Source organism: Puma concolor, chromosome F2, assembly GCF_028749965.1.
Source record: "Puma concolor isolate L17-30 chromosome F2, mPumCon1.1.hap2, whole genome shotgun sequence".
Lineage (NCBI taxonomy): Eukaryota > Metazoa > Chordata > Mammalia > Carnivora > Felidae > Puma > Puma concolor.
The window spans coordinates 75,975,604-76,119,782 of NC_141684.1; the positions used below are offsets into that span (position 1 = coordinate 75,975,604).

The 144,179-nt window shown below is 41.2% G+C and overlaps 2 protein-coding genes across 7 annotated transcripts; one reads left to right on the forward strand and one right to left on the reverse strand.

Annotated features, from left to right (window-relative positions):
- Positions 1-217: 217 nt before the first annotated feature.
- TGS1 (trimethylguanosine synthase 1) lies at positions 218-44,650 on the reverse strand. 2 transcript variants are annotated; one of them, XM_025922676.2, is made up of 13 exons: positions 44,275-44,650; positions 36,981-37,045; positions 34,496-34,656; positions 33,115-33,937; positions 30,629-30,746; positions 29,069-29,155; positions 26,810-26,984; positions 24,342-24,648; positions 21,624-21,779; positions 19,867-20,010; positions 15,535-15,751; positions 14,491-14,569; positions 218-1,822 (listed from the first exon to the last, which is right to left on the reverse strand). In XM_025922676.2, the coding sequence occupies exons 1-13, from the start codon at positions 44,376-44,378 to the stop codon at positions 1,700-1,702; spliced, it is 2,559 nt and encodes an 852-aa protein (XP_025778461.1). In that variant the 5' UTR covers positions 44,379-44,650; the 3' UTR covers positions 218-1,699. The 2 variants fall into 2 exon arrangements, with proteins under 2 accessions (XP_025778461.1, XP_086551335.1); XM_086695209.1 differs by lacking the exon at positions 218-1,822 and adding an exon at positions 10,823-13,357.
- Positions 44,601-106,434, forward strand: TMEM68 (transmembrane protein 68). Of its 5 annotated transcripts, XR_015246634.1 has the most exons (9): positions 44,601-44,934; positions 53,803-53,847; positions 55,141-55,534; positions 65,225-65,392; positions 67,699-67,892; positions 72,836-72,896; positions 74,556-74,695; positions 74,819-75,014; positions 87,060-88,403. XR_015246634.1 is itself a non-coding variant. In XM_086695212.1 (8 exons), the coding sequence occupies exons 3-8, from the start codon at positions 55,210-55,212 to the stop codon at positions 104,980-104,982; spliced, it is 927 nt and encodes a 308-aa protein (XP_086551338.1). In that variant the 5' UTR covers positions 44,601-44,934; positions 53,803-53,847; positions 55,141-55,209; the 3' UTR covers positions 104,983-106,434. The 5 variants fall into 5 exon arrangements, 4 of the variants coding, with proteins under 4 accessions (XP_086551338.1, XP_086551336.1, XP_086551337.1 ...); XM_086695212.1 differs by lacking the exons at positions 74,819-75,014; positions 87,060-88,403 and adding an exon at positions 104,944-106,434; XM_086695210.1 differs by lacking the exon at positions 74,819-75,014 and having other exon boundaries at positions 44,603-44,934.
- Positions 106,435-144,179: the final 37,745 nt, after the last annotated feature.

The window sequence follows — 144,179 nt, forward strand, 5'->3', positions numbered from 1 at the left end:
GACAGAGCGTGAGCAGGGGAGGGCAGAGAGAGAGGAAGACACAGAATCGGAAGCGGGCTCCAGGCACCGAGTGTGTCTGCACAGAGCCCGACGCGGGGCTCGAACCCATGAACCGTGAGATCGTGACCGGAGCCGAAGCCGGATGCTCAACCAACTGAGCCACCCAGGCGCCCCCTAAATACACTTTTTAGATGAATAATTACGCAACACACATTCCTCCTTTCATTGCCATTTTAATAGAAAAAGAATATAAACCCCATTTTACAAAATATACTTATTATTTTTGCAATGGAAATTTAAAACACATTAATTTTATAAAATCAGAGAATGTTATAAAAAGCAAATTCTAGACGGAGCAAAGACACAAAAACAGTAAAATTCTAGAAAAAAAAAAGCTTAGATCAATGTATGTATTTTCTGGGAATGGAAAAATGTCTTTTAAGAAAAACAAACCCAGAAGCAACAAAAAAAAAGACCGATAGGTCTGACTACATAAAAATTAAAAACTCATGTATGGCAAAAACAAAAACAAAAAAGCTACAGAACAAGCAAAGGGCAATAACAAACTGGAAAAACATATCTGCAATACCTACTGAAGGCAAAGGGCTCTTTAATTTATGAAGAAGTCATGTATATTAATAAGAAAAAGACAACAATCCCTCCAAAACTGATAAAATATAGGAACAGTAAGTTTAAAAGGGGAAAAACTATTAAGACCAAAATATATGAAAATATGCTCAAATCTCATTCATAATTAAGGAATACATACAAACAATAAGATACTATTTTTCTGACACATAAGATAACAAAATTAAAATGCTTGATGACGCCTGCAACAGTTGACAGTTGCAAAAAACTGAAAACAGTCCAGGTGTCCATCAACAGGGACCAGTTAAATTAATACAACATGATGGAATATAGGATAGCCATGAAAAGGAATGAGGTAGAGCTCCATGTACGTAAGGATATGGGAAAGGTCTTCAAGATACATCAATGAAATGTACATAGTTTAAAAAAACATACGTTACATAAAAAACGGGGGAGTACTGAACAGTGCATCAATGAGAGGGAAAAAAGTGTATTAAAGTATACTGCAATTCCTTTTCTGTCTTCCAAAGGAATTATAAAATACTGTTAGCTGTCGTTATCTTTAGATAAATGAATAATGGATGGGGGAAGGGGTAGGAGAGTTCTACTTTTCATTTTGTACCCTTCTGTACTGTTTATGTTTCTACCCTTAAAGGCTTAATATTATTTATCTCAGCAGGGGTCTGATGGGCAGACTATAGCTCATTCACTGTTTTTTTATATCGCTGTATTAGAAGAAACACGGTGATTGTTTTTTATACCCACGTACACACAAAGATGTTAAACCAAAACATGTGCGACTCAAAAATATATATAGACACACACACATACATATATACACACTGTCTGACATAAAGCACAGGGGAAAGCCTACCTTTTCCATTTCAGATACTGACTATCCTCATGTATACTGCACACAGTTAATATTATCCAAAGGTGTCCAAGTACCTCATTAATGTTCATGAATCTACTGTAAGCTCCTGTGTCATACGGTGATGTAAGATCGTGGGTACAAAATATTAGTGAATGCAGAAAGAAATTCAAGGGTCTCATCTGAACAACGTTCTGACCACACATGATCCATTTGTCTGTCCTTATACGACCTTCACAGTTACGATTCAGAGGCTGATCTTCGAATCAGGTCCCCAAAATAAGCAGTGATTGTCTTCAATTTATTATTAAGAAAGTTTTGTTCTATTTCCACTTGCCCTCCAGGCCCGGCTAAGGATGCCACCTAAAAAAAGGAATGGGAAAAAGCCACACATAACAGAAGCATGATTTCAAAATAAATCCTTCATTTAAATGCTTTATCAAATAATAAGACTCTGGCTTTTCAATTAAGTCTTTCAAATAACAAGGCATCTCAAATGTTCATCGTTACTTTCCAGGCAGGTATTAATGTAGTATTTGGTGGCAGAAATACTTGTTTCAAACACATTTGATCATATGGGTAAGACCATGTGCTGTGTTTCTTGGGCAGAACCCAATCTCTCCAACGGCAGAAGCTCACGCCCTCAGAGGGAGAGAAAATGAACGGACCCTTCCCAAATATCAGGTTTATTTATTAAATAGAAACTTAAAAAAAGAACTCCCTTCCCTGACAGCTTTCGGTCCTGTTCACCTCACCTTCTTCGACTTGCCCTTTCACACATTCAACAATATTCATCGAGCACCTGCTCCCTAATGCTGGAATACACCAGACAGCAAGACAGAAATGATCCCATGCTCCTGTCAGAGTTCTGGTCTCTGCTGTATGCTTTTTCCTTCTCTTGTGCTGTTATCCTGACCAGGACCACTTCCTCCACCTGCTGCTCTTGTGTATTTTTTTAAGTGTTTCTTTAATTTTGAGACAAAGCACGAGCAGGGGAGGGGCAGAGAGAGTGGGGGCCAGAGGATCCAAAGTATGCTCTGCACTGAGAGCAGTGAGCCTGATGAGGGGCTCGAACGCACCGTGAGATGGTGACTTGAGCTGAAGGTGTATGCTCCACTGACTCTGAGCCACCCAGGCGCCCCTCGTGTGTATATTTTTAAGACCCCCTACTTTTTGAGGTCTACGAGGAAACAGTGACCAACCTTTTTATTAGGAAGCTAAAAAAGCATCACCTCCTCTCCACCTCCACAGAGTTAACATCAAAAGGATGGTTCAAACTAGCAATGCTGTCCCCAAAGGTCTACAGATAAAATTTTGATTCATTCCAACAACTTTTCATTCTCACGTCTATCAACTAGCAAATATATTACCTTCTAAACCCATGATTCCATTACCAGAATCTTTATCAAGATAGCAGCGAGAATGATCAGGGGGAAGGGTATTGCAAGGGGAAAGTCCTGGGGGTCTGATAACTGAAGGCACTGATATTTGGGGATACCCAAAATATCAGGGGCAGGTTCCAACGAAAGGAGACCTGTAGTTTCCGTAATCCATTCCGTGATCCTAATCGGCAGAGTATTTTGCAGGGCTGCAGCTGGTTTCGTTTGGCATGGAGGTTGAGAGAACTAACCTCAGCGGCATTACACGTGCTACACCAGCATCTGGCAGAAGGGAAGATTTTTTGTGCATCACCAATGAGTGTGTATTTTAAAAAAGCATTTCAACTTCCTCTTAGAAAAAAAGTTACAGCTACAGAAATAGGGAAGAAACCACAGGTCATTCTAAAAGAAGCTGTCCCACTAAAAAAGTTAATATCAACATCAATGCCCACCTGCAAAAAAAAACAAAACAAAACAAAAAAACAAACAGAACCCCCCCCCAAAAAAACAACAAAAATACCACATACCAAAGAGATGGCTGTGTTTTTATCAGTAGGAATAGCTGACAACCCAAGTCAAACACAGTATCTGTCATAACGATAAAAAGCACACGTGTATCCCACTATTTACTAATAAAGAGTACATTAAAGTAAAACTTTAGAAATTAAAAGTAGCCAACTAGTCTTTAAGCGGCAATTATAGGAATTGTTTCTTCTATTTTGGTATCTTTATGCCAGTCTGATTTTTCTTTATTCATTTCATTTCTTTTTTTTTTTTTTTTTTTTAAGTAGGCTCCACACCCAACAGGGGGCTTGAACTTACTTACAGCCCTGAGACCAAGAGTCACACGCTCCACCGACTGAGCCAGCCAGGTGCCCGTTAGTCTGATTTTTCATAAGGGCAAAATGACAAATTTTGTCTTTAAACAATAAAAGGCATTCTCACTAGTATATCTAAAATATAATTATTTCATGGTAAGTTTTCCAGGAGTTAGACATAATTCAGGTGCAGTATTTCTCCTGTTCCTTTAAACCAGTGATTTGCTCAAGAGGAAGTGACGAATTGGCAAGCTGAAGTTTTCTCGAGGGAGGCGGGGGTTGGGGGTGGTGACTGGGGAGGAGAGAGGAGGACAAGGCAGGGGGAGAGGAGAGGGCAGGTTAAGAGAACTAGAGTTGAGACCACAGCAAAAGTCTACTAGGAGAGGTCTAGCAGAAAACCAAGAGCAAAGTCAGAGGCAAATCTGAATACCAGTTCCACCATCAATTTATGTATTTATTTATTTTTATTTTTTTATTAATTTTTTTTCAATGTTTTTTTATTTATTTTTGGGACAGAGAGAGACAGAGCATGAACGGGGGAGGGGCAGAGAGAGAGGGAGACACAGAATCGGAAACAGGCTCCAGGCTCCGAGCCATCAGCCCAGAGCCTGACGCGGGGCTCGAACTCACGGACCGCGAGATCGTGACCTGGCTGAAGTTGGACGCTTAACCGACTGCGCCACCCAGGCGCCCCTATCAATTTAGAAGGATCTGAAAAACAGCACTACCTATGTCCCTGAAAAGTGCGTTTTGTGAGCCATAAGTAGAATTATATTAAAACAAATCTCTGAGGGGCTCCTGGGTGGTTTAGTCAGTTAGGTGTCTGACTTGGGCTCAGATCATGATCTTGAGGTTCGTGAGTTCGAGCCCCGCACTGGGCTTTCTGCTGTCAGCACAGAGCTCACTTCAGATCCTGTCCCCACCCCCTCACCCTCTCTGCCGCTCCCCTGCTCGTGCTCTGTCTCAAAAATAAATAAACTTAAGAAAAACCCAACAAATCCCCGAGAAAGTGGGGTACTTTTTTCTGGATAGAAAAAAGAATGGAGATGCGCTCACCGCGTGAGAGTTTTCTCGGCTCTGTTGCAAAATGCTTAATTATTTTATTCAAAAACTATTTACTGAATGCGTGGAGGTTTCTGTTCCAGGTAGTGGAGTGTAGCAAACACACACACACAAAATCTCAACCCTCTTGAAGGCTGGGAGAGGCAGATGACAGACAAAAAAACAAGCGTGCACTTTTCCTGATACTGAGGAAAAGGTGGGTCTATGTCAAAATATAATGAGAAAACTCATTATCTATTCAGTGTTTAGAAACTTAAAGTGTTACTTTCACATGTTCTAATTAAAACCAATTTCTAACTTTAGTGTTTTTGTACATTTTCCATGTTTTTAAAACCATATATATTTTATTTTTAAAGTTTTTTTAAATGTTTGTTTATTTAACTATTAGAGACACACACACACACACACACACACACACACACACACACACACACACACACACAAAGCTGGGAAGGGGCAGAGAGAAAGGGAGAGAGAGAATTCCAAGCAGGCTCTGCACTGTCACCCCAGAGTTTGATTCAGGGGCTCAAATTCACACACCATGAGATCATGATCTGAGCCAAAAACAAGATTCAGAGGCTTAACTGACTGAGCCACCCAGGCCCCCAACTATATAAAGGTTAGGATTCTGGAGCTGAAAAGACTATAAAGACTGTGTAGTTCAAACCAGTAACACTTTGTTTCAATCAAACTTAATGCCATTGATTTCCAGTTGTCTTTATCTTTCACTAGCAGGTTTAACTGAAAAAGGCTACTTGATTCCTTCCTCTTTCTTAAAGTTTAATAAATTGAGAGAGAGAAAAGGAGGAAAGGAGGGAGGCATGACAGGAAAGGGAGAGTAAAGGGCAGGTAGGTAAATAGATAAAGGTTATTACCTCTGGATTACATAGTACGTTTCTGGCATATTACCCAAGGATACTAGACTTACCAAAAGAAATCCCAATTAGTTTGGACTGAACTAGAACTAAGGCTTGTAACCCTCATCAACTAGATGTTAAAATAGTTGTTCCTTGGGGACTGGGAAAGGAGAAATGGGTAAAGATCGTGGTAAAGGTGGCAACTTTAATAAAAACGGAAGATTTAAGAGTCAACTAAACATTCAAAAGTGCATTTCCTTCCTCCCTTCCTCTCTTTCTTTCTAAGTAAACTATGCCCAATGTGGGGCTTGAACTCACGACCCAGAGAGATCAAGAGTCTCATGCTCTACTGACTGAGTTGGTGAGGCACCCCTGCATTTGTTTTTCAAAAGCAAACTGATTTGAAGTAAATAGGTACGGCAGCTGAACAGATAAAAGAAAATAACCACTAAACTGGATCCTAATGGAAAAATATATAATCAATACTAAGGGCAGGAACTTTATTATAAGATGCAGAAAAATCAGAGCACTGGAAATAAGTCTTTTTATTACACTGCAGAAGTGATTATATCTGCAATATGCAAAAACTTGCTTAGATGCAAATTACATCCGGTGAAAACGAGGAGTATTTTTTATGGGGCCTACAGACTTTCCGCCATTTATTTGTTTGTTTATTTATTTGTATGTATGTATGTATGTATGTATGTTTATTCATTTTTGAGAGACTGAGAAAGACAAGAGTGTGAGCAGGGGTGGGGCAGAGAGAGAGGGAGACACAGATTCCGAAGCACGTTCCAGGCTCCGAGCTGTCAGCACAGAGCCCGATGTGGGGCTCGAACTCACGAACTGTGAGATCATGACCTGAGCCCAAGTCGGCCGCTTAACCGACTGAGCCACCCAGGCGCCCCCGCGTTTCTGCCAAGTAGCGACAGGAGAAGCAAGCATCTGAAGTATTATTGGCTGTGACTGGAAACAAGTGCCTTATCTATGGTTCCTCTGCCCTTGTGTTTTGTGACAGCCAATTAATAACTGCACACAAATGAAAGTAAGCTGGATAAAATATTTCTGATGAACAGTTCTCTGGGAGATAAAAGGAAGTATTTTTTATCAGCAGAAAACCAGGGAATACTCACAACTTAAGTTGAGTTCCATTTACCTGCACATGATAAACAGGAAGGAGATTTCTATGCTGGAGTGAATGAATCTTAATTTTTTTTGCTAAAAGTTTTTCAGATAACTTAAAGATTACCTCAAGCTCCCACAAGTATCATTTCTTTTTTCTTTTTTTTTCAAATATTGACTTGGTGATTAAAATAAATATGATTTTTAAAAGCCACCACTGTCAACAGGAGCACAGTGGTGACAGGTCAAAAAAACCCTGCTGAGCACCAAAAGCTTTCCTACATTAGTTTCTCAGAAGAAGGCTACCAAAAATCAGTTCACTGAGCTTTGCTCCTTACCTGTTCTCAGAGCTGGATACCAGAAACCCGAAGACTGCTCTTAAATCCAGCTAGTTACATACAGCACAACAGACCAGAGAATCCAGAGGCCCCGGCTGCCTGCACAGGACTTGTTTGTAGCACCGTGTGGTATGCTTCTACTTTTTATCTACATCATTTACTGAAAAAATTTACCCAAAGGAGCAAAAGAAACGTAAGCTTCTGTCCAGGATCTTATCTGCCTTTCCAGTTGCACTTATGGGGCCAGGTGCACGGCCCCTCTGGAGAATGAGAATATATGCAGCACAAGAACGAACAACACTGCCCTTCTGGCCAGCAGCAAACTCCCCAGGGAAAAGCCAGCTACCGAAGCTGGTCGAACGTATCTTTAACCGCACTGTATGTACTAGGCAGTAGGTTTCACTAGGGATAGAAGTGGTCTAGACACCTGGTACCAGTTCCTAGAAGAGACAAGAGGATCCTTGTGGAGACGAAGCTCAGCAGCGAGTGCCTTTCAGTTTGCGGTGAAGTTCCAGCCCTCTTTTTTCTCACTAATCGGGAATGAAACAGAACTGACGCAGCCGAAGTTCTTTATAGCTCCCTTGCTTCTCTCGTACCAACTTCTGTTCACTGCTTCCAGTTTGAGGGTGCGCTAACTCACTGATAGCAGATGGACCTGTTCCTCTTGGTAGTGAATCCCTTGTCAGTGGGAGACAGCAAGGCCCTGCCACTGTGAGACAGAAGGAGCAGTCAAGTCACCGAACTCCTCCAGTCCTCGCATCGCCAACTTCAGGCTGAGAACCTGACTTGCCTGCTCTGGAGCCACTGAGATAATCCAACGAAACGCGCAGGGAAAGCCTCGAGCTCTAAGGATGCCAACCGGCAAGAAACGTGTATTCAACAGGGACATAATTAGAAGCTGTTTGTGTCGTATACAAATGCAGGATGAGGGCACTTTTGAGCGCTCGGAGTCTCAGGGGCTGGCTACTTTCAGGTTCAACGGCTTTAGAGGTTACTATTCCTACATGTAGCAGATCCAATCCAGTTCCTGATCCTTCCTCTACTCTCTCCTGCTTCTGGTATCTACCCCCGGACTACGGGCCCTCCACCTGTCGGGACGACTTCATCATACTGACCACGTGGATTCGGTTTTGGCTATACGACCGTGCTGCCATTATGCCAGATTTCTACTACGGAAATTTCTTTTGGAAGAATCTGACACAAATTTCTTATCACAGAAACCGGCAAGGCCCTAATTTTTCATTTCTCATATAAACAGATACTATAACAGCTTGGAACTAATATTTGCAAAGAAATCGGTGGTAGATTTTCATTGCACTCAGCTAAAAAGAAACACTAAAAACGCCAATGAACTGAATTATATTTAAAATATTTAACATTATATTTAAAGTAATCTTTTTCCAAATAACATTGCCTCAAGTTTCCATATTCAGCCTCACTGTTCTTCCATGTGGTCTCAGAAATGTCACCTGTAAGTCCTTCTTTCCTGCCTGCCCGCCCACCTGACACAATAAGCTGCTGGAAGCGTGAGGACTGCTGTTAAGCAGGAGCTCTCCCCTTCCCAGACACCATGTACTGGCTCCAGCGGGAGCCTCAAGCACTCGGCCCACTGGGAAGAAGGGCTCTCATGATTCAATCTCACAGCTTTTAGGCCTGGGGCTGCAACGTAAACAATCACAGGTTCAGTTTTACCTGTGGTACTAAGCTCACAAACCTGGTCCTGCTTCCTCGGGAAATAAAACAGTTGGGGACTGGCCTGCTTGTCACCACGGCGTGTGCGGGGGAGGTCACCGAAGGGCAGAGCACGTCTGCCAGCCCAGTGCCCGGACTGACACGAAGCACGGCTGCCTCCCGGTTCATTTTTCAACACAATCCTCAGGGATGCTGCTCAACGCTGCCCTTTCTGTACCGGTACGCACAAACTGTCAAGAAGAGTCCTTTAAAGAGAAGGCTAGACATTTCAGGAGACAAAGATAAGGAGGTGCTGTATCCCAGCAGCCAGCAGCCGCCCTTCTCAGCACCCCAACGTCTGTCCAGCAGACGGGTTCCTCCACGTTGGAGCTGCCGCCCAAAGGGACTTCATACCGACCTTCCGCTCTGCTCACACATCTCGATCCATACTGTGTACGTGCACTTTTTAAAACAGAAGTTTCCCGTATTTGGAATGTCTGGTGGAACCAAAGCTAGTATTGGCTGAACTCTGATTGTCAAAGGAAGATTATCATCCAGTAGATAAATACATGTATCCTGGGCCCTCCAAACTGAATCTAATCAGTTCCAAAGTTTCAACTGTGACTTCCCTCCAAAGAGCCTGTCGCAAAAAGACTTTCTAAATTATTCAGTTCTTGAGTTGGACAGTGAGAGTGTGGACAACAAGGGAATACGTGTCCTGGAATAACACCCACACAGAAAAGGGGAGTAAGAGACTGAGGTAATAGGGGACCTAGAAAAATGTGTTACTAGACACAGAAAACAACTAGCCTCGTCTCCCATGTGGAAAGACTACAGGACAAGCTGTATCTGTGCTGAGTCCATACTCACTTTAGTTACCCCAAATACAAATACCAGGAGTACAAATCTCCCTGCATGGGAAATTAACTGTTCTTAATAGACATTTCTGTGGGAAAAATGCGGCCTGAGTTTCAAACAGCCAACTCATGAACTTGGGGAACCCAGCCCATGTGGAAGTTCAGGTTGCTGTGACATTCTAAATGTTCCTTAGCAAAAAAGTGGACTTCTCTGTAATTCTTGCAGAACTGTCTTGTCTCCCATTGTAAAAATACTATATATGGATAGATTTTTTTCATTTTAAAAAGTTGACTCCCTACTGTAATTTGATCCAAATTTAATACCAAACAATATAATAACACTTGAAACCTCATTTCCTTTTTGACTTTTATTGTTTTTTAGTGTCGTTACTCCCTCTACAGGTAGAAAATGTCAATGAACTAATTCTGGCAGGTTTCTGAACTAAACCAAAAACACAAGTTAAAGAGAAAAAAATTAACTTCCTCCTTGGGAAAATGTTAACTTAACTAGAAAAAACACTGTAACTTTTGCAATAAACAGTGAGTTTACTATTGCCATTCAAGTACCCCAAGAAGCCCATCAAATATTTAATAGAAGGATCACATAACCACTTATGAGTCTAGCAATATGGAGCATAATATTTATGTGAGCAAATAAGAATTATGGAATCAACAGGCTCAACTTTACTTGGGAGCACAGGATGCAGATGAGAGTCACGTGAGTAGGAGATACAGTTTAATATGAGATTTGATATAAAAAATGCATGAAGCAAGGGGACAGTGCTTTTTCTTGTAACGGTACAGCACACAGTGTTTGGGAGGTCTAATATTCAAACACTGTGGCTCATAAATAGATGACAGGTGACAAGATCTAATTTCACCTCCTCTAACCCACAGAGTAAGAGCTCTGGCTCATTCAGATCATTTACCCTTCTGTTATCCCAGAGAATCTCAACTCCGACAGCATACTACAATCATTTGGGGACTCTTCAACTGGTAGTTTTAAAAAGCTACTTGCGGGGCGCCTGGGTGGCGCAGTCGGCTAAGCGTCCGACTTCATCCAGGTCACGATCTCGCGGTCTGTGAGTTTGAGCCCCGCGTCGGGCTCTGGGCTGATGGCTCAGAGCCTGGAGCCTGTTTCCGATTCTGTGTCTCCCTCTCTGTCTGCCCCTCCCCCATTCATGCTCTGTCTCTCTCTGTCCCAAAAATGAATAAATGTTGGAAAAAAAAAATTAAAAAAAAAAAATAAAAAATAAAAAGCTACTTGCTAAAATCATAAAACTCTCAGAAGAAAACACAGGCAAGAGTTTCATGACATTAGATTTGGTAACAATTTCTTGACTATGACACCAAAAGCACCGGCAATACACAGGAAAAAGAGCCAAACTGAACTTCATCAAAATTACAAACTTTGTACAGCAAAGAACACTATCAAGAGTAAAAAAGGCAACCCACAGGATGGGGGAAAATACGGGCAAAGTATATACTGAGAGGGGATTAATACCCAGAAGATACACACGTGAACAGATGGTCCTCAACATCATGAGTCATTAGGGAAGTGCACATCAAAACTACAATGAGATACCATTTCATACCCATTTAGGGCGGCTATTATCATAACAAAACAACAACCAACAGAAAAAACAAGTGTTGGTGAGAATGTGGAGAAACTGAACTCCTGATGAATTGCTGGTAGGAATGTAAACTGGTTCAGCTGCCAGGGAGTAATCGTAGGGGGGGTCCTCAAAAAACTAAACAGAATTGCTCTATGATCCGGCAATTTTGCTTCTGGGTATATACCCGAAAGAACTCAAAGCAGGAAAAGATACAGGGCACCCGCAGCAGCATTATTCACGTCGGCCAAAAGGTGAAAGTAGCTCAAAATGTCCACTGATGAATGGATAAACGGTATGTGGTATGTCCACACAATGGAATACCGTTCGGCCTTAAAAAGGAAGGAAGTTCTGGCACATGCTGAAACGTGGATGACTTCAGGACATTATACTCCGTGAAACAGGCTAGATACAAAGGGACAAATACTGTATGACTCCACTTATTTGGGGTACCTAGATCAGTGAAATTCACGGACACAGAGAGGAGAATGGTGGTTGCCAGGGGCAGGTGGTGAGTCAGTGTTTCACAGTACAGAGTTTCAGTTTGGGAAGATGTAAAAGTTCTGAGGCGGATGCCGGGATGGTTGCACGACAGTGCGAATGTGTCTGACGTTCACAGATGGTTTATGGTAAGTTTTGTTGTGTGCATCTTACCACAATAAAAAACAAAAGCCACTCAGGCGATTCCAATTAGCAGCCAGAGCTGAGAGCCAGTGTTGCAAAGACCAAGGAAATACGTCATGATCCCGAGAGTGTGCCCAACTGACACAAGAGTGTGTCTGTTCAGAGTGTATGTTTCTGATGAGAGGATGAGAAAAACAGGTGATCGGGGAGGTGTGTTTATAAATTAAGTTCTATCATTTCACAAATACAGGAGCTTCTATACCGTCCTCTAGGGAAAACATATCCTCTCTCCATACTGGTCCTCTTCAAGGTGTTAGGAGCATTTACATTCTCCTCACAACAACTTTGCGATAAGTCACAGACACAGGACGTTATCGAAGGTTTGTGGGCTAGAGGTACCGTGTTAAACGCGGAACCCCCAGACTCGTCTACGCCTCGGAACCGTCGCCGGACAGCTGGTGAGTGGCAGGGCCGAGACTAAACCCGGTCCGTTTGATTTGCTCTCTCTCTCTGAGCCCATTAACTGAACACTACCTACACATTCCCACTGCTGTGTCTTTGGCGCTCTGGCCACCTTCTGCTCAACTCCCACCATCGAAGCTTCTTGGACTCCGAAGTCCAGTTTACGTGCTACATCATCGGAGCGTTTCCTGAAGTCATCCAACCAGAGAGCCAGCGCGTTCAATCTCCACCTTTCTCGTGAGAAGGTTGCACTGTCGTTATTTACGTCCCCGCGGCGAAAGCCCTGGGACAGTGCCGGGCTAGGAGGCCTGTTGGCTACCGCAAGCCAGCACCGGATGAAGACACTACAAAGGGAGGCCGCTGCCAAACGAACGAGACCTCCGGAGACCCGGGATGGTCTGAACGTGTGTGCGCAGGATGGAGGGCAGCGCCTCTGGCCTGAGGCGGGAGGCACGGGCCTGTGGGAAGCCGGCACAGGAAGAAGGAGAACAAGAACTCGCAAGTTCCGCTCCGGCTGCTCCCTCGGCCAATTGCCTTGTATTTGGTATACGCTGCCTCACTTCCAGAAACCGGGAACTCTGGTCAACGTTCAGTCGTTAGGGCAGTCTGAAAAGAAATCCCGCGTGACGAGCTGAGAGGAACAGGTGGCCACGAGTCCCTGACAGCCACCGTCTCACTCCTCCCTCTCCACACCCGCGAGCTGATGAATGACACTCGGGGATGAAAGAGCCCGTGAATCCGCTTCGGTCCAGCCCCTCCCCAAGAGCGAGGAGTTGCCTCCTGACGTGGTGTTTGGTGACAATGAACTGCGGTCTTGTGGTTCCTGGGCTGGCAACCCCACAGCTCACCTGACACTCTCGTCCCCTGAGGTTATCACCGGGGCTAACGTAGCGGTGAGCAGCGCTAGGCTGCCCGGGCTCCACCTTAGAATGATCTGGCAGCTTTACGAACCTGGTTAGATCAGTTTCTGAGGTGGGGCTTACATAGCCACAGTTTTTCTAAGGGTCCCCAGTGACCCTAGGGTACAGCCAGAGTCGACGCTAGTTTCTAGCCTGGCCTGTCTCCTCCACGTTACTTGAGAACAGTCAATGCACGCTAAGACATTTGAGGACCGCCAGTATTTCATGGAAGAAAAACAAAATGGATTCTAAATTACATGAAATGCAGAAAGGACAGACCAGATTAAGAATTTAAACTTATAATAACAGGAAGAGATATTATTACAGTATAAAAGAAAACAAAAACAGTACAGAAATTTTAAGTATAAAGAACACGATACATGAACTAAAAAAACACAAGGAATACACTCTCAGGAATGAACTAGTTGGAAGCCCAGATCTCCCAGAAGAAAAAGGAAGAGAAAAAGCGCCAGAAAATAGAATTATAAAAGACTCACACACGCGTAAGTGATGTCCCAGGAAAAAAAACCAAGGTGGTGTGAAATTTAATTGAATAGGTAATGGGAGATAATTTCTCCAGAATCAGATGACAAGGCTGAGCACGACAGGGTCAGCTCTCAGAGTATCAAATAGGAGAGAAAGGAAAACTCCAGACCTAGTTATACTAGTAAAATCAAAACATGAAAGACAAAAGATTTTCAACAGAACGCTCACCACACAGTAAATACGTAGTGTTTATAAAAAGCAAATCAACAAAAACATGAAATAAAGCCACCATCAAATCCTCACAAGGCAGCTGTACCAAATCCAACTCTACCAGAGAAAAAATAACATTACTAAAATAAGTGTTTATGGTAAGAATGGAATGAGGACATTTAACTGTTAGTCTAGCTTCCCACACTCCAAGACTATGGTTAAAACTGTTTCTGGCCAAATTAAGGTTTCATCTGTCTATGTATGTCTATGTAGGGTCCTCTTCTGAGGAATACCTAAAAACTCGATTCTCAAGGTAGGCTTCAGTAAAGACAGATCTTGCCTAGTTTCGGTATGCACATTTGAAACACAACACATCCGGTCATCCTTCCAGAACATATTAAAAGCCCCGAGTATTCTATTTATGTATATGTACGCCAGGAGCTGTGGAGATGAAGTGCATTAAACAGGCAAGGATTTAACTACCAAACACCCCCAGTTTTCTACTATTAGCATAAAAGCCAGACACTTTTCATAAATATGTTCTCAAAGAAATGCCTTGTATTTTTTTCTGCCCATTTTTCCTAATAGTTATGCCACAGGCTCAGAGAAGTTCTGCAGTAGTGGCTTACTTACCTGGTCAATATCAGCATTTCTTGGAAGGAAATAAACAATATTATTAGTGATCTTCTGGGAACGCCTGAAAATTTCAAAGGTGGACAGCAGTTAAGGAATGGTAACAAAAAGAGCAGTTCATTTCTGAGCAGAGATATGTTCTTGCATCATATCCCAAATATATTTTGGTAAGTAACAATAAGACACACATTTAGATCCTCTAATGGAACCTAAAAGAGAATTAAGTAGGAGATTTTGTAATTCAGATGGGTCAAAGATTAGCAGTTAAAACTGTTCATTCGATTATCCTTGTGGAAGGCAGCCAGGGGTCAGAAATACACTGTCTTTCTACCATTTCCTAATTACTGTGAGAGTAGAAAGAAGAGGAAAGCACAATACCACCTCTTTCCAGAAAAGAATAAAAGACAAGTAAATCTGGTCATTGTGGTTTACATCCTAAATTTTAATTAGCAGTTTAGAAACACGCTTCCTGTTAGAGTCAAAGAGGTGATTCCTCTGGGGAGGAGAGATAAAGAAAGGGACAAATAATAAATATTACCATGAAAGAAAAATTTGCTTCGGTGTCTTGGAAAAGTGAGAGGAAACACTGGAAGAGACAAAGAGAATCAGCTCAAGCCAGTGTAAGTTGAAGAAAAGTTAAAGGATGGTCACCCAGACTCGTAAGGACAGGTCTTGAGGAATCTCCCAATGTCCAGGACCATAATTTCAAGCAATTAATACTTCCTACTTCTTGTTTTATGATGATATAATTGGACAGTAACCAAAGGAAATATAACTTCACATTGGCCATTACTCTTGGCAATCAACCAGCACTTAATGTTTACATACTGGCTTTTTATGCAAAATAAACCGGAACCTATCAGGTGCTACTAGTGAGTATCTCCCCCCTTCACTAACCTCTCTCTCCCTGAAACACACACACACACACACACACACACACACACACACACACACACACATAAACACACACACACACTCATTCATATGTACGCCCTTCTCTCTACAACCGCTGTTTGAGTAAACTGCCAGCCTTGCAAAGGATATCCATCTGGAGACATCATGGTCCTAATGTCAAAGGTCTCTGCGGTAGCGTAGTCTGGTCCTCCCCAAGGGGGGCTAAGAAACACAACATCAGCCTTTAAGTGAGAAGCCAGCAGGAGGAAATCTCCACAGATGAACTCTATCTTGTCTGCTATTCCATAAACTTCTGCATTATTGCGAGCAAGATCGATCTTAACAGGATCAATATCAATGGCAATCACTGAAAGTGGGAAAAGAAGAGAGGAGTTAAATGACACCGACTGTTACATAGAACAGTTCATCTTCTGAGCAGTCTCCTTTCTTCTCTTTACAAGAACTTTTTTTAAAGACTAAGGGAGGGGCGCCTGGGTGGCGCAGTCGGTTAGGCGATCGACTTCAGCCAGGTCACGATCTCGCGGTCCATGAGTTCGAGCCCCGCGTCAGGCTCTGGGCTGATGGCTCGGAGCCTGGAGCCTGTTTCCGATTCTGTGTCTCCCTCTCTCTCTGCCCCTCCCCCGTTCATGCTCTGTCTCTCTCTGTCCCAAAAATAAATAAAAACGTTGGAAAAAAAAAATTTAAAAAAATAAAGACTAAGGGAGTTTGGTTCATATACCAGGGATAAAAACTTAATTAAAAAATTTAACCTAACGTAGAAAGATGCACTTGTGTAGTACCAAGAAAATGGGACTAAATGGCCTGGCTTTCAAAGCTGTGTCACTCAGCCAGCTTTTCCAAAGCAAGTAGTGACAGGAGTCACACAGTACCTACTGAGAGGTAACGTGTTCAGCACTGTGGCCTGAACGCCCTGAGCAGCAAACACTTGGAAAGGTCGCTGACTGTGTGTCAAGCCTGTAACCACACTAGGATTTCAGAAAAGACCCATTTCCTAAAATGAGACACGGCCTCCAAAGACAAATTTGACAACTTCTACAGAAGAGCAAATTGAAACACATTTGACAAACCTATAGAGCCAACTTATGAACAAGAAATGTAAAAACATCTGCTGATAACGTTTAATGAGACATCTTAGGGGGGAGGGAACTGACAACGTTATGTTTTCACCGAGAGGGCTTTCATTTAATTTACTGCAATTTCATAATTAGCAATGCAAACATAAGTTGATTTGAGCTCACTCATGATGTCTTACAGCAAATAACTCAAGTGCACCTGTACGTGCACCAGTGTGCTCGTGGCAATATTTTATATTTGCAAGGTCTAAGTGGAACCCTAATGCATACACCATGGTTGTCATGGAAACACAGTTGTTTTCTACAAAATGCCGGTTTCAAAATTTGTTAACACTTTTGAGAAATAATGCACTAAATAATCACTTGAACAATGTATACGAGCTCCAATTACGTGTTGAAAATTATGCATTTACAATGCTATTTTTCTGTTCTAAATAAGCTAACGTTCATAACAAAAAAGATGAAAATGTCCTTTTTAGCTGTTCAATCTGCTCCACTTGTAGTATAGAGACAGATGGAAAGATATGCCGACAACATCAAAAACTCAATGGGGAAAAATGATTTTCAACATCAAATATACTCAATCAATTCTCACGTTTTCATCTACATTCTCCTAGAGGCTGTTTTATTTTTAGGCCTAACAGAATGTAAGCACTCAATCTATTATGTAAATGAAATGCCGACAAACGTTGGATGACATTATGTAGAACTGCACTGTCCAATAATGGTAGCCACCAGCCATATGTGGCTATTACCTTTAAATTGATTAAAATGAAATAAAGAATTCAGATCCTCAGTCACCCTGCCACATTTTAAATGCTCAATAGCCACATGTGGCTAGTGGCTATCATACCTAGACAATGCAGATACAGAACACTGCCATCATCACAGAAAATTCTATTGAATAGCAAGGATACTGAAGTAGATAGAGAGGGAAAAAATCTTTTAACGGCAAAATGCAAAACCTTGTGGATTCTCTAACGCTCAGGTGAGTAGATGCATAGACCACAACCATCTGAGTGGAAGGAAGCAATGGCACAAAGGGATCATGTCAGTCATACACAACGCTATTTTCTCATATGTGTATGGGCACGTACACGTATGTGTGTGGATTCATATATATTCAGCTGAAGAATGATTACGTGCATGTGTGTGTATACATATATATATATATATATATATATATATATATATATATATCAACACACATAGAGATATGTAAGCACACAATCAATTATACTTCAAATGTTTTGAATCCCCTAGCACGGAGCAGTACCTATAACTAACATTAGAGCATCTGCGAGCTGTTGCTGCTTGTTTGGGAAACAGGTCACAGGACACCACTACGCTGAACAGGCTTGAGGGGTCCTAGGCTTTCCATTCCAGATGCTACAAAGACAGAAGCCAGGTCATGACAGTACCAGAGAGGCATGGTGTTCGCTATCTGCTTCCCTTTCCTCCCAGAAGCTGGCTACCTGTAAGCGTGAGTGATTAAAAGACCCTAAGGCGCCTTGATGAAAGCTGGATCTGGGAGAACATGCCAGAAATAGACTTCCTTTAGCGTGGGACCCACATTGGACATTTTCCTTTACCAAATGTGTACTAAGCTGCAGAAAGCCTTGGCTACGGACCTATATTCAAAGAAATACAAATCTACAATATGGACAGTTTCCATAGTATTTGAAAAAATATCCAGATCTATTTGCTGCTTTATTGGAGAGCAGATATTTTATTTTATTTTATTTTTTTAAACGTTTATTTATTTTTGAGAGAGAGACAGAGCATGAACGGGGGAGGGGCAGAGAGAGAGGGAGACACAGAATCGGAAGCAGGCTCCAGGCTCTGAGCCATCAGCCCAGAGCCCAACGCGGGGCTCAAACTCACGGACCGTGAGATCGTGACCTGAGCTGAAGTCGGACGCTTAACCGACTGAGCCACCCTGGCGCCCCGGAGGGCGGATATTTTAATTGTCATGTTATGATGCAATATCAAAATGAAGACCAAGTTGACAACTTGAGACCAAGTTGACAATGATTTTGAAAAATCATTTTCATGCAATGTACACTGATTTGAGCTCACAGGAATGGTTTATCTGGCAAGTGCAGAGAAGAAATTGCAGAGTAAATAATGAATTCAAGGAAAACAAGAAAATAATTCCTATTCCAGTAACTCTGAAAACAACTTTCATTCAGGCTATTGGGAGACCATATAAGGTGGGCAATGCCATGCCCTGGAGCATGATTAAATAAGGGTCACAGTTCATCAGCATGGGTCTTAAAATCAATGTTAAGTTTTCCTTCATGATTTTTAGCTTCTATATTAGGCTTCCAGAATCATGCTTTCCTAGTCAACATTAAGAACTTCATATAAATTAATGAGACTTAACCTTAATTCACTGAAATGGAAACTACATGTATCATAGAAAGATGTCGGGGAAAAAAAAGCATCTTCAGAGTATGACTCAACAATTGATGTCTTTGATACTACGCTTTCAAAAGAATTTAGAAAGAACAGGGATACCAGAAAAAAAACCTTGGCTTCATGACTCAGCTATGCCAATTTGGGCAGATTGTTCAATTTTATAAAGCTTTCTTTTCCCTGGGAAACAGCACATGTACTACCTACTTGACAAAGTTCTTGGTAGATATACAGCAATAGAGGTTTTCTTTCCCGGGATTCCAAAGTCAAACATGAGGAGGACCTAACACTTGAAAGATTTTTAGAGTCTTATGATGTTAAAGCTGAAAGGTACTACAGACGTTATCTCAATTTAAGGTCTCCTTTAAACTGAGGTTAAATGATGTCCAAAGTCACAGAGGTGGCAAAGCAGGTACTCTCTGTCCACTCTTCTTCTAAAGAAGGCCTTCCCATTTCAGAATTGTTGGTTTTCTATAATGTTATTAATCTTGGCTTCACCAAGCTGTGTCTGTGTAATCCTGGGCAAATTATTTCATCTCTATTTTTCTGTTTATCTGTGAAACACAGATAGTAAAAGATATACCTCACAAGACTGCTGACTAATAAATGTATACATATTAAGCACTTATACTAGTACGTGATACAGGGTGTATGGCTTGATATATGCTGTTGTTGTTGTTGTTATTATTATTATTATTATGTATTTTTAAAAAATGTTTATTTACTTATTCTGTGCTGTTAGCACAGAGCCCAATGCGGGGCTCGATTTCATTGTGAGACCCTGACCTGAGCCGAACTAAAGAGTCAGATGCTTAACTGACTGAGCCACCCAGGCGCCCTGCTATTATTATTTTGGATATTTGGGGTTATGTTGCTAATTATATACAACATCATAGGCTAAAGCAAAATGAAACTTTTTAACTCAAACAAACGGAAAATAAATCGCTTTCTTCCATTGTCGGCTAATTACCTCTCTTTCCTGTTAAGGCAAACTGAATGGTATTTCCTCCGACTCCACAAAATGCATCTACTACAATGTCACACTTGAAGGACTGGCTGACCCGGCCAGCAATGTGTTCAGCAATCTTCTCAGGGGTCACGGAAAACCAGCCCTCTGCAGAGGAAGAGCATCCGGATGAAGATGGTTCAATTTCAAGAAGCCAACCCGAGCACAAACATCACAGCAAACATTACTATATATGCTATACCCGAACAAGATCTAGTTTCTCTTTTCAAGAACTTATAAATTGCTTCGTTTTTTTTACAGAAAGTTCAGTAGAGCTTGTTATAAAAAGCAGTACTATTCCCATTCCCGATTTGCACGGAAGCAACCATCTCAATTCTTGCCTGTTGCTTTTATAATATACTTCTAATAACTGAATGCAACTTTAGTTTTTCTGTTTGAAGTATTAATGACTATTAAGGAAAATGGAAAGTTGCTCTATTCAACTGGCCAACTCCCCAGACCCCACTGAGTTTCCGGATTACTTTATTTCTAACAGGGAACTATCGAGCCAGATTTGTACTTGACACTTTGGAAAAATGTGTACATTTCAAAAGGGTCAGGAAAAGCAAGAAGCTGACAGCAAAAGGATGCAAAGCTGTAGGAATAGACCCCTCTTCGTTTTCAGAAACGGGGTCCTATGCCCACTCCAGAAGAAAGAGGATACTGACTTCCTTTCCCAGTAGAAAAAATTAACATTTTTTTTCAGAAATTTATTTCTCTGGAACAAAATCATGCACCAATTTTCCTGTTCTCTTTCCTTACCAAGACTTTAAATGGCTCCTCATTGTTGGAAGAATACAAATATAAATTCCTTTTATAGAATTAGAAAGCTTTTTTATCCAGCCTCATTTCTCCAAACAAACTCCTATGTACTCTCTTCAATACACAACAAACACAACATTTTGTAAATTATTAGAAGAGGTTCACAGAACCCAAAATTCTACCCAGATCAAGTCTCCTGATTTTGACAGTCAATAAGGACCAATGTTTAGGGAGCCCCGATATGAAAATAAGCATCAATTTGGAGAAATGAATGAAGGAAGGTGTTCCAGACATAGCAGGAACACTCACAGAAGAACTCCGCTTCCAGAGTTAATTCATTAAATTACACCTTCTGCACTAGGTATTTCTTCATCAGATGTTCTGCTTAATAGTCTATTGACTTTTTGCTATCCATCCTAAAATGCCACAAATCCAGATTAAACCTGAATGTGAAGTTTTAAAAATACATATATACGCAAACTAAGAGACACTGTAGAAAATAATTGGCTACTTTTCTTTGGAAAATGTCAGAGTCAAGAAAAACAAAAAGGCTGAGGGACTATTCCAGATGAAAGGAAAAGAAAACAACATGAAAACTAAATGCAATATGTGGTCCTCAACTGGAAGAAAAAACGCCATAAAGGACATGATTAGGGTAACAGATGAAACTGCAGTCTGGACTGCAGAATAGAATATTGCAGCAAGGTTCAATTTGTAATTTTATCACCATTACATAAAGTATCTTTGTTCTTAGAAAACACACACGCAAGTATTAAGGGGTAGGAGCGATTGGATCAGAAACACACACACACAGAATGATAAAGCAAACGTGGCAAAGTGTTACCAAGCAGTCAGATATGGGTAAAGGGCATTATGAAATTTTTACTATTCCTGCCACGTTTCTGTAACTTTGAAATTATTTCAAAATAGTGTCAAAAAACCCCCCACATATATTTTACCTTTGTCCAATTTAATCCCATCATCAAAACGGGAGAAGAGCCTGTATCTCTGGGCCCAGTACTTTGCCAGCTCAGGAACAGCAGCTATCTCGGGAGGCAGGCCAATTACCTTTTTGTTCCTGTTTTTCTTTGTCTTCTTCTTCTTTTTACTTTCAGCTAAAATAAAAGAATATAAAAAATACAGATGCTCACTATGAAAAAAAGGAAATCGTAGATGAATTTATCTAAAAGTATACCCACATTCAATATTTACAATTTGGGAATGCACTCCAGAACATGTGTGCAACGGCACCCCTGGAAAAGCAGGAGGGCCTGATGCACATAGCACTGACTTTACATGACAGCTTCTGTTTTGCTGTTTATAACTTGCCTGGGCTTGGTAAATAAAGAAACCCAGGCTCACTAAGATCCAATTTTTAATTCCTCAAAAGGAATGAATGAATAGTATTTTATCTACTTACTTCTCAAGATTGTTAGGGGATGTGTACAGATACTACATAGGTATAAAAGTTATTACTTCTGTTAGATAAGGTACTACTTTAGTCGGTCAATTATAGAAATCCAAACATTGTTCTTCCCTTCGTTAAAATAAAACCTCCCAAGGACTGACTGAGTCCTAACTTGGTCAATCCTCTGAACACAGACATGACCTGAAGATCCTATGACCTAAAGGAAATTAAAATAGGTCATGGCTTTAATGTTAACAGAAAAGGATCTCATTCATTCAAAGATGGACTTTTTCTTCTTTTTTTTAAATGTTTTATTTATTTTTGGGAGAGCAAGAGACAGAGTGTGAGCAGGGGAGGAGAGGGAGACGCAGAATCTTTTTTTTTTTTTTTTTTTTAATTTTTTTTTTTGAACGTTTATTTATTTTTGGGACAGAGAGAGACAGAGCATGAACGGGGGAGGGGCAGAGACAGAGGGAGACACAGAATCGGAAACAGGCTCCAGGCTCCGAGCCATCAGCCCAGAGCCCGACGCGGGGCTCGAACTTGTGGACCGCGAGATCATGACCTGGCTGAAGTCGGACGCTTAACCGACTGCGCCACCCAGGCGTCCCGAGACACAGAATCTTAAGCAGGCTCCAGGCTCTGAGCTGTCAGCACAGAACACGATTGTGAGATCATGACCTGAGCCAAAGTGAGATGCTTAACCGACTGGGCCACCCAGGCACCCTGCGACGGACTTTTTTCTTAAACAATTTTTATTAATTTGGTTATCTTGTCTCAGTTCTGAGATCAGAAATAGCAACTTAGAGCATTATCACAGCTAGACATAATGAGAAGAATTGATGATGACAAATAAAACTACTGCTTCAATGATTCTCAAGGATAGAACTATGTCTTAATACGTCATCCGGTCATTGCAAATAGCATAAGGTGTCATCAACACTAACATTTTGAATGAACAATTCCTTATTGTGCAAGATCATCCTATACACGACAGAAGGTTAACCCCAAGTACTAAATGCCCCTACCTCCAGGTCATTCTAACAGCCAACACCTTCCAAATGCCCCTGAGGTGGGTGGTATGGGCCCAGGTGAGAACTACCAGCACTGTGACATGAGGTAATTAGGGAAGTAGGGAAGCGGCAGGGGGGAAATGGGACTGAGGAATCAGACAACCTGGTACTGAGTCCTAGCTATGCCACCTACTAGCTGTGTGATCTCAGGCAAATTTCTTAGTTTCTCTGGGCTTTACTTTCTGTATTTATAGAATAGGGATAATTCCATCTACCTATTTTAAAGATTAAATGAAAATAAGGCACATGAAATCTGCAAGTACCATATGAACATCAGTTGTACATGACAATAAAAAAAATTTAAACTACCTTTAGTATGCTTTTTAGAAAGGCAAAGGAGTATGTGATACAAAGAATACAGCTCTCTACACACATACACACACACACAAATCAAGATTCAAATGAGGTATTTTCCTCAATATTAAAAAAAAAATTTATTTTAATCCTTATTTAGTTTTGAAAGAGAGAGAGAGAGAAAGAGCGTGAGCAGGGGAGGGGCAGAGAGAGAAGGAGACACAGAATCTGAAGCAGGCTCCCGGCTCTGAGCTGTCAGCATGGAGCCCGATGCTGGGCTCAAACTCACGAACTGCGAGATCACGAACTGAGCCAAAGTTGGACGCTTAACCGACTGAGCTAGCCAGGCGCCCCAAAATAAAAAGAATTATTAAAAGGAACACCAGAGCAATACCAAATTTCAAGAGGGATAAAAGGGACTGCCAGTCACTTTTAGCCCAGGGAGCAGAGGGTAGTGGCAGAGACCAATCTTAGTGGAACAGAGACACTCAGTTTTCCCACATGTGCGCCCTTTTATCTCATCACGCTTGTTCAGCCAAGAGTGTAGTCTTCTGGTGCCAAACCATAGCCACTAGCACATTTACACTTACTGTGCATCCTCTCTACTTGAAAATGAATGGCGGTGAGAGGCGCCTGGGTGGCTCAGTTAGCTGTCTGACTCTTGATTTCGGCTCAGGTCATGATCCTAGGGTTGTGGGATCGAGCCCCACATTCTCTCTCTGCCCCTCCCCGTGTGTGCACACGTGCTCTACCCCCACCTCAAAATAAAATAAAATGAAATGAAATGAAATAAAATACAATAAAGTAAAATAGCGGTGCATCCTTACGTATAGACGGTTAACAAGTGACAGCTAAGGAAGCACATTATGCAAATTCATCAGCAAGTTGAAGCACAGTCTTACCTTCAGTGTCGACCTGTAGAGAGTCTGGTGTAATCTGAGTAACACAATCTTCCTGATGTGTAATAGCTGTTACTGTGCTGTCTCCTTCATTTTTTTCTGTTTCCAGTTCACCAGCTGAAGACACGGCGTGACACTTTCCAGGTTCTTGACTGCTCGTCTCAAGTGGGTCGTCGCCTTTTTTAACAGACATTTCTTGCTCCTCTGAATCACTGCTTGTGCACGTGTCTTGCACGTTGTCATGAGAAACTGACTCCTGTGATGCTTCCTCATCCATTGGTTCATTAACCCATTTTAGAAATTTTTCTACCTGAAATTGTCAGTCATCACAAGCACGAATTAATTCCAAATTGCACAGAATAGTCCTACTTGCTTTGACCATTTGGACTTCACTGAGAAGCTGAGTCATAATTATTAGCTCCAATAAGTACACTGTATCATATAAGCTAATTATGCAAAAAGTAATTCTGAGCTAACTGCACAATTTTCTTATCTGGACATACCATGACCTTATTAAAGATTTCTTTAAAAGGAAGAAGATATCAGCTTAAACACAAGGTGGTGACTTTCCTGTAATCAATTAGCACTAAGAGGATAAAGCTGAACTGTTCCAGTAGCTTTCCATAGAGGCTTCTGACAATATAACCATACTATGTGATATTGCCATTACACACGTACCCACTTATTACTGTCATTAATGTTATCTTTTCCAATCATACAGGCCTTTCTTCAATGGCTGAGGCTATAGTCTATGTTAAATTGTACTCAGCATCAAAGATAAACTCTAAAAAGATTTAGTGCCCATCTGAAGAAAAAGAGCAATGCAAACTGCCCTTTAACGGAGTGAAGCCTGTAAAAAGGATTCCTAAAAAGTAGGTTTCTTAGAAATGTTAATAAGGTCAGGTAACTTCCTTGCAAACTTCTGTAACAAGAATATTCTTTTAAACAAAAAATTTTTTAAGCTTATTTATTTTGAGAGGGGGAGGGGCAGAGAGAGGGGGGGGGGAGAGAGAATCCCAAGCAGGTTCTGCACTGTCAGTGCAAAGCCCAATGTAGGGCTCAAACCCACAAACCATGAGATTATGTCCTAAGCTGAAATGAAGAGTCAGATGCTTAACCAACTGAGCCACCCAGATGCCCCTATAAGAATATTCTTCATAACAGAGTTCATGACCCTCCTAAGAGTTAGGAAATTGGAAGATGAGCATAGACAAACCCAGAATCTTCAAGGGGACTGTGCCTGTGTATCAAACAGATACCTAAGGACACAACAGCCATATTTCTTTTTTTCCTTGTCAATACATAGCAGGTATGTTTCTGCTTTGTCTACAGATGGATGTATAGGGGCAATCACATCCAACAAATAAAAAGTTCTATAGGACTGACTGACCTGAAGTGGGAAATGTGTTCCAGACATAACCAGGGCCACTAAAATATTAAAATATCACTAGCAACCAACCAATCTAAAATGAAAAGGAAAACATGAAGGCAGCAACATAAGTCTGTTGCATGTTTTGGAAGAATGCTGAAGTTAGGAAGGATAATGTAACTTAAGGGTAAAACAAAGTCATTACAGGATCTGAGATTTTGTTCTGTTGTCCAAAGGAGTTGCTGGAGAAGTGACTAATACAATGATACAAAGGTTTCACTCATGAGAAGGTGTCCTCCCTGCCCACCACCCCCCAACAGAAAAGTATCACTCATCAAACCAAGCAAAAACTATTCTAATTACTTTTGTTTTTCAGGTGCTGGCACAGCAGGTATAGCAGAGTCCAAGAGAGGGGACACGAATATTCTAGTGAACACTCCAGTTAACAGTGTAAATCACTAAATTCGCAGGAGACCATTAGGATGAACTGGTTAGTGCAATGTTTAAATTGTTTTTTTTTTTTTTAACATTTTTTATTTATTTTTGATAGAGGGAGAGACAGAGCACAAGTGGAGGAGGAGCAGAGAAGAGAGGGAGACACAGAATCCGAAGCAGGCTCCAGGCTCCGAGCTGTCAGCCCAGAGCCCGATGTGGGGCTCGAACTCACAAACCGCAAGATCATGACCTGAGCAGAAGTTGGACGCTTAACCAACTGAGCCACCCAGGCGCCCCATAGTGCAATGTTTAATTGATCGCCTCTGGATGATCTCGTAATTAACACTTACAATAAAAGCTGTACTAGAAATTGACTTCCAGGATCCTACTTAGCCTGAAGCAGATGAGAAAGTCTCACTGTTACTACATATACAAGGCAATTTTATCTATCTTCCCAGATACTTTATAGCTTTCAAAACATAACATTACTACCAACTTATTCTTTTTCAAATTTAGTTCACATGCTATATGCTTTTAGGAAGCAAGGGGAAGAGAATTTTAGGCACCTTTATATCTGCTAGAAGCAGGATTTCCATTTGAATACCATTTGAGTCAAGCTCACAAAATGAGATTCTATCTGTAAATATAGAACAAAATTTATACAGACCTTAGTCAAAGCTTTGCTTTTCTTGAAAAATGTTTTATCTGACTCTTCAGTAAAGAAGATGTGTTTGTTTTTCATATTTATTTGTCTTCTCATGTCCAGGAACTTTGACTTATACTTCACATTCTTCTGCAAGTATCTGACCCGCCGATGACTGAAATTTGAAATTCCACCATATCTGTGACCAAACCAAAGGAAGATGACTCAAACCTTAAGTTCTGTGAGTTTGTTTTCTTATATGAAAAGAGAATAAAATGGACAATTTTCACTATTTTTCGATTAGCAGCCACCATTTTAATTTCTTTTCTAAATTATAAAAATTATGAAATAAAGTTCAAATGCATAGGAGTTGTATGTTAATTTTGAGTAAATCTGAAACATCAGTTGGGAGTATCAACATACCTTATATATAGCAGAAAGCAGGTATTACATAGTAAAATGTAATAAAGAAATCGCAGAAACATGTAACCCCGTTGCACACCAGGGAAATATAATCTTTTCTCATGGTGAGATGATACCAAAGCTCTTTCATACATACATACCTGGACTTCAATTATTTTAAAAGTGGTCACTGACTTCTTAACCTAAATTAATCTGAGCTTACCCAAGAAGCAAACCCATATTAACAAAATAACTAGAAAATATCTGCTGATCTAACCATCTGAATTTTTCTAGTCTTAAAAGATCAAGATCTGCTACAAAGACTTCTATGACTATATCAAGCCTTATTTAAGTACTTCTCCCACAGACTATAAGAAACTTAAAGTGTAATATACAATTTAGCACTTACAAACTCCTGAACAGTTTAGTGTTAAATATCAGGTGTTATCTTCTAGCCATATTATAAACTTTATAAAAAAGTCCATTTTATCCTTTTCTTCTTCTTCTTCTTTTTAAAGAGTGGGAGCACACAAGCAGAAGAGGGGCAGAGCAAGAGGGAGAATCTTAAGCAAGCTCCATGCCCAGCGTGAAGCCCAACGCGATCTCATAACCATGAGATCGTGACCCGATCTCAAGAGTTGGGAAATCAAGAGTTGGAACACTTAACCAATTGAGCCACTCAGGTCCCCCTTATCCTTTTCTTCTAAGTAGAACTGGGAATCCTAAACAGAAGAATAGTTAAGTTAAATCCCAGGTCACAGAATAAATCTCCAGGGATGTATCCTAGCAAGAGCCACTCAAGTAATTTCTCAATAAAATTACATGTGGGTAGAAATAAATTCTGTCAGGAATTTAAACATGGCACTATCAAGAAGACATTTTATATTACTCATCTTTGTGATCTTTAACCTTAAATAATTATACCAACGGCAACTGCCTTCAAGTACCGTAAGGGAGAGATAATTGATAATTAAAAAAATATTTATAGTATTATGAGCATGTAATCCTTAACCGATTTGGATTCAATTTATAAGTCAACTTTGAGATCTGTGTCCTTTCCTTGCTGACTTCACAATATGTAGGTATCAGCTAAAACTGCACAACTAACAAAGTAAGTCTCAACCCTTAGAAACATCAAAGACCTTAATCTTGGTTTAAATCACTGGTGCATGTTGACATAAATGGTAGGTCTTTAATGTGCCTTAAATACTCAGTTTGGTCTTCATGGTATATGCAATAAGCCCTTCACTTTTCTTATATTTAATGCCTGGACATTTAATACCAGAGAAAACTTACACCTTCTGTATATAAATGTTCACAGCAGTTTATTTGTAATAGCCAAATACCATACATAGTCCAAATGTCCTTTAATAGATGAATGGTTAAAGAAACTATGGTACATCCATACAACGGAATACTACTCAGCAGTATGAAGGAATGAACTATTGGTACACACAATAACTTGGGAAGAACCTCAAAGGAACACGCCTAAATCTTAGGAAGAACCCAGAAGTACATACAGGGTAATCAATTAAACACACAAGGATTAGATAATTGTGTGAGCACTGATAAGTCAGGGTTGCTTAGAAGTCTCAAAACCTTGCCCTGTATCCTCTCCCTAGGAAATGATATGATCCCAACCAAGTCACTGCTTTATCTATGAAACTGTAATAACGATATTGGATTGTATGAAGTGCAACTGAGTAAACGATGTATGTGAATATAGCAAATGTGTGGTGATCTCTCTACAAGAGAGGTTAGTGTTTTAACTATATTATCTCAAATGCTATCAAATCTATAACTATCATTAGCTATCAGAGAACGTTAAGACAGCTGAAGTGTTACAATTTTGGGAAAACAACAGTATTTATACATAATTACTTTTGTCCTGAGCCATGCTTGAATCCCAGAAGGGAACCATTGTCATCAAAGTCTGAATCTGGGTTTTCATCGACGTCCAGCTCGTGGCTAAACAAACAAAAGGTAAAACAGTGATAAACCATTATATCTAGAGGCCACCAGTTAATGAAAATATCAAAAGGTACACAGAGTCAATCTACACACACTTTCTAATCACAACAGTCAACCACAGCTCCAGCTCACAAATCCACGAAGACAGGAAAGAGTACTTTAATCAGATTTTCCAAATAAGATAAAGTACTCAGCAGTATTTGGAACACAGCAAAAAGCACTCACATCCTAAACTTTGTCAAGTAACTCTCTCTACTCTTGAACATGGCACGAATACAGATCTCTCCATCTGCCTTTGGAAGAACACCTGTAAAAACTACAGCCTTCAACTAAGCTCCTAGAATGTTACCTTTAGAAGTTTTCCTCAAAAACAAAGAAGAAAACATTTGAGAAGTATCAATCCAACCAAAAACTTTAAAAAATATATGAAGAATAAGGTTGTGATTCAAGTGTGTTATCAAGTAACCCATGATCACTGATCTAATGGGGATACCTCCCAGTGACCCCTATGACGTACGTGATAGTACTAAGAGAAAATGGGGAGAAATAATTCTTACAAATTAAATTAAGCTCACTGAACATTTATGGTGGACCTACTACATCCCAGAAATGTAAGAACACACAGAGTCTCTGCTTCCGGGCACTTAGGGAGGAATTAACAAGCACTGCGAACCATGTAGAAGGAACACAATGGAGGCATGCTTTTATGAAAGTACTAGGTTACTGGGCCCCCAAAGTTTGCATATTATTTTTTCTAGAAGCTGTATGTTAACATAAAAGTCATATGTGGAACACTTCACATCCTGTCACAGAAATAAAATGTTTTTAGCTGACATCTAAGTTCTGTAACATCCGTCCTTTCCTTGTATCTTACAGAATTAGCATTTGACTGTATCCAACCTGTGTTACTTGTCACTTTATTTTACATATCGATAGTATACTAGAAGAGCACTGCCTCCAGAAGAGTTGGTCTGGGCATCAGCCTTGGAACTGCCATTGTTTTGCTATGTAACTCTGGGCAAAAGCACTTACCCTCATTTTGTCTTAATATTCCCATGTACAGATTAAGAGCATTAGATACTTGAGGTCTTTTAGCATAAAATTCTGTGATAACATATACTTAGATTTTTGAAGAAAAAACCAGAACGTCCTTGAGAGAAACCATATCTATGGATACATTATTAAAAGCTGTCACCTACTGACACTCCCATCAGATATATTACATGCTAGTTCTAGTCTTCCTAACGATCTCATTAAAAAAAGCATTGGTTCCATTTTATAGACAAGAAACTGTGGGATTTGACTGCTGGGATTTGACCGTGTTCCGAGGCTAGTACGTCTCATCTTTTCTCCTTTTCTCCAGGACTAACAGTAAGTACTGTAATATAACAAATGCTTTACAGCCACCCCCTCATGGACACAAGTGCTTCTGCTACCCCACTGTGGAGACGGAGGTAATGTGTTACTTGCCTCCTCTTGAGTTTGCTTGGCTTATGTTCAGGTGGATCTTCTTCACTCTCGTCTCCATCAATACTGTTGGAGCGTGGTCTTTCTCTGATTGCGTTTGCTTCGGAAGAGTCCTGTGAATCTAAAGAGGCAGAGATATTGCAGTGGAGTTCTCTCCTTGGTTTGACAATTCCTCTGCCTTTTGCAAAGGCGATCAAATACTTTACTGCCTTTCTTGCAATGACCTATATGCGCATGTCAGGCACAGCGCCAGATCGAATTGACCTATTTTGTGTATCCACATGCAGAGTCTGAGCGTAAAATTGTAGCTATGCCTATCTATTAAAGTTTCCATGATCTAACTACTTAGAAAGCAAACGAAAACTTTTTCCTCATAGCTGTCCAAATCTACATAAATTAATCCAGTTACTTTTATGAAAGCTTTCTAATCACACACACTAACAGCTATCACATTTGACCGAATTTTAACTTACATGACTCTGAATACAGCGTTTTCAGAAAAATGATTACTCCTTATTAAGAAGCAAATACATTGGTCTCTAATATAGCCCTTAAATTGACAATGCAAGTAACAGAAAGGTAAGCACCATCATTTAAAAAGAATGCTTTTAAACTTGTGGCAGCTCTGACTGAGGCACCTGTCTTTGTTCTGTATTTCTTCAGACTGGCACAGAGTGAGTAGGGGGAACTAGAAATGGAGAGTTGTCTGTAGTGTAGGCAATGGGATACTTTGATTGTGTAGGCACAGACTATTTCAGGAGAATACGCAACCACTGTGTAGGCACAGACTATTTCAGGAGAATACGCAACCACAAACAATAGAAAACATATACGCTTACATAGAAAACATGCAACATATACCTTGTGTTGTGATCTCAAGGGAGGATCCAAAACAAATTAAAACCTCAAATTCTCAGATTGATCCTGATGGCACTCACCCCGGGACTAATTAAAGAAATGGCCAACTACACACATAACTAAGGGAAAAGGTAACAAAAATGGCCAATCTATGCATGTAAACTAGGAAATAGACCACAGAAGGCAGAGACTATGAGGTTTACTATGTTTGACAAAGGGAACAAACAGGAAGATAAGGGAGGAGGGTCAAAGAAGTAACATGAAGTAGTAAGACAGGGGCCAATACATTGGCCAATATACAGATTTCTAGTTTTATGGTCAAAATCAGCACAGAAAGTAATCGAGAGAGCAGAGAGGAGTGTCAAAAGACTAACATAAAGTAATCACATTAAAAAAAGGATGAAAATAACACCAAAATAGAAAAGAATGATAATACTGAGGTAAGCTCCATTGGGAGAGCACAGAGAAAAAAGAAATCAAAAAGTAGGCAGAGTCCTTTAGGAACTCTCTCTAAAGGGAACTCTCAGCTAGATGAAAATCCGCAATCCAAGGAACAAAGCAAACCCAATTGTTAAATAAAAGGCCAAAACCTTTTGTTTCATATAAGAATGAGGCCGAGAAGAAAGTCCTCTATTATAAACCAGACTTGTCTAGCACCAAACATCAAGGATGCCAAACTTATAAAAATTTCCTCCTCTCTGATTTTCCTGGTTTCCTTAGGATTCCTTAGAATCCTTTTCCCTAGCAAGAGCATTCTTAATAACCACCTCTGACTTCTTAACATACCTCTCACTGGCTTTCTTTCATCCTTTCTTTAGTTCTTTAGACATCAATTTGCATGACAGGTTTTGTTTTGTTATGTTTTCAATCACTTAGGCTGGAGTCAATGAAGTTCCCTATCCTGGATATTTAACAAGGATCCTGAGGTCAACTCTTCTAGATAGAAATTAATATCATGCCCTGTTGAGATTCCCTACAGAGCAAGACTTCATTGGTTCCAAAATAAATTTTCAGATATAACTTAAAGTAAGATTTGCCTGATATCCATTGTGTACTCTGAACCATTCTCTAATATGCCTCCTATAAATACATTTGCTTCACAGAAACTTGGAAGTTCCATGTCTATTCTAAATTTCTCAAGGGAGTTCCAAGGTGTTTTTTGTTTGTTTCGTTTCTATGTTTCATTTATTTTTGAGAGCAAGAGAGACAGAGCACAAGTGGGGGAGGGAGAGGGAGACAGAGAGGAGGGACACAGAATCTGAAGCAGGCTCCAGGCTCTGAGCTGTCAGCACAGAGCCCTATGCGGGGCTCAAACTCACAGACTGTAAGATCATGACCTGAGCTGAAGTCGGACGCTTAACCGACTAAGGCCACCCAGGCGCCCCAGGGGAGTTTCAAGTTTTAATTGGCCACCAAGGTACAAGTGGAAAAAATGATACTTTTGAGAACCCTTTGCAAATATTTTTCTGATTTATATGAAAGGGAAATAAACAACTTGTGATATATGGAGTAAATCATTTTATACTATAAAATGCAGTTGGCATTGTGTAACTCTTGCATAAAGGATTAGTGTTATTTTGCTCAGTAGGTTCATTTTCCTGTTCAGTAGGATACATCTTGGCCAGTCTTACCCTGAGCTGGTTGGTTTGCGCTTCTGTTCCCAGACACGTTGCTGTCCTTGGTTCCTCCGTGACATGGTTCACTTTGGCCAGCAGGGCATTCTCTGCTGCTGCCGACTTCACTTAGCAACTGACATCCATCGTAACTTACTGAAGAATCTAACCGGCTCTGTTCCACTTCCTCTGAATTCAGACTTAAGTTACTAACTCCATCAAGTATTTCATTATGCTCTTTATCACTTGAACTAGAGCTTTCACTATCAATGGTTATAGATGAAGATGGAAAAGACGTTAAGTCCGCTTTTATGCAATTTTCATTTTTCTCGTCGTCAACCTCTATTTTAGGCTCACCAGTATCTGTATCACAGGTTTCTGGGGCATCAAAAGTCCAACCCTGAGCTTCCCAATACTGAAATTGTTCCAAATAATACCAATAGAGTTGACTATAATGTTGTTCCCATTCCTCCTTTGTATCAGGAACGTTCCAAGGTTCAGAACACAGTGTCTGACCTGGATGTTTCTCTTGCCAGCTTTGCCATAAGAGTCCTCCGCCATATTCATTCCAATACTTTTCCCACTTCTCTGTAATTTCTAGCTTTGGGCATAATGTATTTTCAACAGGAAGATTTTCAGTTTCAATGTCCTTTTTGGTTTGAAGTTCACATGTTTTGGTGTTCTCATACTGTTCAACTGAAGACGGATCATCGGAAGCCAAAATGTCATCTTCTTCATATTCTTGTCTCCAAGATTCTCTCATAATTTCATGCAAGTACTTCTTTTGCTGTTTTTTCTTTTTCTTTTTGACTTTAACTTTATTTCTAGTATTCATAGACACCTACATAAGATAAATAACTTGAATATCAAGTGCACCTCATAAAGTATAAGAGAAAACAGAATCCAAGTCTCTTTTACCATTAAATTAAATAATAGATCCTCAAACCCTCATCCTGGGCTTTAGTTACACACACAGATTAATTTTACTCTCTATGTCTACAGGAGGAGGAAAAAATCAAACATAGACATATATCAAAACTTGCAGTTTTGGTTAATTTATAAATACGTACGTTTAAAAAGAAGTGGGGTGCTCTAATGTATGAATGTGTTAGATTTGGGATAAAATAATTCCATTTGGTATTTCATGAAGAAAATGAAGAAACAAATAAAAGTAACTTATACTTTTGTAAAAATTCTTTTTTAAAAAAAATATTTACTTATTTAGAACACAAGTGGGAGAGGGGCAGAGAAAGAGACACAGAGGATCCCAAGCAGGCTCCACACCACTAGCACAGAGTCTGATGTAGGGCTTGAACTCACAAACTACAATATCATGACCTGAGCTGAAATCAAGAGTCAGACGCTTAACCGACTGAGGCACCCAGGCACCCCTACTTACCTCAAAAGTCTTATGTGCAGATACACCACCAAACTGGAGTGGTAGTCCCATACTTCTCATGAGTTCAGCCTCAGAATCAAGTTCACTTTCATCTAGGCCTAAGCCTTTGCTGTCATGTGACTCTGCCGTGCCACCTTCCTCCTCTTCTGTTGCTTGGTCTCCTACAGACAGCATTTGTTAGCTTCATTTTAGAGAGAATGTAGATGTAAGTTTTATCATCCTCATTTTAAAGAGGAACCTGAGATCCAGAATCATGCAAGTGTTACGATTTTTAAGGAGTTAAAAAGACTAGTAAAAAATGGCCAACTGAGAATCAAGAGACAACTTCTAGTCTAGCTCTGCCAGCTACCAGCTGCCCATTCAAGTTACATGTACTGAGTACCTCCTCTGTGCTGGGCACAGAGCCCTTTGCACCGTGCAGAGTACTGAGGATACGAGGGGGGACATGGTGGAGTAATCACAGGGAAAACACATTTTCGCCATAGGCAGTATTACTCAACTAGATCAGTGAAGTTAAAATGATGATTTGTGGAGTTACTTTAGGAGCTAGTAATAAGAGAGGTGAAAGGCATGTCTTTAGTCGCCTCGAGGGTACTTTTATTTATTTATTTATTTATTTATTTAGTTTGAGGGTACTTTAATCACAACTAGGATTTATATTCTGTGACTCTGGGAGAGATGATTGAATGAAAGGGTTCTGCTATTGAAAGTGAAATCTACTGAGCTGGAAGATTCTTTCAAACTCCTGATTCTAGGTCTTACAAAAAAACCTGTTGTATTGTAACAAAGTAAGTTTTGCTTTATACTAATATGGTTAGATTAAAAAAAAGTGTATCACACCATTAACAGGACAAATGCCATTCAAATGCTCCATTAGCCATTTGAAATGTGAGATAAATGTCACTTTACACATTAGCATACTCAATTAGGGCTGAGCTGCACTCCAGCTAAATGACTGTAGGCAACAGAATGGTGAGTCTTACAAAGCAAAAATGGAGACTATAAAGAAATCTTTTGTGTACAAATCCTACTAAAACAAAGAGGGAAAAAAACATCTCTGCCTAAGTAATAAGGGGGATTCCATTTACCATTCCACTCAATGAACTTATGAAAGTCCAAGAGAGAGCAAATAGGAAAAACAAATGTGCTAAGTTTTATGTTCCTTTCATAGTATGTGTTTTATTCATTGATTGATTGATTGATTTATGAAAAAGAGAGAGAGAGAGAGCATGCACACACAAGCAAGTGAGAGGAGTAGAGGGAGAGGAGAGAATCCCTAGCAGGCTCCACGACGACACGGGGCTCAATCTCACAACCATAAGATCATGAGCCACCCAGGTGCCCCATGGTATGTATATTTTACGTTTAGCAGGAGCTTGGGGTCTGAAGAAACCTTATTTGTACATTACATTGAAACACAAACCAAACACTTTATCCAGCAATCAACTGAAGAAACACTGACTCGTTCCATTATTGTGAGAGTTAAAGGACTTTTAAGGGCAACACGACACCCTTTACTTGTGCTGGCTTTAGCCTAGAACTCATGCTAGTTTTGCCTGTATCTAGAGAAACAAAAAAGATCTGTGTGGAAAGAACAAACGCGGTCTCAAAGGGAAGTCTGAGAGAGAGCAAGATGGTTTTTGGAAACTAGATAAGGCTCAAAGTATACAACAAATTCTATTTGTTATTTGGGAACGTGAACCCAGATGATGGGCTCTTCACTTCAGTCAGAAGACTATGGATGTTCACTTGGCACTTATCCTGAATACCTTATTTATACGATTGGTAAAGTATATAAACAAGGAGGTCATTAGACTGAGGTGGCTCTAAGGCCTTTGTTGTCAATGGAAGCAAACCAAAAACCTAAGCCAGAATCCAAGCACTCAAATCAAAGAAAATAAAACTTAAGAACAACCAATCACAAATAGCCAGTATGCTTCCCCAAATGAGCCCACTGCTTAAGCCATAGCCAATCAAGTAATTTCCTTGCTTTGCTTCTACACCGTCTCTATAAAAACCCCTCCTCTAACTCCTGTTGTGGAGTGGTGCTCCTATCCAGGGAGCCGGCACTGCCTGACTTGGAGAGGTGTCTACTCGAATAAACTCTTGAAAATTTTAATATGCCTCTGTTTATCTTCCAACACAATAAATTTTGCTGGGGGGGAAAAATATGCTCTCTACTTTTCAAAGCTGCAAATTTCAGGCTCCTCTTATCTAATGGCAACAACTCAGGAAGGAACGTTACATAGAGCAAAAGAGGCTACCTCAAGTCCATAGAGGAGCTAGCAGGAAAAGAAAAGATGTGCTTTGAAAAGGATTCTAGAGCCATGTCATAATAAAAAATAAGGACTATAATTACTGGTTGTCATTTATAATATTTTATGCAACAAATCAATATGGTATTATAACAAATTATATTTAAAATCAATACAGTATTATAGTTACTTTGAGTGAAAAGGGACCATATGGTTTTATACTGTATTACCTGCATTGTCACCATTGCCTTTGACATAGTAGCCTTTTAATCCCAAATTGCACAATTTTCGATCTCTGCAAAGCAAATTAAACAGTCAAAAATGAAATACATTATAAATCTGGGGAAAAAATTCAAGGCAGCATAGATTTAAAATGTTAAGGAACAGAAAAGCAATCTGCTAATATATCTTCCTCATCTGTAATACAGAGGAAAGAACACATATCTCATGAGGTTATTACAAGGATAGTACATCTAAGACAGGGAATATATACCACATAGGAATCATTTATAATTACAATTACTAATTAGTATAATTAAAGGGTGGTTCTGGCATTGTGGGAAGAATTGATCTTATATAATACATAAACAAGAAAGTGTTCTCTAAACTTGCTGTAAGAAGTGAGCATAAAAGTGGAAAGATTTAGGGGCGCTGGGTGGCTCAGTCTGTTAAGAGTTCAACTTCGGCTCAGGTCCTGATTTCATGGTTCGTGGGTTTGATCCCCACATCGGGTTCTGTGCTGATAGGTTAGAGCCTGGAGACTGTTTAGGATTCTTGTGTGTCTCTCTCTCTGCCCTTCCCCGCTCATGCTTGGTCTCTCGCTGTCTCTCAAAAATAAACATGTAAAAAAAAGGTGGAAAGATTTACCTTACACACACATAAATCCACATGTAGACCCTACTCCATTTGCAAATCAGCCAAGTTATCATTGCTTAGTAGACAAGATAGTCACAGTCCAAGCAAAGGTTGTTTTGGGGACTAACATACAATGAAGTTCTTATTTAGATATTTTATCAAACTGAAACAGAAATCAAAACAAAACATTCAGTCTCAACAATTTTTAATTGAATAATTATTTAAGTAAGCTCGGTGCCTAATGTGGGGCTCAAACTCATGACCCCAAGATCAAGAGCTGCATGCTCCCCCGGCTGAGCCAGCCAATACCCTAGTCTCAACAATTTTTAACAACAGTGAATGATTCAACTTTTCTTTACATATCTACTTCAAGAGTTGTTTTCTATCTGCTAAGATCAGAGATTACTTAACACAAATAAACTTGACAGGACACTTTGGGAAAGGAGAAAATTGTGCCATTTTCTTCCTACCATTAAATTGAGCTGTAACAAACTCCATCAGAACTGCCAGAATAAAGCCATCTGCAAGTAATACCTGATACTATTTTTCCAGTGTAACCACAATAAATTCAACCAAATAAAATTTTTGTATACTTGATATATTTCACTATCCTCCTGTCTATGTTTTGACACTTTATAAAAGATAAAGTGATGACTCACAGTAGGACAGCAAACATGCCAGGGGATGCAGTGCAAATGTGCTCTGGCACAATGCCCACTGGCCCCCAAGAACACTGGACAATGGAGAGGGCTCTGGGGGTGGGGGAGAGCAGCAGCTACACAGAGGGCATCAACGGCGTGCCTGTCAGCACCCGAGGATACGGGGCACTAGGTGTCAGATGGAGGAAAAGGCTAGTAAGATTGCAAGATTGGTTACACTGGGCACATAAGTAAATGCACTGAGGATACCGACAGCCAAGATATTCCTACACGCCTACATGTATTTATGTATGTATGCAAAATGCAGACACACCCTGCCTAATTCTATCTGCTGAGAGAGCATAGGGGAAATGAAACCCAAGAGCAGGGAACACAACGAGCACCCAAGTCTTGGTTTCTGCTACAAGGAACCAAGGTACCTTCAGAAATGGCAGTTCCAGGTTGGAGCATGGACTATAAAAGATTATGCTTGGGTCACCTTCTGTGCCAGAAGGTTAGGAGGAGGTCTAACAATGCCAGGGACACATCAAAATGATATACAAGCCACCTCAGGAGGCCCCCACCAGCTAAAGCTGAGACAATATGAACATCAAAATAAATGACAGTCATAAAATACAACATCAATAAACGAACAATCCAGAGTTCACGTTAATGTAAATAAAGGAGTAAACAAATATGTGGAGAGAGGGGAAAGTGCTCCATACAGAATGCCAACTAATAAAAGTAGAACGATACAGGCAGAGAATCACTCTTTGGCAATCTTCAAGAGGTAGCAGATTCAGGCAACAACAGGGTATTGGTATAGCACTGGAGTACTTTCCTACAACATACTAATGAATGCAAAGGGAATCACTGTGACTTTACAGTGAAGAAAACTGGGGGACCCCAATGATTGGGCAATGGAGGTTAACGTCACCAGTGGTGGGCTGGATCTCCAGAAAGTCATTGCTGAAGCGATGCAGGGCCAACCACAGGATCACTTCTGTGGCATTCCTGCCAAGAAGGCACGGCCCCGTCGCTGTTCCTGTTGAAATGTCAGAGAGACCCAGGTTAAGTAAGGTCAGCCTACAGAAGGAGAAGGTAAGGTCTGCACTTCTTAAAATGCTGAGGCCACGAAAGGGAGGGAAAGGGTGAAGAATTTTTCCAAAGGAGATTGACAAGTCAAAAGTAAACATAAGAGGAACTATGTGGAATTCTGGATCAGAAAGAAAAGAGAAACACTGCTGGGAAAGCTGGGGGAAATGTGAACCCTCGACAGTGGTTATGAAGGAGAATATACTTGTTTTAGGGAAATGCACAATGGAGTATTTAGGAGAGATGGGGAATCAAGTCTGCAGCTTGCTCTCAAATGGTTCAGAAAAGATGGTGTATGTGGGGCCTGGGCACGTGTCTCTGCGTCTGCAGAGGGAGAGATGGAACAAAGGCAGCTAACTATTAAGACCTGGTGAATCTGCGGAGAGGGGAATATGGTTCACGGACCTATTTTTTAAGTTTGAAATTATTTTAAAATGATTTACTATGTGGCCAACTAATCTTTGACAAAGCAGGAAAGAATATCCAATGGAAAAAACAGTCTCTTCAGCAAATGGTGCTGGGAAAACTGGATGGCGACATGCAGAAGAATGAACCTGGACCACTTTCTTACACCAGACACAAAAATAAAACTTAAAATGGATGAAAGACCTGAACATAAGACAGGAAGCCAGCAAAATCCTAGAGGAGAAAACAGGCAGCAACCTCTTTGACCTTGGCTGCAGCAACTTCTTATTTGACATGTCTCCAGAGGCAAGGGAAACAAAAGAAAAATAAACTATTGGGACCTCATCAAGATAAAAAGCTTCTGCACAGTGAAGGAAACAATCAGCAAAACTAAAAGGCAACCAACGGAATGGGAGAAGATATTTGCAGATGAAATATCACAAAAAGGGTTACTATCCAAAATCTATAAAGAACTTATCAAAATCAACACCCAAAAAACAATCCAGTGAAGAAATGGGCAAAACAGACACTTTTCCAAAGAAGACATCCAGATGGCTAACAGACACATGAAAAAAATGCTCCACATCACTCATCATCAGGCAACTATCAATCAAAATGAGATACCACTTCACACCTGTCAGACTGGCTAAAATTAACAACTCGGGCAACAACAGATGTTGGTGAGGATGCAGAGAAAGAGGATCTCTCTTGCACTGCTGGTGGGAATGCAAACTGGGGCAGCCACTCTGGAAAACAGTATGGAGACTCCTCAAAATATTAAAAATAGAACTACCCTGTGACCCAGCAATTGCACTACTAGGTATTTACCTGAAGGATATCCAAAGGAGTGCTATTTCGAAGGGACACACGCACCTCAATGTGTACAGCAGCACTAGTGACAATAACCAAAGTATGAAAAGAGCCCAAATGTCCATCGACGGATGAATGGATAGAGATGTGGTATATATGCACAATGGAATATTACTCGGCGACAAAAAGAATGAAATCTTGCCATCTGCAACAACGTGGATGGAACCAGAGTGTATTATGCTAAGCGAAATAAGTCAAAGACTAATATCATATGGCTTCAGTCACATGTGGACTTTAAACAGATGAACATAAGGGAAGCAAAAATAATATAAAAACAGAGAAGACAAACCATAAGAGACTCTTAAATACAGAGAACAAACTGAGGGATGCTGGAGGGGTGTTGGGTAGGGGGCGCGAAATGGAGGAGGGGCATTAAGGAGGACACTTGTGGGGATGAGCACTGGGTGTTACATATAAGTGATGAATCACTAACTTCTATTCTTGAAATCATTATTACACTATATATTAAATACCTTGGACTTAAATTAATAATAATAAAGTTTAAAAACAAGAAAAGCATGAACTTTCTAAGAATGAGTAGCATCAGATATATATAATAGGTAAATCTTAAAGACAAAAATGATTTAAAAGAATTAAGTAATTCCTTTAAAAGAATTAAATAATTAATGTCTGTTGTTTTTATAACAAAAATCTACTACTCCATCATTTCAGCATTTTACTATATTCTATTTTAGACTATGTACATATTAACACAAAATTTTTACATAATTGTAATTATAGAGTAGATATTTTATATTCAGACGTTCATTAACGTAAGCTATTTTTTCATGTTACTACTGAGCCATCATGATGATTATTTTTAAGAGCGCCATTACATGTAATTATGTCTTCTTCATATATATGGTGTATGAAAACCTGAATGTGCAGATGAAACAGATTACTCTAGAGCTCATAAAACCGTATGTTAATTTTTTTTAACGTTTATTATTTTTGAGAGAGACAAAGCATGAGCAGGGAGGGGCAGATAGAGAGAGAGAGAGAGAGACACACACACACACACACACACACACACACACACACACACACACACACACACAGAATCCTGAGCAGGCTCCAGGCTCTGAGCTGTCAGCACAGAGCCCAATGTGGGGCTTGAACTCACCAACTGCGAGATCATGACCTGAGCCAAAGTCAGACACTCAACTGACTGCGCCACCCAGGTGCCCTGACAGTATGTTAATATAATGTCCTCAGGAAATAAAAATTAGTTACAATATGAGGTTCTATTTTCTGCCTTCTAGGAGAGGTGTACAATAACCTTTAGTTTAGTTTAGTATGAGAGTCAACTCAATACTAAGAAGGTATTAGGCACCTATGCTAATGCTCGTTTTCTGTTTCTGCTCCAAAGTATGGTACTGTATTTTTCAGTTTAATAATCTATTCTAGAATTTTGCTAACAGTCAATCTGTTATTTTAAGATGGTGAAACAGACCTTTTCTCTACCTGGAAAGTCCGAGTTACACTATTAAGCCTCTGAACTGCCAGCATGTCTCCAAGTCCCCAGGACTTCTCCTGGAAATAATTTCAAGATCATATTTCCAAGTTGTTTTTGTTCTAAGGAGTTATAATTTGAGCATTAAGTGATCTAAAGGAAAAAGCCATTCTTTTCTCTTTACCTATTTTGAACTCAGAATGTGGCTTCTAAAAGGAAAGTAGAGCTTCTAAGTTTTAATATGTATGAAATTATACGAAGTTTAAAAAATGAACATTTTGGTTCAAAAAGACTAAATTCAAAGTAATCGGTGATTTATATGGCAATTAAATTGTGTTTTATTCATTTATTTTTATTTTGAGAGAGAAAGAGAGTTCGTGTATACCAGGGGGAAGAGGTGTGTGGGGGGGGGGGTGGAGGGAAGGGAGAGAGAGAAAATATTAAGCAGTTTTCATGCTCCGTGCCAGCCCATAGCCAGCCCATCAGGTTCCATCCCATGACCATGAGATCATGACTTGAGTTGAAATCGAGTTGGAAGCTCAACGGACTGAGCCACCCAGGAGCCCCCTAAATTGTGTTCTAAATAAAGTTGCTTTAATTGAAATCTAGTAGCATATTGCTTTGTAGGGGTATGGCATGACAGTTTTTTCTCAAATTTTTACATTTTTTAAAAAAACTCTCTTTAATGTTTATTATTTACTTTTGAGACAGACAGAACACGAGAGGGGGAGGGGCAGAGAGGGAGGGAGACAGAATCCAAAGCAGGCTCCAGGCTCTGAGCTGTCAGCACAGAGCCCGACGCGGGGCTTGAACTCACAAACTGTGAGATCCCGACCTGAGCTGAAGTCGGGACCCTTCACTGACTGAGTCACGCTTAACTGACTGAGCCACCCAGGTGCCCCATCAACTTCATGCATTTATAACTCACATTCCCTTTCTTTCTTTCCTTTTTTTTTTTTTTTTTTTTTTTTTGTGGAAAGGAGACTTCATGAAGATAGCCCCGAGACTCATCTGGCTGCAGGCTAAGAAGTAGGTATGTAGACTTGGCTTTCTTCTACTTTTTACAGAGTTCTGCTCGTCGCTCTCTCTCTCACTCAAACACACCCCAGTTTCCTTCCACTCTCTAGACCTCTTTTCAAAAGCTACTTTTCTCAAAGAAATCTCTGTGATCTTTGGAGAAAGGTTAGGTTTTTGCTATGACAGCCCCTGTACTCCTCTCCTATAGCACCTACGACTGTAATTCGCTAAATAATTATGTAACAGTTGTCTTACTAGGGTGTAGCGACAGGCTGTGTCTTATACCGGAGGGCCTACCAGGGTACCTAATACAAAGAACCACAGAAAGCATTTGCACATGCATGCACGTATGCAAAGATGGCAATATTTTAAAAGTTAAACATCGTGTTTAACTTCTTTTTGGATCAATTTTCCGATTACTCCACACAAATACAGTAACTGTAAGCATTTCTTCAAACTTCAATTCCCCCACATTAAACTACATTAAAAGTACAGCCCATGAAATTTACTTCCACGGGCTGAATCTAACAATAAGCCTGCGAAATCACTGGAAATCATTGTGAAAACATACCTGTTTTAGGGACGGAAAAAAGATTGAAGCGTCTTAACTCACACACCCGATATGCAAACAGTCATCCCTATAATCCGATTCCTTAGTTCCTTGTTTCCCACCCACTGGTTATCTTCCTTCCATGGAGGGCAATTTTTACCCCAAATATTTCCCAAAAATACAGCTGAAAAACTGATGGAATTATAGTTAAATCTTTTATCTCGGGTAACTAGAAGCTCTATGTCTGCGCATATGCGCTTGAATAAATCTCAAGGTTTTCAAAAAACGTTAACCAACAAAAGGTACTCATCTTAAAGTCTTCACCTTGAGCTGTCACACCCCTGAAGGGGCGTTTACATTTCACTTCCCCCGATTTTTTAAACGTCCCCTCGGTTTATAAAAACGAAATCAATCAGCTGCCGCGTTTTTTCACAGCAGCCGACAAAGTCGATTTCCCCCTTCCCTTAACGGTAATAGGCGACCTTCCGTGAACTCTGAGGACTTTTCTTTCCTGAAACCACCTTGCCCACGGGTCTTCGACTTGAGCCACGGCTTCGGGGATCAATCACACGTAGCTTGCGAGGCCTACATTTCTGGGCAAGAACCGGGCTAGAAATGAAGAGGGACGCGTTTTTACTTACTCCACAAATGCCCTGGAGCACAGGCAAAGGATCTTACAATCCTCCTCCAGGTCTTCAACGAAGAGAAACATTTCGGCCACGCGGCTCCACTTGTCGCAGCACATTTTCCCACTTCGGAGCAGGAAGCCCTGCTACCAGCGGCACGGGACCGGCCTTCCCGGCCTCTGCTCGGTTCCCGGACACCGAAAAGAGGTCTCGCCGGCGCGCCCGGTGGGGGGAGGGGGGGGCGGGGGAACGTCAGGAGTTTACAATCGGGCCCGGGGTTGCTCGAGCCGGGAGCGAGCAGAGGGGCCGCCACCGGAAACGGCTCCTGGCGGCCCCGGAAGGGGCGGGGCGGCAGGCGGTGCACGGCTTAACGCGGTCCGGGCTGCCGCCGGTGTTTGTCTTTTTCTTCACAGGTTGCTCGTGGGGGGAGAACGCTGGCCGCTGAAATTTCTCCGCTTCCCTGGGTCGCTGAGCCACCGAAGGGCTCCCGCCGCTGCTCGAGGGTGAGGGCGAGCCGCCTCTGCACCTCCCGCCAGAGGCGCGTCGGTCCTCCTCTTGTCCTCCGTTTCCGGCGCGCGGCTCCGCATCAGTCTCGCGGGGCTCTGAGCCGCCAGGACCGCGAGTCTCGTCTCGGTGAGGCAGTCCCGGAGTCCCCGGCGGTTCCCGCAGTACTCGGTATAAGCTCGGGCACCGGAGTGGCGGGGAGGGGTGGCCCTGCCTGGGTCACAACGAGCCCTTTCACTCCGCCGCGCATCACTCCCCCCCCCCCCCCCCAACCCCCGCGCTTAAAAACCTCGTTTCATCTCAACTTATGCGGCGGGGCGAGGTGTCAGAACCTCACTACAGGCCTCTGGGGCTTGCCCGGCGACCTCTGGTTCCGGGATCCGAATCGAGCCTTCTGGGGTGATCACGGGCGTGTACGGGAGAGGCCGCAGGAATAAGTGGTTAAGAAGGTTTCCGGACGAGTCAGGCTTGGAATCCTGGTTTGATGCCCCTTTGCTGCCTCTGTGATCCGGGCAAGCGAAGTAACCCTTCTGAGCCTCTTTGTGATCATCTGTAAAATAGGAACGGTGAATAATAGTACCTGCCTCCTCGGGCGGCTGGAAGGACTAAACGAAACTGTGTATCCGATCGCTCGTGTGCTATTAATAGTTTGAGTGGGTACTTGCTTTGTGCGCGCAGGCACTGCGTTGGTCCCTGGGGTTTGCAGCCTGTGGAACAGGTTTCTGCCCTCAGGCTGCTGATGCGTAACAAAAATGCGTGTGCACATAACCAGGACGCCGAAAACTGGAACACCACTGCTAGATTTGAAAAAGGAAGTTAGTATTTGGTGTGTGGTATTCGTTGAGACTGCCCAGGCAGCTTCCTTAAAGAAGCAAGTTCAGACTTGGGGGTGGTTGGAGCATTTCAGGACTTGGTTGTGCTGTTAATGCTGAAATGGCATTGTTACTTCTTTAGTCTGTGTTAAAGCTGAGATAAAATCCGGATGTTTAACACAGTCCTTAATGTTTTGGTCGCATTTACTATTGGATAGAAATGGAAGATTAATTTTCGAATGAAATGTTTATTTCCACCTGGTGTCCGAGATAGGCTCGTAAGAGTGCTGCCCAGTTACAGATACACCCGTATAGATGTGCAACATTTGGGGGGTGAGGATAGGTTAAGGAAAAAAAAAGGTAGAACAGTAATTATCAGAATGCAAGATTCTAGCTAGAAGTTGAAGGACATTCTAGGGTTAAAAAAAAAAAAATCCCAAACCTTGGAAGGTAGTTCATATCAGAACCTAGAGTTTGAAACCTGAAATCTAAAAGGTAATTGTTTTTATTTATTTTTTATTTTATTTATTTTTAAATTTTTTAAATTTTCTTTAAGTTTGTTTTTGAGACAGAGTATGAGCAGGGGAGGGTCAGAGAGAGAGGGAGACACAGAATCCGAAGCAGGCTCCAGGCTCCCAGCTGTCAGCACAGAGCCCGACGCAGGGCTCAAACTCATGGACTGTGAGATCATGACCTGAGCTGAAGTCGGATGCCTAACCGACTGAGCCACCCAGGTGCCCCTGGTTTTTACTTTTTTAATGTTTATTTTTGAGAGAGGGAGAGAGAAGAGAGCTCGCACGCGAGTGAGCTTGGGGAGGGGTAAGAGAGAGGGAGACAGAATCAAAGCAGGCTCCAGGCTCCGGGCTCTCAGCACAGAGCCTGATGCTGGGCTCGAACCTACAAACCGTGAGATCATGACCTGAGCTGAAGTCGGACACTTAAACCGACTGAGCCACCCAGGCGCCCCTAAAAGGTATTGTTTTAAAGACAAAATTACTAGGTTTGCCAGATGTTTTAATGGAGATATTAGATAAACTTCAGTTTTATTGATGGTTTGAAGTAGATGCTTATTCGCTAGAACTGAGTCCTATCCCTCTGTTAAACAACTATTAAAAATGCAGAAAGGAAAAGGGAAAATTAATTTTATTTCAGCGAGTATTTAATTTAATTGGCATTTTCAATGTATCCTTAATGTGGCTTATATACTGAAAGTAAAAAATTGATCTGCTGCCATCCATGGTGCTAAAAGTACTGATAATGGGTGTTTAAAAAATAGATCTATTTCCGGGTGCCTGGGTGGTTCAGTCAGTTGAGCGTCCGACTTCTGCTCAGGTCATGATCTCACACCTCGTGAGTTCGAGCCCTGTGTTGGGCTCTGTGCTGACAGCTCAGAGCCTAGAGCCTGCTTCAGATTCTGTGTCTCCCTCTCTGTCTGTCCCTTCCCTCCTCATGCTCTGTCTGTCTCTCTCTGTCAAAAATAAAATAAAAATGTTAAAAAATTTTTTTTCTTTTTACTTTCTATAACTTACTTATTTTTTATAGTTTACATCCAAGTTAGCACATGGTGCAACAATGATTTCAAGAGTAGATTCTTTAATGCCCCTTACCCACTTAGCCCTTCCCCCTCCCACAATCCCTCCAGCAACCCTGTTTGTTCTTTGTATTTAAGAATCTCTTATGTTTTGTCCCCCTCCCTGTTTTTATATTATTTTTGCTTTCCTTGCTTTATGTTCATCTGTTTTGGATCTTAAAGTCCTCCTATAAGTGAAGTCATATATTTGTCTTTCTCTGACTAATTTCGCTCAGCATAATACCCTCTAGTTCCATCCACGTAGTTGCAAATGGCAAGATTTCTTCTTTTTGATCGCCGAGTAATAAATACTCCATTGTATATATAGACCACATCTTCTTTATCCATTCATCCATCAGTGGACATTTGGGCTCTTGCCACACTTTGGCTATTGTTGATAGTGCTACCATAAGCATTGGGGTACATGTGCCCCTTCGAAACAGCACACCTGTATCCCTTGGATGAATACTTAGTAGTGGAATTGCTGGGTCGTAGGGTAGTTCTAGTTTTAACTTTTTGAGGAACCTCCATGCTGTTTTCCAGAGTGGCTGTACCAGTTTGCATTCCCCCCCAAAATTTTTTTAAACAGATTTATTAAGTTTTTACAGAAAACAAGAAATCCTCTGTTCTGATTTATTAGTTTTTGAAATGTTGTTATTTTAAAGTGTGTAAAGTCAATTACAATAAATGTTCTTCACTATCAATGTCAACATTACGATATTTTTTTAATATGTGATGCGAGGACTGTGTTTGATTGTAGATTTTTTTTTTTTTGGTTGGAAATAACCTGTTATTTTGGTAATTAAAATACTGTATCTCCCCCCAAACCACTTTTAACCACTATAGTTTTTAATTGGATCAAAACAAAGTGGTAAGGAGTCCAATATAGCCCGTGGTAAATTGGAGGGGGACAAGGGCCAGGCAGAAGTAGTGGGAAGACAGAAATTGCAATCTTAATATTTTCAGCTTTCTGTTAGAGAGAGAGGGACAGAGATATTACAGAGAATGTAGTGAAAACCAGAGTAGGAAGTAGGAACTGGATTTTAATTTTGGTCCTTGGTTCTTCACTGAATTAATTTAGTAACTTTGGGCAAGTGGACTTGGCTTTCTCTTTTTAACTGGTTTCTGCAAAATTAAGAGGTTGCATTCATTGACTTCTAAAGCCAATTTTCATATTATGGAAAGTAAGTATCCACTCAAAGGCTTGTTATTCAGACTCCTCTGGTAGGTCTTTAGTGGCAGGTTTTAGGGCACTGTCTTGGTCCACATTTTTTTGTCACGGATTTGAAGGAACACAGGTAAGGTTTGTATTTAGCTGGTATTTGTTAGGTGCCTACTATGTGCCAGACATATTATTGTAAGTGCTTTACATATGTTTTCTCATATGGGTTTTTTTAATTTTTTTTTTACATTTATTTATTTTTGAGAGAGAGAGAGAGAGAGCGAGCACAAGTGGGGAAGGGGCAGAGAGAGAAGGGGACACAGAATCCGAAGCAGGTTCCAGGCTCTGAGCTGTCAGCACAGGGCCCAAAAGCAGGGCTTGAACTCACAAACTGTGAGATCATGATCTGAGCCGAAGTCGGATGCTCAACTGACTGAGCCACCCAGGCGCCCCATTCTCATATGATTTTTTAATATTTATTTATTTTTGAAGGAGGGAGAGATAGAACGTGAGCAGGAGAGGGGCAGAGAGAGAGAGAGATACAGAATCCAAAACAGGTTCTGGGCTCCAAGCTGTCAGCACAGAGCCCGACATGGGGCTCGAACCCACGAGCTGTGAGATCATGACCTGAGCTGAAGTCGGACGCTTAACCAACTGAACCACACAGGCACCCTGATTTTCTCATATGATTTTGTTTACTGATGTATCCTCAAGTGTTTAGAATAGTGTGGAGCACGAACTACTTGCTTAGTAAGTATATGTTGAGTAAATGAATTAATAACCCAATGGCATAGTCTTCTCTGGGCCATCCCCTGTCTTATACGCTGTATTTATCCCCTGTGGTCTAGTCAAGGACTGGTCCCAACATTATTCCTCTCCTGCATCATCTCTTTCTTACTCTCCCATTGACCCATTACCATTGGTATTAAAGCTTGCTGTTTTCTTTCATCTTAAAACAACAACAAACTCGGGGTGCCTGGGTGGCGCAGTCGGTTAAGCGTCCGACTTCAGCCAGGTCACGATCTCGCGGTCCGTGAGTTCGAGCCCCGCTTCAGGCTCTGGGCTGATGGCTCAGAGCCTGGAGCCTGTTTCCGATTCTGTGTCTCCCTCTCTCTCTGACCCTCCCCCGTTCATGCTCTGTCTCTCTCTGTCCCAAAAATAAATAAACGTTGAAAAAAAAAAATTTATAAAAAAAAAAAAAAAACAACAACAAATTTGACCCACATTCCCCTCTAGATACTCACCCTATTTTTCTGTTCCTTTTTGTGTCAGCATTTCTCTGCAGAGTTGTCCATATTTGCTGTTTCCAATTCGTTGCCCCTTTTTTTTTTTCCATGAATTTACTCCACCTGACTTTCATCCTCACTGTATCAAAATATTTCTTAATTATCAGGGTTTGTCAATGTCTCTGTGTTGTAAAACGCAGTGATCAATGATTATTTCTTAGGCCTCTCAGTATCATTTGAAACAGCTGAATACTCTTTCCTTGCTTTGACACACAGGGTGCCATTCCTGGAAGGAGAGTGTTGGTTCCTCATGGTTTTCCCAACTTCTAAAATGTTGAGGGCTGCAAGGCTCAGTCCTGGGGACTCTTTTTCATTCTAGATCCCTCCCCCCCCCCCCCCCCCCCCCGGGAGGAATATATGTCTGTATTCCTCTAGTCCTGATCTTCCTGCTGACCTGTATGTTCAGCTGCCTATTAAAGGTCTTCACTTGGATGTCTACTAGAACCTTAACATGTTCTAAATTGAGTTTCTGATGTCGAGACCACTCCCAAACCTGTTCTTCCTGTAACTCCGTCTTTTCTCAAGCTAGCTAATAACAGTGGTGATCATAGCAATATTAGGTCTGCCTAGGTCACACGGGAAGTGACAGAGTCTCCTGGAATATAAGCCCACATTGCCAAAACTGCAGTCCTCCCAGACTTCTCTCTTTCACTCACATTCTACAGACGTTCATCAGCAATTCCAGTGGCTTTATCTTTACGATAGATCCAGAAACTGATGGTCTCTTACAGACCTTCACTCTGTTAGCCTTGTCTGAGCCATTTTCAGCATTTCACTTACTGCCTTAACTTCTCTTTTGCGCCCTATGCAGTGTATTCTCAACACGGTGGTCACTTAAAGCTGCAGTCAGGCTGTCTGTCTCTTCTGGTGCCCTCTCCAGCTCACTTAAGATGAAAGCTGGCCTAGCGAGTTCCACAGTGCTACCTCTCTGCCCATTTCTGACCCCTCTCCCTTCACTCTTCTCAGCCTGCTACCCTGCTGCTCCTCACCTTACCAAGTACACACCCTCTGCGTCTGCTTTTATTTTAGCCAGGAATTCTCCAAATTCCCACATCATTTGCTTCCTCACTTCCTCAGGTCTCCGCTCAAATGTACCTTTCAGGAGTCCTTCTTGGGCTATGATATTAAAACATCGCAACCCCCTCCTACCCTCTTGCCTGCTGTAGAGCTCCATATTCCGATTACCCCGCTGTAGATTTTTCTCCATAGCATCATGACCTAGCGTCATCTAACGTAGTGTATCTATTACCATATCCCAGTTTTATAGATTTTAGCAAGTTGAGGCACAGGTGGGTTACTGTACCTGTTGCTCTCGATATCAAACTGGAGTCCGTCACAGGGAGTGACCGGAGTGGTGAGAGGTTATGACGCTAGGGTCTGAGGAGTGGTTGAAAGAACTGAGATTTTTTTTTTAATGTTTATTTATTTTTGAGAGAGAGCGCGTGCAAGGGGGCCGAGGGGTGCAGAGAGACTGGGAGACAGAGACTCCCCGGCAGGCTATGCACTGATGGCTCAGGGCCTTGACGCAGGGCTCCATCCTAAGGACTGTGAGGTCATGACCTGAGCCCAAGTCAAAAGTTGGACGCTTAAGCGACTGAGCCACCCAGGCGCCCCAAAAGAATTCAGGGTTCTGACTAGAAAACGGGATTTCGCAGCTTATCATAGCTGTGCCGTGTCTCGCAGAAGAAGTTCTATGGTGTGGAACTAGGTCCGGCAGGGAAAAGTTACAGTCAGCTAAGTATATGGACGATCTTTTGTGGATTGATGGACGGTTTTGAAGATGGAATTGGACAACTTTTGAGTTTCCGGTTCTGAAAGGGCTTAAATCAAAATCGAGGATGACCATTTTGGAGGAGGCCCTTTCCTGCAGCACGGGGGCACAGTTCAGGGACTGTGCATGAAGATGTCCACATAACTTCTCTCCCTGGATGTGCGCCTGTGCGCTGTCCCTCTTCGTTGTATGTGTTTCTTGAGTATGTGTGATAACTGAAAATGTAATTGAACATAAGAGGTATAGTTCTATTACCAATTTTGAGCGGGGGAGGTACTAAAGAAGGTTTTAAAATCACAAGATTTTATGATCCTATTAAAATCGGAAATGAGACCAGTTTAGAGGGGGCAATTGTATTAAGCAGTAAGGGTCGGATCATCAAAATGATTGGTTTTCAGGCCTAGGAGAAGCTCCTTTTAACATATTTGAGAAGCCATCACAAACTTTAACTTATGAACATTTTTTAAAAGCTCTTTTTGTGGAGGTGTAATTCACCATAACATGGACCATTTTGAAATGTACAACTTGATGGTTTTTGGCATATTCACAAGGTTGTACGGCCATTACCACTATCTAATTCTGGAACCTTTTCATTCTTCCCAAAAGACACTTCCACTTCCATTAGCAGTCACTTCTCATTGCCCTCTCCTCCAGCCCCCGGAAGCCGCTTGCCTCTCTGTCTCTACTGATTATCTTCTTCTGGGAATCTCATATAAATGGAATCATGTAAAAGGCGGCCTTTCGTGTCTGACTTTTTTTTACCTCGTATGTTTTTAAGGTTCATGCCTGTTGTAACGTGAGCCAGTACCTCTTTGTATGACTGAATAATATTCTATTGTTTGGGTGTAGTACATTTCGTTTATCCATTCATTAGCTGATGGGCATTTGTTTTGTTTCCACTTTTTGGTCCTTAGGAGTAATTCTGCCATCAGCATTCATACACGAATTTTTGTGTGAATGTGTGTTTTCAGTTTTCTGGGATACGTACCTAGCAGTAGAATTGTTGGGTCATAAGGTAACTCTGCGTGTAGCCTTTTGAGGAATTGCCAAACTGATTTATTTCCACACTGGCTGCATCATTTTTACTCCCACCGACAACATATGAAGGTACTAATTTCTCCACATCGTCATCAACACTTACTTTCCATTTTCGTAGTTCTAGCCATGTTACTGGGGGAAAGCTCTAATTTTAAAAAGTAGTAAGTTTTGCTATGTTTATATTGCCTTCTAAATGACCACATCCTGATACGTTATAGGGGTTCAAGTCTTCAGATGGGTTGATGAGAATATGATGTAATTGAAGCCCACGTCACTGTATGGTAACAAATGGCAGCTACATTTGTGGTGAACTCAGCAAAACATTCAGAGTTTTTGAATCACTATATTGAACACCTGAAACTAACATAGCATCGTGTGTCAAATATACTTCAGTGAAAAAAATAAAGCCCAGCTTGTGGGCTTAGCATGTGCCGTGTTTAGCTTCTCTTATCATCACAGGCCCACATTTCTCACAATCACTGCCGTTGGTGACAAGGAAATTAGACTAAATCCTCCACCCCTGGAAGACCAAGTCAGGTTGCAGGCCCTGCCAATAAGTCAGGGAGCAAGATAATCTTGGCATAAAGACAACGAACGTATAACTGCTATTGTGTATCTGTCTCTACCTCTTCCTCCACCCCTTTCTTTACTATGTCTTCTTGTCTCATCTACAAAGGGTTTGAGATGATTTTTGTAAAGACTATGTCGTATGCAGTGATGACAAAATGTCTCTAAGAATAGAATCAGAACCTAAGAAAACAGGATTGAAAGAAGGAAATCTTGTGTAGAGAACATGATCATAAGAGCTAATGTAATTATATCATTGAATATCATATTTGACCATCAACTTATTATCTGGCAAAGTTACTAAAAAGAGACATGTTCAGTTATACATTTTACTTTCATACTTTTTCTCCAAAGAAGCAAAAATTTTTTATAGCTCTGAATTTTTTTTAGTGCTTATTTGTTTTTGAGAGAGATAGACACGGTGTGAAGTAGGGGAGGGGCAGAGAGAGAAGGAGACACAGAATCAGAAACAGGCTCCAGGCTCTGAGCTGTCAGCACAGAGCCCGACGTGGAGCTCGAACTCCCAAACCATGAGATCGTGACCAGAGCCTAAGTCCGGTGCTTAACCTACTGAGCCATCCAGGCACACCTAGCTCTGAATTTTAAAAGAAAGTCTTAGGTGGGGCTTTATATACTGGAAATAAGCGTATAGCGTTGTCCTCACTAAAGCATTGGTCACGAGAATGATTTAACTGATACACTAGTGTGGGGTTATAATATTTGTCACACATATGTGAATGTCTTTTGCTATTTATTTTATGGAAATTCTAACTCTAGATATTAATGATTATATATTTTTAAGCGTATTTTTCTTTGTATACTGTGTTTTCCAGAACATATACACTGAAGATTGGGACAAGATATTTGCCTAATTTCTGGTAAGTTAAGTGACTGGTTTAGAGATAAATGGCATGAAATAATTGTATGGCTATAGTTTCAGTCATTGAAGCCTTAAGAGAAATTTTAGTGACTACAAGATAAAAATGACACTGATAAATTTTTATTATTGCATAATGTCAAAAGAATAGAGAAATTTTTTGTAAACCTGCTTGTAAAGGACAGTACACACAAATGTATGTCATCATTTCCTAAAGAATTGGGTTACTTTTATTGACTCAAATATTGATGCTTTCTTTTGTGAAGAGCAGTTATCTCAACATAGCCTAATTTAAGATACAAACATTCAGTGTGATCCACTTAAGATGTAAGTCAGATTGTTAAGATCAATCCGAAATCTCATTCTTGATCAGGTTTATTTTCCTTCTCAATTATAGCTTGTGAGTTATTTCAAAAGCTAAACCTGACATGCTTCATGAGCATGCAAATGAAGCCTTATAATTTTCACATTTAAATCTGCAACAACGTTAACCATGAACAATGTACTCCTTTTTGGTATTAAGAGATGATTCTATAGGGGCACCTGGGTGTCTCAGTTGGTTAAGCATCTGACTTCATCTCAGGTCATGATCTCACGGTTTGTAAGTTGGAGCCCCATGTGGGGTTCTGTGCTGACTGACCGCTCAGAGCCGGGATCCTGTCTGGGATTCTGTGTCTCCCTCTTTCTCTGCCACTCCCCTGGGGGCGATCTCTCTCTCTCTCTCTCTTTCAAAAATAAACAAACATTAAAAAAAAAATGAAATAAGAGGCGCTTGGGTGGCTCAGTTTTTTAAGCATCCGACTTCAGCTCAGGTCATGATCTCACAGTTCGTGGGTTTGAGCCCCATGTCAGGTTCTGTGCTAACAGCTCAGAGCCTAGAGCCTGCTTCGGATTCTGTGTCTCCCTGTCTCTCTGTCCCTCCCCTGCTTGCTCTCTGTTTCTCTCTCAAAATAAATTAACATTAAAAAATTAAAAAAAAAAAAAAGGGGCACCTGGGTGGCTCAGTTGGTTGAGCGTCCGACTTTGGCTCAGGTCACGATCTCGTGGTCTGTGAGTTCGAGCCCCGCGTTGGGCTCTGTGCTGACAGCTCGGAGCCTGGAGCCTGTGTCTCCCTCTCCCTCTCCCTGTGTCTCCCTCTCTCTCTGCCCCTCCCCTGCTCATGCTCTGTCTCTCTCTCTCTCTGTCAAAAATAAACATTAAAAGAAAAATTTAAAAAAATGATTATAGTATTTATGTAGGCTGAAACACTTCTCAGTTGTGAAGAGAATAACATTGGATTATTTTTCCCTTCTAGTGGCAAAATTAAAGACCTACCATGACAATGAAGAAAGAGACTGAATTTGTCATTTTCACCTAAAGAAAGATGATAGACAGAAATCAAACCTGCGGTATAGGACAGGATTCTGTGCCCTATATGACTTGTCTGATTCACATCCTCGAAGGATGGTTTGGTGTGGAGCAGTTGGAGGACTATTTGAATTTTGCAAACTATCTCTTGTGGGTTTTTACACCACTAATACTTTTAATACTTCCTTACTTTACTATCTTTCTTCTCTATCTTACTATTATTTTCTTACACATTTATAAGAGGAAGAATGTATTAAAAGAAGCCTACTCTCATAATTTATGGGACGGTGCAAGGAAGACGGTGGCGACTCTCTGGGACGGACACGCAGCAGTTTGGCACGGTAAGCAAGAGTCCCCTGCTGTCTGTGTTGCCGTTGACGTGTGTGGCACTGAAACTGTCTATCGTTCTTGATACTGAAAAGTACAAGGGATATTTCCCTATTTCCTTTCATCTGTCTGCATGCTTTGTGTGTTTACTGTCTTTTTTAAAATGATTGGGTTTGGGGCGCCTGGGTGGCGCAGTCGGTTAAGCGGCCGACTTCAGCCAGGTCACGATCTCGCGGTCCGTGAGTTCGAGCCCCGTGTCCGGCTCTGGGCTGATGGCTCGGAGCCTGGAGCCTGTTTCCGATTCTGTGTCTCCCTCTCTCTCTGCCCCTCCCCCGTTCATGCTCTGTCTCTCTCTGTCCCAAAAATAAATAAATGTTGAAAAAAAAAAAATTTAAAATGATTGGGTTTTTTTTGTTTTGTTTTGTTTTGTTTTAATTTTAGTGTTTGTTTATTTTTGAGACAGAGAGGCAGAGTGCGAGCAGGGGAGGGTCAGAAAGAGGGAGACACAGAATCTGGAACCGGCTCCAGACCGAGCGGTCAGCACAGAGCCTGACACGGGGCTCGAACCCACGAGTTGTGAGATCATGACCTGAGCTGAAGTCGGAGGCCCAACCGACTGAGCCACCCAGGAGCCCCTAAATGATTGTTTTCAAACATGTTACTTTTTCTTAAAGAACCATACAACAGTGTAGGCTGTTACGATAACGTAAAATATAAAAGTGCATATGTGAGACATCTAAGAGTAAGAAACTAATTAAAACGGTTTAGAAACCTATTTTGAAAATAGGTTTAATTATTTAAATGCTTTAATTATTTAGTGTTTAATTCCATCTTGTTCAAAGTAAGTTTGAACTTTCCTAGTCAAATTAGATTTTTTTTGAAAAAGAATTATTAACTAATAATGTTAAATATAGTTTGTATACCAAAATTTATCCATTTTCTGTTTGCTTCATTTCAGAGGTTATTATGTCTCTTGAAGAAATGAGATAGCAATAAGTTTCTCTCCAGGATATTCATTCTTTGCTTTATCATTTGAGAGATTGTGATGTTTTACATTTAATGATTGGTGGTTCTTTGGCCGTCATGAGAATTGCCCTCCTGTGGCCTGTTATCAAGGACTTGGTGTTTTTCTCTACCAATTTTTATCTTATTCATCATTTTTGCTTAAGGACTATACAAAAATTCAGTAGGCGTTTAACAAAGATGTGCTTTCTATTTCATGTTAAGCATCAAAATCGTTTCACAGAAATACACAGAAGGAAGCACAGATTTTGAAATAGGTACTGGAGGAAATATATATCATGGAAGTATAAGGCTGCTGTTAGCACAGATTACCAGTAACACGCTTATTAGGCCAATGTGTCATCATTTTAACATGACCTACATTCTTATAAGTCTTTTGAGCATTTAGTATGCCATGCACTGTTGAATGCTTGATGTACATTAATTCTTTTAAATCTTAGAATAGATAGAGTCTACATATTATCTCCATTTTGCAGTTTTCCCGTGAGGAAATTGAGGAACAGAGAGGTTGTTATTTGCCCAAGGCACGCTAGGAAGCTAGGAAGACGAGCCAGGATACAATCTCCGATATCAGGCTCTAAAGCCTGTCCTCTTGCGATCTGTGCTCTGTGGAAAGTTTGTCCCAGGTTGGGGATTCAAGGTCACATGTCATGGTGAATACCTGAATAGCAGGTGCAACCAGGAGCCGTATACCTTTGATGTACTGAATTCGGAATATTTACTCGTGAATACTAGTGCTCCTGCCGGTCATTACAACTCTCATACCCTCTAATGGTGGTTTTACATGAGACAAGATAATACTTCCGCTTTCCACGTGTGCCCTTCTGCAGAGACTGTGTCGGTGTCGGCTGCTGTCGTTTGTTGTCTTTAAAACAGGCACACGGAACTTCTTTGGCAGTGTTGACAATACTTACTGGGAATATGTATCCCCCTCTTACATATACGCCCCCTCTATTTCAGGATAATATATAGCGTGAGGAATTTGAATTTATTCATATTTCAGGAGACATGATTTAATTTAGGTAACTTTAAGCACTAAGCTCATTTTGTAATAGAATATATACTTTTGGGGTGTTTTTATTTTTCTGAGGTACTTTTAAAGATACATTTATGGCTCAGAGGAAGTAAAAGACATAGTTCTTAGCCTCTTTTAATGTTTTTTTATGGTAACTTGGCATTGTATTTTATTAGGATAAGTGATACTCTTTTAAAAGTGAGTTTTCCTTATTCAATCATTAAAAACAAGGAAATCCTGCCATTTACAACAATATGGATGGACCTTGAAGACATTATGCTAAGTGGAATAAGTCAGACAGAGAAATATAAATACTGTATTTATGGCACCAAAAATTGATAATTGATTTTCTCTATACCCTTACCAGCACTTGTTATTTATTGGTTTTTTTGATAATCGCTATTGTAACAGATGTGAAGTGATACCTCAGTGTGAATACCCTGATGGTTAGTGATACTGAACATTTTTCATGTACCTGTTGGCCACCTCTATATCTGGGAAAATGTCTATTTAGATCCTCTCTCTGTCCATTTTTTATGGTTGTCCATTTCTCCTCTTTTTTTTTTTTTTTTTTCTATTTTTGAGTTGTATGACTTTGTGGGTTGCATATTAATTGCTTATCAGATATATGGTTTTTGCAAATATCTTCTCCTATTCAGTAGGTTGCCTTTTCATTTTGTTGATGGTTTCTTTTGCTGTACAGAAGCTTTTAGTTTGATACAGCCCCACTTGTATATTTCTTTTTGTTGCCTTTGATTTTGGAACCTGGTTTAAAAAATCATTGCCAAAAAAAAAATAAATAAATAAAAAATAAAAAATCATTGCCAAGTCTGGTATCAGGGAGCTTACTTCCTAGGCAGTCTTCTAGGAATTCTGTGGTTTCAGGTCTTAACCTTCAAATCTTTAATCCATTTTGAATTAATTTTTGTACGTGGAAGATAGTACATTCTTTTCTTTATCAGTTTTATTCTTTTGAACGTGACCGTCCAGTTTTCCCAAACACTGTTTATTGAAGAGACTGTTCTTTCCCCATTGCATATTCTTGGCCCTTTTGTCAAAAATTGACCGTATATGTGTAGGTTCATTTCTGGGCTCTCTATTCTGTTCTACTGATCTGTGTGTCTGTTTTTATTTCAATATCATGCTGTTTTGATAACTATGACTGTTTAGTTTTTCAACAGTTTTTCAAACTGTTGCGTAGTTTGAAATCTGGGAACATGATGCCTCCAGCTTTGTTCTTTCTCATGATTGCATTGGCTCTTTGGGATCTTTTGTGGTTTCATACAAATGATTTAGGATTATTTGTTCTATTTCTGTGGAAAATGCCATTGAAATTTTGACAGGGATTACATTGAATCTGTAGACTGCTTTCGCGGGTATGGGCATTTTAACAATGTTAATTCTTCTAATCCGTGAGTATGGGATATCATTCCATTTGTGTTTCAAGTTTCTTTCATTAATATCCCATAGTCTTCAGGGTATAGGTCTTTTTACCTCCTTGGTTAAATTTATTGCTAGATATTTTACTCTTTTCCATGCAATTATAAATGAAATTGTTTTCTTATTTTCTCTTGTTGTTAGTGTACAGAAACACTAAGTTCTGTAAATTTCTGTATGTTGATTTTGATCCTGCAACTTTACTGAATTTATTAGTTCTAACAGTTTTTTGATGGAGTCTTTTTTAATTTAATTTTACTAGTTGTTATTATTATTTTTCAGTTTAAATCCAAATTAGTTAATATATAGTGTAATAATGAATTCAGGAATAGGATTTAGTGATTAATCACTTAGGTATAACTCCCAGTGCTCATCCCAGCAAGTGTCCTCCTTCATGCCCCTTGCCTGTTTAGCCCACCCTTCCCACCCCCCACTCATCACCCCACCAGGAACCCTCAGTTTGTTCTCTGTATTTAAGAGTCTCTTATGGTTTGTCTTCCTCTCTGTTTTTATATTATTTTTGCTTCCCTTCCCTTAAGTTCACCTGTTTTGTGTCTTAAAACCCACGTATGAGTGAAGTCATAGACTTTCTCTGACTGACTTATTTCACTTAGCATAATACACTCTAGTTCTATCCACGTTGTTGCAAGTAGCAAGATTTCATCCTTTTTAATCACTGAAAAATATTCCATTGCATGGTTTTGTGTGTGTGTGTGTATACAACTTCTTTTGTGTATATATACATATATATCTTTCATTGTGTGTGTCTATATGTGTGTATATATATATATATATATATATATACACACAGATATATATATATGCATATAGACACACACAACTATCCATTCATCAGCCTATGGATGTTTGGGCTCTTTCTGTACTTTGGCTATTGTTGATAGTGTTGCTATAAACATTGGGGTGCATGTGCCCCTTCGAATCAGCACTCCTGTATCCTTTGGATGAATACCTCTGTATCCTTTGGATAAATACCTAGTAGTGCAGTTGCTGGGTTGTAGGGTAGTTCTATTTTTAATTTTTTGAGGAACCTCTTTACTGTTTTCCAGAGTGGCTGCACCAGTTGGCATTCCCACCAGCAGAGCAGAAGGGTTCCTCTTTCTCTGCTTTTTGGTGGAGTCTTTAGGGTTTTTTGTATGTAATATGTCATCTGTAAATAGTGACACTTTTACTCCTCCCTTTCCATTTTGGATGCCTTTTACTTCTTTTTCTTGCCTAATTGCTCTGGCTAGGACTTCCAGTACTATGTTGAATACAGGTGGTGAGAGTGGGCATCCTTGTCATGTTTCTGATCTTAGAGGAAAAACTGTCAGCTTTTTATCATTGAATGTGATGTTAGCTGTGAGCTTGTCCAAATGGCCTTTGTTATGTGGAGATACATTGCCTGTATACTCACTTTGTTGAGAATTTTTATCTTAAATGGATATTGGACTTTGTCAGATGCTTTTGCTGCATCCATTGAGATGATCATATGATTTTTATTCATTTTGTTACTGTTGTGTATCATGTTGATTGATTTGCAAATGTTGAACCATTTCTCTATCCGTATAATAAATTCTACTTGATTGTGGTGTATGATCCTTTTAATCCATTGCTGAATTTGGTTTGCTAATGTTTTGTTGAGGGTTTTTACATCTGTGTTCATCAAGGGTATTGATCAGCCTATAATTTTCTTTTCTTTTTAAAAAATGTTTATTTATTTATTTTGAAAGAGCGTGCGAGCAGGGGAGGGGCAGAGAGAGAGAATCCCAAGCAGGCTCCACACGGTCAGGGCAGAGCCCAACGCGGGGCTGGAACCCATGAACCATAAGATCATGACCTGGGCCGAATCAGGGGTCAGATGCCTAACTGACAGAGTCATCCAGGCACCCCTATAATTTTTTTTTCTTGTGATGCCCTTGTCTGGTTTTGGTATTAGGGTAAAACTGGCCTCATAAAATGAGTTTGGGAGAGTTCTCTATTTCTTGGAAGAATTTGAGGATTGGTATCAGTGTCTCTTTGAATGTTTGGTAGGATTTACCAGTGAAGCCGTCTTCTGGACTTTTGTTTGTTGGGAGGTTTTTGATTACTGCTTCAGTCTCCTTACTTGTAATTGGTCTGTTCAGATTTTCTATTTCTTCATGATTCAGTCTTGGAAGGTTGTATGTTTCTCAGAATTTATTCATTTCATGTAGGTTGTCCAGTTTCTTGGCATGTATTGTTCATAGGACTCTCTTACCCTTTGTCTTTCTGTGGTATCAGTAGTAAGGTCCCCTCTTTGATTTCTGATTTCATTTTTTGAGTGCTGTCTTTTTCTTGGTGAGTCTAGCTAAAGACTTGTCAATTCGGTCTATCTGTTCAAAGAAACTGCTCTTGGTTTCATTGATATTTTATATTGTCTTTTTATTTCCTCTCTAATCTTTGGCATCCCCTTCCTTTTACTACCTTTGTTCTTTTCATAGTTTCTTGAGGTGTAGTTACGTTGTTTATCTGAGATTTTTCTTGTTTTCTTGAGATAGGCATTTATCATTATGAACTTCCCTCTTAGAACTGCTCTTGCTGTATCCCGCAAGTTTCATTATGGTTTATTTCCATTTTCGTCTATCTCAAGGTATTTTTAAATCTCTCTCTCTTTTTTTTAATGTTTGTTTATTTTTTTTTGAGAGAGACAGAGTGTGAGTGGGGGAGGGCCAGAGAGAGAGGGAGACACAGAATCGGAAGCAGGCTCCAGGCTGTGAGCTGTCAGCACGGAGCCTGATGCGGGGCTCGAACCACGAGCCGTGAGAACATGACCAGAGCCAAAGTCAGATGCTTAACCGACTGAGCCTACCCAGGCGCCCCGAATCTCTTTTGCTTTCTTTTGCTTTCTTCATTTCTTCATTGTTCAGTGGACTTTTTCTTTTTGCTGGGACCAGCTGAGGCTGAGGTCAGTAATGACACCTGACAGCAGTGAGGTGGGAAGGAGGAACAGATCTTAGGACTAGAACCATGATCACATTTCATCGGCTCCTCAGAGTGTTAAGTTCCAAGTCTTGTGATAAAATATGCAGGGTATTTTCCTTTGAAGCATTGGTGGAGCTTACTGAAATCTGTTGTATCCCCCACCTCCGCCAAGAGGACAGGGTTGCCATGAGAGATGTGCTGGTGGTTGGTAGCAGTCTAAAGGGCAGTAGACGGGTTCATCTCTTTAGCGTCGGAGGAGAAAACAAGTATACTCAGGAAGCCAACCTTGAACTGAAGCACGTTAGAAGGAAGCCTCCAGAGATCGTCCCCCTCCCCATTTCCACCAGCCTTTCATCCTGTCATTTACTCGCTCCTCCTTACAGTGACTTTGTGGGGTTTACAGTGTGGCAGGAAGGAAAGACGTGGGGTGGCGCGGGTCTTTAATTTCACTTGTACTGCAGGAGATTTCTGCAGTCTCTGCAACATATCAAAAAATATGTTTGTGAATGAAATCAAAGTTTGCAACGTGGTTAAGTTACCCATTTGTATGTAACAGTTTAAACGGATGTTTTATTTTGCACTGAGTCAAGAGTTTAAGAGTTTTCTTGTTTTTATCAATGAATTATTTTCGTATATGTGCTGCTGAAGCAAGCGCTCGATGAATTATTTTATGACTCACTGTTACATTTTACTCTAGATTGTGTTGTCTCAGGGAAGCTATAAGTTAATTGACGTCTCCTACCTTGGCCCTCTTCACTACTCCCCTTGATCTGCTCATTACCCTTTTTACAATCTGCTTGTAACAAGACGAATCTCCTCCCCTAGAACTACTCTGTATTAAGCTTACACAGAAGGGTCCAGATTGTGTTTTAAAAGCCAGTGGATTCAATAAAGTGTACTTGATGTTTTAGAGATGTGTAACTCCTTGGGTAGCCTTGGTTAACAACCAAAGATAGTCTTAAGTTTTAATATGTCTGTTAGATTGGAACCCAAAGGTTCTTTTTTATCTTCTAAATTTTATGATTCTAAGATCTTACATGGTTTTTCCATAGAGAGCAATAACGATTGTTGCTTTTATTCATAGACTTTTTAAAAATTAATACTCCAAGTATTATACAAAGAACTTATTTTCCTAAATCATTTGACTAGAAGTGCCTACGTTACCCTCTCTTTAATGCTTGTAGTGCATATTTCCTACAAACAAGGAAGTTCTTCTATTTAACATTAATAAAACCATTAAAATCAGGAAATTAACGTGGAACTATTACTGATCTTTAGATCTCATTCAAGTATTTTGCTTTCCGTTTGATTCATTGTTTTTTATAACTTCATTCTATCTGCTGAAATTTCTAATCTGATTGTGTATGTGTTCCTTTTTCCACTAAATCCTTTAACATATTAACCATGGTTAATTTAAAGTTACCGTCCGATGATTTAAACTTTTGGGTCTGGTTCTCTTTATTAAACAATCTCTTGACAGTGGATTTTTTTTCTTGCTGCTCTGTATGTTTCGTAATTTCTTTTTTTATTGAATTCTGGGCATTGCTTGTGAAAGAAAGTAGAAAATGAGGTAAATAGTATTTATAACTGAAAATTGACCTTTTTCTGTCAGGCCGTTAGTGAGTGGGGTGGCGTTTAATTCAGCCTACCCTGTAGGTGGACTGGAGTTGTGTTTTGTTGTAGCTGTAGGTACCTTCCGTTCAGCACAGAATGCAAACTCCTGCGGCTGCCTTGTGCACAGTGGTGTTTCCCAGCACCCCTCCCGCGTCCTCAGTCCAGTACATCTGCCACTGCCGGGCACATCGTTGCCTTTATAACTCCACGTGAGGCCGGCGGTGGGGTGGGGGTGTCAGGGACACTCTTCGGTTTTCCTGGTCTGGCCGGGACCGCACTCAGGCCCGGTCCCTGAATGCCTGAGGCCCAGGTGGGAGGCTTTCTCAGCGTCCTTTTTCCTCTTCCCAGTGGCAGGCAAACTCTGCCCTACCTAGGTGGGAGTTTGCGGTTGGCAGCAAGTTTCTTGCCCTTCCTTCCAGGGGGAGTCGATCTCTCCTTGATGTCATTTCAGAACCCGGGACTACTGTCTACCTCCCAGGGGCAGATGCTTTGGCTTCTGCGCTCCCCTAGCAGTAGTGGACTTTTCCCTGAGAGTGCGATGGCGGGGTGACGCAAGGGTGAGAGGAGGGGACTGAGCTCTGTCCTTTCCAGCATCAGGTGCCCTTTCCCTGGAAAGGGTGGAAGAGTTTCTTGCACTTCTCCCAGTGTCAGGTGTCGATTTTCCAAGAGAAGCTTCCAAGAAGCAAGTGGGGTTTTGTTCTCGATACCATTTGCAAGGGCTCTTTTCCGTCTCTTGCCTACTGCGCCCCCGCTTTTTCTTGTAAGCACCCACTGAGGCCTCTGGAGGACTGTTGCTGAGTGAGTGTGGACTCTTGCTTATGTCTGGGCTTCCCAGGGATTCTGCACTCAATGGCCACCAGCGCTTGGCCTTTAAATTTGTTAACATCTGAGTTACTTTCTTCTTGCTTACTTTTAGGGCACCGGTGTCTTCTCCATACTTAAGTTTAAACTTCCCTCTCATTAGAGGCGCTTATCACCCATTGGAGCTCTCGGTTCAGCTGATGGAGAGAGCGACCTCAGCTTTCTGACACACTGCTTATTCTTGCTTTTAGGGTGGGAATGAGGTTCTCTTACAGCTAGACCTTATTCTAGTTTTCTCCTTTTCTGTTTTTGTAGCCACCTTCTCCAGCAGTGAGAAACCTGGCTCACGTTATCCTTAATGTGTAGGCTCATTAGACCAGTCCTCCTGTATTTAATCAAGCTCTCATCACTGCCATCATCCCGTGCTACTCAGGGATACCATCTGACCCCACTTGGGCTGACACCCCATACTAGGCCCCTGAAGTATCTGAACGCTGTCCTCTACCCCTGTGTTTGTCCCCACTCCTGGCTTCCCTCCCTTTCCCACCCAGGCCCCAGCACCCTGTTCTAGGCTGTTGCCCTCTGGGGTTGTACTCACAACTCTGCTTGGGCTCCGATTCCCCACTCTGGACCACCTCATGGGGATGCCCTCCTCAACCTGCCTGAGCTGGAGCATGTCTTGCTGCTCCCCGCCCCGACTTTGCTGTGGCCCACCTAATCGCTGTGGGACCGATTTATGTGAAGAGGGAAAGAGAAAGAGGAAGGCTCATGCACTTCAATGACAAAAGACCGAGTTTCTGAGTTAGTAACCATCCTTTAGTGTAAATAGACTAATAAATATATTTTAAGCATCTGTATTTTGTCTTTCTAACAGGTTATGAAGTTCACGGGATGGAAAAAATACCAGAAGAAGGACCAGCACTTATAATTTTTTATCATGGAGCTATTCCCATAGATTTTTACTACTTCATGGCTAAAATTTTTATCCATAAAGGCAGGACTTGCCGAGTAGTAGCCGATCACTTTGTCTTTAAAATCCCAGGTAAACTTTGACTGTGGATAGTGGTGTTAACATGATCAAATTATGTTAAAGTCTGTGTCCTTGAGCTCTCTAGGATCATTTGGAAAAGCTTTTTGCCTTTTTAGGGTAACACGCTTAGAACTCTAGTTTGGGAGTATCTAATTATCCGATTTATGTAATATATCTAAATATAAAAACATGGTCAAAAATGTCACCTAACTTTTTTCTTTATTAACAGCTATTTTGTTATTATTTGTCTAAGTTAAATTGTGAACTTCCACTTAAAAAAATAAATTGTAACTTTTACCAAGTAATTAATTTATATTTTGCCATAGAAAGTAGTTGATTTTTCATATGATGAATTTTTCCATGAGATACTGATTTTTGGAGTTTAACTTCACAGTAATTAGAGTTTGATTACTGTTGGTATTCTAGCAAATCAAACTTACTTAAAACATCAGTGAGGGTATATTTTGTCTTCATACAATAACATTGCTTCAGAAATCCTATCCTTACAAGTCTGTCTTTTTCGTACTTGACTTGCCCACTAGACTTACAACTCTTAAAGTTAAGGACTATATTCTTCTTAATCTGTTCATAAAGGCTTCTGCTTTTTAAAAAGATTGATGAACCAAATGATTTCAAACTGTTTTTAAAAAGCCATTCTAAAATAAACTCCTTGGTAGTCTTATTTTCTTTTGTCACTGAATCACCAGAAATGAGCCAACAAAGTTTATCATTTGTTCTCTGGCATAATAAAAGCAAAAGCCACCCATCAACCAGAAAGACAAACACCAAGCAGTGAATTAAGTAACAGAGCCTTTCATAGGCATGGTTAATCTTTTGAGTGTCCTTGTGTACTAAAAAGCCATTTGTACTCTGATTAAACTAAATTGTCCAGGAAAGGTTTTTCTTTAGAAAGTAATTGTGATCACTTTATAATAAATTTGAAAACTAGAGAAAAGGAGAGCATCATTATAATCTTACCACCCTAACATAACCAGTTATTGTTTTGATTTATTGTACTTCATTTTTCATTTGCATAATTTTGCATGTTATGCAATCACTTTTGTGTTCTTCTTTATAAAATTGTGATGTTAGCATTACCATTGTACCATGCTTTATAAAGAATAGTTTTAATGTAGGGCTAAAATATTTACTTGACTAGTTTTCTCTTATAGAACATTAGGTTGCTTGCATTGTTTTTCTTTTCATATGTAATGTGCATATTTTTATTTAGCATTTGGCTAGAAATTTCCCCTTTATCATCTTGTAATTTATGAAACCCATTATGAAAATGTATCTAATTAAATCAGTGAGCTTTTAATATAATGGGGGTGAATAGTCTTTCAATCTTAATAATATGCATAATCTTGCTTTAGATCCTTAAACCTGTGAGGAGTTTGGTTAGTCTGCACAGTCTTCACTACCCAATTTTCCATTCTCAAGTATAATGTATACGCTAACATCAGCCCTCCAGAGTTCCAGTGTAGGATTTGGTTAAAATATTTAGTTACTAACAGGATTATTTCTTTCATCCATAAATAGTTGTGCTTTGAAAAACTGTATAATATTAAGACCTGGAATTGGCTGTTACTGAATTAAATACTCACTTTATTAAAAACTCTTAAAAAAACCAAACCTCTTAATGATTTTGCTATTATTATTGATTTTAAAAATTTAATTGTGAGAGTAACATCATCTAACTTGGAATTTCAGTTGATTTGATTATGGCTTGCCAATTTTGGTAGGGCTAAGCATAGTCAGATTTACATTCTCCTGAGTGATTCTCTTTCTTATAGGGCTAAAGGAAGATTAGATTTGTGATTGCTGATGGGATATCATTTCTGATTGCTCTAGTAAATACTATACACAGTGTTTGGCCCTGAGATGCAGTGGAAGGGGCTTTGGAGTAGACATACCTGGGCCAGAATCTCTGCCCTGCCATTTGCTAGATGTGTCACTTTGAGCAAGAGACTCATTGAGCCAACTTTCTTTGTCTGTAAAATGGGGGCCAGAATCCCTGTTTTCCATGGTTTTTGTGCGTTTTAATTAAGAGTTTGAATATGTCCAGTAGCCCGAATAGCAGGTGATCCGTGAGGAGGTGATCAGTAGGAGGCGATGAGTAAGTCATAGTAGCCGTTACTTTACCAGCAATATTAATTGTACGTAAACCTTAAGAGTTCTTGTTGATCTAAAAAGAAGTAAAAAAAGGAATTTACTAATTTAAGTGTAGATATTAAGTTCTGTGGGTTGCAAATGTTTTTGTTTTGAAGAATTGGACAAGAAGTACTTAAGACATATCTTCATGCTAATGTTTCTTACAGGGTTTAGTTTATTACTTGATGTATTTTGTGCTCTACATGGACCAAGAGAAAAATGTGTTGAAATTCTGAGGAGTGGTCACTTGTTAGCTATTTCACCAGGTGGAGTTCGAGAAGCCCTAATTAGTGATGAAACCTACAACATCATTTGGGGTAATCGTAAAGGCTTCGCTCAGGTTGCAATTGATGCAAAAGTGGTGAGTTGTATAAAACCAATTATTAAAGTAAAGCTAGGTTGGATTTAAAATAAATGCTTACATAGTGAGCCAGAGTATATAAGAATTTAGATCCTTTCATTGCACTACTTAAAAATCAGTGTACGCGTAACTCTTCGTAAGGTAGCGGTGGAGAAGTTGTGCATGGGATGTCACCTCCACATCAGTCTGGAAATTTGGCAGATAGCCACCAAAGTTTTATTTCGTATTTCAAAATCTGACTTTTAATCAGATTTGTAAAATGTTTTGTATTCCTTCAGTCATACCTTGTTCAAAAGTGTAATCAGTTCAGTTCTATGTATTTTAGTCCTTTGGTATGATTGAATTGGCATATTTTCAGTGACGGTCGTTGGTTGGTTTCACTGCAATTCTTTTATCTGTGACCAATTTATCTAATCCTAGGAATTGAATAATTCGTAGCCCCTATTATTTTTTTATCAGCAAATGTGGTCAGCTCTCTGATTGTACTGAAGATGAGAAACAAATATTACTGTAACTTAGATCTTTTAAAAAGATTTTGATGAAAGAACTAGTCAATAAAATTAAGTGTTCCTCTGAGATCCACTGTAATTATTCTGTTTAGTAGGCTAGAGAATGTGAATGCCATTTTGTCCTTTTCTTTTGCTTTGGAAAGTATTTCTCAACTTTTTGGTTTCCATATTGTACTTTATCCTGTGAAACGCTTACTGATCACTTGTGGAATGTTCCTGTGTTTTCTGTTTTCATTTTAGATTGTCTGTCGGGAAAAGAAATGGTAGTGCCTTTGACCAGGATGGTGTTCTTTCTCTGGGCCAGTTAGTTAGAGACTGCTGACAGTACTTCCCTGCGTCAGTGTTTTTTGTGTGCCCATTGCTGCTACATAGAGACCGGTGTGCACGCTTAACTTGCCTGTTCAGCTCGCAGATACAGGCTCTTGATTAAAAACGAAGAGATTACAGATGACTCATTCTGACCCAAGACGGATATTTGAGGAAGAACGGGATTTTTTTTTTTTTTTAACTGCAGAATTAAAATAAAATCCATTGAGTTTTAGTTTGTCCTGTACACATGTACATGTAACTACCAGAAGTTACTGCTGTGGCGCACTAGTAATGTGATCCCAGAATAAGAGTTACTGCACTTTCCCAAGTGTTTAATAATAGACAACATACACATTTAAACACTATTGTCCTACTGTAGATTATAAGCTCCCTGAGGACGAGACCATCTACAGTGATTGGCATTTGGTAATCTTTGAATTGAATTGAATTGAATTGAATTGAATTGAATTGATTTTTTAAACACAACGTTAAGCACTACTAGAAAAACGTTAAGCACTACTAGAAAGGGATGTTTGAAGTTGAACTTTATGTTAATAGTATTAGTGGTACAGAAAATTAATTTATAGCACATTTTATTTCCCAAAGAGGCTTTTTTTTAAAGCCATATAGCTTTTTTTTTTCCTTAAGTTTATTATTGGAGAGACAGAGAGAGAGAGAGAGAGAGGAAGGATCCTAAGCAGGCTCTGCACTGTCAGCACAGAGCCCCAAGAAGGGCTTGAACTCTCACGTACTATGAGATCATGACCTGAGTGGAAACCAAGAGTCAGATGCTTAACTGACTGAGCCACCCAGGCACCCCTATTTCTCAAAGAGTCTTAAGCACTGATGTATAAAACAAAATTTTAGAATATATGAATAATGTAAAACAAAAGGATATATGCACCATTGTACAAAAATTAATGGTAATGAATGTAATATCTGTTAAAGCAATGATAAAAGCTAAAAACCTAATCAAAGATAGTTTAGTTTTCAGTTTATATTTTGAAAGAATGATTTCTTATAAAGTTTTAAGATAAAAATGACAAAAATAGGTTTGGAATTAAATTGATCATGAGATTCTAATTTCTCATCCTTAACTTCACAGATTTAAGGAACATTGCCTGGACGAAGGCCTGAAAGAAAGAAATTACAGAGAGAAAGGAACTATTTTTTTCAATCTTTGGTAGAGTTTCTAGATAATTAAGTAAGATAATCCAGATCATTTAATTAAAGTTTCTGTATAAAACTTGGGAAAATTTTATAAACCGCCTTTTTTAAGTTTAAAAACAAAAATCTTTAACGTTGTTGATTTACAAAATAGCATTAAATGTTTGGTAAATACTGTATCACCCCAACCTTTTGTAGTGCTTCTAAAGGCTTTACGTTGGTACTCCTGTATAGTAAGTAGGTGACGTATGTAATTCTTCCAGTGTTGCAGATGAGGGAACTCAGGCACAGAGAGATGAAGGGACGGAGGGGTCGGGTCATACAGCAAGGCAGAAGCAAAGCAGAGCTTACATGCAGGACTCCTGCCTGCATTTCACCGTGAGTCTGCTGACCTGGAGGTTAGGGGGACCCTCCGGATACGTGACGGAGCTCTTTCAATCATATATGGATCTAGTTGTGAATGCTACAAGTATCCCATCTGGAAAACCCCTTCACAGTCCTCACAGAACTATCATAAACTTCCAGTAAAAATTTAAGACTGTTGCAGGAATAACTGCATTTAAATTGTGACATTATAACAAATTGAAGTGAAAAAAATCTGGATTGTCAGTGCAAGTTTACAAAATATTGGTAAAAAATATTTAAGGTTTATCTGAAAGTTACAGGCTTTTTAATATGATCTAAATCACTCATTTTGTGAAATTCCTGAGAATTATCACTTTGATAGGAATGTTTAGGTGATTTCATATCTAAATAGGTTGGGAAAACATTAGCCCATTTATTCAAGTTAGAAAACAAATAACTGATGTAAAAGAAAATAACAGTTGTTTTAGTAAAATTGTTAATATGTATTATCTCAATCCACAAAATAGCCTTTGAGATAGGATAATTATTATTATTTCCATTTTGGTGATTTGTCCAGTGGTGCTCATTTACTTTTAGTGGCAAAGTTTAGACTCTCAGACCACATTCACCTGATTCCCCAAGACTAGTTTTAACAAAATACACATTCTCTTTCTCTTGCACACCCTTACACAAAGATACGTGTATACTGCAAACAGTTTCATCCTAGGTTACTTATGCAAGTCCCTCGTATACAAAAGGTGCATGAGGAAAGGGAGGAATAATTGTACTACAGTATCAGGTTGTAATAAAGTAATGCTTATGGTCTTAAGGCTTTAAGCTTGAATGCAAATCTAAGCGACCATATGCCCAGACTATAGCCTGGAATACTGAGCCTGCTAGGGTAAGCATTTTCCTGTTCAGGAAGTTCTAGAAATATCTAGCTTCTGGAGAGTAAGCTTTTTAAACGATGATATGTAACCTCAAGAATCTTCATAAAGTGCACGCTTCAGCATAAACTTAGGGGTTCCTGCCACTCAGTAGACATAAATCCAGCAATACTGGTCAGAGAAGACAAAGGGTGTGTGTATATGTGAGCTGAAAGGTGTCTGTTCCTCTTTGGGCATTTTATGTTCTCAACTCTAAAGACATTTTATAACTCTTTAAAATGTTAGACTGTCAGCCAATTACTTTATTTCACCAAACTAGGGGTGGTTTCCTTGATCATAATCTGAATTTTTTACCAAAGAGTCCGTGTACTTTGTTTCATGTTTCAGCTTTGTGGATTAACGCCACGAAACTTTAAATTCTTCCACCCGAGTGCTTTTCTTTACCTGACTTTTTTTCCTAACTGGTTTTAAGATTGCTGCTGCCTGTTTCTGACATTTTGTATTCAGAGAATACAAACTAATCCATTACAGGCATTGTGTCTGTTCTGTGTACTCATTCCTTCTGTGATTCCTTCATCGCACTTCGTTTTAGCACCTAGTCTAGTCCAGGCACTGTTCCGGGTGCTGGGGACGCAGCTGTGAGCACAACAACGTCTCCGCTGTTAGGGGTCTTCCTTCCGCTGCGGGGAGAGATACAGTAAATAAATGGTCAGTGGTTCTATGTGAGCTAGTAAGTCTTAGGAAGAAAGCTATGCCTTTAGTCCCTTTCCTTCAGTCCACCATAGTTTACTGTTCCCCACAGCTGAGTGAGAATGGCTTTGTAAAATGTCAGCTTATTTAAATATCTCAAGCCCTGCTCACCGAGGCAGGGAACACTGTATTCGGCACAGACTGATGGTAGACTGGAAGTAAAGTGATACTCAGCTTTTTTTTTTTTTCTGAAACATCGTTTAATTCGTTGGATTTTGTGTGCATATTAAGGTGTTTCTATTCAATTTTTTTTTTGTCTACTTCAGTTTCACCAGGGTAGAACCTCCTTACGTGATCCTTTGCTATTTCATCATTGTTAAGGTCTCTGTTTAAAAAATCATGCTTAATCAGTGATATTCATAGGATAATAAAAACCATGAACTTGTGAGCAGAAATGCTCTAAAATTAATGATAAAAGGAATTGTTTTCTGTATATGCTTTTCCTTTTTTTTTTTTTTGCAGTGAGTCTTATACTTTTCATTAATGTTGAACATTTTTAGATTTCATAAGCTCACACAAAAAAGTGTTTCAGTAATTCTGTGACAGCATCTTGCCAAAACCTGTCATTTAAATTCATATGTATTTCCCCATACAGGGACCTCTGCCTTGTAACTTTTCTCCAGTCAGCGTACTCTTCAGTGGACCGCTAAGATCAATTTACCATATTCATTTTATTCTGTGAAATTAATGATTTTGGTAATCCTCATTTTGAGTTTCAAGGGTTTATGTGGAATGATAGGAAAGTTGGCAAATGAAATACATATCGCCACTAGAGGGTAGTAGTTCCAATTTTTATTTTTACAAATGATCAAGTTAAATTTAGTCTGATAAATCACACTAGTGATAAAAGTATACCTTTATTTTTAAAATACCTCATTTCATAATCTTAAGCAGGCCCCCAAAAGTTTGCATTACTGACTCAATGGTGATATTGAATGGATCAATATATTTACTTTTTAATTCAAATTCTCTCTAGCCCATTATTCCTATGTTTACACAAAATATTCGAGAAGGATTTAGATCACTTGGAGGAACAAGTAAGTTCTGATTCATATGGTTTTTCTAATTGTAATGTAATATTTAGATTATAGTAGTTTAAATATTTGGGCTTTTGAACCCTAAAAGAGATCCTTTTGAGTTATTACTTTAGATAATGAATTTATTATTTAGATGCTTTTCTATTTAAAGTCTAAACGATAACTCATTCTAAGTAATGGCAGTTCTTAGATGTTAGATTTTTGTTGAGAATCTCATCTACATACTGAAGCTTATTTGTTGTGTGCTTAAAATTACAGTGAGTTATCTAATTTCCTGGGTTGAACCACGTTGTTGAGGTTTAGAACAAATGTACCCATGACTCAGACTGCCTTCCTAACTCACTGCTGCATGAGTTTCAGCTTTAAAAATGGATGACAATATGATATTGAATTAAGATTAACGACACAAGGATGTATCATCTGCTTTGGTTCATATCTGTTACTTCTTATTTTTTGCTTTTTAAAATATTTTGAACCATGATACATTTATATTATAAAGTTCTTTTTGCCTAACTTTAATTTATGGGTAACAAAATAAGCTTTGAGTGTAGTTAGAGGAGAGATAACATTTAGATGTGCTTTTTCTTTGCAGTTTCTCTGTTGTTTTCTTTTTATTTTGAGATTTTCATAGTTTATTTTTATATCCTGTGGTTTATATATTATATTTGATTGATTATATTTTGTATCCCTAGCAATATATTGTTCCTATCCCCATGCAGATCTCCTCTTGAAGAACTTTAAATTTCTGTTGTCTGTTTTATGTCTGATGTTGGTATATCGTTGATATTCGATTACATTTTTTAGGTATTACTCCCCCCCCCTCTTTTTTTCAAATGTAAAGTGGAAAGTGATGTGATATTTAACTGTTGGGGATTATTTCTTACAGTAGAATTATTTCTTCTAATTTTCTCTCAGGTATTTCTTCAGAATTTAAGTTGCATACCAAAAATTATTCCTAATTTTGTTTCTTTAATTATAAAGTGGTTTAAAAATTACTGTTGACTGCTTTTTGACTTTTTTACTTAGTTCATCAGTTTATTTTACATTATTGCCACTTGCAATCCTGCTAAATTTTGTACTTGGTCACTAACATTAGTAATTCTTTGCTACTCTGCAGTTTTCTTAATTTACAATATTTTTTCTTTACCTGGTTTATTGGTGCATTGTAGTTTCATGTTTACGTGAATTTATCTTACCCTTTTCTTTTTTTTCTTTTATTCATACAAGCCTGTTTTTGTGAGTCTCTAGACATTTTAGCTTCTAGCTTTGGGTTATAGTCTTTACCCTTTGTTTTGTAATAATAGTAATTGATTTGCCTTTTTAAAATTCTCTTATTTTTGAAAGCTCATTTAAAAAAAAATGAACAAACCTATTTTGGGGGGCATTTTTAGGTTCCCAGAAAAATTGAGCAGAAAATGCAGAGTACTGATACAGCTTCTCACCACCCCTCAGTTTCTCTTATTATTAACATCTTACGTTAGTATGCTCCATTAGTTACAAGTGATGAAAAGCTCGTCTTAAAAAAACATATATTGTACTAATTGCCCAGGGGTGATATTGTTTGCCACCTTCCTCTAAGTCTTACATATTAATTTGAAAGTTACAATTATGTGCTCAGAATATTTAACCCATTAAAATAATTTGTTTACTTTAAAACAGGGTTATTTAGATGGCTTTATGAAAAATTCCGCTATCCATTTGCTCCGATGTATGGAGGTTTTCCTGTGAAATTACGCACCTATTTAGGTGAGCCTATTCCTTATGATCCAAAGATAACAGCAGAAGAGTTAGCTGAAAAGGTAAATTATTGTTTCTTTCTTAATCTTTGAACAGAGTTTTCCTTTTAAGTACTGTATTAAAAATGACTTCACTACTTTATTCTACAAACATGTTCTAGATCAGTTGTGATTTCCTCCCTGCAGGGGACATTTGGTGGGCTCTGGAGACTGTTTTTATTGTCATGACAGGCAGGACCCGGGAGGTGGTGGTGCTACTGGCATTTAGTGGGTAGAGGCCAGGGATGCTGGTAAACATCGTACGATGCCTAAGTAAGCCCCCCACCGCAGAGCTACTCGCTTTAAAATGTCAAACGTGCCGAAGTCGGGGCTCTTGGCACTGGTAAGTAAAACGTTTCATAAGTGATGTTCAGAAGAACAAAGATTTGACCTCCATAAAAAGACAAGTATTGTTCTTGTTTGATAGAAGTATCTTGGGAGGAGAATGGAACAGTGTTGAAGGGTGTGGGTGATGAAATCAGATTGCTCCCAGCTCCACAACTTGCTGTGTGACCTCAGGGAGTCCACAGCTCACTCTGTTAGTGTGCAGAACCGGGAAGAGAATAGTACCCGCTCATAGTTGTCCCTGAGCATTACATGAGGTTACGCAAGTTCGTTGTTTAGAACAGTGAGTGGCAGATAGTAAGCGCTTCATGAATGCTGGATATTAACACTGTTAACACCAGAGAGTCCTGTTGTCCTAGGAACTTACAGTCTAGTGAGGGAGCTAAATAACTAAATCAGTGCTTATATGGTGATGTGTTGCCACGGTGGTGTGCTTACGGCAAGGTTTTTTAACCTGGGTACTGTGGCGTTTTGCTGTGGGGTGCTGTCCTGTGCACTGTGGGATGTTTACCACCACCATCTCTGGCCTCTATTCACTAGATGCCAGTAGCGCTCCCCATCCTCACCCCTCACTCGTGATCGTAGAAAATGCCTCTAGACCTTTCCGTATGATCCCCAACGGGGCAAAATCTGATCTGATTGAGAACTTCTGTCTTAGGACATCATGGAAGCACAAAGGGAAGCTATCTAACTTAGATTAGGGATGCCTCCTTGAGAGAGGTGATGCTTGAATTCGGCTTTGAAAGACAAGGAATTAGCTGGACAGAGGGTCCTGAGGTAGAGGAAACAACGTATAAAGGGATGGTGTTACGAAATAGCATAAAATCTTTGGGGAGTTGAGAGTGGCCTTGTATAGCTACAGGGATATCATAGGCGATGGGGCTAGAAACACAGGAATGGTCTGGACTAGGATGGCCTATAATTGATTTTGTTTCCTGAGAGCAGGTGGGGGGGGGTGCTCTGGAACATAGGTGAATGGTGTAATAGGTTTGCGTTTGGCAAGATCACTGGAAGCGATACGGAGGCTGAATTTGAGGGAGACCAGTAGAAGCTCAGAGGGGAAAAAGACTGCTTTGTGAAGGAAAAAATAGGAAAAGCTTCCTGGAGTGAGGGCATTTGTGGTGGGTCTTGAAAGAAGGGCGTGGCTTGGTCCTGTGGACTTGGGGCTGGAGGAAGAGTATGAACAAAGATGCGGTGGTTGGAGAGTTGACCATATACCAGCAGCGTTGGTTAGAACGGCAAGGTTGGAAAAGACTGCCTAATAAATTCTCCAGGGATTTTGCAAACGCATTAAAGGCTCCAAGAAGCTCTGCAATGAAGTCTATTTAACTGTTTCAAAGGGCATTTCCCAGTCTTAGCTGACCAAAACCTCCTTGTTTTTCCTGGATTAGCAGCTGTGGAATAAACTTGGGGATTCAGTAGCTTGGTGGGTAGGGTTTGGTTGAGATGCTGCTGGATAAGTAAGTAGCTACATTTTTAGGCCCTTAACTATCAGACTAGGGAATTTGTGTACCAGATAACATTTCTGTGAGGATAGGTCTCTGCTTGGGAGTGGCTCGTATCAGTTTCATTCACATTTAGGAGGCCCAAACAAGCAGATGTGTAATCTGTTTCTCTACAATGGTTTGTGAAGATGACTGTAGCAATTGTGATCACTTAGATACATATGATTATAAGTGCACTCTTTAAGAGCAGGGCTCATGCTGTTGAATTCTTGGGTCTCCAGTTCCCAGCACCATGTTAGGTATTTAATTAGATCTCAGTAAATGTTTGATGAATGAATGAATCACATAGTGGTCTCTATCTACTTGAAGAAGAGCAAGGGACAGATTGGAGAGATTTTATAGAGATAGAACGTACCAGACTTGAAAATTGATTCTATAGCTACCTGCAGGATATGTCCATATGTATTATATGCATAGGTTTTTAAAAATATTTGATGATGAAAATTTAGAAGTTATCCGCACGAGACAGTTACTGAAGTCATGAGCTTCATTCACAAAGCAGGTTAGAGACAGAAGACTGAGGACAGACGGGAGGACAGGGAAGAACACACGAGGGGCATGCGGAGGACGTCAGCCAAAGCTGTGGAGACGTGGAGAGAAGTCAATTTGTGTGAGAGAAGCCAGCCGGCGAGGATGTTTACACAATAGGAATGACCGGTAATATTCATTCCTGCAAAGAGATCAGGGAAGATGAGGATGAGAAAAGCCCAGTCAGCTTGCAGTTACGTCTTCAGAAAGTAAAAAACTACGTGAAAGCCATGAGTTGAATGGCTTCTATTGAATCACCTGGAAAATGGTGTGAGTGTGTTTTGATTATGACTTTTATACCAGCCGTAGGTACGTGTAGTGTGATTTCTTTCAAGTTTTTTAAATTGTAGTCAAAACCACAACGTTTATTAGCCGTTTTTAAGTGTATGCTTGCTTTAGTAGTGCCACATATATTCACGTGTGCGGCCAATCTCCAGTCTCTATACCCCCTGAAAACCTGCTGCCCATTCTTTCTTTTTTCTTTTTCATACATACCCGTCAGCTTTTTCTTCTGGTTCCTTCACGGGCCACGCGAGATTCTTGTTTTTCCCCCAGCTTTGTCGAGATACAAGCGACCAATCACATTGTAAAAGTTTAACGTGCAACGTGGAGATGCGATACATGTGTATATTGTGAAATGATGGCCACGGTAAGGTTAGGTGCTTCCATCACCTAATTGCCATTTTGTGTGCCTGTGGTGACAGTATTTAAGGCCTTTTCATTAGCAACTTTCTGATATATAATACGGTATTCGTAACTGTAGTCACTGTGCTGTACCTTAGATCCTCAGAACTTGCTCATCGTGTAGCCGGAAGTTTGTACCCTTGACCAACATCTCCCTCTTCCTCCACACCCTGGTAACGCCCCTATTCTGCTCTGCGTTTCCATGGATTCACCTCTTTTAGATTCCACATATGCGTAGAAATCCTACACCACTCACCGCTTCTTCCTCCCCACAGCCCCTGGTGACCACCATTCTGCCTTCTATGACTGTGAGTTTGACTGCGGTAGCAAAGGGGAAGCATACAACGTTGTCTTCTTGTGACTGGCTTGTTTCACTTAGCATAAGGTCTTCAAGGTTCATCCATACTACGGCACGTGACAGAATTTCCTTCTGGTTTTTAAAGCTGAATAACACTCCGTTGTGTGTACCACATGTCGTATATTCATTCGTTCACCGATGCACGTTAGGGTTGCTTCCATCTCCTCTGCTGTTGGGAACAGGGCCGTGGTGGATATGGGTGTACAAATATGTCTTCGAGACCCTGCTTTGAATTCTCTTGGATATATACTCAGAAGTCAGATTGCCGGATCACAGGTGGAAAGAAAAGACTCGCTTTTCCCTCCCGGAGGGAAAAACCTAGTTCTTCCATACTGTGTCTTTCTTTCACTTGCACATCTCCTTTACTTTTACACAGAACATGACTTGCGACACTTCTGGTCACCTAATGTGTGGAGGGAGGCTTTGCCCCCACCAAGCAATTTTCTGACACGTCCTGTCGCTTAGCTCATTTCGGACACTGTCTACCTGGAAATAGTATAGATCCCACCGGTTAAGGAATCAGTCCCACAAGACTGCTCCCACCCCACTCCAGATGCGAATCATGAGTAGTGGGTCCCCAGGTAACCTGCAACTTCTGTTCAATTTGGCTACAAATTGGAGGTTCCCAGGACCCCTCCCAGGTTCAATTATTTTGATGTATTGGCTCACAGAACCCAGGAATACACTTACTTACTTTACCAGTTTATTAAAGGATGTGATAAAGGATACAGACGACCAGCCAGATAAAGAGATACGTAGGGCAAGGAATGGGAGGGCCTCAACTGCAGGGCCCCTGTGGAGTTAGGGCGTGCCACCCTTCCTGGTGTGGATGTGTTCACCCGCCTGGAATGGAAGCTCCCTGAACTCTGTACTGTTGGGATTCTATGGAGGCTTCCTCACATAGGCGCGATCGATTGTTAACTCCGTTTCCAGCTCCTCTCCCCTCTCTGGGGCATGATGGAGTAGAGCTGAAAATTCCAAGTTTCTAATCATAGTTTGGTCTTTCTGGTGACCTGCCCTTATTCAGAAGACATCCAGGAATCCAGGAGAACAAAAGACACTTTTATCACCCAGGAAATTATAAGGATTTCAGGAGCACTGTGTCCTGACTGGAGTCAGAGACCAAATATTAAGAGACCAAATAGTAAGAGTTTTAGGAGCTCTGTGCCAGGAACCAGGGGTAGAGACAAATATATATTTTCTGTTATCTCGCAGTGCGATCATTCTTTTTTAATTTTGGGGGGGACCCTCATCCATACAGTTTTCTGTAGTTGGCCATGCCATTTTTTTTTTTTTTTTCAAAGTTTATTTATTTTTGGGACAGAGAGAGACAGAGCATGAACGGGGGAGGGGCAGAGAGAGAGGGAGACACAGAATCGGAAACAGGCTCCAGGCTCTGAGCCATTAGCCCAGAGCCCGACGCGGGGCTCGAACTCACGGACCACAAGATCGTGACCTGGCTGAAGTCGGACGCTCAACCGACTGCGCCACCCAGGCGCCCCTGCCATGCCATTTTACATCCCTACCAATAGGGCACAAGGGTTCCAGGTTCTCTGCATCCTCACCAACACTTGTTACTTTCTGTTTTTTGTTTTGTTTGTGATAGCAGCCAACCTAACAGGTGTGAGGTAATATGTCATTATAGTTTTCATACGCATTTCCCTGACTAGTGGTGTTGAGCATCTTTTCATATGCCTTGAAGAAATGTGTGTTCAAGGTTTTGGCTCATTTTTAAAGTCATGTTACTTGGATTTTTTTTTTTTGTGGAATTGTAGAAGTTCTTTATTCTGGATGTCCTCTTTACTATGTATATGATGTGCAAATGTTTTCCCTCATCCTGTAGGTTCCTTTTCACCCGGTTGATTGTTCCTTTTTATATACAGAAGTTTTTGAGTTTGATGGAGCCCTGTTTGTCTATTTTTGCTTTTGTTGCCTGTGCTTTTGGTGTCATATTCAAGAAATGGTTGCCAAGTCCAATGTTATGAAGCTTTCCGTCCTATATTTTCTCCTACAAGGTTTATAGTTTTAAGTCTTATGTTTAGGTCTTTAATCCATTTCGAGATAATTTTTGCTTATGATGTAAGGTAAGGTTCAACTTTATTCCTTCTACTGTGGGTGTCTAGATTCCCCACCACTGTTTGTTGAAGAGACTGCCTTCCCCTCAATGTATGGTCTTCGCACCCTTGTTAAGGATCATTTAACCATACATGCAAATGTTTATTTCTGTGTCGTCTGTTTTATTCCATTGGTCTATATGTTTGTCTTTATACCAGCACCACACTGTTTTCATTACTGTAGCTTTGTAGTATGTTCTGAAATGGGGAAGTATGAAGCCTACAACTTTGTTCTTCTTTTGGCTACTTAGGGTCCTTTGAAATTGCAAATGAATGCTGCTGGGATTTTGATAGGGATTGCCTTGAATCTGTAGATCACCTTGGATAATATGGACATCTTAACAATATTAAATCTTTTAATCCATGAACACAGGAGGTCTTTCTATGTATTTGTCTCTTTAATTTCTTTCAGTAGTGTTTTATAATTTTCAATGTGTAAGACTTTCTCTTCCTCAGTTAAGTTTATTTCTAAGTATTTTACTCTTTTTGATGCGTTTATGAACAGGATTGGTTTTTTTTTTTTCAGATTGTTCATTGGTAGTGTATACAATTTTTGTGTTGTGTGTGGATTTTATATCCTGCAATTTTGCTGAATTTGTTTATTAGTTGTGTTTGTGAAATCTTTAGGGTTTCCTATATATAAAATCATGTCATCTGTGAACAGAGGTAATTTTACTTTTCCTTCTATGCATAAGTCTGATTTAATCCTATAGAGCAGGACTTATTACTGCCTTTTACACATAAGAAAACTGGATAATTTAGTTAGTTTTGCTAGGGTGTGCTGTGCTAACAACCAGCTAATCTCAGAGGCTAAGACAGGAAAGCTTACTTCTTGTTTATGTTATATTTCCCCTGAGGTCCCTGTCCTCCTTCTCCTGGATTCAGGAGGATTCAGGTGGGATGTTGCCATGGGAAAAAGAAAATGTCAGGCACCGAGGTGGCTCAGTCGGTTAAGCATCTGACTCTTGATTTCAGCTCAAATCAAGGTCTGATGGTTTTGTGAGATTGAGGCCAGCCTCATGGCTCCATGCTGACAGAGTGGACCTTGCTCGGGATTCTCTCGCTCTCTCTCTCTCTCTCTCTCTCCCTCTCTCTCCCTCTCTCTCCCTCTCTCTCCCTCTCCCTCTCTCTCCCCCTACCCCCTCTCTCTCAATAAACAAACTTAAAAAAAAAATGTCAGCAGTGAAACTTTTTAAAGCTTCTGTTTGCAGGTGGCTCACTTACTCCCACTGACATTTTATTTTATTTCTATTTTTATTTATTTATTTTTAAATGTTGATTTAGTTTTGAGAGCGAGAGAGCGAGCAGGGCAAGGGCAGAGAGAGAGGCAGACAGAGGATCTGAAGCAGGTTCTGCGATGACAGCAGAGAGCCTGATGCGGGGCCCACACTCACAAACCGCAAGATCATGACCTGAGCCAAAATCAAGAGTCAGACACTTAACCGACCGAGCCACCCAGCTGCCCACTGACGTTTTATTGGCCAGTGCTGTCACATGGCCACCGTGGACTTCACGGGGACAGGATCTGTATTCCTCCCATAGGATGGTCCAAAAGAGAGAGGCCTGGTAGGCAGAGAGAGTGAATAACTATAATCTGCTCCACCATATTGGGACTCAGCCAGACCAGACCACTTAGAAAAGAATGTACAGTTGAAACAACGATAATGTTACATTAGATGAGACCGTTCAAATCAAGCAGCTGACATGTAGGAAGTTTCACAAAGGTTAACAGTAAAGAAACATTATGCGGCCTTGTCTTTGCTTACGTGTCTCTGAACTTCATTCTTAGAAAACTTACCTCTGGGGCGCCTGGGTGGCTCCGTCGGTTAAGCGTCCGACTTCAGCTCAGGTCGTGATCTCACAGTTCGTGGGTTCGAGCCCCACGTCGGGCTCTGTGCTGACAGCTCGGAGCCTGGAGCCTGCTTCGGATGCTGCGTCTCCTTCTCTCTCTGCCCCTCCCCTTTCTCTCAAAAATAAATAAACGTTAAAAAAAAATTAAAACACAGAAAACTTACCTTCAGTTACGCTGCGGGCTCATTAAATATACTCAGCACTTACTACCCTCCTTCATCCTGAAGACAAAGCTCCGTGACACTGGCTTTTAGAGTCAGCACATGCTGTCCGTGCGACATGACTCTTGTCTCATCCCGCGGCGATGCCTTACTGATGAGGCTCTGGGAGCCTGACGCCAGGGTGAGGCCTTACCCAGTGACATTGCTTCTGCCCATGTGCACTTTATCGTTAACACATTTCTGTGGTGCCCCCGACCTATGTGTTCTCCTGTAGGATATGTGAATTCTGTTTTGTTCTTTTACAACTTTTTCCTCCCTATGTATTCAGATTTAAGTGGCTCAGAGCCAGTTAGGAGCCCCTTTTACAAATACCATGTATTTTTATGCACAAAATAGAAGGTAACAGAAAAAGAGCAGGAAAAGCCTGGCGTGGAAGATTAGGGACCTGGGTTATGATCGTCACCCGTATTACTCATCACCAATCCTACCACTAGGCAGCAGCATCACTGTAGAGAAATACGTTCTTCCCCAGACCCCGATTTCCTTATTTGTAGAGCAGAGAAATTGAACTAAATGCTGTTCGGCATTTCTTTTAGGTCTCAAATTAAGTGAACCCTGTTCCCTTATTTTCCTCAGTTAAGGAAAGTATATTCTGATAGTTAAACTCCAGTGCCTTGATTTTTCATATGAGAGCAGGATTTACTCACATTCGTGTCACTGGTAGGGTTAGGTATTTTATATAGTAAAACAGATAAATATAGTAAAAACATACCAGTTTAAGTAAGGAAGAAAAGGCCTTTCTGAATCATCGAAATACCTCAGTTATCATCTCCAGTTACTTTATGCACTTTATTTTCAGTGCCTAAAGTAACAAGTAGTCTACCAAGGCATCGTAGAATTTCTTGGGGGAATTTACTTAAGTACATAGTTGCTGTATTCATATTTTGGATTGTAAGTTGTCATTGAACTAAAGTATACTGGAAATAAAGAACACTTAAAATTTTCCTTTTGTAATACATTGTCATGATTTTCCAGTTTTCATTGTTAATAATATAAGCATAAACTATAGGGTAATCATCCCTGAATCATCACAAATTCAAAGTTACTAGCATCCAAATTAATGTAGAAATGAAACCTCATTTAAAAAATGGGTGATAGATTGTTCCGGCATTTGATTGCGGAGAACCATTTTGTAAGCACTGTCTAAATCTAAATTAAAATATACTATGCTAATGCTGAAGAGGGCACTTGGGATATTTCCCGAAAGTTCTCTCAGTCTTAATCTCTCTATTGTTCTGTTTCTGTGTTTACAGTGTCTGTTTCTGTCTGTCTCTTTAACTCTCTCTCTCTAGTCTCTTGCGCACATCCACACATAGAAATAAATATGGGTTTATTTATATCTACACGCATATATCGTATACATGTGTCATAAAGGTTTAAAGAAGACGGAGGGAAGTGGATAATGTGAGTGGTATTTGGGAGGTAAAAATAAATGGATGGATTGGCTATTGGGAGTGAGAAGCAAGAGTTGTGAAGGATGGCTTCTAGGTTTGGGCTTACTTGGCTAGGTTTATGGTAGTGTCGTTTGCTGAAACAGGGAAGGAACTAAGGGAAGGACAAAGTATGAGGTGCCTTTCAAACACTCAAGACCATTCCTGTCTGAAGCTGAGCGGGCTGGAGGTAAATGTTTGGGAGTCATCAGCAAATGAAAGGTAATTAAAGTTGTGGAAAGGGGAAAGATTACTGAACCTTTGAAGAATAAGTCAGTGGCAGATTTGGGGACTATAAATCTGCAAGGAAGATTGAAAAGGAGCAGCCTGAAAGTTAGAAGAAAACCTAGGTTTTCCTCCACTATGAGAATTCCAGAAGCAAGATCAGGGGAGATTGAGAGGTCAAGTGAGATTAAAAGAATGTCGCTGACTGGAGCACCGTGGTGGCTCAGTCAGTTAAGCATCCGACTCTTTTTTGGCTCCGGCCGGCCGTGATCTCACCTGAGTCGGGCTCCGCACTGACAGTGCAGAGCCTGCTTGGGATTCTCGCGCTCTCCCGCTCTCTCTCTGCCCCTTCCCCCCACTGGCACGCACACTCACACTCTCTCGAAATAAATAAATAAACTTAAAAAAAAAATGTCATCGGGTTTGGTGACAGAAGAGTATCATTGGTGATTTTGCAAGAGTTGTATTTTCTTAATGCATTGGCCCGATATTTCTCCACCCCAAACCCTTCCTTGACGCTTCAGTTCATATTAAACAAAGTCTCTACTTTCTCACTTGGTGTTTGACAGCCTCATGATTTAATTGAATTACAATTTTAGAGCCTTCTACCACCCGGCTTCAGAACACATACCTGGAAGTCCAGCCAAGCTCCCTAACCCACCTGTCCTTAGCCGGTTGTTTTCCTGTGGTCTGTTGCTTCCTGCTCTTGTCTCCACTGTCACTGAAATCTCACTGGTCCTTGGAGACCCAGGCCAAACAGTACCTTGTTCGTGTGTCCTTCCCTGTCACTGCCCAGCAAATAAACGGGCTGTCGTCTGAACTTCTAGATACTTTCTTTTCACATCTCAGGTGGTAGATACAGCTTACAAATGATCTTTGTTGTTGTTTTTTTTTTTTAATCTTTTTTTTTTTTTTTAAATGTTTTATTTTTGAGAAACAGAGAGTGTGAGTGGGGCAGGTCAGACAGAGAGGGAGACACAGAATTCGAAGCAGGCTCCAGGCTCTGAGCTGTCAGCACAGAACCCGAGGAGGGGCTTGAACCCACCAACTGTGAGCTCATGACCTGAGCCGAAGTCGGACACTTAACTGACTGAGCCACCCAGGCACCCCCAAATGATCTAAGGTTTTTATTACTTTGTACTTGACCCACTTACTAAGTTACAAGCTTGAGGTTAGAGACTTGTTTCACTAATGTGATAGCTTCCAAAGCATCTACTGTTTTCTAAATAAATGAATAAATTTTAAAGAACATACTTCACAAGAGACAACCTTTATTAGTTACTTTTAGTCACTGCCAAGTACCTGAAGACATGGTTGAAATTTCATTTAACCCTTATAATAAGTGTATGAAACAGTTCTCCTTTTACAGATATGCAAACTTGTGGTTCAGAAGCATATTTTTTAAAATTTTTTTTTTCAACGTTTTATTTATTTTTGGGACAGAGAGAGACAGAGCATGAACGGGGGAGGGGCAGAGAGAGAGGGAGACACAGAATCGGAAACAGGCTCCAGGCTCCGAGCCATCAGCCCAGAGCCCGACGCGGGGCTCGAACTCACGGACCGCGAGATCGTGACCTGGCTGAAGTCGGACGCTTAACCGACTGCGCCACCCAGGCGCCCCCAGAAGCATATTTTTAAAATACATCTTTGGGGGGACGCCTGGGTGGCTATGTCAGTTAAGCGTCCAACTTCGGCTCAGGTCATGATCTCACGGTTTGTGGGTTCGAGCCCCGCGTCGGGCTCTGGGCTGATGGCTCAGAGCCTGGAGCCTGCTTCGGATTCTGTGTCTCCCTCTCTCTCTGCCCCTCATGCTCATGCTGCTCATGCTCTGTCTTTCTCACTCTCAAAAATAAATAGACATTAAAAAAAAAATTTTAAATACATCTTTGGGCTAGAGCTTCTTAATTATATTTAAAGGAGCTGAAGCTCAGACTCTTAACTCTAGAGAACAAACTGATGGTTACCAAAAGGGAGCTGGGTTGGGGGGGAACAGGTGAAACTGGTGATGGGGATTAAGGAGGGCGCTTGTGATGATGAACAGCAGCGTGTAATGTATGGAAGTGGTGAATCACTATATTGTACACCTGAAACTAATATTCCACTGTATGTTAACTGGAATTAAAAAGAAAACCTTTTGGGGCGCCTGGGTGGCGCAGTCGGTTAAGCGTCCGACTTCAGCCAGGTCACGATCTCGCGATCCGTGAGTTCGAGCCCCGCGTCAGGCTCTGGGCTGATGGCTCAGAGCCTGGAGCCTGTTTCCGATTCTGTGTCTCCCTCTCTCTCTGCCCCTCCCCCGTTCATGCTCTGTCTCTCTCTGTCCCAAAAATAAATAAATGTTGAAAAAAAATTTAAAAAAAAAAAAAAAGAAAACCTTTTTTACAAAAATAAAAGGGATGAAGGTCCAAGATTTATAAAAAGAAGGCTTATTAAAAGGTTGCCATCTAAAATAATGTACGTGTGTACATGCATGCATGATGTGCACACAGATTTTTTTTAGATAGCCACAAAGTGATATAAAAGAAAAGATTATTGAAATTTGTCATGAATTTAATGGGAAGCAAATCGTTTTAGGAGACACCTTGTTATATCCTAATTGGCTTTTCCATTGCTGTGACTTAAAGTCCTCAAACTGTCTAGAAATTGAGGCAGTGAACTAAAAGTGTATCAGCTCATTCATAGTTCTCACTTTTTCCTCTTGCGTTGCCTGATGTAATTGTATGTGATGAAAGAAACGTGCACACAGATTTATTCATGGATAGGAAGGAGTAAAACTTCCTTCCCCATCTGCCCACTAGAAAAATGTCCTACGACTTTTGTCGTTTCTCTTAGTGTTTATTGTATGCAAAACATTGCTGTGCTCAGTGTTGGAGAAAGACGAAGCTGTGTCTTAAGGAGCTTACAGTGTGGTATAGAAAATAGCCGTGTAACATTAACTGTGCTTCCAGCCTGGCAAGTGTGAGAACCACACGACGGGTGTGCTGAGAAGGAAAGCATTAATTTTGGGGAGAAAGGGATGCTCAATTAGGGAGGGCTTTTTGCAAGTAGTAGTATATTAAAATCTTTACAAAATGAATGATCTATTTTGAGAACTAAAAGAATAATGGCTTTTCTTTTGTTTTCTTAATAGACAAAGAATGCTGTTCAAGCTTTGATTGATAAGCACCAAAGAATACCAGGAAACATTATGAGTGCTTTGTTAGAACGTTTTCATAAAAAACAAAAGATCAACTCGAAGACGATTTAATACATTTATATTAGTATGTTTGTGTCTCTAGTACTGTCTTCTAAATTTTGTAGGTTCTATAATTAGTATTTTTTTTAAAAAATGTTAATAAGCATCTTTTGCTGAACTTGTTTGTTTAAAATTGTATCGATTTTGCTGTTGCAATCAATTGTGTCAAAATTAAGCAGTAACTCATTACCTGCCTGATAATTCAGAGAATGATGTTTCTTTTTATAAATTCCTGACAATGTATGATAAATGTATAGATTTTAAAAACTAGGTTTATTAATAACAGCAATTTAGGCTAAACACACATTCCCAAATAACGCGTCTAATTTCTGTATCTGTTGCATTGGGCTAATTTTGCAAGATGGTGGAATTCAGTACAGACACTTTAAATTGGAGAAGAAATACTCCTTTATCTGCCCTTCATTCTTTTCCTGACCTTGGGCAAATCACGTAATGTTCTTGTGCCTCAGCAATTCACTTTTTAAAAACATAATAATGCTATGTTGAGGAGTGTTGTTTTAAATTCTTTATATTTGCTGTGACTGAGAACTGTAGAACTGAAATTATAAATGAATTAAACAATACCAAGAATTTTTAGAAGCTTATGTATATATTTGATCCCTAGGATCTTTAAATGATTCCTTTAGGTATGATGTCAAGTTGCCAAGCACAATGGAAGAGGTATACTGTTTTCCAAATTGAATAAAAAAGAAATTCAGAGAAATAAAATTTCTAATAATTATTCCTATTTAGTGTTATTTTTTAACAAGAATCTGTGGACAGACGATAGAGGGTGTACCGTGCTGTAACATGGCGTTTAATAGTGGCAGGTGGGAATCGCGGTTGTGTTCCGCGTTTCATGTAAGGGGCTGATTCTGTAAAACCAGAGCAAGAAAGCTCCACTCTTACTCGGTACCATGGCTTATTCAGTGTGATTTTGCAGTCAGTCACGTGGTGTATTATTGTTCCATAAGAGTATACTTGAATGATGAATTTATGTGAACACAAAGCTTTCTGAAAAATTAATGGCTTTCAATTTGTTGTCTCCTTGAAATCTGAATTTTAGAAGTATTTAAACAGAAGAGTACCAGAAATCAAATGCAGTATCTCCCGCTCCCTTTTTTAGATACTAAATTACCTGGATTTTTGTATAGATTTTTGTATAACAAGTATATATGTATGATATGTGTGATGTATATAAAAGTAAGCGACATAAAATAAACGTAAAGCTGAATTACAGTTCATTTTCTTGTGAAATTACATATGCGACATTTTCTTATTTTAAAGTAATTTTTTTGTTTTACTGTTCATACATTTTTCACCCACAATCCTATGTTGACAATCATCTATGTCAGCCACAATGAGTAAACCTTACTTTCTAGTGTAAGAAATATATTTTAATTTCAGTTCCAATGAAAAGAGTCAGTTAATGATTATTTGCAGCTTTTTTTCCCTCTGGCAGTGAGCAGTGTTTGTTTGAAAATCGATAAGTATTTCCAGAATGAATGAATAAATGATTATAAAACAAATGAGAATAATATTTCGGGGCCACCATTGGGTTTTAAAAATGGAGGAAAGAACGATATTCATTGCTACTGTAGCAAAAGCTATTATTGTTTATACTATTTAAGTTTTACTACTTCAAGCCATGTTCTCTACCCGGAAGCTGTCCTGTCTTGCTCAGGACAAGATCTTTATCTTTGCTGTTTGAATTTAGATGCCATTTAGAAGAATGAGGGGATAGGAGTGAGTACAGAAACACAAATAATAATGGAAAGGGGGTGTTGTTCACTCTTTGAAGGGAGTTTTTCATAAGCCTGATGAAAGCTAGGAACTCTCCAGAAGCAGGAACACGGCATACTTCTATGGGAGATTTTTCATATCCATTTTAAAAAAACTTAGAAACAATATCAAATTTACAGAAAAGTTGCAATAGTAGCACATAGTACTCCCACATACTCTTCACCCAGATTGGCCAATTGTTACGTTACATTGGTTTTATTCTCTTCACCCACTCCTCCTCCTATCTCTCTCCCCCATCCCATGTATATATTGTATAGATATTATATATATTATATATCTATATAGGTAGATGTTTTCTTTCTTTCAATTTTTTCTTCTCGATTATAAGTCTGTCCATTTATAGCATCATAGAGCAATGACTAGAAATTTATCATTGATATCTGGTATTATCTGATCTGAAGACTGGATTCACATTTCACCAGTTGTCTCCATATTCTTTATATCAGTTTCTCTTCTGGATGCATGGTTCATAGCAGGGTCACGTATTGCATTTAGTTTTACTATCTCTTGAGTTGCCTTTAGTCTGGAATGATTCCCCAGCCCTCCTTGGTCTCTGACGATACTGACATTTTTGGAGAAGACAGACTGTTTGCTTTGTAGATACCCTTTACTCTGTTTTTCTCTGATATTTTTGTCATGATTTGAATCAGGTTATGCATTATTCCAGAAATACTACATAAATGATGCTGTGCTTTTTCAAGCGTTTCACATCACGAGGCACATAATGTCAGTTTGGTTCATTAGCGATGGTAGTAACTTTGATCACTTGGTTAAAATGGCACCCACCAGGTTTCTTCCCTGTAAAATTTTCCTTCGTATCGAGTTTATGGAGAGATACTTTGAGACCATGTAAATATATGTGTCTCATCAAACTTTCACCCACCGATTTTGGCATTCTTGAATTGACTCTTTCCTGAAGTACTACTGTGAGGTTTTCAAAAGTGTGATCTTCTAACTATTATTCTACATTTGTTAGTTGGCATTCTACTCTTATAGAATTTTCCAGTTTCTGCTCTCCCCACAGACTTGATATTATCACTGTGGACTCTGAGATTCGTATTCTGTTTAAAGGATTCTACATATACTTCTAAGTGATTTAAATATGAGACCCTCTGAAGTTTATAGCATTAGGAACCTTTGAAATAATAGATGTTTACAAGGGTAAGAGATATGTTTTTGTATTTGTATATGATTACTGTTTTTAAAATATATTTTTGTTACCTTTTTTGGAAAAATGTATGTAACAGAATTTGTCATTTTAGCCCATTTTAAGTGTACAATTCATTCACCTTAAACACATTTACAATATTGTGGAATCATCACTACCGTTCATTTCCAGAACGATTTCATCATCCCACACGGAAATTCTGTATCCATTAAATAATAACTCTCCATTCCCTGCTTTGCTCAGCCCTTGGTAACATCTGTTCTTTCTGTCTCTCTGAATTTGCCTAATCTAGGTAGCTTCTATACGTGGAATCACAATATTCACCCTTTTGTGTCTGGCTTATTTCACTTAGCAAAATCAGTTGAGGTCTTTTCTGCCACCAGATGATGTAGTTCCAATGCCAGTTCTTTCATCTCTGGCATCAGCTGGATTTCCTACAACTCCATTCAATTCTGACACTATTGGAGTTAACATAGACCCTCCAAGGTAAGGGCTCGGTCTCGTAAGACTGGCCCCACTTCAGATGCCAGCAGCAAATAGGGCCTCCAGGCTACCCCCACTTCTGCCTGGCCTACTACAAATTTGGAGGTTTCCATGACCTCCTCCCCTTCCATTCCCCCTCCTCAGGTTGGGTTAATTAGTAGAACAACTCATAGAACTTAGGAAAATGCCATACTTATTATTTTATTATAAAGGATACGATTCAGGAACCACCGAATGGGAGATGGCAAGGTATGGGAGTGGGGGGGGGGGCGGGGTTGTCAGAGCCTCCATGTTCTCCCTGGGTGCCCCCCTTGATAGCATATGATCTGTTCACCAGCCCGGAAGCTCCCCCAAGCCTCATCATGGCATCATTCATTGACTTGTTGGCCACTGGTTGGCCTCTCACCTCCCTAGAGGTTGGGGACGGGACTGAAAGTTCTAAGCCTCTAATCACATAGTTTTTCTGGTAACTAGCCTCATCCCGAAGCTATCTAGCCTTCCCTCATCACACCCAACTAGGAGTCAGCATAAAACAGTTATTCTATCACTCAGAAAATTACCAGGATTTTAGGAACTCAGTGCCAGGAGCTAGGAACAAAGACCAAATTTGTGTGTGTGTGTGTGTGTGTGTGTGTGTGTGTGTGCAAAATCTAGCTATCTATATATATATGATAGATGTGTAAATATATATTTACACATATATATTACTACACCACAGTGTTTTCAGGGTTCATATAGATGTATCAAGGTTTCACTCCTTTTTGTGGCTTAAAAATATTCCATTGTATGTATATAGCACATTTTGTTTATGCAAAGTAGTGTTGTTTCTACCCTTTGGCTACTGTGAATAGTGTTGCTATGAACATTGCTGTACAAGTAAGTTTCTGTTTGGTTCCCTGCTTTCAGTTTTTTTGTTATGTATACCTAGGAGTGGAGTTGCTGGATCATGTTGTAATTCTATGTTTCACTTTTTGAGGAGCCACCAAACTGATTACCACAGAGACTACCATTTTAAATTCCCAATAGCAATGCACCAGGATGCCTTTTTCTCCATATTCTCGCCAACACTTGTTGTTTTCAGTTTTTTCACTTATTTTCGGTAAGTGGTATCTTACTGTGGTTTTGATTTGCATTTCCCTAATGACATGATTTTGAACATTTGTTCATGTGCTTATTGGCCATTTGCATTTCTTTGGAGAAATGTCTATTCAAGTCCTGTTGTTTTTAGAGTTCTTTATATTCTGGATATTAATCCCTTATCAGTTATATGATTTGCAAATATTTGATCCCATTCTCTGTGTTGTGTCTTTACTCTCTTGATACGATCCTTTGTCGAACAAAAGTTTTTAATTTTGTTGAGATCTAATTTATTTTTTCTTTTGTTGCTTGTGCTTTTGGTGTCGTGTCCAAGAAGTCACTGCCAAATCCAATATGAAGCTTTCCCCCTTTCTTGTAAGAGTTTTATAATTTTAGTTTTTAAGTTTAGATCTTTGATCCATTTTAAATTAGTTTTTGTGTCTGGTATAAACGTTATACTTTTGCATGTGGAAGTCCAGTTTCCCTGAACCGTTGGTTGAAAAGACTGTCCTTTCCATTGTGTGGTCTTGGCACCCTTCTCAAAAATCAAATGGTCATATATGCAAGCATTTATTTCCGGACTCTGTTCTGTTCCATTGTTCTGTATGTCTGTCCATTTGCCATATCACTGTTTTGGTTACTGCAACTTTGTGGTAAGTTTTGAAATCTACAAGTATGAGCTCTCTTTGTTCTTTTTAAAGATTGTTTTCATTATTTGGAGTCCCTTGAGATTCCATATGAACTTTAGGATGGGTTTTCCTATTTATGAACAAAAACTTGGGATTTTGATAAAGATTGTATTCAATCTGTAGATTGCTTTGGATAGTATTGTCATCTTCACAGTATTAGAACAGGAGATATTTTCCATTTATTTATATCATCTTAGATTTCTCTGAGCAATGTTTTATAATTTTGCATTTTGTTCTGTTTTAAACAGTTGCTTTCATAATTTACTTTTCAATTACTCATTGTTAATGTATAGAAATACAAGTGACTTGTGTGTTAATTTTGTTTCATCATCTTTGCTGAATTCATATATATTTTTTAAATGTTTTATTTATTTTTGAGAGAGAGCACAAGCAGGGGAGAGACAGAGAGAGGGGAACAGAGGATCCAAAAGAGGCTCTGCGCTGACAGCAGCGAGCCCGATGCGGGGCTCAGACTCACAAACGGTGAGATCATGACCTGAGCCAAAGTCCAGTGCTCAGCCGAGCCACCTAGGCACCCCATGCTGAATTCATATATTATCCCTAACAGGGTTTTTTTTTGTGGAATCTTAGAGTTTCCTGTATATAAATTCATGTCATCTGCAAACAGATAATTTTACATCCGCCTTCCCAATTTGACTTTCATTTATTTCTTTTTCTTGCCTAATTGCTCTGGTTAGAACCTTTGACAATATGCTGACTAGAAATGGTGAAAGTATGCATTTTTGTCTTTATATGATTATTTTTCATGTTCAAAGATGAAAGAATAGATGTGGATCTTAGTATCTCTTCCATGTTGTGTGTTGACTTCTAAACATCAGGCTGGTTTGTGGTATGAGGGTTATTTTGAATTCTAGGTGGCTTTATGGTATTGTTTTAGATCATAATTCAACATCTATGAAACATTTTTTTTTTTCTGTCTTGGTCATCCCATTTAATTTCCCCCACTTGTCCTGTTCTTACCTCTTCTTTAATATGTGCCATCACCCAGCAGTATTGAAAGCCAAGTACTCATGATTCACTCAAAATCTTTAAACCCTACATTTAACATTATTTCCCTATTTCAGTCTGTTGTTTTATAGGTAAAAGAACGCATTCATCAACTGGTAGGCAAAATCAAATTCCCAGCAGGAACTCTCACTTTTAAAGGTAGGCTTGGGGGCACCTGGGTGGCTCAGTCAGTTAAGTGTCCAACTCTTGATGTCAGTTCAGGTCATGATCTCAAGGTTGTGGGATCAAGCTCCACATTGGGCTCCACGCTGGGTAGAGCAAATATGTTTACAGCTCAGCCATACAGTGTACCATGTTGAAATGCAACATCTGGAGTTGATACCATGGTCCCAATATGACCAGAAGTGAGTACGATAAGACTGTTTCTTCTTTTAACCTCGTCACTCTCAACAATGAGTTCCAGATTCACCATCTGATCCTTTTGGCTCATACTGAATTTATGATCAGTACAAAAATCACAGCTTTTTTTTTTTTCACAAGAACTGTTTTAAAGCCACAGATTGTGTGCAAAAGGAGGGTGAGATGAAAATGTCCTTCTCTGAACGAGACATTGTTGACCGTCTACCCAGGATCCATTATTTCCTTCCTTTCTTCTTCTGAAAAGAATCCTGACTTTGTTCAGGTATCCTTCCCTCCTCCAGGAAGTTTGTGTATCTCAGGGGATGCTGTCTCCACTTGCAATTCCAAGGATGGCCCAGTTTGTCTAAGAATAATCTCATGTCCTTGATCTGTTAATAATTTTGACCTGGGAGATGGAAGTAGGAGTGAGCCCAGGGCCTTTGGGGAAATTCTTTTTCGTTTTTCTGGGTGAGCTCCCGGAAGTGACCTTTTCTCTCTTTGTTTGGATTTATTGCACACGGATGTGAGTCCTGGATCTGCTGTGAGCTTGTGACTTTCAGCCTGTGAAGAAGCCAACTTCACTGGAGGCCAAGTAGAAAGATTTGCCATTAGATTAAGTCAACCCCCAAAGCCATTCTACCCCTGAACTTCTACTTACGTGAACCAATTACTTTCTCTCGTGTGTAAATCTGCTTAAATTGAATTTTTTATTACTCGCGACTTCCATATCCTGGCGGATATGGGGATCAAATGATATAGCGTGTGATTGGTTATAGGCTAGCTTCTTCTCTAACAATGGGGAGTACCATGGTGTGATGGTCACATGTAAGGGCTGTGTGTTTCAAGTTCCTCAGTACCTTGGGCCTTCCTCCTCCCAGTTAGATGACCTGGCAGGGAATTATTTACCCTCCCAAACCAAAGTTCACCTCTGTGAAAAGTAAGAGTAATACAAGCTCCTGTCTTACAGGTTCGCTGAGAGGATTAGTGGAAATCATTTCTGTAAGGCGTTTAGTACTTTGTGGCATCTGGTTGCATGATTATAAAGCACAAAGTGTAAGTAAGGCCTGGCTCATGATAGCTGCTTGGTACTCAGTAAATATTTGCCATTATTATTTACTTTCCTGGTATGTATGTGCGTATATGTGCAGTTTAACTGTTGGACCTTTGTTAAATGCTTCATATGTATGCCTGTTAAATATTATATTCTCTCTTTTACCCTATCATTCCAAGTTGTAATGATCTCTCTGACTCTATTGGCAACATACTGACATCTCTCGCTTTCTTTCGTTAGGCCTTTTAATTCTCCCCCTAAGTGTTGTCTAGATACGGGGAAAACAGTATCTCAGAGAAGTGAACTAACTTGCCAGCAGACTGCTGATGTGTCTACCGAAGGCCTTGACTTTTCCTCAACTACCGTTGCCGCCTCCGGCCTCAGCCCTGCCCGTGGTCCAGGAGGGCTAGAGACGATCTTGCTCCGGGCTGTGGAGACCCAGCATCAGGCCGAGGCTCGTGGGTCCTGTGGTGCATCGCCATCCTCCTACAGGACAGACGTGCTTTTCCTCCGGCTGCTAAAGACAGCTGCGTGTCTCCCTTGGCATTGCCCTCTGCTGAAAGGGCTGCAGCGTCACCCGAGGGCACGCCCCTCCCCAACGGTAGCTCACCGCCAGTGACGAATCCAAGGGTGGGGAGTAACATAGGCCTCGTCCCTGTCTCAATTCATCCTGTCTCTCAAGGGCCGCCCCAGCTCCAGACCTCCCCTGTGGAGTTGGCCCTCACGGTCCAGAGACCGTAGCCCTCTGCGTGCTAACATCCATCTCAGAAACCAACTGCCCAGCTTCTCTGGCTCTGTGCATATACTCTAGTTCCAGCTCTGACCAGGTTCCTCAGACCCTAGTTCTGATCATGGACATCTCAACCCTGATATATATATATATATTTGTGTGTGTGTGTGTCAGTTCTTATCTTCAACCCCTGGCACCTGTGGGTCTTATGCCCACCCATCCGCTGGAGCCCTGAATGTTGCCTGCCTCTATAGGTTCCTGGATTTAATATATGGTTCTCCCAGATCTCTTGTTACATTAACTTTCTCCAAAAAAGAATCAAAATCAGGGTTGTATGACTTGTTTTTAGCAAGTCAACACTGGTGTTAGCCGTTTATCTCTTTTTTTTCTAAGTGCTTATGAGCCACCTGCTTCATCAGCAGAGCTAGAATTATCTTAAGCAGGGTGTCTGTGAGTTAAAACGATGCACATCGCTTTCAGTATCGTCATTTTCTTTCTTTATGGGGCCGGTGTTCTCAGAATCCACCTCTGCCCCTTCTTGAAAATTAAGACATTCATTCAAGGTCCCCCGGAAAATTTTGGTCTCTGTACTACTGTCTAAAATTCCTTGGCTGTTCGTAATTATAAATTCTAATTCATCTGGCCCTGGAGATTTGAAAAATCAAAAGCAATTAGAAATTACCATGTTTTGACCAATGTATTTTAAGCATCAATTCTTTTAAGAAAGCTTATCTATACTTCTCTAGTTTTAAGGTATTTTTTTTTAATTTTTTTTTTTAAATTTGTGAGAGAGCATGAGCAGGGAAGGGGCAGAGAGAGAGAGAGAGGGAGACACAGAATCTGATGCAGGCTCCAGGCTCTGAGCTGTCAGCACGGAGCCCGATGTGGGGCTCGATCCCACAAGCCACAAGATCATGACCTGAGCCAAAGTCAGTCGCCCAACCGACAGAGCCACCCAGGCACCTCTAAGGTATTTTCTGATGAAGAAAACCAAATCTAAGTTAAAAGTGAGTGGTTTTGCTGTGCTATTAAATGTTTTTATTACCTAACATTCTGTTAGGAAACAGTTTAATACTCACTTCCTGGTTACCTGCCATTTACTAAACCCTTTACAGACATGACTTCATTCTACCAATCCTATGAGGTAGAAATCATGATCCCTTATTACAAAATATACGAAATTGTCCCGTTTCTACCGAGAAATAGAAACGTAGGCCCCAGAGATGAAGAAACTTGCCCGTGGTGGTCATGTCACGGTTGGGAACAGAGGGGAGAATCCCGCCCCCGCTCTCCCTGTCTGTCTCAGAGCTTGCCCCTTTCCTCTTCCACATACTGTTCCTCACTGGGCCCCAGCCCCACACATGGGTCTGTCCTTCTCTTCGTGCTATTTAAAAGGCTCTCTCATTGTCTGTGATGGTTAATTGTGTGTGTGTCAACTTGACTGGGCCTCAAGGTTGCCCAGATATTTGGCAACGTTATTCTGGGTGTGTCTGGACGAGATTAATGTTGGAAATGGTAGACCGAATAGAGCAGATGGCCTTCCCTAATGTGAGTGGGTCTTACCCAATTTGTTGGAGGCCTGAATAGGAAGAATGGAAGGTGAGGGAAGCAAGAATTAGCTCTGTCTGCCTGTTTTTGTGCTGGGCCAAAGGTCTTCTGCCATAGGACTGAAACTTAACACCACACACTGGCTTTCCTGGTTCTCCAGCTGGCTGATGGCAGATCATGGGGTTTCCCACCCTCCATAATCATCAGAACCAATTTCTAATAATAAATCTCCTTCTATACACCTACATCTCCTGTTGGTTCTGTCTCTGGAGAACCCTAATATATTATTCTCATTTGCTGCTTCTGCCTGTAATGCCAGTCTAGAGTTTCGGGTCCTGCCATTTTGGAACTTGTACTCGGACATTTGCCATTTCTTCCACCTTTCATAAATATCTATTAAAACTTGAGATTTGATGTGTGCCTTCTATTTCTTTTTCTTTATTTTTATTTTTAACATTTATTTATTTTTGAGAGAGAGAGAGAGACAGAGCATGAGCAGGGGTAGGGGCAGAGAGAGAGAGGGAGACACAGAATCCGAAGCGGGCTCCAGGCTTGAAGCTCTCAGCATGGAGCCCGACACTGGGCTCGAACTCATGAACCGTGAGGTCATGACCTGAGCTGAAGTCAGACGCCCAACCCACTGATCCACCCAGGTGCCCCGTGTGCCTTCTATTTCTTCGTGCATCGCATTGATATTGTGAGGACTTACATTTTTGGTCCCTGCTACTTCTGAAGTCATCTTCCTTTTTTAGAATCTCCAGATACAGAAATGTGGCTATTTTTATACGAAGTCAAGAGTGTCTGTGTTCAGAATTCCTTTGCTTCGCTTTTAAGGCATCATGGCCTTTTACCTTTCCAACCAGTTCTGGTGTCACAACTGAGTTAGGACAAGTTTTCATATTCTTCTCTCTACTGAATGTGGGACGTGCTTAACTTCAAGGCAAGTCAGGATTTATGAACTGCGTTTTGTTTGTTTCTTCTTGGTCAAATGAGATCCTCCGCAAAGGAGATCAAAAAACTTTTGAAATCCTCAAAGTTTTCATATTTTGCTGATTCCTGTCCATTTTGGAAGGGAGGTTTTTTGTTGTTGTTGTTCTCTTCCTTTCCTTGAAACTGCCTGCTCTATAAAATCTCTTTTATTCTCTATTACTTTTGAGCACTTTGTTTTTTTTTAATACTGCAAAGTGTAACTTCTGTGTAAAAAAAAAAAGCTGTAAATGCACAGGAGAAGTATAAAGTCAGGAGCAAATTTTTGACACCACATTTCCTTCAGCTTGTCAAAATGACGTGTTTGTGTTCTACTTTGTACTTAGCTCCTTTAGCGTGAGGGGCAGGAACCATTTCTTTTAAGAAATGTACCCACTCTTAGCATATCTCACACAGATCCTTCAAATAAAGATGGTTGATTGATGGTATTAAATGAAAATGAAAGGTACCCTCTTCCTCAATGATCTGTCTGAGGTAAAACAGGGCCCACCTTGATGAGTGTTTGAGTGACGTTCCTGGTTACCTCGTGCCCTAGTGCCCAGTTCCAGAATGATGATTTGTCACACTATTTTTAGTTCTTGTTTTTGTTTTAATTATTTCCAAATGTGTCTGCAGTTCACTCTTTCTGATGTATACAGTTCTGTGGGCTTTGAAGGCGTCAGTATGTACCGACCGTGAAAATCGAGATGTAGAACTATTGCGTCATCCACCCCCGAATTGCCCCGTGTGCCTTTCTGGAGTCACCCTTCTCCAACTTGCCATCCCTGAAGATTTGCCTTTTCCAGAAAATCATATCAATGGAGTCATACACAATATATAGCATTTGGGGTTTGTCTTCGTTCACTTACCATAATAAGTGGATTCATCCATGGCATTACATGTGTTGCTTTTTCTTGCTGAGCATTATTCCATTGTATGGACGTACCATAATGTGTTTCATCATTCCTGAGCAAAGGGACATTGGGGTTTTTTCAGCTTCTGGCTATTGCAGATAAAGCTGCTATGAATATTTTTGTGCAAGTCTTACACGAACATAGGTTTTCATTTTCCTTGGATAAATACCTAGGAAGGGGATTGCTGCATGTCTTGGTTTCCTGGGATTTCTGTAACAGATAACCACAAACGTGGTGGCTTAAAACAACAGAAATTGATTCTCTCACAGTTCTAAAGGCCAGAAGTCCAAAGTCAAGGTGTCAGCAAAGCCACACAAGGGAAGAGTCGGTTCCTTGCCTCTTCTGGTTTTTGATGGTTGCCAGCTTCCTTGGCTTGTGGCCACATGGCTCCAATCTCCATCGCTATCTTCAAGATGCACGTCTTCTTTGCATGATTGTCTTCAGAGTGTTGGCCTTTAACTCCAGGTGACGAGAAACACATTTAGTCTGCAGACAGCTCTCCTCTGAGGCTTATTGATGGAGTTGAAGATGTATGGGGAATCTAGGTGTCATACCAGGGACATTTTTTTTTTCTTTTTATGAGTGTTTCTTGAGTCTTGCTACTTCCTTCTGGGCACTCTCTCTCTCTCTCTCTCTCTCTCTCTCTCTCTCTCTCTCTCTCTCTCTCTCTCTCCCTCTCCCTCTCTTTGTTCTGAACCACTCAGGGTTCTTGCTTGCAAACAACAGAAACTAATTCTGGTTAACTTAAGCAAAAGAACACTTTTAGTAAGGATATCCGATACTTTGCGTGATCAATGGAACAGCTCCATTTCTGGCCTTCAAAAACACGCAGTCACTGATGGAACCTACTTATGATGCTTTTGCACCTGGGATCCTGCTCTGTGTCCCAGGCGTCTTGTCTCTGCCACTCATGTCAGGAATAATCTCTGCCTCATCAGTTTTATGTTCCCTCTCAAGATTCAAAGTCCTAGGTGGAAGCATCTAATTGGCTAAGTCAGGACCCGATGACCATGCCTTAGCCATGAAGGAATTGGGAAGAAATTACAACTCTCTCTTCACATTAGCCGCCTTCCTGGGAGCATCCTATGCCCAACAGATTTGGTTTTCTTCAAAATAAGAAATGTGTTTAGCTTCTAGGTAGCCAAAACAAAACGAAAATCACAAACGTTTGCTGCAGAAACACACAGTTCCTTTAGTAATTTTTTTTTTTTTTTAGGTTCGCTAGGGATGACTATATTTCTCCTACTTCTAGTCCCACAGAGGATGAGTGTGTCTTATTTTTAACCTCTACTGCTGCTTGTTTTGGAGCCCAGGAGGATGCATAAAGCTTGACCTCCCAGCATTATCTTGACCAAATTTTCTCACACTGACCAGGTATGTTAGCTAATGCCTATCGCTCGGTGAGCCCTTGTTCCTTTTGTTTACTGTATCAGAAATGTCATAACCAAAATTACTTCATAATTTTTAAACACACACACACACACACACACACACACTGGGCCAGTGGCAAAGATATCTTTTAAGCATACCCAGTTAGCATGTGACTCTGTAACAGGTTTGAAACCGTGCCCTCCCTCGTAGACCCACTCGACCACCTCTTTCTTGCCTCTTTGGCTGGCCCACTGCCTGAACCCTGTTGCTCTCCCACTTTTGGGCCTCGTTAAAACTTTACACAGAAGAGTACGGTATCTGCGTTTCTGAGCAGCCTCCAGTGGGCTGGATGATGCTACCTGGGCATGTGGGAGAGGTATCTGCCCTTGAAGTGAATACCAGCAAAGGGGGGGGCGGCGGCAAGTGATGAGTGGAAGTTAGACATGCTCATTCCCCTCCTTTCTCTCTGCCGTGAACTACTCTGAGATGCAGTTCCTCTTAACAACTCTTCTGGAAAATCCTATGTGGTGAATGAATATACTGCAGAGCAGCCTGCTGGTTTTTTGTTGTCACTGAGTGAAAACCAGCTCGAGCGGCAATGCTAACATCTCCCAATACTCTGTGTCACAATTCTTGCTTCTTGCACCTCTTTTTACTTTACCATCACTGTCCTGGCCTTGCTAACCATTAGCATCTTAATCCTTGCCTCTGGCTCTGCCTTCTAGAGGATCTGGGCTAAAGACGCGGGGTTTAAGACAACAGCTCTCAGTGGACTTACCCTGTCCACGACTACCGAGCGTGACTGGTGTAAGGCTCATTTCCATATCCATCCCATTCCGAAAATCCAGGGAAGAAGGAGAGTTTTTCTCTTACTCCTAACAGAGATTCTAAATGATTCCAATCTTCCAGAGCATAATAGTTTTGATGTCATAAATTTATGTTTTTATGTTTATTTATTTCTTTTGAGAGAAACAGCAGGAACAGGTGAAGGGCAGAAAGAGAGAGAGAGAGAGAACCCTAAGCAGGCTCTGCCCTGTCTGTGCAGAGCCCGACATGGGACTGGAACTCACGAACCACAAGATCGTGACCTGAGCTGACATCAGAAGTTGGACACTTAACGGACTGAGCCACCCAGGTGCCCCTGATGGCTAGAAATTTATAAATCTGAGCTGCCATGATTTATAAAGCTATACTTCTGTACAGAAAGGTCAGGGGCAGGGCGAAAGTTGGGGTTTTAGTAATATAAAGCAGATCAAGAACAGTATCAATGACGGTGACCTGGCAGTCCAAGGTGGGCACCAGCAGTGGAGCCCAAGAAGGCTTGTGCTTTTCCAGTCCCCCTCACATTCCTGTTGAGAAACGGAAGCATGTTATCAGACTCACAAGGACTAACCAAAAAAAAAAAAAAAAAGACACCTTCTGTACAATAACCATCTTGAGTCACCTCTCCTCGCATGAACAATAGTTCTGCGTTCTGCTAATGATTTATTATTCCGGCATTTCTTGGTTTATTTCAAAAGCCTAACCTAAAGTACCGAATGAGGAATAATGGATCTCTAGAGAAATCATTTAACTCATTTAACAACAACATTTTACAACAGAATTCATAGGCGCTCCTCACTGAAAGAAATCCATTCTTTTTTTTTTTTTTTCCAACGTTTATTTATTTTTGGGACAGAGAGAGACAGAGCATGAATGGGGGAGGGGCAGAGAGAGAGGGAGACACAGAATCGGAAACAGGCTCCAGGCTCTGAGCCATCAGCCCAGAGCCTGATGCGGGGCTCGAACCCACGGGCGGCGAGATCGTGACCTGGCTGAAGTCGGACGCTTAACCGACTGCGCCACCCAGGCGCCCCTGAAAGAAATCCATTCTTACAAAACGGAGCCTACTGTCGTTCTCCCAGACTTCCATTCCTCTCCTCTCCTCTTGGACTTTCAACCACTGTCACATAAATTAATTAAAGACGAAGCCAGCTTTCCCCGCCCTCTCGTCGTCTCCTTAGTTTGATCTTAGCTGCCTAGGTAGAATATAAACCTCTTCAGGACTGTGACTCTTTCTACTTTCTTTGTGTCCTTCAGGGCATAGGGCAATGCTTGGCCACATAATAGATGCTTCACATCTACCTGCTAATTAAAAACGTGCACAGTGAGTAAATAAGCAATCAATCACTGCAGAATTTGAAACCTCGGTATATGGGTTTTAGGATGCGTTGTCTGCATGTGACAGAACTTCCAGACGTTGGGAATTTATTTCTCTTTCGCTCAAAGGAGATCCACGTCCTGGACCCTTCTGTCATGATCTCCTGCTGCCCCTGAGTCAACTCATAGTCCGTGACGGGGCTCAAGATCCAGGCTCGTCTTGCAGTCCAGGCCATGGAGGGGAGGAGATGGCTTCGTGTAAACTAAGGCATATAATCTGGCGCAGCTCTGACCTGGGTTCAACTGAGCCAGGCGGGAATCAAAGCCCAGTTCTCAAGTCAGGACCCAGATGCTTGGAGGCAGTCAACGTTAACGATCAATAGCCACTGAGAGATGCGGGGTGAGTGACGAGGCAGCCATCAGGGGAAGGGGAACCAGGGAAAGAAAGACCTAACAAAGCAGGCCCTGGAAAGGAGGCCCTGCCCTCGGAGCTGGAGACACCCGATAGGAGGCCAGGCCATGTTAGGCCACTTTTCAAGAATCAGGAAATACACACACAGCAACAGACGGTTTAGAGTCCGGCCCCTCCTTTCTGAGATGATTTTTCACCTTATAGTGGAGGTGTAATGGCCAAATAGAAGTCTCTAGGGAAACTTTTTTTTATTTTTGGTTGGAACAATTTTTCCTGTTTAAATCCTATTTAATAGATTTCTGAACTACAAAAGTAAAGCGTGTTCTTTGTGATGACTGAATTCGTCCAAAGGCATATAAAGAAATTAAAAGGATCCCCCTCATGCCTCCCCCTCTGGGAGCCTCTGAGGTGTGTGTTGTCAGCTTCCTCTTGTGCAATGAACACCTTCCCCTCCTTCCTCATAGATGCCCAGACATATTCAAATGGATGTGCACTAGATGGGAATGTTGTCCTCTGGGGTGTGTGTGTGTGTGTGTGTGTGTGTGTGTGTGTGTGTTGTTTTTGCAAAAATAAAATCCAATTATACACATGGTCTTGAAACCTGCTTTAAAAAGAAAAAAACAGGGGCTCCTGGGGGGCTCAGTCGGTTAAGCGTCCAACTTCAGCTCAGGTGACCATCTCGCAGTTTGTGAGTTCGAGCCCCACGTCGGGCTCTGTGCTGATAGCTCAGAGCCTGGAGGCCGCTTCGGATTCTGTGTCTCCCTCTCTCTCTGCCCCTCACCACTCACTCTCTCTCCTCTCTCTCTCTCAAAAATAAATAAACATTTTTTAAAAACTTAAAAAAAAAAAGCAAAAACATACCTTGAACACCACTCCAAATGAACAGGTATAGACCTAACTCATCCTTTCTGATAGAAGCATAATATTCCACAACAAATACACCCTTTACGTTGTTAAACCATCTTTTTACTGCTGGATATTCGGGAACCCGTGGGATAGTCGCCTATCTATGTTAGAATATCTCCACACCTAAGTTAGTGTTGCAGAACCTGGGAAACATCAACATTCTTCACGTCTCCCTTAGTTGGGGTGCATAGTGGCGTCCAGAATTCCATTGAGGACCTGAGGTGAGAAGATTACCACCAAGCCTTCCGAGGGTAAGTATTCATTATGTGACAGTGCACGACTGTTTAGAAATTGTGAACCGTAAGAACCTCACCAAATCCCGGAAGCAGGATGGCTGGAGTGAGTCTCTCTCCCCAGGGAACGAAGCATTAAGTTAATTAAGATGACAACTGTGGGCTTGGGGTCTGCGTGGAGCTCTGTGTGTCAGTCGGGAGGAGGAAAGGCATCTAAAAGCGATAACCTCCAGGATTGAGGTGAAGCAGAGGCAGTAAAAATTGCTAGTCTTATCGTTTATAACCAGCTAACGAGACCTGTCAAGTGCCATCGTAGCGTTAAGCTCTTCGTCACGGATCCCCCGCAGCGTGGCCTGGGCTCCAGGCATGTCAACCTCCCCTAATGAGACTCATTCATAACTGGCTCCCTTCAGTTCAGCGAGCACCGCCTTACCCAGCAGCTGGACCTTCCCTTGTCATGCCAGGCCCCCTCCCAAGGCCTTGGGGAATCTTCCCTAGCAACCTGACAAGGCTCGCAAGGAGTAATTTTAAATGTGGTACATCCGTGAGGGTCCTGAATTAATAGCAGCAGCCAACACCTGTTGAACACTCCTCACAAGCCAGGTGCCATTCAGAGCTTGAAAATCCATTCGCCACCTCGTAAAGTCGGCCCATTAGGGGAACGGTGTCAATATACCAGGAAAGCATCACGGTATCACTTTAATTTTGGCGTAACAGGTGTCTCTTAGAAGCAAGTGCCTTCAAGGACTTGCCTCTTGCAAGCGAAGGCCTTGACTCTAGGCCGCAAAGCCTGGTTTGTTGGGTGGACTCTTCTGTCCTAGATGCCACTGCCGGGAGCTGGGCCCCAACCTGCCAACCAGTTGTCCGAGTGTGTGTATAAAGCAGGGGGTATCCACTTATGATAAGGTCTGTGCCTTTCAGATGGCTGGAGATCCGAGGATCCCCACCTTACGCCAATGATTTTGCAAAACCAGCCAAAACATCTCTTCACCGTGAAGGACCCTGATCAAGAAGCGGAAGTCGTCATCATTTGAAATCATTTTCTTCGAAACGTAGTCCGGTAACCCAAGTCCTGTATCATTCTAATTTACGAAAAATGGGAGAAAACTAAATGTATTCATATTCGACTGATAAGAAATTGAACTGTTCTGTGAAAACTACGGGCAAATAACGCACGAAAATGGAAGACTAGAGAAAGCCACGCTGAGGTGCTAAGATAAGGTGCCTCTGCATTTAGATAAAGTCCTGTGTTGTTGACAGGGATCTGTCTCCACCCACCACTTGTTTGTAGCCATACAAGGTTTTTTGTTTCTCTGCACCTTGCCCCCCCTTTCTCCTCTGCTTAACTGTACAATGCCCTCAATTCTTCTTGCTTTCCTTGGACGACTCTTGTCCAGCTAAAATGGCACATCCGTTTTGGTCTTCTCTGTCCCCTTGCAAGTTGGGCTGCCGTAGGTTTCCTTTGTCACATTTGTAGTTTCTTAACGTATATGATCTACCAGAAGCATTAGAGCACTGTGGTTAAGCGCTTGGGTTCCAGAGGCAACCAAACTGGGTTTGAATGTTGCCTCTTTCGCTTCCTGTCTATGATAGCTTGGGCAACTCACGTGACCTCTTTGAGAAAAACAAAAACAAAAACAAAAACAACCCCAGAAAACACACAAACAGAAAACCCAGATGTAACTCACTTGGCACAGTCCTGGTATACACAACTGGATACGTGTCATGTATTGTTAGTCAGCAATGGTTTGTATCATTGACCACTGTGTCCTTGGTTCCTTCCAGAACTCTTGCCATGTGATACATAGTTACTGAATAAACCACAAAGTGTATGAAAAGATAAAAACATTTTCTTGCGATGAAGTCGCTAGAGTTCATAGAATAGAAGGGGTTTAATTGATGTATAAAAATGCGCCGATGTATTTAAATCCCAAGCAACAAGTCCCACTAGCTAGGAAATTAGAATCTGTTCAAAAATGTTTTTCTCTACTGGTAAATCAAAAGAATTTGATTCCCCTAAAGATCAGCTTTCAGGACAACACTATGCCTAGAATGTAGACATAACAAAGAGATCCCTTCTGTAAAATGTATTGTATTGAGTTTTCTGCAAATTGAATCTAGGAATTGTTCATTTTTATTGATCACTGCCAGCATGAGATGCTACAATGAGGTCTCTTAAGTGTTCCATGACACAATTAAATAGATTTTGTGAAATCTGTGTGCAATAACTTTTGGAAATGAACAGTTGTATTTCCTGTGTGTTTAAGACTGAAAAAGACTAATTGGCCTTACATGTAGGCAAGCATGGTATTAAGTTTCTTGAGATTTGGGGTTATAAAGCACTATAATAGGCTAGACAGGGACGTTGTGAATCCCAGCGAATGTCTTGTTTTTTTTTTTTTGTTTTTTGTTTTTTGTTTTTTTTTTTTTTAAATAAAAGAAGAAAAAAAGGTAATAGTACATACAAGACATCGTCCATCCATTTTCTTCTGGAAAAACTAATTTATTTTCCCTTGCCCATCCAAGTCGCATTATTTGAGTATGTACTCTCTCATTTGCCTTTCCTATGCACTAAACTTGAAGATGTTAGTTTTTACAAAAAAGGGGGGTTAGAGGATTCTTTTTATACACCTCGTGTTGCTGTGCCTGGTACCACCTTCGTACCCTTATTTGTCCATTTTAACCAAACAAAAGGAGCCTCTTTTTGGTCCGTATCTTCTGCTCATAGCATCATTCATGTGTCTTTCCTGCTGCTGCTTACCGACCTTCAGATTTACAGTTTCCTCCCCCAAAACCTAACCCCCATGGTGACCCTTGGTCCCCTACCTGATGGATGAATTGTCTACTATTCTTTTTTTTTTTAAGTTTATTTATTATTTTTGAGAGAGAGAAAGAGAGCAAGCAGGGGAGGGGCAGAGACAGGAGAGAGAGAATCCCAAGCAGGCTCCATCCAGGCTCTGACCTGTCAGCACAGAGCCCAACATAGGGCTCAATCTCACGAACTGTGAAATGATGACCTGAGCCGAAATCATGAGTCAGACGCTCAACTGGCTGAGCCATCCAGGTGCCCCAATCATCTGACATTCTAAGTTGCAGCTGGCCTTGACCCTGGATGTCCACTGTTCATCCTGAAATAGCTATTCCCGTGTCTTCCTTGCTGAAGACCCCCACTTTGGTTTGGTGGCCACCCTTCCACACATGGAACCCACAGATTTGCTGAATAGTCCAGGGAACCCCTTTCCCCTTGACAGAGATTTGTTGGGGGTTTGCATGTGACCCAGTTTGGGCCAAAGACCCAGGAGGGTAACTATGTTGGGCTCCTCTGATTAAAAATGATAAATATGTGAAGAGAGAGCTCCTTGTCTCCATTGCCTGTTGCTGTTTCTGGAACCACAGCCACTCTTGCCAGGCCTAGGGGAGCTAAACAGGCAAAGGATGGCAGAATGAAAAATGTCAAGAGACAAAAACAAATTTAAAAATGCTAGATTACCTAAGCCAGGGGCCATTCTACCTCCCAGTGAAAGAAAAATGTTCCTTGTTGTGAGCCAGTTGAAGTGGGAATTTCCTTTTTCATTGTGATGGTTTTTATCTTGATATTTCATCATCATTAAATTTAGGCTATGCAAAGCATAAGAGACTGTTGAGAACTGAGAACAAACTAAGGGTTGATGGGGGGTGGGAGGGAGGAGAGGGTGGGTGATGGGTACTGAGGAGGGCACCTTTTGGGATGAGCACTGGGTGTTGTATGGAAACCAATTTGACAATAAATTTCATATATAAAAAAAAAAAAATTTAGGCTATGCATTTTTGTCAGGAGCACGGCTGAAATGAAGTTCTGTTGTGTTCTTCTCGGTGCAGCTGTCAGGAGGCACAGAGGGTCCATTACTCCCAATAATGGTGAAATGAACCTGGTCACTTGGTTAAGGTGCTGTCTGCCTGGTTTTTCTACTCTAAAGTCACTGTTTTCCTTCTAAATTCCTTGAAGGGAGGTATTTTTGATACTCTAAATTTCCTGTTCTTCCACACTCACACCCACTAGTGTGAGTATCCATTGATGCCTAAATCATTTATTACCACGATGGTTGCCAAGTAGTGTATCCATGACTTTTTTTAAGTTTTTAAACAAAAATTGTGGCAAAGTACATAGAAAATGTACCATTTTAACCTTTCTGGAGTCTATAATTTAGTGGCATTAAGCACATTTGCATTGTTGGGCAACCACCCCCATTACCCACTATACCACTCAAATCTCAAAGTTCTTCACTTTTCTACCTTCTGCTGTCAGCTTCTTTCTGTTTAGGCATTTCCCCATCTAGCCCATCATTCAACATCTCTACCTATGTCTCCAGCCTGCTGAACATCAAAAGCTCCATGTAAATTGGGGTTATAGTCTCTAACATCATTAAGACCCTAAGCATTGGCTGAAGATCTTTTATATAAGTTCTTAGTGGCTAACCCAAGATGATCCCGAACTTTCCCTGATTTCTTAGCCCCGCTACGATGCTCTCAGCCTCCTAACTTGTGAGCTCCATGAACTTTACTGAGAAAATAAAAATCATAACCTTCATTCTAGAACTTCAGCTCTCCACCCACCACCCACCAACATCTCCCATCTCTCCTCAGACAGCTTTCTCTCCTCATAGTCCGGTAAAGGAGGGTCCATTCCTTCTGTCAAGGAGAACCCACCACCATTTGTCCCTGAGGATAAGGATGAATCCTACCTGCTCTCTGCTCTGGGAAGCCAAGCCCTTGCCCTCTGGCTTCCGGTGGAGTTTTGGCCAATAGATTCTGGAAGGAGACTGGGGCGTGAAAGGAGAGGGAGTGATTGAGCCCCCTGGCCCCTTCCATGACCAGCCTTGAGTGTCTCTGTCAAGCCACAGCTCCTGCTGGGTGGTCCCGTCTTAGAGCTGGGACACTTCCCCCTCCAGCCCCTTCAGGCCACAGGTGGCAGTGGCTTCTCCTACCAGCTCAGGAGTGCTCTGCTCTTCCCCTTTGGTTACTACTCCAGCCCGCACCAGGGGTTCCCGAGATGCCCTCCTCGGGTTTGATGAATCCGCTAGCATGGCTCACAAAAGTCAGGGAAACACTTACTTAACAGTCACCAGTTTATTAAAGCGTATGATAAAGAACACAGATGACCAACCGGCTAAAGAGATATGTAGGGGTGGGGGTCTTGGAGGGACCCGAGTGCAGGAGGCTCTGTCCTCGTGAAGTTGGGATGTGTCACCCTCCAGGTGGGGATATGTTCTCCATTCTGGAAGCTCTCTGAAGCCCATACTGTTGAGATTTTATGGAGGCTTCCTCATGTATGCATAATCCATTTATTAACTCCATTTCCAGCTCCCCTCCCTCTCTGAAGGATGGGGGACAGGACTGAAAATACCAAGCTCCTAATCATGGCGTGGTCTTTCCAGTGACAAGCCGCCATTCAGGAACCATCCAGGGGCCCACCCAAAGTCACCTCATTAGAACAAAAGATACTCCCGGCGCTTTTATCACTTAGGAAATTACAAGGGTTTTAGGAGCTCTGTGCCGGGATCCAGGAGCAGAGGCCAATATAGATATTTTCTATTATCTCAGGTTCTCTTTCCTAGAAAATGATTGATGCTCCAAAGTCTCTTTCGGAGCCTCTGCTGAATGCTGTAAGTTCTCACATAGGAAGAATGATGAGTGGGGTTCTGCTGGTGAGAAAGAATGAAGCAGAAACATTATTTTTTTCTTAATTTTCTTTTCAAGATGTTGGGGATAATTAGACCAGGCAAAATGTAAGTGAAGAGAACGCAATTCTCATTCCTGCCTTGACTTCCTGAGCTTTGGCCAGTGCTTGGACATTGAACACACATCTAGTAGCTGTGATTCAAATGCCTCCTTTCTAAATACTCACCCATGAAATCCAATGGTTGCCTCCTGAATCGAAGTGTCTCAGAGACAGCACGAGGGGAGTCCAGACAGATGCGTAATTTAGATTTTGCCACAGAATATCTTCCAAGTTTCTATCTTTTGCTATTCTGGGGAGAGGGGCAGCACGCGTGAGACAGATCTGAGAGTTCAAGAGCCCATTCTGAGCGGCACACCTCTGGCTTCCTCTCCTCTTGCCCTGGTCTACCTTCTGGTCTGGCCACCTCAGAGGTCCTCGTGAGCAAAAGGCAACCGGCTGAAGAGTCTGGCCCTCCAGCCCTCCACGTCTCAGGAGCCCAGGGGCCCAGAATTCCTCTAGGTGCCAGAGCTACGTGGCTTCCTATTCGACTTTTGTTAGGTCTCCACTTCCTCTTCTCCATGTCGACTCTTTGGCTTTGGGGTTTATCTCTATCTAAGAATGAGGGAAGGAAGGAGAAACGTGGCTCGATCATTGTGGACGGCTGTTCCATTTATTTGCCGTCTACGGTGTGAATATGTGTGCCTTGTCATGTTCACCGATCTTAAATCTTTTGAACCTCACGGGAGCTTGGTCGAAGGGAATGTCCTGGGGAGTCATCATTAAAGAATTTTTCTTTTAATTTTTTTTTTTTTTTTTTCCCAAAAAGGACTCAGGGAGCATGGAGCGATTCTGAAGGAAGACTTTCCCAAGAAATGAGTTTCTAACTTACTCCTCATCCATTTCAAAGCATTTGAAAACAACTTTCCCATGAGACCATAGGAGTGTTGCTTTCTTCCTTAGCTTCTTAGATTTCTGAAGTTGAGGGAAGAAAGTCTGAAAAGGGGAAGGCCAGCGGACTGAGTAGCAGCAAGAAGGAAGCCATTTTCTTCATGCCAGAGGGCAGTAGTCTGGTGAGTAGCAACTCCTTCTTTGTCACACTGCTATTCTGGGTGCAGCTGGCTCTAGTAGCCTTAAATTATGCACTTGAATAGTGAATAAAATAAGTAAAATAAAATAAGATAAAATAAAACAAAATAAAACAAAAATTTTCCATCCTGTGTCATTCTACGTCAGTGTTGTTTAACCTCTGCAGGAGTAACTTCTTAAAGTCTAAATACTTTCCTGTATTAGGTTTCTTAATAAGAATATTGCTGATGGCTTTTTTAAGGGACTGTCCTAACTAGAAGTATGCCAAGCCTTTTACTATATGTACCTTGTAAAAAGTACGATTCTTTGTTAGAAGGTTTTGTTTTGAAATTTTAGTGTTTATTTTTGAGAGAGAGAGAGAGAGAGAGAGAGAGACAGAAAGAGAGTGCAAGCAGGGGAGGGGCAGAGAGAGAAAGGGAGACACAGAATCTGAAACAGGCTCCAGGCTCTGAGCTGTCAGCACAGGGCCTGATGCGGGGCTCGAACTCCAGAGCTGTGAGATCGTGGTCTGAGCCGAAGTCCGGCGCTTAACGGACTGAGCCACCCAAGTGCCCCGCTTTTGTTTGTTTTGAAGCCCAGAAGGTCTTCTATCACTTTTACCAGAATCACCTGGGATGTACTTGTTAAAAATTCAGATTCCTGGTGCCCACCCCAAACCTACCGAATCGGAATGTCTGCGTTGAAGCCAAGGAGTCTGCATTTCCAGCGTGTTCCCCATGTCTGAGAACATTTGTTCTAGATCACACAGATGCTGAGTCCAGAGCACAAAATTCTCAATCTGGGCCTAAACCATTATTTCTCAGCCCAGGTTACGTATTAGAATCACCTGGAGTGTTTAAACCATAAGACGTCTGGGTGTAGTGGTGTTAGGGATGATTATGATTATGATTATGATTATTAGCTTCTAAGTGTTTCTAGTGTGGACCCATGATTAGAATTTCTGGTCTAACCCTAGAGGCCAAAGAATCGCCTTCAGGATGTTGGTTACTAAACTCGCTGAAATTGCATGATATACAAAAACCGGGCGGACTGCCCAGTTCATGGTGAGTTCCTCTTCTCGAGAAGCATCTTGATTCACAGTAGAGAAATCCAGAGCCCGCTGAGTCAGCTAAGATGTCAACCCAAGCTGAGTTCATCAGTATCTTTGCCTGGGAAGTATTTTTGTTCTTCAGTTCTTTTCGTTTTTATTTTCCCTTTACTGGACTGTTTCTCAAAATAAACATCATTTTATTTTTTTCCTTGTAATAAAAACAACGCATTAACAGAAATGAATCTAGGCAATACAAAAGGTGTAAAGCAAAAATGAAAATTATCTCCGTCCAGAGAGAAATCTTATTAACATGTTGATGAGTGCCTTTCCACATTGTTTCCATGCATATATAAAAAAATGTGATCATATGCATGCTGTTTTGTAAATCTTTTTTATTAAACGTAACATATCGTGGGCATTTTTCTTTGTAATGAATATTGATCTTCATGATTATCTTAAAATCCACATAGCAGCATCCCATGTAATGAATTCTCTGTTGAAAATTGAGGAAAGACACTTTCCATTTTTTCACTAATACAAATAGTGTCGCGATGAATGTAGTTAGGCAATACAACTTTGAATGCCTTTCCAGTTATTTCCTTAGGACAAGTTCACAGAAGTAAGATTGGTGGCTAAAAGCTATGCATATTTTTATTTCTTTAAATTTCTTTTTTTATTTTTTTATTTTTGGGAGAGTGCAAACAGGGGAGGGGCAGAGAGGGAGGGACAGAGCAAACGGGGAGATCCTGACCTGAGCCTAGTTGGAAGCTCAACCGACTGAGCCACCCAGGTGCCCCTAAAGGGTATGCATATCAAAAACTGATCACATTACCAAATTACCCCCTAGGGCAGCTGATCTCACTTCCTCTGCTACCATCGCAGCCTGAGAATGTGCCGTTACACGTATTACCAATGCTGGCATTGGTAATCTTCAAATTTTGCCAAAGTATTAGGCAAAAATTATACTTATTATTATTTAGTGACTTTGATTGCTTGGTAGGGAGAGCACTGGTCCAATTCTGAGAGAGAAAATTTCACTTGAGCCACGGATGTCACGAGGGCTCGGTCCCACATTAGGAAAGTAACAAGGGACTAAGTCTGAGAAAGGCTTGGATGGCACCCTGTTTTATGAATATTTTTTTTGGAGGTGTCTGCTTTTGAGGCCCCTACTGTTAAATTACCGTTTGTTCTGATTTTCAGTTCCCCTTTTGGTCCCAAAGACCCAAAGTAACTTGAGAAGGACTTGGAACGATCTCGAAGAAGTTGCTCGCTGCATTAACCTCCCCATCACCTCAGTGTGAAATAGTGTGAAACAGGTCTGGCACTTAGTTCACTACTGTAACTGTGTCACTTTATGTCCTCAGACTTCGGCCTCAAGTTTTTTGTTGTTGTTGTTGCTCAAAAACATTCTCTTACTTATCCAGCAGTGGTTTCATTCCTTTCTGCCCCCACTCCACCGTGTTTTGTTCGTTTGTTTTAATTGAGGTAATATTTACATAACACAAATGTGACCCTCAGCTATTTTATTTTATTTCATATTTTTTATTTTGTTTTTATTTTACGTAGGCTCCACGCCCAACGTGGGGCTTGAACTCCCAACCCTGAGATTAAGAGTCGCATGCTCCACTGGGGCGCCTGGGTGTCTCAGTCAGTTGAGCGACCGACTTCGGCTCAAGTCAGTGAGTTCGAGCCCCTTGTCGGGCTCTGTGCTGACAGCTCGGAGCCTGGAGCCTGCTTCGGATTCTGTGTCTCTGTCTCTCTCTGTCCCTCCCCTACTCACTGTCTGTCTCTCTTTCCCTGTCTCCCCAAAATAAATAAAAACGTTAAAAAATTTTTAAAAAATCAGCGAAATTCAGACACATGCTGCAGCATGAATGAACCTTGAAGCCATGCTAAGGAAAATAAATCAATCACAGAAAGACAAATACTATATAATTCAACTTCTACCAGGCGCTTAGAGTAGTCAAACCAGAGACAGGAAGAATGGTGGTTGTCAGGGGCTGGGAGGGGAGGCGAGTGTGGGGATCATTGTCCAATGGGGAGAGGCTTTCAGTTTGGGAAAATGGAGAGTTCTGGAGGCTGGGGGCGGGGGGGGGGGGGGTTGTGGTTGCCTGACCCTGTGAATGTTCTTACTGGTACTGAACTGTACAGTTAAAAATGGTGAAAATGGTAAATTTGGTGTTATTATGCTTTACCACAATTAAAAAAAATACTAGGGTCATCTGCAAAGAACACAGGAGGCATCGACAGAGGGCGACTTGACCATCAAAGAGAATAATGATTGTAGTAAAAGAAAATCTCAGTCACTTTTGGATACTGCTGGGGCACCGATGAACTCAGTATTCTGAAAACTGGTAAATACAGTAGAAGAAGTATGAGAAGAAAAAAAGATATGGGTAGAGAGGAATAATATGTGCAGCCAGTTTGAAGGATCTGTCTTTTCGGCCCTCTCGTTTTTGTGTCTATTGTCGCTGAAAACTGGTCATAACCTTGTGGGGAGGCCCCTTGCCAGCCTGACAGGGAAGCTTAGATATGGGCATTTAAAAGAAAAATGATCGAATGTCAAATGTGTTTCTTGTGGGGCCTGAATCTCAGCCAGGAATCCAACAATGTCCTTTTTCCTTTATCCGTACCTCTAGTTGTAGAGACAATATTGTATTAGTCTCTCCTTAGAGCTGGATTAAATCCGGTCTGTTGCCAATGGAAGTTAGGACACTAAAGTTAGAAATCTCTTAAGTCGGAATTATGGAAATATGCACAAAACACCATTTCCTCCTGGGTTTGGTCCACGTTTGCCAGAGAACTTTATAAAATTGTTGACCAGATTCTTCTCCAGGGACAAAAACACCTCAAACAGTAAACAACACTAGCAGCTGTTTATAGTATATTTAATGTCCATTTTATTATTATTATCATTTATTTAAACGACATTCCCTCGAACATTAAACATAAATGATTAATATTCCTCCGAGTAGTTACATGCTACCTAAGATGAATATATCGCAATTTAACAAATTAAAACACCCAAAGGCTTACGCATTGATTGCGAACATATTTAACCAAACTCTTCTAAACATTAAATGAAATCGTGAATGTCCTCTGTCTAGTGGTTCAGATAACTAGAAGGAAAAGAATGCACAGAAGCATAATGATAATTACCAAATGGATTACACTTAACTAATACGAGTTATGAATATGCTAATGCCATGGGTTGATTAATTGATTGATTGATTTCTTATACTTTTTTCCTGGGGTTGCCTTCCTAGAGTTTCAGAGAGTTGTATACGGCCTGAGAGGAAAACACCCAGACTAGCTGGGGTTGCGGGATCTGGTCAAGCTCCTGATTCCTGCTCAAGACCCAGCGTCCGTTGCTGCTAAAGACTTTTAACTGTGAGCCACTGTGAAAAGGCTGATCTCTTTTTATATCTCTCTTTCTCCTTTACATCAATGAGGCTTTTAAGTCCATGTTCTTCAGGAGGCTTTTAGTTCTTGGAAATTTGTGGATTTCCAAGAAACGATACATTCTTTAACCTTTACATGGTCTGCATTACCAAGCGTATCCTGCCATTAAGGCCTGATTTCGTAGAATTACCGGAAATTGATGGGTTGTATGCATTATATGTAATCAGGCCATTCAGAGTTTTGGCTACAAGTGAATGAGGGTTAATTCCATCTTTGGGACATTGGCTAACTGATCTGGGAACAATTACGTCTGACCACTGGTACTGATGACCTGATACATCTCAGTTCCCTGAGGTTCTGTTCACTTACTAAAGTATCTTTTCTCTCTCTGTTTTTCATATTGGATACTTTCTATTCTTATCTTTATAAAAATCTGACGTCTTGAATTTGATCTTAAGCTCATCCAATGAATTAAAAAAAATTTTTTTAACATTTATTTATTTTTAAGAGACAGAGAGAGAGAGAGAGAGAGAGAGAACAGGGGAGAGGCAGAGAGAGAGAGAAGACACAGAATCCGAAGCAGGCTCCTGGCTCTGAGCTGTCAGCACAGAGCCCGATGTGGGGCTCAAACTCATGGATCACGAGATCATGACCTGAGCCGAAGTCAGATGCTTAACCGACTGAGCTACCCAGGCGCCCCCATCAATCCAATGAATTTTTAATTTCAAGTATTATACTTTCCAGTCACAGAATTTCCATTTGGTTCTTTTTTTAATGATATCTGTTTCTCTGCAGAGATTTTCTCTCTTTCCATTAATTACGAGCATATTTTCTTTTATGGCTAGAACATAATCATAGTAGCTGCTTAAAAACCTTTGTCGACTAATTCCAACCTCCAGATCATCTCACAGTATCTGCTGGTCATCTTTTAAGTACAGGTCATATTTCCCTGTTTCTTTGTATGTCAGATAATTTTGGAATGTGTCCTGATTATTGTGAGTGATAACACTGCATAGATTCTGGACTCTGCTATGTTATTGCAAAAAGCACTGATGTTTTGTTTGAGCAGGAAGTCAGACTGCAGACCTTGTCGCCCCTGGTCCCCGTCTCACTCTGGCCTGGATCTGGGCTGTGCATGTGATTCAGAGGTTGAGGGCTCCGGGCCATGTTCATACACAGAGCTTGGTTCTTGGCTCCTGTCACTTCTAAGAGGACCCTTTTCATTTCCTAGCTGTTCCTTCTGCCCGATCTCTGTTCTCTTCTTCTTCAAGCCATTAAGACTTAAAAAACAAAACAAAACAAAATAAAAAAAAAAACAAACAGACAAATCCCAGGGTTATCCCCATGGTACAGACTGGGACCTCCCCTCACATCAAAAACCAAAAAAAAAAAAAAAAAAAAAGAGGGCAACTCACCCAGTGCCTTCCCTTCTTCCTCATGCCCGTCTCCTTCTAGTATCTTCCTGCTTTTGTTTGTTTCTTAGTATCTTTAGGTACTTGTTTTAACACTTCATCCAGAATTTATAATTGTTATTTGTGGGAAGATTTGTCCAACCGGCACTACCCAGCCATTGTTCTCCATCTTTTTAAGGTTGAGGGTTCAGCCTAAATTTTCCAATTTACCATAATATATGTTGCTCTCCTCACTCTTTTGTTTTCTTTTTTTGTTTTACAATATGAAGTCTCATCAGCGATGGACTGTTTTACTGCATCACAGAAATGATTACAAGGGAAAGGTTTCCTCTAAACAGGGAGGACTGAAACGGTTGGCTAAGTCCTGTATAAATGCAATCCTGTATGAGTTTATGATGGAATGATCTATGTAGATTCTGATTCCACCTGATGTCAACTGTATGGTAGGAGCAAGACTTTGAATGTCTCAGTTTGGTTTTTTTTATTTAATAAAATGAACACTGCGATTCACTGTCCTCTCTATATCCTCAAAGCCGATACTGGAATTAAGTGATATGCTACGCTTAAAAGTATTTTAGAATGAAAGCAATTATCATTTTCTTTACCTAGTGTCACCAAATATTCTGAGTGTTAAGACGGGAAATGAGAACATAATGGCTTTGGCTCAAACCCTTCAATTCCCATCCTTCTTGTGTTGCAATTAGCAGACTGGGAGAGGGTTGTCCTACCAGAGAAGTTAGGCAAGGCCTCACCACATGGCAGGGTCATACAATGGTGTTCCAGAGTCTGACCCTCGATCTTACGTATATATATGTTTGACATTTTTTATTATTTTTTTTAACATTTATTTATTTTTCAGAGAGAGACAGAGCATGAGCAGGGAAGGGGCAGACAGAGCGGGAGACGCAGAGTCCGAAGCAGGCTCCAGGCTCTGAGCCATCAGCACAGAGCCCCACGCGGGGCTCAGACTCACACACCATGAGATCATGACCTGAATCAAAGTTGGGTGCTTAACCAACTGAGCCACCCAGGGACCCACTCGATCTTACATATATTTAAGTTTAGTATCACTGGTGTCCCAGAACTCATCAGACTGATTTATCTAACCAAATTCACAGAAGTCTGGGGTGCACAACAGAAAGCTAACTTACTAATTGGCTACAGAGACCAGAGTACTTGTGTCTGATGTACAGGGTATGCTGCATTCCAGTGCTGGTGTTTCCGTAAGCTGAATTACTAACCCACAGGTTATTTCTTGATATAGGGACAGGACAAAAAGACTGAGTACTAACTATAGTAACAATGGAAATACCTGTCAGTTGCTGAGTGCTTTATGTATATTTTTATTATTTCTTCAACCTTGCAAATAAGATATTATAGTTTCTATGTTTTCAGTTTTGAAGACACCAAAACTCAGAGAATTTAAACGTTTGTAAGGTCAAATCCTGGAGGTGTTGGCACCCTTTTTCTGGCTGGGGTGAGATCAGATGAACCATCTGGGCCCTGTAAGAAAAAAACAAAGCTCTCTAGTGATAGGGACATTTATTGCCACACGTTGAATGTCCAGACAGTTGATGGTAACAGGTAAAGACCAGCGAATTCCTTTATCAAATTATTACCTAGATTCCATGCTCACTGTCCCTCTTTTGTATCCTGTTGCTTTCCTGACCACAACCAGTATGATTAGTCTGTTAGTTACTCCAACATTCTAGTCCAGCCTTTGGACTCGATATTATGTCCAAATGCTTTGCTCAGTTGGATTAGTGAATGTCCCCAGGACTCTTGGGTAAAACGGTCACATGCATTCACTGGGCTGAGAACATGAGACCCGCAAAGGGCGATGCTGTTTCTCCCCTCAATCTGATATTCTTTCTGTCTTATCCAACCTTTATTAACCAAGTGCAGGAGAAACTTTTTCTATTACTTAAAACGATGTCTTTTTTATGTTCAAAATAAGATAATGAATTTCCGATGTCAGCTGACATTTTAGCTTATTTGGAGTTATCTTTTATTTCACTGTGTTGCTTTCGCTCATCACTCGACAGTGAAAATGACCCAACTCACTGGGAGTCGAAGTAAATTTCATTGCAGTAACGGTCCTTATGGTGATGGCAACATTTTCTGAGCTCCACCAATGCCTGTCACTGCTCTCTGTGCCTTTTTTATTCTCACAAACCAAGTGCATACTATTGTCTTCATTTTTACAGATAAGGAAAATGAGGCACTGAGAGGGTAAGAAATCTGCCCCAGGTCACACAGCTTGTAAATGGCGGAAGCTGGAATCAAACCCAGGCCTTCTGGCAATCTACCGAACGGCCTCTTGGTTAAAATTACTATACGAAGCCTTACAGGCTGAACTGTGTCTCCTTGAAATTCATGCGTTGAACTCTAACCTCCAGGACCTCAGAAAGTGACCGTGTTTGGAGATCGGGCCTTTAAAGAGTAAGTCAGTTAAAATGAGGCCATTAAAGTGGGCCCTCCCCCAATCTGACTGGGTCCCTAGGAGAGGAACACACACAGGGATGCACACACAGCGAGAAGACCGGGTGAGATATGGCGAGGCGGGGGGTGTCTTGTGTACCCGGAAGAGGGAGGCCTAGGAAGAAACCACCTCTGCCTCTGTCGACATCATCATCTAGGATCTGGAGCCTCTCGAATGCGGAGAAAATACATTCTGTTGTTTAAACCACCGAATCCATGGTATTTTGTTACGGCAAGGACCCGCCAAGCTAACACATTAATCTTGTTCAAGGTAAGTGTTCAAGTTCTTTCCCCCTCCTTTCATCTACTATTTGTTATTCCTTTCTTTTTTTGTCCTTCCCTCCCTCTTTCCTTTCTCTCACTTCCTCTCTACTTTCTTTTTCTCTTCTTCCTTCTCCTTTTTCTCCTCCTCCTCCTCCTCCTTTTCCCATCCCTGTCTCTGTCTTTTTCCAGTCCCTTCTTAATCATCATGTGAGAGGCCTTAAATGTATATAGAAAAAGAAATCACTGCTCCTGGTTGGCAGCACTAGATGATGCATGATTGATCGACAGCATTCCTGAGGACTTTTTTTTTTTTTTATAGATTTTTTTAATGTTTTATTTTTATTTTCGAGAAAGAGAGAGAGACAGAGTGCAAGTGGGGTAGGGTCAGAGAGAGAGAGGGAGACACAGGATCCGAAGCAGGCTCCAGGCTCCGACTGTCAGCACAGAGCCAGATGCAGGCCGTGAGATCATGACCTGAGCCGAAGTCGGACGCTTAAACCGACTGAGCCACCCAGGCGCCCAGCTTTCCTGAGGTCTTTGCTGACTTTTGGCCTCTCTTAGCTGGTCAGCCTCAGGGTCTCCCCACGACCGTGGCCGCCCTGCCTGGGGAGCCTCATTGGGGATGAACCAGGTCTCGGCTCTACTCCAGGGTTCTGTCTTCTTTGGAGGACGTGAGGAAGGTTCATATTCTGCCACCTGGGGTCCCTGAGGTGGCCCAGACTACACTGGCGGCTTAGTCTAGCAATGCCGTCATGCCCTCTAGAAATGAGTTCACAGTAGCCGACTGGCTGGCTGCCTAATGTGGCCGTGATTAAAAATGTCCTGAGGAGCGATCTTTTTCTCATTTTAATCCTCAGTGCCCGGCTGTTTTAACATGGGCTTCGCTATTCAGGTGTGGTGAGGCCAACAGACCAGATGATTGCCATTGGAAAGATGGTGTGTGACTCCAAGTCCGAAGAGACAAGGATACCTTGTTTTATGCAGGGCCATACAGGGAAGCACCAGGGCTGGTCAGCAGGGGCAGGAGGGAAACTGTGGGCAAGAGCCTTTATTGTGGTTTCTGTGGGGATGAACGGGGCAGGCAGGGCACGTAGGTTTAGGATGGGTTAATTTGAATCATTCCAGTGGGTTCTGGGGTCTAGGGGCTGCCCCTGCTTCTCCCGCACGGCCCCAGGCCGGGGTGGGGAGGGGGGTGGATTGGGGCATGTGAAGAATGGCTCAGAGTGTGAGAGCCCCATAAAGGAGGCTCTGAGTTGGTTGGTTTGCATTTGAAATGTACATCGGAAGGCAAGGAATGTCTAGGAACTGGGTAACCCTGGGAGGGACAGCCCCTCCAGGGTCAGCAAGGCCCCAGAGGATCAGAACACAGACGATGAAAGGCAGCACGATGTTACGCTCACTGATGGCACTGGGGGCGCCTCCTGCGGCCACGGTGCTGAGAAGAAGCAAGCAGGACACAGGTTCTTGGAAAGTGGAGCTGACAGAGCGCCTGAGTCCTTTGTGTTTCCTTTACTACAGATCTCGAAATCGCTACTATTTTCAGCAGAGGCTTTTGGGGATCAGTGCATGACAGAGAGGTGGCCAGGGATCATTTCCTCGTGGCTTCCAGCCCCCATGTGCCTATCCAGAGGACACCCTGTGCCCTGGGCTCCCCCACAGGGCGGGCCACGGGGGTCTTTGCGCCATCTGACGCGAGGGGACCATGTGCGTGCCAGGCACGTTGCTACGTGCTTTAACACACCTGCGGTCACGGAGCCCTCACATCGCCCCCGGAGGGGGCACCGTATTTGTGCCAGCTCCTCAGATGTGGAAATGCGGACACCGAGAGAGGAACAGCCATGCCCGGGGTCGCACAACTCGCGGGGCAGGTGGACTCTGAATCCAACTTGTGTGAATGCCAAGCCGTGGGCTTAGCTGCCGTGCAAAGATGCAATGTCATTTCTGGGTGTGACGCCTGCCTGAGCTCCGAAAAAGCAAAGACTTCGACTTCCTAAATGGCTTGACGCCTTCTGCTCTTCTCCACCCCACCCCTCTGTGAACCCATTGGATAGCATTTCGGGATCTTTCTCGGTTTGAAGCATCCTGCTGCCGGTATGGCTTATGGTGGGATAGCAGAGAGTGAAGGGAAATCTCATGAAGGCTTTCCAACGAGCATTCGTCACCCCAGATCTCTGTTTATGAACTTAGGAAGAAAAGGAAACAGTGGCATCGTATTCCCTAGGGCCTCAACACCACTGTGATTTTAGGTGGAAGGGGATTAAGTCAGGCAGGAAACAGCAGCTGCCCCAGAAGGGAGCCCTGTGGTGCCAACCTTCGGGTGGTTCAGCCCGGCCTTTCTTTCTGATGCTGACCGGTAAATCAAGGGGTCGGGTCTAAAGTAAGCCGTAAGTGAGGATGATCACGGTGTCTGTTCCGGCTGTCGCTTTCTGCTTTTCCAGGTTTTAGGGAAGTCCCTCGGAAGAGATGGGAAAAGAGGTGATTAAACCTCCTCCTTTATTGCCGTGGCTGTTTTTACGGAGACCTGGGCGTAGTTGAGAGGGTCAGTGCCAAGAGAAAGAAATTAGAGCGTCTCGGCAGGGGTCCCAAACAGGTCTATTTCTTTCAGGCCCCATCAGGCTTATTCTTAAGGCGAGACGTGATCCCAGTTGTAACGCTGTGTCAGCAGCTCTGTGCTCGGAGAGCACAGATGAATATTCAGAGCTTCCACGCTTCTCTTTGCTGCTGCTGCCTGGAAATCCGGAAACCCGATGTCAGTGCTATGTCAGTGCTTGAAAGCGTGATATTCTAACTTGTCAGGAAAGATTTTAATAAGGAAAGCGAGGCAGTTGAAAAGTCAAATCCCCTCTCCCGGGGGACTAGAAAATCAGGTCCAGGAGGAGGCTTTCTGCAGGCTGCCTCTGCTGTGGTTGTGTGTGTGCGTGCGTGCGTGCGTGTGTCCCACAATGCCTGTGCTTCCCTGGAAGTTCTTAGCGCTGGAAGGTCTAGGATGTGTTTTAGAAATCTGCGTTTTCAACAGGCAGAAAACGCGCAGATGGATGGCTAAGCGACTGCCACAGGTAGGGGGCGCTGTCTTTACGTTTGGCTGGGGACAACTGTATTAATTGTATATCAGGTTTTCTATATTCTTGCTGTTCTGGCATCTGGGTCTCACTGACCACGTAGAGAGACTGCCCCTCCCGGGGCAAGCTAAATCCTAGGGCCAGCAAAGCACTTGGTATGCAAACCAACCAATCCTGAATCCATACACCTACTGACTTCCTTTTGTCAAGTTCCTACCATTCTGGACACTATCCTCCTGCCCTAAATCACTTGAGGGTCAGGTTCCAGGCAACGAGGGACCACCCCTATAGCCCGGAGCCTGCTGAAAGTATTCAAGATGTGCAATTCTAAACCTGCTGAGCTATTTATCTCTCCGTACTCATTCCTTTAAGCAAAAACCACAATAAACGCCTTTGCCCACACTTCCCCCCCACCCCCCCATGCCTCTGCCACCTGACTGACCCTGGTCCTTCACCATGTGGCCCTACGTGGTATGGCATATCCCATCCTCTTTGGAACTGTGTGTCACAAACAGATTTTTCAAAGATCTGGTGGCTTGAATAAGAATAAAACCTACCTGTTAAAATAGAAATGTGGGCGGGCTTATCTCCCTTTAAATGGAGTCATAACTTGCCCCCCCCCAAACTATTTGTTAATCATAACCATATTAGGAAGAATCTATGATTCACCCCGATCATGTCAATATTTTTACTACCAATTGGCTAAAAAATGTAGAAAGCCTACCAAGAGTTTGGAGGAAAAAGATTGGAATAGCTGGTGGGTTAGATGGCAATCTCGAGTTTTAAAAATATCTTGACACGATAAGTATGTCACTAGTGCAAATCAAGGAAAGTTGAACAGAGCGCGATGAAGAAATCAGTTGCTTAATGATAGTTTAAATACAGTTCATGTGAAAACATCTTAGGGGTTGTAGGATGTAACACGGCAGCTATAAAAACTACAATAGTGTCCGAGTCAAAGGATCTGATAGTTCTATACCATACGCTATGTATCACGCGAAAAAGTTTATATCCAGGGAGATCGTTACTTTTTGAAAGAGTATTTCGTAAACTGGAATGTCTCCATAAAAGGATGAATGGAATTATAATAGGGGGAATGCCATCAACTGAAATAATGTTAAGGGTCATATACATAAAAGGTTTGGATTTATTCTCTGTAGACCTAAGGCATAGAGCGGAGACCCATAGAGAGATTAACCGGAGAAATGGATTTTACCTTTATATGAGAAAGAACTATCTATTAATTAGTATGGTTCAAAGGTGGAATGAAGTTTCTTTGAGCACAGAAAGTATTCAGAGAATAAATAATCCCTAGTCGGACATGTTGTCAATGAAATTTCTGCATTAAGTGGACAGTTAGACTTTCCTACTTCAAAGATACCTTCTCATTTAAAATGCAAAACAAATTTTCGATTTTTTTGGTCCTAAGTTTTCTCATATATAAGATCGTATATACCCCATAGGATTTTTTTAGTATATCATTATTCCTTCTACGACAAAAGTATAAAGGACTAGATTATTTTTCTTAAATCCCACTGATAACATTTCTTTGGGAAAAAAGCATAAATCTGTGTGAGGGCACAGGGTATATCTGGTGTCCACCCTGAAGCTAATGTTAAAGTACAAAATGGTTAGCCTCTTCCTTACTTATTCCCAGTCTTCAGACGGGTAGCTTGGCCTGAATGGTTAATATCATCCCATCAGCTAGCTCTCTGTCCTGTAAACATGACCAGTGAGATTAGGGGTTGTGCAGAGGGAGGGAGACGAGGCTTTTCAGCTTTATTGCCGACTTTGCTGTTTTGAAGATCTGGACACTGAACCTCAATTTCTTTGATAAGCTTCTCTTCCTCTTTTCAACAAATTGTGGACAAATTAAACTGGCTTTATGAATTTTATAGCCGCAGAAAACTGTAAAGCTTGCCCCTCCGAATTTTTGGCTTGACATCGACTCTGTTAGCTTGAACATAAAGAAACAAGAGACAGACAGAACAAAGCCCTAAACTGACCAGGTTTTGAGTCGTCATATGAAATAGAATTTGGAAGGAGTCATCACCGGTTTTATTTAAATCTATCACTTCTCCCAAACCAAGTACAATAAATTCCGTCTGAGAGGCTCTAAGTTTGGACATCTGAAATGGATTGATGGCAGAACGGTGGGCAAAGTTACCTGTGTATAAATTTTGTGGATGGGACTAGAGAAGCATAGAACTTTTTATTGACGGTCTAGAGTCTTCCTCTCCCTGGTTTCATAACCCGGGGAACAAAGTGCCCTGAACTTTGTGCACACCTCCTTCATTTGGTCTGACAGTGCATCCTCATTAAGATAACTAATTAGGCACTAAAGTTAATTAAAATACCCGATGAATACTTCCTGCCGCCTGAGTTCCTTATGGTCTTTTTTAATTGATGGTTATTTTGTTTGTTCATAATAACTGTTGGAGTGTCCTCTCCGGTTGGGCTTAGGGTAATTTTTCCAGGTTATATTTAAATGTTTTACAGGACAACTTTCTTTCCTGGGTGAATCTCACGTGGAAGAATGGCCAAAGAAAGCAGATGAAACAAGTGTTGTGCTGACTAGACTCCAACTTTCCGGCCTTTCTCTTTCATATGATTCCACTTAGGAGCGCACTGGTCTCTCCCATATCTAAGCAGGAAAATTCTTTTTTTTTTTTTTTTTAATTTAATGTTCATATGGTTTTCAGAGAGAGAGAGAGAGAGAGAGAGGGACAGAGTATAAGTGGGGGAGGAGCAGAGAGAGAGGGAGACACAGAATCAGAAGGAGGCTCCAGGCTCCGAGCTGTCAGCACAGAGCCCGACGTGGGGCTCGAACTCATGGACCATGAGATCATGACCTGAGCCAAAGTTGGACACTTAACCGACTGAGCCACCCAAGTGCCCCATGGAAAATTCTTTACTGCCCTAAATTACTGACTCCTTCAGGACCTTCCATCCAGAGATAGCATTTTTTCCTTGACACGTGCCCGCTTCATTTCTCAGGTTAATCAGCAGGCTTTGAGAACCTATTCCGTTTGTGATTCTTGTTGTAGAGAAATAGGTAAAGGACTAGGTTCATAATCTTTGTCGCCTTTGATTTTGGACAGGAACTCGTCAGAATTAAGTCACACAAACTGCCTATACATTTCAGTGACTGATGTGTCCACATAAACTGGAAAATTAACACTATTGTGAGATTCAGAACTGGGAGGAAGGCGAGTCCACTGAGGAGCTAGATCAGTATAAGTAGTTCAGAAGAGGAATATATTTTGCTTTCCTTTTACATCCCTTACGAAAAATGTACGTTCATGATTTCCACCACTTTTGGACGCGTTAGGATCATACCCCTAAGGTCCTCTGTGTCAGTGAAACAGGGTTATAGTCATAAGTAGAAATAGTCTCAAGAGTGGTCCTGCTCTATAAATACTGTCAGAAAGAATGGTTTAAGATCAACCATCAATACAGGACGTGGCGTTCAAAATTTAATTGGCTTATCGTCAACAATCGTTCGTAGTTGGAAACCTCGTGTAGATACTCCAGAGTACACTTTTTTCAATGAATTTTGCCCTGAGGCTTTACCAGGACTCTGCTTAAAATGAATTGTGTCACGGGTGACTCATTAAGACAATTTGAATAGCGAAGTCGAGAAGTTTATAAGTGCTTTGTATTTTTTTCAGGCCAAAATGGAATTTGGGGACCCAGCCTTGAAACAAGCACAGAACTCTGTTTTGAAGAAATGTTAGCCCTAACTTGGGAGTTGTCCTACTTGTCCATCTCCTAGTGTGACCTATGTCTGATGTTCTTAACTTTTACAAGATGATTCTCATCTCTTAAAAATATATAGCTTTTGGGGCACCTGGGTTGCACTGTCTGTTAAGCAACTGACTCGATTTTGGCTCAGGTCATAATCTCATGATCTCAAGGTTTGTGGGTTTGAGCCCGAGTGGGGCTCTGCACTGACAGTGTGGAGCCTGCTTGAGATTCTCTCTCTCTCTCTCTCTCTCTCTCTCTCTGCCCCTCCCCTGCTCACACCCAGGCACACGAGCTCTCTCAAAATAAATAAACATTAAAAAAAAACCATATATATATAGGGGCACCTGGGTGGTTCAGTCGGTTAAGCATCTGACTTGGGCTCAGGTCATGATCTCTCAGTTCACGAGTTTGAGCCCCGCATCGGGCTCTGTGCTGACAGCTCAGAGCCTGGAGCCTGCTTCGGATTCTGTGTCTCCCTCTCTCTCTGCCCCTCCCCTACTCACGCTCTGTCTCTGTCTTTCTTAAAAATAAATAAACATTAAAAACATTTTTGAAATATATATATATATATATATATATATATACACACACATAGCTCTTCTTTTTTTAATTTTTAAAAATGTTTAGTTATTTTTGAGAGAGAGACAGAGCACGAGCAGGGGAAGGGGCAGAGAGAGAGAGACAAAGAATCTGAAGCAGCCTCTAAGCTCTGAGCTGTCAGCCCAGAACCCGACACGGGGCTCGAACTCACAAACCGGGAGGTCATGACCTGACTGAAGCTGGCCGCTTAACTAACTGAGCCACCCAGGTGCCCCTACACCTAACTCTTCTTAAAGCCTGCAGCGAGAGCATGTACTCTGGGCTCTCATTTGCAAATGTAACCTCAAACGTAAGCTGTTTCCATCTATAGCTCTGTTTCAGGCAGAAAGAGTGATTCTCTAAAGGGTATATGGTTCATCTATCCTTCTTAGATTTGCATTTCACAAAGTGCAAGGGAATCACTGAAGAGCCCCTTAAAAGTGGTAAGGTCCTGGCCCGCTGTGCATCTCTGAAATCTGAATCTCCGGTATGGGCTGGAAAAACCTGCTGTAAACCAGCAGCATGGCACCCTGCATTGAGACCCTATGCCCTCCATGGCTAAATCTGCCTGGACCCGAGCCAGATCACAGGAGCATTTTTACCAAATCGTGGACTGCTATGAGGGCCTCAGAGACCTTGGAAGAAGCAGTCGTGTAGAGAAAGCATCCAGCTTTCAAGTCATGGCTCAAGTCATGTACCGCTATTGTCCAAGCGCTCTGTCCTCCACCATTAGTGACAGGCCCCTCGCAGGAGTGGGAGCGCTGGGAACTCTTAGCTCCCCTCTTTGGCCGAGATTCCTCATTGGATCCCAGAAGTCTGCAGTCTCTCTTTTGTGTTAATCATTAAATAGAAATGCATTATTGCTGTAGTTACTGTAGGAATATTCTTCAGGATGCTGTCCACTGTCGCTCAAGGCCTAGTGTCCCCTGGGATAATTATCCTTAGGTCTGGCTGCTACCGAGAACTGTAACCTCTCAGGTAATTAATACTTGTTTTATCATCTGGGCAACGCGAACGTTGCAACTGCTCGTGTTTTCGGCTTTGCTTTGGCAACTGGACAATATAGCATTAAACACATGGTTCACTTTAATAACTGTGTAGGCCATTATGGCATATGTTTCCGTATGCTGGCTTTCCTTGTTTTTGTCTCATGATGTCCCTCCACTTCTCCCTTTGCCGTGATTTTTTAACCTTTGGGGTAAACTCTTTCAGTTGTTCAATATACATGTGTTGATTCCTTAAATCCTTTAGGACTGAAGATATCAATTCAATAATAAAGGAAGACCATTTAGTAGTCCCACCTTATCCACAGGGGATAAATTCCAAGACCCCCTAGCAGATTCCGGAAACTGCAAATAGTACTGAACTCTATATATACTATGTTTTTTTTTTTCCTATGCATACATATCTATGATAAAGCTTAATTTATAAGTGAGGCACAGTCAGAGATGAACAGTCTCTCTCTGTCTCAGAATATCTTGTACCATATTCACCCTTCTTGGGAGGATGTGAGATGCTAACATGCCTACATGAGTAGATGAAGTGAGGTGAATGATCTGGCATCGTGATAGAGTGTTAGGCTACTCTTGACCTTCTGATGATATGTCAGAAGGATCATCTGCTCCTAGACCACGACTGGCCACAAGTACCTGAAACTGTAGATAAAGAGGAACTAATATGGAATACAAGACATTAAATTTTTGTTTTTGTTTTTCTACACATAAAATGCATTTAATAAAAATCTGCTAGCAGAATGAGTGGTGAATTCTATTAGGTGTGTAAAGAAAATCTGGGCTTAGGCTATTTTAGCAGAAGATGTAAGAATAAAATCAATGAATAATAGGAAGAATAGCCAATGGCAATTGTGAGCTATGTGCTGTGGACCTGACCTTACTTAATCTTCACAAGAAATAAATGAGCTATGTATAACTAACACAGGTAAGGACAATGAGCCGTAGACAGGGCAATGACTTCCCCAGGTCACCAGAGCAGGAATTTTTAAGGCAGCCTTCGATTTAGTGAGTACAGGACTTTGGCTGGCTTCTGTCCTCTTTGTTGCTGGTGTTAATTTGTCCCAAGTAACTTAAATTTTAGCTGAGGTTGTCCTGTTCTCTGCGATCAAGACAAGATTGATATAAACTCTTGCTTCATATCCTGGATGAAATCCAGTGTCTCCCCCCAAATCTCTGTAGCTTCCTGGAGGCTTTTAGTCCCACAGTCAATTTCTGGCTCAAAGTTCCTGCTTTGATGGAGTACTTGAACTTCCCCCCATCTCTCCCCTTCAGCTATTCTCTTCTCTCTGCTCTGTGCTGACCCAACGTGGAATTAGGTTCCTTTGGCTGGTTTTCATAAGCCCACTCTTCTGATATAATTGTGTGTAGCAGATTTTAGGAAGGTTTGGGGAGACAAATATACTATTTAGAGACTTGGGGTTGGGGGAGACCAATACTACTTACAGATTCCAGAATCCTAAAGCATTTAATGCTGATCATTTGGACACTCCCTCCTTTAATGTTCTTTGGCTATCTTGCTGTGGGGAATTGCTCGTTGGCCAATTTCTCCAACAGGTGCCAGGCTCGTGACTCAGTGCCTCTCCCTTCTCCCCACTCAGTGGCTACCCAGCCCCGACAGTTGGGGGGGCTTGAGGTGTGGGGGTGCAGAAGGTGTTCTATGGTGTGTGAGCAAGGAGAGCTTTGAGGTGGCCCGTCTCTAGACCATCAACTTGCAGACTAATTGATCGGCCTGAAAAGACCCCTGCGGTCTAGATATTTTTCCTCTTCTCTCCCTTCTCCCCTTCCCTCGTGACCCCCTTTCCTGCTTTACAGAGGAATAGCATACCTCTCACCCATCCCAAATTTCACTATAGCACGTTCCTTTGGAGTGTTAAAACCTCTTCACGAAAGAATCATTTGAAATATTGATGTGTGTCTAAGAACGTGATAGACTCGAGCAAGTGGGTAGCTATTCCTTTTTAGGTCTGTTGGCTTACGACGAAATTGAAGGAGAACTTGATTGAGTTGTCAGCTGATAGATCATTTAAAAATACATTTTGCAGATACATAACTATGCTAATTTGGGGAAATATAACTCAGGGAGAATCCAACAGTTGAGTGATGTTGCTGAACTAAAATGCCTTCATTACCACCTACTTATTTAGGTGAGTCAGGCGTTTTCAGCATTTTCATCTATAAAAAAGACAAGTCAGGGTGGCATTAATGCTATGTCCTGTGTCATTTTGGCACTAAGGATATAGGAACTCAGAAAAAGAACTGTGCAAAATCTATTAAGAGAAACATTTCCAAGTTTTCTCTTACTTTTCATGTAACATACAGGCATACCCCGTATTACTGCGTTTTGCTTTATTGCTCTTTGCAGATATTGTGGTCTTTGCAAATTAAAGGTTTGTGGCAACCATGCGTTAAGCAGATCTGTTGGCACCATTTTTCCAACCGCATTTGCTCACACCATGTCTCTGTGTCACGTTTGGGTAATTTTCGCGGTGTTTCAAACTTTTCAGGATTATTAGATTTTTTTTAGCAATAAAGTGTTTTTATTTAAAAAAATTTTTTTAAAGTTTTTATTTCTTTTGAGAGAGAAAGCGTGCAGGTCAATGGGGGAGGGGGAGGGGGAGGGGGAGAAAGAGAATCCCAAGCAGGCTGTGCGCTGTCAGCCTACAGCTTTACTCAGGGCTTGATCTCCCAAACCGTGAGATCGCGACCTGAGCCGAAGTCAAGAGTTGGGCATTTAACTGATGGCCACCTTGTCAAATATTGCACCCCAGCAATAAAGTATTTTTTAAATGAATATATGTACATTTTTTAAAGATGTAACGTTACTGCACACTTAATAGGCTACAGTTTGCTATAAACATAATTTTTATATGCACTGGGACACCGCAAAATTTACTTGGCTCACTTTATTGCTATATGTGTTTGTTTTTTTGTTAAATATATATAGAGAGAGTGTAAGCAGAGGAGAGGGGCAGAGGGAGAGAGAGGGAGAGCAGAGAGAGAGAGAGAGAATCTTTAGCATGCTCCACACTTAGTGTGGAGCCCAACGTGGGTTCAATCCCACAACCCCGGGATCATGACCTGAGCCGAAATCAAGAGTCAGACGCTTAACCAACTGAGCCACATGGTATGTGTTTTATTGTGGTGTTATGATCAAACCTGTGTCGTCTCCAAGGTTTGAGATCTTTTTCTTCAATGGTGTCCTACTAATAACTGTCATGATAATTCAACCCGCACATTTTTAACAATTTAGAACTTTAGATTCCTAGGGAATAAGCAAACCGACTTCAGATTTTAATAGGGTGATCCATAAGGCTTTCAAACATGAAATATGAATAAAATGCTATGGCAGAAGTGAAATAGCAATCCAAGCTGAAGGATAAAACATAAACGAAAGCAAAGGATAAGATAAACAGAAGTGTAGGAAGAAATAATTCTAGTATGTTCTTCCTGTAACTCAGTAGATCCTTTTGCACAGGTCCCAGTGCAAATGTGCCCAGACCACTTTGGAGGGTCCCTCTGTAATTCAGGGGGCAGGGCGCTTCTCCTGTGTGCAAGAGGATGGGAGGCAGGGGGAGGATGATTAATGATTCTACTCCTGCACGAGTCATTGCCACGGGTTAGGTCCTCCGTGGACACTGACCTGAGAGTTATTAGTTTGTTCTTTTTTCAGTGTAGTTACTTTTCACTGAAAAACAAAAATGCTTTACAAATACGAACCCATAAAACCAATCTTATCTCTTCTTCCCAGATGGTGCAATAAAGACCTAAAAATATCAAGGAAGGTTTCTGAAATATTACGAGCAGTGGAAGAAAGAGGAAGAGGGTCCTTGGGTCCTCATTCTAGGATTAGTAGACGCCATTTGTGGCTGCGGTGTGAGGTGAGGTACATATCTTGAGGATTTTAGCACCGTGGGGGCTTATCGTGAGTTGTTAACACAGACTGCCGAGTAACAAGCTCTTTCTTTTGACATTTTCCAGAATTGCCTTTTGAAACAAGCCTGCTGAAGTCTGTCCCCGCCAGGCCTCCTGTACCCTTCACCTAGTGCCCCCATACGTGTCAGATATGTCAAAAATAGAGGGGATTTTCATCGATTGTGTTGGCTCCTTCCTTCACCTCCTGGAACTCATGTGAGGTGAGCATGTCAGCGCCACAGAGGAAGCCAGAGGAGAACCGCGGGCTGTGGCAGGAGAGGTGAGGAGAGCAATGGCGGCCCCCCGTCAGGGAAGGCACTGCCATGGGGACATGTTTTGCTGACTCAGATAACGCCCTGGACTTTGTCTAGGACCTTCATGATATCTCCAGGTTACAAACGCTTATAAATTTGGGGGCCGGCACCTGTTAGCTCCAAGAGGGATAGTTAACCTCCATCCATGGCGGCCCCTTTGAGACAGGAAGGAATCCTTGACTTTGAGAAGGCTGGAATGAGGGTCTGGGCAACCGATGCCATCTCTGGTTTTTCCCCTTGGAATGGAATCCACATACCAAAAATTCACTCTTTTGAAGTATACAACTCAGTGGGTTTTAGTGTATTCTGAGTTGCGCGACCATCACCACGGTCTAATTCCAGAACATTTCCATCACCTTGGAAAGAAACCTCACGCCCATTAGCAGTCATTCCCCAGTCCTCCCTCCAGGCCCTGGCCACCATTTCTGTCTCTACAGATTTGTCTACTCTCTTACGGGCATTCCAAATAAATGAAATCATGCGCCATATGACTTTTTGTGACTGGCATCTTTCCTTCAGCAAAACTATGTTCCCAAGGTTCTTCCATGTTGGAGCATGTATTAATACTTTCTTCTTTTAATGGCGAAATAATATTCCACTGTGTGCATATGCTACAGTTTGTTCATCCATTCATCAGTTGATGGACATGTGGATCATTTCCATGTTTTGGCTACCACAAATAATGCAGCTACGAACACTGGTGGAAAAGTTAATATTTTTTTAAAGTGCACGTACTTGAGAGCTCACTTTAGTCGAACAATGCAGATAGGCTAGTCAAGATTCGTTGATGCTAGAACTTACATTGGTACGGCTAGTCCAAAAGCCATTGTGTGTTGGGAGTAAGTTATAACAGAATCTCTGTTTACTCTTTCATGCATCAAGGACGTGAAGAGAAAATATTTATTTGCCTGTCTCATCTCCATATTTTTTTTTTCGTCTCCATATTTTTAAAGCATGTTTACCAATTCAGTTCAAAAGTGTTGCTGGCTGATTATATCTTCCGTGTCACGGACATGTCACATTCGTATTTCAGAGATGTCTCTTGACACACAAAACCTTCTTTGGTTTGATTTCGACCGATTCACCAGCCCGGTGGTTCCCAAACTGAGTATTGAGGGCCTTTGGGTCCTGCAAGAAAATTACAGGGGTGGTGCGGGAATATTTTAAAGTGTTGAGTTCAAGGTACTCAAAACTAGGAGGATAGGCTACTAGTTTGAACAGTAGGTAGTGATTCTGTTGAAGAACTATCTGTGTGAGAAGTGGGGATTTTGGCGGGAGCTCTGATAAAATGCCAGGACCGCATGAAATCAGTGTGGAACAGGAAGCAGAAATGTGTGTGTCAGAGGCTTTCTAGTGGCCAACTGACACACACATTCTCCAAATAAGTAATTGTGGTGCTTTAAGAATGGAAAAAATGATGTTTTTTTTCCTTTGTTTCAACTTCAATGTTATTTGAACCTAACTGTGTAATAAACTTTTAGATGTTTCTTTTGGTCTCGGGTTGCCACAAAAAACTTACTGAGATATGTGGGTTGCAATGAACCGAGATGTTTGGGAACCTTTGTTCCAGTCTTTCCCCCTAGTTTCTCATCTTTGCTCCATTGAACTCTCAGCAGGACATAGCCTGCTCCTTCATGGTCGAGGTCCTTGCACGTGTCTCTTTGCCTTGGAGTTCACCCCTTTGTCCATTCTCCTTCTTCCTGGAAAACTTTTTTTTTTTTTAATTTTTTTTTTTTAATGTTTATTTATTTTTGAGACAGAGAGAGACAGAGCATGAATGGGGGAGGGTCAGAGAGAGGGAGACACAGAATCTGAAACAGGCTCCAGGCTCTGAGCCGTCAGCACAGAGCCCGACGCGGGGCTGGATCTCACGGACCGCGAGATCATGACCCGAGCCGAAGTCAGCCGCTTAACCGACTGAGCCACCCAGGCGCCCCCTGGAAAACTTTTTTAACCCTTCAAGACTCTTTGCAGACCCTTCAAGCCCCTCCTCCGGGAAGCCTTCCTGGAATTCTCCAGGTGTGCTCATTTGCTGAATTTTCAGTGCTCCCAGGATCGCTGGTTTATTCTTCCGCTTCGTGCGTCTCCACCCCTCACGGTGCTAAACTTTGTCTAGATCACTGGACTTTCTTTCTCATTCTGAGTTCCACAACCACAGAAACCACCTGTTAGCAGCCTGTATCCCCAGCACAGCACTGAATGCACTGTGACTGGTTAACTGCATGAATGGACCGAATGCTAACACAAGATATCTATCAAGCTACTTACCCTTTCTCCTTCGGAATTCACGTTTTTTTTTTTTTTTTTTTTCTCCATGGGAAGCAACCTACTATGGTAGTCCTGGAGAGTGCTGTAAATAATCATGATTGCAGTCCCAATAAAGCCTGATCATCAGTCCGAGGGACCATGCGAATAACAAACCGTGACCATTTCAAAGGCAATTTCCTGACCGCCAACCCAAAGCACGCGTCAGACACAAAAGTTGTGCCAATTGAAGATCTCCAATTTAAAGGATAGGGTTCCTTGCAAGGTCAGCCTGAATTGGGCTTAAATGAAACGAAATTGATGGCAGATGAAAGCTCGACAGGTTCCAGAATCATTGTATACTTGTTACGGTGTTCTCACTAACACCCGAGCACCAGCTCAGTGGACCTCAGCTTCCGGAGCTGCTTCTGGGGTCACTGGCAGGCACATCTGTTTGGTGTGAATCTGCCTATTTGCTCATTTGCCAAAAATGTAAAGTCGAGCCCTGAATTAGTTTCAGTTCACTGCCTCCCTTCCAAGCTGACGAATCAGCTGCACGGATTACGGTGCTCCCCCCCCTCCTCCCCTCGACCTGCTAAATTACACCCACAAGTGAACATTCACAAAAGGCAGCTTGAAAGCAGGCTGTCTGGAAGGACGATGCACGGAGACGCCTGCATCCTGTGGATGAACACATATTACGCTCGTTTATCTAGCTCGGGTCCCAGCGCTCGCACCAAAGCCGAGGGCTGATACAGAGACACTCTTTAGAAGCTCTTATTTTCAAGACGAGGGTGATACTTGTATTTTCTGAAAGGAAGGCCCCTCCCGCTCATATCGGGACAATGTGTGCATGAATAGATAAGTATTTGCCTCATGGTCTCAAAAGTCGCGCTTCTCACAGAATTCAAGTTCAACCTTCGTTAATCTCAGGGGTGTTCTCTCTAAAAATCACCGGCCACGGTACTTTAATGTCATGTGTGTTTTATTGCATCATGGTTCCTCAAATTACAGTCATCCTCCAACCCTTAGATTCAGCACAAAGCAATGTCATCTTTATATTGTACTCGGCAGACTGGGGCTATCTTTGAATGTCCTGCAAAAATAAAACTATCCGTCCACAGAGAAGTGACCGTGGAGATGAGATGCCTTAGAAAGAAAGGGCTTCTCCTTCCTCTTTAGCACATCACTTGACAAAATGTCCCGCTTTGCTCCTCTTGGTGGATATTTACGGAACGTGTATTTCAGAGCGTAAGGAGCAGTATACTACTGAGACGGAGATTCCTTTATGGGATAAGTCTTCAGCCCACAGCACCAGCTCCACCACACTGCTTGGCAAGGAGACTGAACGCCCCCGCCTGTTTCCTCCAACTTTCCTCCAACTGGTCCGGACCCCTCCTTGAGCCGGACACTTTCTGCCTGCTCAGCAGTGAGGAAGACAGACGATCTCATGGGAGACACACAGAGCAAACGCAACGTAACCAATGAAAATCAAGATCATTGTTGGGGGCGCCTGGGTGGCTCGGTCGGTCGAGCGTCCGACTTCAGCTCAGGTCACGCTCTTGCGGTTCGGTTCGTGAGTTCGGGCCCCATGTTGGGTTCTGTGCAGACAGCTCAGAGCTTGAAGCCTGCTTCGGATTCTGTGTCTCCCTTTCTCTCTGCCCTCCCCCGCTTGCACTCCGTGTCTCTCTCTCTCTCTCTCAAAAATGAATAAACATTTCAAAAAAAATTTTAAATCAAGATCACTATTAAGCAGTGCTAATCACAGGGTGATGGGGAAAGAATATAGGGGTAGTGGCTGTAGTCAGGGAAGGCTTTTTGAGGAGGCACCATTGAAGACAAAACCAAGGATAAGAAGGAGTGCACCTTGAAGGGACCCAGGGGAAGAGCGCCACAGGTAGAGGGAACAGTAAGTGCAAGGACCCTAGGGACTGAAAAATGAAAGTGTCCCTCCCCTCCATCCTGCCTTTCACCAGCCACCCTGTGCTTTGTGTCCCATTCATCCTTCCTATATGTAAAGTGACCAGAGATTCCATCTGGTCAACACGCCTTGCCTCCCCCCTGCTGCTCCCCCTCCCCCTCTCCCCGCCTCCCCCCACCCCAACCACGGATCAAAAGGATCTGGGTGTTCCTAAGAGCCATACCTAGATGGCAGGGGTCTTAATCAATTGCATACACTAATTTTTGGATCCATGAAAAGTAAAAGTATGAAGCTTTTCTAGAAGCTAACATCACGGGAGCGGGATTCGCGTTTTCACAATGAACTCAGTGAAACGTACAGACCTCTAAGACACGCCCTGGTCTAACATTCTGCGAGGTCTACTTCAATAACAATAAGTTCTGTACAAAGATGGAGAGTTGCTATTTTGCCTGCTTCGTCTCTGAGATGTTGCTAGCCTCTTGCGTTCTTTCTAGGTGCGGGCGCCTGGATACAAAGCAGACATAGCATAATGGCTGTGTTCTTAGCCTGTGGCCTGCAAGGGAATCCCTGTGGCTGTGGAGACCCACAGGCCTGTCATTGTAGCTGTCACCTGCACTCGTCACACCCTTCATTCTTCCTACTCCAAGGGGATGTTCCCATCAAGAGGAGGTACAAGGAATACCCACGGTGACGATGCGTGTGGACAACACGTTGCCATCTGCCTGGGGTAAGAAACAAAAGGGCGCCACGATGGGATCATGTTGCCTGGGGGAGTGGCGCTGGGTAAAGGCTAGTACTGTTCTTCCAAATGCCTGAAAAATTCCCACTGTTGTTCAAGACCCAGCCCCGGTGACTTTCTACGCAATGTTGCCTGATCACACCTTATTCCCAGCCCCAGGGCACAGAGAGTCTCTGCTCGCCCCCAGACACGTGTCCTTGCCCGCCTCAGTGAATTGAAGTGCATCTGACTCTAAGCCTAGATCCCTACTGGCGCCGTGAGCAACCCTGTGCTTTGCTCATTTAGCTCTCTCACAGTGCCTGCCCCAAAGATGTTTGCTGTATACGAATAGATACATGCAGGGTACGTAGTGAATACAGCTCCTCCAAAGCCATATCATAAGTGGTGGCTGCGAATCAGGAATGGTGGCAGAACCCAGCACTCTGGGATAACGGGGGGGGGGGGGGGAGCAGAGAAGAGCCTTCCTCAGCAGAGTCCCCGTCTGCATGAGATAAGGACCACCACCACTTAGGACCGCTCATCTTCCATCCACCTAGACATTTCTTTTTTCTCTGCCTTAGAAAACAATAGACAGAAGGTAGGGAGACTGAGATGTTTTGATGAAAGTATAACATTACTTAATGGGTTAGCCTGCACACTCTTTTTGTTGCTGTAAAGTCTGTCTGAAGTGTGTGTTTTGGCCTCTCTGTCTTAGCAACTTAGTAAGTGCAATATCCTGAGCAAAATGGAATCTCTTTTTTGTTTGTTTGTTTGAAGGTTGAGACTATTGTAATGCCTTGCAGCCATCATAATATCCAGACCCCTGCCCTGGTTTCTTCTGGAAACTGCATAGGAAATACAGGCAAGTCTTCGCTAACCCCAGGGCATGATGGCACGGTAATTTTTTGAATAAATCTTAAAATAATCTGGTTTCCTTATGACCCATGCTTTCCGCCCCAAAGTCATAAGCTATAAAAAATTCGGCTGGGTTTATGTTTCTGCTTAATCAAGGTTTACTGTCTGCCTTAAACTTGGTGCCAAGTGACATCCGGTAATCATTCTTTGTTTGGAGCATCCCAGCAGCCGAGAAGTCAAATCCATCATCAAGTGACAGTTGCACTCAAATTCCAGAAGGGAGACAATTCATAAACCTCTCATCTTTATTTATTTTTCCCTTACCCCCATCAGGGAATCCTCTAGCCTGATGCTATTAGTAGATAGGGCATGACCTCCCGTACTACTGTAATATTTCTTCACTTGGCGTGCTTGGCGAGAAGACTCTGGAAAAATGGATATGGAGAGAACAGGATATATAATTCCTGCCTTCCTAGAATATGTCACAGTGATAAGTGGATGACGAATGCTGATGAGTATCGACTACTTCCTCAATCAAGCCCTGTGTTCTGGAGTGTGTGTGTGTGTGTGTGTGTGTGTGTGTGTCTGTTGCAGCTGCTGTCTGTAGTCTATTACTAAACCATCAAAATGATCACAAACAATCCAAGAAGAAATTGAAACGGCATTAGAGGCATTGTTTTATCCATCTACAGTATTAACAGTGCGGTTTAGCAAAACCACTCCTGGAATACATTTTGCCTTAATAATGTATGAGTGGCAGTAGCTGCAAAGAATTTCTGGAATCAGAGTCACAGATGTGGACATGTTTTTATGAGTTGAATTATAACAAAATAATTGTCTTGACTGAAGGGTAGATAGTGGAAGTGGGCTTCACTCGATAAGCATTCTTTTTGCTATCATCCAAATCTGAAGACAAAAGGACCTGAATCAAACACTTACTGCCTGGGTACTTTGGTCAGGTTGTTAACCCTCCTAATACCTTGAAACCTGCCTTAAGGGATTTGGGGATAATAAAGCTGGAGAGGAAAGGTGTGACAGGAGGAGAACACAGGCCTTGGAGTCTGACCCCCCAGTGTCACTTATTGACCAAGTACCATTGGATAAACTGCCAAACTTCTCTGAGTCCCGTTTCCTCATTTAATGGATGTGGATAACAATATACTCCTCACAGATTGTTATGAGGAATTAGCTGAAGATATTGCAAGGAGGATGGTTGGAATACAGTAGGTGCTCCTGGGCTGTAAAGTCTCTTTACATTCTCCTTATAAGCCTGAAGAAGTTGTTCTTCATACAAGCCTCGGATCAAATGACCCAAATCCAATTGCTCGGCTCAATGGATATTGAGTAATACAAACTGTTGTGAAAGTACTGTGTCAATATTAGTTATTATTAATGACAAAATTTAATGATCAAGAGACTGACTCTCCCACTGTAAAATCTCTAAAATTGTAAATCTCTCACTCTGAATTTCTAAGACACATGAAGCAAATCTTCTCAGGCATTGGACAATGGGCAGCACTGCCTGGTGTCCAATGTCTGAAAACTTGTTTCATGTATTTTGTTTGGTTTTCAGTTGTTCCAGATGGGGTGATAAGTCCAGTCCATGTTGTCCCATTATGGCTAGAAGTGGAGGCCTGACAGTGGTCTATAATGAACTGAAGATATACCTAGTAAGAAAATAAGAAGAGGCATAGCTGAAAAGCCTGTATAAGAAACAAAATGGAATATTAAAAATTATTTGATTAGCACAAAGGAAAGCAGAAAAGGAGGAATAGAAACAACAAAATCATACGGACTGTTAGAAAATAAATAACAAGATGATAGGTTAAAACCCAACTACATCAATAATTACATTAAATGTAAATGGACCAAACATTCCACTTAATGAGAATGGATGAAAGTCAAAATTATGGTAGATATGAAGTTGCTCTACCAGACCCTCTTCAAAGAAGAACTTGCCCAGGCTGTCAGAAGTGAGCCTTTATCTGCTAAGTCCTTCACGTTTGCCACATATGCAGAGAACTGCCTCACTCAGAGCATGACCTTCTTAATGTGGTTCACACCTGACTACTATTGAGGCAGAGACATAAAGACCTGGCCCTTTCAGCCCAATGTGGGACAACTCGGACAAGCCGTATATACACCAGTGTTCCAGGTCAAGTGGGCTGAGGCTCTGTCAAGACTTCAGTGCAGTTTGACTTTTCCCTCTGTTCCATCCTGCCTACTCCCCCTCTTTTCCACAGTTGCTGATTCCAATATATACTCTGCACAGAAACCTCCGGCTCTGCATCGCTTTTGGAGAACCCAACCTATGACAAAGGCCCAATTATATGCCATACATAGAGATTTTCAATGTAAAGACAGACTGAATAAAAGAATAAGAAAAAATATATACTGTGCAAACAGTAGACTTAAGAAAACTGATGTTACTAAAGAAAAAGAGAGCTGTTTTAAATGATTACAGTATAAATTCAATAGGAAATCACAAAAATCCTAAATGTGTAGGTACCTAATAATAAAATTTCAAAATATATGAAGAAAACTGATGTAAATAAAGGAAGATATAGATATATCCATAGTCATAACTGGAGGGTTTATATGACCTTCTGGAAGTAGAAAAAAATCAGTAGGAAATTAAAAGCTTTGAAAGGAATATCAAATGACCCAATTTTCATTTACAGAATACTATAAGCAACAATGAGAAAATGCATATTTTTTCCCCCAGGTGAACATGGTGTATTCACCAAGATATCTTATGCAGAGTATTAAATGTCTTAAAATATGAAATATTATACAGTATATTTTCTGACTACAACAGAATTAAATTAGAAGGCAATAGCAATAGGATATCTAGAAAACCCCCAATTTGAAAATGGTTTGGAGGGGCGCCTGGGTGGCGCAGTCGGTTAAGCGTCCGACTTCAGCCAGGTCACGATCTCACGCTCCGTGAGTTCGAGCCCCGCGTCAGGCTCTGGGCTGATGGCTCAGAGCCTGGAGCCTGTTTCCGATTCTGTGTCTCCCTCTCTCTCTGCCCCTCCCCCCGTTCATGCTCTGTCTCTCTCTGTCCCAAAAATAAATAAACGTTGAAAAAAAAAATTAAAAAAAAAAAAAAAGAAAATGGTTTGGAAATTAAACACCACATTTTAAAATAATTCATGGGTAAAGAAGTCACAGTGGAAATTAGAAAAATATTCTCAGTTAAATAATAATGAAAACACACACAGCAAAATTTATGGGTGCATCGAAAGCAGCAATTAGAGTGAAATTTATAGCTTTAAAGGCTTGTATAAAAAAGAAGAAATACCTAAAGTCAAATATTTCCAGAAAACAAAACAAAACAAAACAGAAATAGAGAAAATTGACAAGCCAAAATCAGTTCTTTGATAATATTAATAAAATGGATAAGCTCTAATCAAGACTTATAAGGAAAAGAGAGAAGTAACATAAATCAATGATGTTAAGAATGAGTGAGGAAAAATCACTACAGATCCTATAGACCTTTGAATTAAATAATAATATTAAGAAAACTTTATGCCAATAAATTTAGTAATTATATAAAATGAACAAATTCCTTGAAAAGCACAAACTACCAAAGCTCACTCAAGAAGAAATAGAAACTTTAGCTCTGTAGTTATTAAGTAAGTTGAATTCAAAACCACATACCTTCCTGCAAAGAAAATTTCAGGCCCTGTGCTTTAGCTGATGAAATCTATCAGTTAATAAAGAAGAAAAAATAAAATAATGCAAATATACAAAGCTCCTTTAGAAAATAGAGGAAGAAGTACATCCTAATTCATTTCATGAGACTTCAAAAGCCTGACATATTAATGCAAAGAAAATTAGAGACCAATATTCTCCATGAACTTGGATACAAAAATCCTTGACAAAATTTTAACAAGTGTATTGTAACAATATATGAAAGTGACAATATATCATGAAATGAGGTTTATACCAGGAATAAAAAGGTGTTTCAAAATTCAAAAATATCAATCACCTTAATTCATCATACTAATAGAATGAAGGAGAAACACCATATGACCATCTCAATAGATGTAGAAAAAATTCTCCATAAAATTCAGCACACATTCATGATAAAAATTCTCAGCCATGTGGGATCAGAATAGATGTTTCTCAACTTGATACGGCTAACATCTTAATGGTAATATACTGAACACTTCCCTCTAAGACAAGGAAAAAGGCAAGGATACCTACTCTCATCATCTCAACACTGTTTTCTAGCCAATGAAATAAGGCAAGAAAAAAAAGACAAATAAATTGGAAAGCAAAAAGCAAAATTATCTTTATTTACAGATGACATGATTGCATATATATATAATATCATTAGGAATCTACCACAATAAGAAAATCCTTTCAAAATTGACAAGTGAATTTAACAAGGTCACAGGATATATACAAAATTATCAATATACAAATCAATACACAAAAATTAGTTGGATTTCTGTACACCAGCACCAAATAATCGGAAAATGAAATAACCAACTGCGTTTACACTAGCATTGAAAATCATTAAATACTTAGGAATCAATGAGCAAAAAATGTACTTCCATTTGGGAAATTATCTTCAGCCTACCCCAATGGTAACAGAACAGAAGGGCTCACAGGCTAAGTTAAAAATATTAAATTAAAACCCAAATCACAAAACTTGGGACTTCTGGTTTCCAGTTCTGCGTGGAGAGAGATAGGAGGCGCCCCTCAGTCCTAATGAGAAGTAAAAAGCCTGAAAAATTAGCAATCTGAAAAGGCTACAAACTGTATGATTCCAAGTATGTGACATTCTGGCAAAGGCAAAACTATGGAGACAGTAAAACATTCAGTGATTGTCAGGGGCTGGTCCGGGGGAAGGAATGATTAGGTGGGTGGGGCACAGACGATTTCTAGGGTAACGAAATTCCTATAAATGATGGATACACGTCATCACGCCTTTGTCCAAACCCATAAAATGTACACCACCAGAAGAGAATCGTAGTGTTTCTGGACTTTGGGTGATTATGATGTGTCAGTGTAGGTTCATCAATTGTAATGAAGGTACCACGCTGTTGGGGGAAGGGGGATATAGGAAATCTTTGTACCTTCCCAATTTTGCCAGAAACCTAAAACTGCTCTAAATTTTTTTCTCAATTAAAAACAAGAAAAAAGAAAAAAACCCACAAATCACATGGTTTATATAATCGATTCACAACACAAACTAAAAAAAAATGAGAAAAAGGACAAGGGGTGTTTTAACATACTTTGGAGTGTATGCAGGCAGGTGGAAAAGCCACGCTATCTGAATCCCGGGCCATGCTGTGCTCACTTGTCCCGTCCCTCTGCCTCATCAGCCTTTCCCACTGATGACGTGATTATATGGACAGGAAATTAGGCTCGAGCAAGAGAACTCAGGCAAAAGGTATCCTGGGCCAGTGACACACTCTTGCTGCATCGAGAAGACAAACGCACAGTAAAACCTGGCTATAGGTGTAGCTGGCTATTAGCTTGTCGAACAGCCATAAGTTTTGTTTTTCTTAAGGCCATCATGGATGTCACTGCTGGGTGGTGAATTAAGGCCACTCGAATATTAAGTGCTCATGAATATTTAGTGTATCCAGAATATTTTGAGCTTCTTGTATATTTACCACTGTATATGCCTCATACATGTTTAATATATGATGAATATTTAGTACCTCTAGTGTATTTAGTGTACTATGAATATTTAGTAGTCAGGTGCTGCATGAATATTAGGTATCTTTTTGTTTTCGCCATCGTTTTTGCCTATCTTTAGCATGTACATGCTTTACTTTGTAACTACTTATCTTTACCTAACACGTTTTATGAATTTTAACATTTTGTGAATTGTCTGTTCTAACAAAGATTTTACTTACTAAGTTACCTATACTTGAAACACTTTACAAGTTTTGGCCATGTTTTACAAATTATAAACATTTTCATCTTTTATAATGGAATTGAACATTTTAAAAATTTAATAACGTACCTTTCATGTGTAAGAGCACTATGCTGAAATTATAAAATATTGCTGGGAGGGATTTAAACAGGCCTACATAAATGGGGAGATATACCATGTTCATAATTTGGAAAACTCAGTATTGATAAGATGTCAAATCTCCCCCAGTTGGTTCATGGATTCAACAATCCCAATAAAACGAATTCCAATAGCTTTCTTTGGAGAGGGGGGTGGGGAGAAATCCACAGTCTGATTATAAAATCTATATGGAAATGCAAAATAATTTTGAAGAAGGAAAACATATTGATAAGGTGTCAAATCTCCCCAAATTGGTTCATTGATTCAACAATCCCAAAAAAACAAATTCTAGTAGCTTTCTTTGGGGGGGGGGGTGGGTAGAAATCCATGGTCTGATGATAAAATCTATACGGAAGGGCAAAATAATTTGAAGAAGGAAAACAAA

Bases quoted from the DNA above. Each gene is read 5' to 3' on its own strand.
- TMEM68 (XM_086695210.1), top strand. From the start codon at position 55,210: ATGATAGACAGAAATCAAACCTGCGGTATAGGACAGGATTCTGTGCCC. The intron at 55,535-65,224 runs GTAAGCAAGAGT...TCTTTCTAACAG, and splicing joins ACACGCAGCAGTTTGGCACG to GTTATGAAGTTCACGGGATG. The intron at 65,393-67,698 runs GTAAACTTTGAC...TGTTTCTTACAG, and splicing joins CTTTGTCTTTAAAATCCCAG to GGTTTAGTTTATTACTTGAT.
- TGS1 (XM_025922676.2), bottom strand. From the start codon at position 44,378: ATGTGCTGCGACAAGTGGAGCCGCGTGGCCGAAATGTTTCTCTTCGTT. The intron at 33,938-34,495 runs GTAAGTAGGGGT...TATCTTATGTAG, and splicing joins CTGCACATAAGACTTTTGAG to GTGTCTATGAATACTAGAAA. The intron at 29,156-30,628 runs GCAAGTAACACA...TTGTTTGTTTAG, and splicing joins CCAAGCAAACTCAAGAGGAG to CCACGAGCTGGACGTCGATG.